The sequence below is a fragment of the Carassius carassius genome, chromosome 4, assembly GCF_963082965.1.
Source record: "Carassius carassius chromosome 4, fCarCar2.1, whole genome shotgun sequence".
Classification (NCBI taxonomy): domain Eukaryota; kingdom Metazoa; phylum Chordata; class Actinopteri; order Cypriniformes; family Cyprinidae; genus Carassius; species Carassius carassius.
The window spans coordinates 40,090,400-40,192,945 of record NC_081758.1 but is presented as its reverse complement, the minus strand read 5'-3'; the positions used below and the strand labels follow the sequence as shown (position 1 = coordinate 40,192,945).

Below are 102,546 nucleotides of genomic sequence, written 5' to 3'. Positions count from 1 at the left end.
TACTGTGACAATAGACAGTTTAATGTAGATTCCAGTCAAATTTCAGCACTGCAGGTCTGAGACACAGGCATCACTAACATAATAACAAAAGAAATAACTCAATGTTCTTTTAGTTTTCTCAGAAATATTTTGCTGACATCTAGTGTTGAAATACGAAGAGCTTTCTATGTGCATCAGATAGACAAATAAAATGTGATTTCTTGTTTTGATTCTGTTATTGAAAGTGAAACACCTCATATGCAAATCAAGCAAATAATACTAAAAAAAACTATAAAATCAGGTAAAAAAAAAAGTAACACTTCTTTTCTATGGGATTTAAATCCTGCCATGATTCAAAACTGAAAATGCAGTGGTGAAAGATTGAAACTAAGTGTTCGAAAACTCAAAATCTTACAAAAAAAAGTTTTGCAAGATCGAAAAATAAGATTTGCAAGCTTGCAAAATGTAAAATAAAAATATCTCTGCAAACATTATGTTGTTTTTGAGATTTCCTTCTTCAGAACTGCAACATTTTTTTACGATGTTGCGCAAAGAATTTTTCAGACTTTCAGTTGCGATCTTGCGACTAACGTGATTTGTGGCAGCGTTGTCACACAGCTCTGCTCTGAAACTCTGAAACTCAGACTGAGCAAAAATGAAGCTTCGCAACCTCGCAACTAAAAAAAAGCCTGGGGGGAGGGCCTTCTGCTCTTGGCCAATGCTTTGCTGTCTGCTGACATACAGTCCAATCACAAGTCGTATTTACTGGAAAGGTGGGATTGACCGACTGCTCCGCCAATGACAAAAGCGCACAGGATACGCAAAATAAACGGTCCTAAAATTTAAAAAAGGTTACCGACTTGTCGCTGGAATTCACCATACAATTGCCAGTAGCCACTGAGTTTACCACTGATAGTCCGGCAGTGCATCAGTATACATATATACACAGTATATTTCTTTTACTGTCTATGGCTCGGCTCGGTGTTCATCTTCAGTTCTCTCTTCACAGCAGTTCAGTCAGTGTACTGTTTGAGTAAATGAATTACTCCGGGATATTGGTTTGTTTGAACTCAGAGGGAGTGTCAGCCACATTAAAAAAGTTAACAGCTTAAGTCATGTGTGGATTAATGCGTATTAGAGATGCGAACCGTTTAAAACGATTCAGTTCGATTTGGTGAACTGAATGATTCGTTCGCGAACCAGATATCACAAACTGCTTTGTTTTGAACTCTCTCACACAACAGACACCGAAGAGAAGACAATGCTGAATAAAGTCGTCGTTTTTGCTAATTTTGGACCAAAATGTATTTTCGATTTTAAATTCTAACTGACCCTCTGATGTCACATGGACTACTTTGATGATGTTTTTCTTACCTTTCTGGACATGGACAGTATACCGTTCACAGTTTCAATGGAGGGACTCAGAGCTCTCGGACTAAATCTAAAATATCTTAAACTGTGTTCTGAAGATAAACGGAGGTCTTACGGGTTTGAAACAACATGAAGGTAAGTTATTTATTACATAATTTTGCTATCTGGGTGAACTAACTCTTTAAGTGTCTGACAGTCTTTTTATTTTATGAATAAAATCAGTAAGTCACATTTTTGTTGGCAAAATTATAGGCTTTTAAAAAATCAAGGCAGAAAAACAAACATCCATTAACTTACATGAACAAAAACAGAGCTAGAATAGCTCTGTCTTTGGGATTCATAAAAGTTTGTAGCTAGAAGGAAAAAAGAGCTAGAATGGTTAAAGAGAACCCTCTCATACAAAAGAAAGATCAAAACTGGTACTCCGTCTCAGGAATCAGACCATTGAGCACCATAGACTTTGACTTTACTGGCTCTGTACGTATGTACGTCCACTCAGTGTCCATCTCTGGCCTGCATCACACACACACATCAACAAACATCCAGCTTTCCTTGATCAGAGAACATTTGTGTTCTGTCAGCTTGTAACACTAAAAAAGTATTAGATGTTTAGATTTTGATGATGATGCTATAGGGTCCAGCCTAAGTTGATAATTAAAACTTTAGGTTTCACCCTCAGAACAAATTTTTTTGCTAGGCAGGTGACAATGTAATTAGAAAAGTCTAGTTTAGAAAAGTAATAACAGTAAAAGTAATCCTAGTAAAGTAAAATCCTTAACTTGATTGAAATAAAATAAAATATTGAATGAAAATCTTACACTTAACAACAAAATTTTATTTAAGTTAGTTGCTAAGGCAACATTGCTCTTTTTTTTTTAGGTTTTTTTTCTTTAAAGTACTAAAATAACTAAAACTGATTCTTTTATTTTTTAAAGATCCCAATAATAAAACGACAAAATCCTAACAAAATTTACATTTATGCATTTAGCATTCACTTTTATCCAAAGTGACTTACAGTGCATTCAGGCTATACATTTCATTTATTTTTTTACCAGTATGTATGTTCCCTGGGAATTGAACCTACAACCTTTTGCACCACAAAATGACTAAAACAAACCAAAAATTAAAATTAAAACTTAGAAAATCTAAGAATAAAAGCTATGAATTACTATAATGGTATAGAAATAATAATAAAACAACACGGTTCTATCCTGGTTGAAAAAAGTTAAGTCAATAAATATGATGAAATATTTTGTTTGGCAGGTGACAATGTGATTAGAAAAGTCTGTTTAGAAAAGTAATACTATGATTTGAGGTGATGAGACTGAGAGGGCAGATTTAAATCCTTGAAATGAAATCAAGCTAAAATAAAATAAAATATTAAACTTAAGCTGTGGGGGAACTTTCAAGTTTAATAGTAAAATTTTTGTTTTTAAAGAACGACTAAGCTACAGCGTCAGACAGTGAGTTGAGCATTATGTTTGAGCTAATTAGCCTTCTCAAACCAACAAGAATTGCCTAAAATAAACAGACAAAAAACACTTCATGCATTTCACAGTATTCATTTAAACATTTTCCTAGATAAATGAGCACTGTTAGGCACATATCCAATCATTGTGCAAAGTGGATGCTAAAGCGCACTTTGCAGGACATTACTTAATCACTTGCATTTATTTTTTTTAATAACAGTGGAAACTTAAAAATACGCCTTTATTTTTGCTAATAGAAGTAAGAATATACATCATTTGGAACTGCAAAGGGTCTATTTGCTGCTTCACTGACATGAAAAAAAAATCTATAGTATGCTTTAAATTACTATTTTAAAACGAAAACAAAAACTTTCATTACGTAATTCATGAGATGTATTTCTCTCTAAAGCACTAGAATTAAAGGGGACTTGACTTGACAAGCAGGCTTAACATCACGTTTGCCTTATAGTGGAATGGTCTAGAATAGATCTAGACTCAGTTTTGGAGAAAACCGAACAATACAAATATTTCTGATAAAAAAAAATAATAATAATAATCTGAGCAGCAAAATCTAATATCCCACGTAGATATGGGTCATTGTATTTTTATTATTATTTATTTATTATTATTATTATTTATTTATTATTATTATTAATTTATTTTTTGTCTTTAGGTTTTTAACATCATTTCAATACTGTTTCAAGCTCTTCATCTCTTTACATTTAGGTAAGTAAATGTTATAGTTCAGATAAAACAAGATTGATGATACGTTATATACATTAATTCAAAAACTTTTAAATATTAATATTTCAAATATATTTCAAATATTTAAAAACTATTCTAAATATTTTACACAAACTCTTCAAATGTATTTGTCAAACCAGTTAGAGATCCAGATAATAACTCTTATAATAAAGCCCTGCACTGTAGACTTTGACCTGAAGAGAGAGGAAATCTGGAAATCCATTCAGCAAAAGATTTTAATTTTATTGTTAGTATATTTGTTGTTAAACAACTATGAATAAGAGCTAATTAGAATTTCATCGTGGGTATACAGCTACTGCATTTTATCTCTTTAGCACGAAAGACAAGACGAAAGGTGACTTCAATACAAATAATAAAATAACTTATATGAGAGATGGACAAGTTCTTCAAAGAGACACTGCATATTTATGTTTAGAGATTTTTTATCATGTTTAAATGACATCCATATGTCCATGCATCGTTTTATGACGACACTTGTTTTAATCGCTCGAACGGTTTGCACGCACTTCACATAACATCACAGCTGGACTCAGACTGGACCTGAATCAAATTAAATGAAGAAAAAAACCCAACTACAAATCTGATTAGAAAAGTAGATGTATACTACATTTTGAATCCTATTTCTGCTTGTAAATCTCTGATGTAGTTTGTGAGCGTGGAACCCTGACAGCAGAAGAGAACGAAAGTCATTTGAGGAAGCAAATATATATGCAAGGTTTTTATTTGATAAATGTTTTCGGAAAGCACCTTTGACTCTGTGAGTAGCCTATTAGTGCTGATGGCCGGATATACAGAGATGAATTCAGGTGAGTGTAAAACTTTTTTTTTTTCAAGAACCAATAATAATCCTTACTGCAAACAGTTTTTATACATATTTTAATTTTAGCATGAGTGACTAGTTCTGAGTATTTTAAATTGTAGGCTATGCTGTATGACACACACACACACATAAATATAGGCCATTCCCTTATAACTATTGTTCCCCAGTCACGCATAAAGCAGTTAAATTCACGACTAGTCTATGGTATTGAGGCAAGAACTTTGGATATGGATCAGACCATGATCCTGGATTCTTGCTGAACCAAAATCAGATTGTAACAATTGCTGCGTCTCGCTGTTCCTCTCACAATGAAGGGAAAATGTTCTGTGTGCGGCTAAATGGTGCTGAATATTGGTCCTGACCTACACCTAGTGCACCTAGTCCTATCATGCAAACTAAAATTGCTATATGAAAAATCAAGATTGGTATTTTATAACGTCCTGTCCAGTAATCAACTTTAAGAGAAGTAATTTGAATGACACTGTTTACTCTGTAAGTGGAAAGCAGCTTTGTTAGCAGTAATTCAATCACTTGTTAACTAAATATATTGACAAAAGTCAGCTATTAGTAGTTTTGTAAAAGGTTGATACTGAAATGTTAAAAACGCAACAACACCGGCCTTTCTGCAGCACTTGTAGACCTAAGGTTGGTCTCTTTTAGAGAAGACAGCAGATTATTGCAGAAGTGAAATCTTTTTTTTATGAAAGTATAAAAAGTTATAGAAGTTTAAATTTACTAGAAAATGTACTGTCCTTTTAAATATTTTCTATAAAATAAATATCTTACAAAATAGTTTTTAATCCGAAATTGCTATAGAATTAAAGTCATATGACTATATAAGTTGTGTTCCAAATTTTATATAAAAAAAAATTGTGAGGTTGCTATGCAAACTCCATGGAATTCTTTGTTCTCTTTCTCAATATTACCAATATCACAAAAGAACCAAAAATGGAACCTTGAGACTCTCTCTGACAATATATATTTTGTTCGATTGTAATAGAATGTAATACATTTTGTAATATGATACCCCCAGTAAGAGGGAGGAGACCCCTAAAAGATTTTGAAACACCATCTCCATGGTGAATCAGTGTCTGATTTCAAAACAGTTTTCACAGGATGAATTCTGAGGTTTTAAGATTTCAAATGATATATAATTTATGATGATTACTTGGGCAAAAAGGCAACGAAAAATACTTTGGCATATGTGATAATGACAGAAATAGTAAGCTAATATGCTGTTCTGAATTAACAATATTTTGCATTTATCCTATTTTTGTTTAATCATACAGTTTAAGACTACTTCGATAAAATGCATAGAAATATCAGTCACTCTGTCTCCCAATAATGTCTTCATAAGATATTTAACTGTGATTAAGGCTCCTTAGTTTAAAAACATTTAATGTAATGCAATAAAATGATCAAATAAACATTCCTCAAAAGACTGATGACCATATTTGTCACATTTTAACATTTTTCTACAAATGAATGGATTATCCATGGTTATGATTAATCAGAAGTGGGTTAAATGCAAAATATTGTTAATTCAGAATAGCATACTAACTTGCAATTTCTGTCATATGTAAAAAGTAACCCCAATTTAATTTAGTCCAGTAAGTGATCTTGAAGCATGACTCAGATTTACAAATGTCAAAGCAAAAAGACACATGAACCAGGAGCTTTTTAAAATTATACTAAAAGGCCTTTTACTTAAAAAAATAAAATAAAAAATAATCAATGAGATGAATGCCGTCTAGATGCTTTAGGATTTACAGGGTTAAAAACTAAAACTATCTTGTGAGTACTCATTTGTATATATGTTGAAAGTGCATGTTGTGGTTGGTAGAGCATATGCACCAAAATATAATTAAATGCACAAAATAACTAAAAAGGATGATGCTTTCACTTAATGTGCCATATACGAATAACAGCGCATTGTGCATAATTAAGAGCAACTAATACTAAACCAAACCTAATACTTAAATTTATTTTTCAAAGTTGTAAATAAAAATTTATGAAATACGTTTTACAAGAAAATACTTTCTTGTAAAATGCTCACAGAAATTTCTATTTTGTAATTATTTTTTAAATTTACTAGCATCTTCTGTGTAAAACTAAATTTTTCAGTGTAAACCTAATATTTCAGTAACAAAGACGCATCAAAATAAAGTGTGACTGCGAAAAGAATTTATTTCCTATTTAATTCTATAATAGAAAAAACTACTTGGAGCACCTTTACGTATTGTCCGACACACTGGACGCATTTCCCAGAATAATTTCTTGTCCTCTCTTCACTATACCGGTCAATAAAAGATGGCAAAATATGCAATAAATAAAAAAGATAAGTGAACAAGAGTCACAAACGGACAGGATGAGTCTTGCAAGTAAGAGAAGTAGAAAATTTATTGCAGTATTTGTTCCATCAGAGGCATGTGGGTCCCTTTACGCTGAGCAGGGCGACCTGTAATCGCAAATCTTCTTCGACACAGCCCGTCTCACAGACACTGCATGCTATACACAATAAATTACAGCCACACGGTGCTATCGTACAAAATGGACAAACAGCTCGACAGAGAGAATCATCATCATCAGCCAGTAAAGGAGGAGCTAAGCTATAGAAAGCCGTTTGACGCTAAGAAATCCAAAAAGAAAATGGGAAGAAATAAAGTAAAAACATCAACAAACTAATTATTTCAACATTCAGTATATATTTAAATTTATTTTATAGATATAAACAATATTTTTATGTTAAACTATGATACACTGGGAGTAGAAATCAAACAACCAGAAATCTGCTGCACAACAGCGAAGGAGCACCCATACAATGTTTCTCCGAACATTTTATTCCTGCGATACGACGATGCACTCTGGCGCAGAGGACCAAACGTCACCGCCGGACCCAGAGTGCATCAGAGAGAGAGAGAGAGAGAGAGAGTCTGTAGTGTAGAACAGCCACTCGTGTTTGTGTGTGTTCGGCTGACCCAGGAGATGTTTGGCTGATGGCATATGGAGAGACGTTGAGTGTTGCATTAGGCTGAGAGGATCTGAGATGGGAGGTGTGTGGGTGCAAGCGTTTACGAATTATTAGCTGGAGTTCCTGTCCTTGGCAGCGTAGAGTGACCGCAGAGTCTGCGCCACTTTGTGGTTGAGCTTGTTGCCACTGGTGAGTGTGATTTTTTTAAAGATGATGTCAGTCTCTCTGATGGTGTCCACCCAAGGCACCAGCTTGCGTCCGTCGCGCCGCTTCGCCTCGGTCCAGGAGCTGGAGTACGAACCGGCCATCCAGTGGATGCTGTAACCGTCGCTGTTCCTCTGAATCACGCGTGCGATCTGCGGCCGGTCTCGGTATTTGGGGCAGTGGATGGCGATGATGTCGAGTGCACTGACGGACTCGTTCATGTTCGTCAACAGCAGGTCCGCCGAGTCGGCCGCACGCCTCCCGCGTCGAGACGCCTGTGAAGAGAGACGCGGAAACAAATCGTGAGCAAAGACTGCTCAGACGGTCTCGAAGTAGCCTACTGGCACTAACTATTTATATGAATGTGCCCTTATTACATGCATTTATCATACAGGGTTTCTGCCGGTTTTATGAAGGGAAATGTAAGACTTTTTAAGATCATGTTAAGAAAGCATTTGTTCTTCTTTTGAGCTTAAACTCAAAGTCAGGTCAGTTTCTCAGAACACAACACTTGTTTAATTTGCATCCTAAGTAAATGTATCTTGCTTTAAGCATGTTAAGGTATTTGTATTGGAAAACAAAGCAATACGGAGTAAGATATTTTTTTTTTTTGCAGTGTCAGCAATATTTAATGCCAAATTTTTATGAATTTAAGATTGCATTCTCTAATTTTCAGAGATTTGGGGCAAATAAAAATAGTTTTAAGGTCTGTTTAAGACCCGCATAAATCCTGCTATAATAATAACAGCAAATTGTGATTACAGAGCAATTAACATTATACCAAAATGTACACTGTAAAAAAAGTTCAAAGATTATTAAAGTACGTTTTACAAGAAAATATTGTTTTTTTACATAGAATAAGCTAGCAATAGGATCGTAATGGGTGGTAAAGGCTATGTGATATTGACAAAATCTGGTATCTTGGCTAGAGCTTTGTTTGGAAATATGGATATTGGTAAAACAAAGACAATACTGTGCCTAAAATATACCTCACAATAGTCAATTGAGCTGTTTGAAAAAATCTATATCACATTTGCAATCATGCAGATATTTATAAAAAATAGTATGTTTGCTTGTGTGACAAACTCATAACGTGGTATTTCTACCATATCTAGTGTTTGAGTCTGCATGCAACCAGGCTACATCAGGCATTGAAAGGCGTTCTCTCACCCCTGGTGTCCTCTCCTCTCCGTCACTGTACTCATCCTCCGAGTCAACGGTGTGATGGTTTCGGGGGCTTGTGCCTGCTCCCCCCAGCAGTGCGGTGATGGCTTTATTCCTCACGTTTGCACTCGTATCTCTATCCTCCTCATCCTCTTCATCAGGGTCTAGGTGCTCCATCAGCAACTTAAACTGAGAATCAAACATCAAAGTATAAATCTGCAATTCTCAAAAGTTTGACTTAAATATATATATAGAAAATTAACAATGCTTTTGTGATTTCAAAAAGGATATTTTTATACGTTTCATATTTTGTCTATTATTATTATTAGCATAATCACTAATATTATTATTAATTATAAAAACGATTAATGGGAAACTCCTTATAATTATCATTCAAAACAAACATAATGCTAAATAATATTACTAACAATATAAATACAATATATAAAGAAAAACCCTCTTTGTGAGCCTGTCATCTTGATTTAGCTTTTTAGCATTTAAATTAAGTTCGATTACTTTAAATTAATTATTTTTATTATATTAATAATGGAATAATTGCAGCCACTTTATATTAAGTGGCCTTAACTACTATATACTCACATACAAAAATAAATACAATGTACTTATTGTTCATATTGTATTTCTTTAAATATAAGTACAATGTAAAAAGATGTACACAATAAGTGCATTGTAACAAAATATTAATTTAAATGTAAGTACACTGTAGTTAAGGCAACTTCATATAAAGTCAGACCAAATAATTTAAGTAATTTTAAAATAATATAATTCCCTTGAAGTATACGGAGACAATTATTCTTACTGACAAAGATGAATACAGTTACTATTAAAATAACATTACTAACAACATCAATTATAACATTTCATAACACTTTTTTATGTTTTAAAGAAAATTTGTAAAAGCTAGCTCACATCGAGGTACTGTTTGACGATCTTCCTCTTCAGCTCATAGCTCATATCATCATGAACCTCGTCATTGTGGAGGAAGTCGATGGTCTGCCGTGGACTGAAGTTAACCGTTGACTTCCTGTTGACGGCTTTATCGTACACCTTCGCAGACTCTGTGGGAGAGTACTTCTGAATTTTGCTGCAATGGAAGGGAGCAGAATAAAGAGGGTAAATATAAAACCTAAAGAGAAAAAAAAATAATTTCAGGGTTGCTGGGATGCATGATGGGTGTTTGTTACCTGTCCGAGAAGCCGTAGAGGTTCTTGAGGTGTTGTTTAAGCACTAGCAGTAACAATATGCCCTGTGATGCCCTAGCAAAGTCCAGGAGAGATGTTGTGTCATCTGGGAGACGCTCCATAACAGCATCAGCATCCTCAAGGTCAGTATCAGAATCTGATTCTGACTGTCTGGCTCCCTCTGTGGGCTTGGGCTTCCTCACCCGCTGTCCCTCCTCATCCTCCTCATAATCATCCTCGTCATACTCTTCATCTCCACTGTTCCTTTCTCTTTCCTCGTTCTGCTCTCCCTTCTCCTCCTCCGAACCGTTCTGCTGCTGTTGCAGTTGGTGGCGTCTTCGCCGTCGTCGCCTCCTTTTCCTGCTCTTCCTGCCCGGAACCTTAACGAGAGACTGGGTACAACGACAGGACTCATTAACATGACCATCCATGATTACATCTAATAAACAACCGTGTGTTAAATCATAACAGAGGTTATTTACATACATAAAATTAATTACATATTAATTACCGTATTTTTTGGACTATAAGTCGCACCTGAGTATAAGTCGCATCAGTCCAAAAATACGTCACGATGAGGAAAAAACGTATATAAGTCGCACTGGACTATAAGTCGCATTTATTTAGAACCAAGAAAAAACATTATCGTTTACAGCCACGAGAGGGCGCTATATGCTGCTCAGTGGTAGACTACAGGAGCACTGAGCAGCATAGAGCACCCTCTGGCGGCTGTAGACGGTAGTGTTTTCTCTTGGTTCATTTCTCCTGGTTCATGTCAAATTAATTTTGATAAATAAGTTGCACCTGACTATAAGTCGCAGGACCAGCCAAACTATGAAAAAAAGTGCGACTTATAGTCCAGAAAATACGGTACAATAATTGTATTTTACAGAACAGAGAAATTGATTTAAAGCTCACACCACCCTGTTTTGGGAAAAATAGGAAAAGTTATGTAATAATTAAATATTCTCTGTAAAGAAATTCTAAGTAAACGTACGCTAAGTTTTTCTCCAGTGTTTTACCACCTCAAAAATACACCTCATTATCATTTTCTAACCTTCTTATATTGATCTTTCAATTAAAATCTACAATGTTACGCCCTTGTTGTGGCAATTTTTCCTTGTGGTCTCGAAAATGGTATTGCATATCAATATTTTTCAAGGTATTGTATCGAAGTTTCAGAATTACAGTATAACAACAAAACTAATATTCATTCATTACTTTTAAATGCTGGGTTTTCAAAATGCACATTATCAGCGACCTAAACTCAGAGCACATGCAGAGATGAGTTTATGTTCTGCTCTGAGACACTAAAAACACAGGATCATGGGCTGCTTGTGTGTAAATGAACAAAGTGAACCTTTTATTATCATCAAGACCATTTTTATCTTTTTGAGTTATAAAATTAATGTTTGCTACTGTGCCTATAAAACGATGTAAAAGTCCTCTTCCCATTGCTAATGGTCAACAGCGCTTTCTGTTCACACAGAGACAGAGTTTGCATTGCTCCATCCTTCAAACACAACTGCTTCGTAAAGCTGGATTACACTGAGACAGGCTCACGAAACAATCAGTGCTGAAATTTGCTACACAAACAGTTAAGGTCAGACTCAAGTACCTCTTTAAATGTCTGCAGCAGGTTGCTTCCCGACACAGAGAGTGTGATGTCTATATGATGCATGATGAACAGCGGCTCCTCCTGAGACTGATAGGGGAAGTAGGCCAGATTATCAGCGATGAACAACAGCATGTTCACCTCAATCTTCTGCTCGGACACAGAGAGACAGACAGATGGAAAAGGTCAGTCTCAACATCACAACAAAGAGCCAACGTCAGGCAGAGACAGACACAGGAGAGTGCTAACCGAGCTGTCGTCGAAGAGACTGAGCAGTGAGATGAGGAAGGCTCGCCGGTGTTGTCTGTTTGTGCGGATCATGCTGTAGAGGTGGGAACACTGGGCAGAATGGGACTCGTCCTGACGGAAACCACGGATCACAGATCCCGCTGATCCCAAGACGGCCTGCTGCACTTGGAATGACATCTTCATTCCTGCTACAGCCTTCATCTGTAATTCAAAATATATCCTTTAATAGCAATTAAAGTAAATATTGCAATAAGCAATTAAATAATAATCCAGGAATAACACAATACAATTTTCATACACACACCCGTAAAAAAAAAAAAAAAAAAATTATATATATTTTTTGCAGTTTCATTTCCATATTTTGACTTGTATTTTTAGATACCCTTCAAAATAACAACAACAACGAAATGTGCAAAAATTCTAATTATTTAAGCAGAACAGTATTTAAAACAGAACTGGATTAAAACAAACTTTTTAATGAACTGGATTTAAACTAAAACTATTATAATAACTATTAACATTTTTTTTTTACAAAAGTTAATGCATGTATGTATATGTATATAAACACACACACAAATATTCTTAAATGAACCATCATTCATGTCTGTAATGTGTTTTATCAGTAGGAATGCTGAAACAGAATGATCCAATTAATAATACAATTATGATCCAGCATGAGACACATATGATAAGGTGTGTGGATTGGTGCTCACATGGATGAATCCAGTGTATTTCTTATCAATCTCCACCAGCTGCTGGTCTGCTTTGTTCCTCATGGTGGGCTCTGGGTCCGTGCCCATAGCGATCAGATATGGTACACACTGTGAATGGGAGGAGGAAGGAAAAGTGTCAAGTCCGTGTTAGTGTGCAAGTTCTGCAGCCAAGGTTGTGACAGTGATGAGTAGGACCACTACCTTTTTTTAAAATAAACATTTTCTATGTGGGCTGAAGGAAAAAAAAATGTGGGATGCAATTAAATCTGTTAAATTGTGTTAACTGGAATAAAGCACTCTTAACTGTAGCTGAAAGCATTACTAAATTAGTACTTATGCAAGAACATTTATGTAAAGTTTGGGGTCAGTATGATTTTTTTTTTAAGAAACTTAACAGTTGCATTTCAAATAAATGCTGTTTTGTTTGTTTGTTTTTTACTTTCTATTTGGTTTCCAGCTAAAAATTAAGCAGCGCAACTGTTTTCAACATTGATAATTATCAGAAATGTTTCTTGAGCAGAAAATCAGCTTATTAGAATGATTTCTGAAGGATCATGTGACTCTGAAGTCTAGAGTAATGATGATGACAGGAATAAATTACAATTTAAAATATAGTAAAATAGAAAAGTTTCATTTGTAATAATATTTCACAATACTACTATTTTTTATTAAACAAAAGCAGCCTTTTTCAGAGACTTTAACATTAAAACATCTTTTGTTAAAAAATGTTATTTACTTTGCAATTGCTTGCACCAATGTATTTTATTCATAAGCGTGTTTCCTGGGAATCAAACCCGTGAATATTGCATTGTAATTATAACAATGTTAAACCACACAACTTGAAAAGAGTTGAGATGTGCAGAGGTTTATAATTCTGTTCAGGACTAGAGATGACATTGATGCTGGGTTTATAATGTCAGTGTTGTTGTATAGGGGTGTGTGTACCTGTACGGGGTGTATGAGTCCCTGGCTGAGGGTCAGAGCGATGACATTGAGGGCGAAGTGTCGTACACTGGACTGCGTGTGGAAGAAAGACTCCAGGACCTGCTTCAAATAGAGCTGCATGATAGAGCTGCTCATACCAGAGGAGATGTCACCCATCTCTTTCAGATCCTCTTGCTTTGACAATTTCTGCCCTGAAAAGATAAAAACACAACAAGCTTTCTTTAAGGGTGTTACAGAGTTTATAGAGCCTTATGGAGTTTGGCAATCCCAGTTTCTAGCCCAGCCCAAGTTTTCTGCTGTTAGTGTGGTGAATGTCACCATATGAAGTTCTGCAGTTAATCTCATAACTAAATCTTTACACATATGGCATGGTCACTCACACTCTCTGTCGGCCTCCTGCATGCGAGAGTCCTCCTCCTGGAGATACATCTGGAGGTTTTTCAACACCTGGATCTTTAGTGTGATGGAGCAACGCTTATCAGACAGGAGCCCGTTATACAGAGACTTCACCTCTGGAACGAACATCTGACTCGGGTGCATGATGAACAGGAACCCTGCATGGCATAAAATATTGCTATGATGCAAAATATGAAATCAATCAGAGAACTGGTTCTGTAACAAAACGTGGAGAAAATACACAATTACGCATCTGACAAATTAAGCACTACCCAGTTCTACTTTTGAAGCGCTGCAATAGTTAACTAAAAAATCTAAAACTACAGAACACTGTTTTGACTAAATTAAAGCTGAAATAAAATATGAACATCAAAAAAATTTTGCCTTGTCAATTAACTGAAATAATTTTTAACTGAAGCACTAAAATAACAGAAATTAAAATATAAATTAATTTGAATTAAACTAAAAATAGAGTTTAAATCTATATAGAAATAATAAAAACACAAATAAAAAAGACTGACAAAAGCATGTAACAAATGCACTAAAACTGAAAAAAGCTTATTCAAAATATGAATAAATACTATAATACTATATAATGTAATAAATATGAAAATAACAATGACTGCATCATCTTACCCAACCCAATGATGGCTTTGCATTTAACTTCTTCATCCTCGTGATTGGTGAAGTACAATAATGATTCCAAAACCTTCTCCTTTATCACAACCTGTCAATAACAGTGCAAGATTTCAGGTTTAAATAACATATAATTAAGCATAAATTAAAATAAACCAAGTAATCCAAGTAATAAAATTGAGAATTAAACAAACTGACAATATTAGAAATATTTGATTAAATTAATTCCCATAAATATCTATAGATAAATAAGAGTAAAAAAAAAATTGTAACAAGCTATCTTGAGTTTTAAAATGCTAGATATATCAATACAATACAAATATTAAGCAACTCAAGTCTCGTTTCAGTGAAATTAGTGTTTCTTAATGCTTAAAAACTTAAGTCAATGAGCAACAAAGACATGGCAATTATAGCTGCATGTAAATTGCGTGCAGGTTTATGTATAATGGCATATCGGGAAAGGTTGTATACCTTAGTGGTGCCCTTGAACTGCTCAAGGTCGAAGTCAAAGTGTCTGCAGAGAGCTCCCACGGTGAAGAGAGATCTGAGCAGGGCTGCTTTGTTGGCAGCCAGTGCCATGCTGTTCGTACCCTCCTGATGCTGTAGCTTTAGCTTAGTCAGAGCCCCATAATAACGGTTAAAACAGGCCCATACAAACTTATAATTATGAGTCACTTTATTCACTATCGCACCCAAACAGCTCACACAGTACTGGACAACCTGTGCGGAAGGATGAAAAGAGAAAGAACTTAGTGGGATGTGTAGAAATAGGTTTCAAAAGTCTATCTGTAACCACAGGTAGCGTCAAATGAACAACCAGCCAGTCGTTGAGCTAATTTAAGATTAATGAATCTTACAAATGAACATTTTTACCATTATTCTAAGAGGGGAGGTCTGATGCCATTTCATGCGTTCTGACTTATTTACACAATTAAAGAGTTGGATTCTCATGCTAAACATGGCCAAAGTAAAAACAAAAAAAAAAAACGTGGTGGACAGAGTATTTCTGTCCAAAATGCGCACCTTCAGAGTTTAAGTTTCAAAAAGGTTTTTTTGTTTTTTTTTTAATATGGCTCTTCATGACATCAAAAAGAGCAGAATTCCTTGTATAGGCACTTCTCCAGGAAAAGCGTGTGCACAAGTCATCCTGAGCGAGAGCAAAAGCAGCACATCAATGTGCTTCTTCAGGTTACAGAAGTCATCTACAGATGAAGCACAGGACCTGCTCGAGAAGGATTTGTCGTTTTGTCTTTAGACAACAATGTCACCAAAGAAGTGTGTTTCTGGTTGTGAGAGAAAGATAACCTTGTGCAGCTTCCCAAAGAACCCAGTGTAAAGGGAACAGTGGATGCAGTTTGTTTCTCCGGGGCAGCAACAGAGTTGTGCAAGTGTGTTTGTTCCCGGCATTTTGGTGACAAATGTTTTATAAACAAATTAAATCAAATCTGAGTCAGAATTTTTGTTCCTATTTTATTCATGTAGATGTCACAGCTTGCAGAGCATAAGCTGCATGTGCTCTTGACTCTTTAGCTCCACCCACGGCACGCCTCTAGGAGCTCGACTGTTATCAGAGAAAAGCTATTGCATATGATATGCAATACTACTCTATAGGTACACAAGATTAACATGAGATTGGCAGAAACCGTGTGCTATGTCCCCTTTATAAAGTTACACAATAAATCACTTTAGAATTGTTACAGTCTTTTAGGTAAATCAAATCTTAATTGAGATATGTGAATTAGGTGTGTAAGTAGTGTGTGAGTACAGGTCACTTACGGTCATCCCATATTTTAAGATGAGCTTCATCAGGTCTTCCTCAATGGTGGTCAGGAAGCTCTCGCTGGGGTGATCCATCAGAGGAACAACAAGCTCCAGGATCTTAGCAACGTTACAGATCACCATGAAGTCACTTTGAGACTGGGAAAATGACAAATGCATTACACATAAAGACTGAAAACAATCTTATTACACATATACCTTGACAAAATATTATCTTAAAAAACTAGCAGTATACAGCCACTAGATGGCAGAATGACCTCAAATATTTGAGGTTTTAATATTTCTGGATTTAATTTCTAATGTTAAACAACATTTCAAACATAATCAAAAAGCAAGTCTAATTAATTAAAATCATGACACCACAATTTAACAACTATTCATTAAAGTTTTAACAAAAGTTGAATTTTTAGGGCCCTATTGGGTAATTTTTTCCCAAATTCCATTTATTTCCATTAATTTTACTGGATTCTGTTTTTGCTTTTTCTGCAATTTTCTGGATTATGTTTTAATGGTGGAATTAAATTGCAATAATTAAAAAAACTAATTAAAATCATTCAACCTTTACAATTTAGCAACAATTTAGTAAAGGTTCGGCAAAAATGTTTAAATTCTTCATTCTTCAAATTCAGCCAGTTTTCTGAATTCGATTTCAACGGTTTAAATAAATTGTAATAATTAAAAAAGCATGTTCAATAAACTGAGTTTATGACACTTGAATAAGTCAATTACATTTACAATAACAGAGTAATAAATTCCATAAATATAAAATAAATATAAGTTTTTTTTTTGACAGAAAATTTAAGATTTCATTCCAGTTTATTATTAGAAATACTAAAGTCCTGCAAAATGTCAGGTTCTCTCTTAAAATTCAAGTCTGAACTTACACTGCACTTGGTGGTGAGGTAGGGCTGCATAGTCATGGCATGCTTGACCATCAGCTGCGCTCTGATCTTACTGAACAGATACAGTGTGGTGATGCACGCCACCAACCGCGTTGAGTTCACACTCTTGTGCTCTGCACACAGACAGCATCACAACAGCAAATTAATACATTTCGGGGAAAAAATATTCCTAAACTAGTAAGTTAATTAACTTATTTATACATACAATAATATTATTTATTTACAAAATTTAAATCAAATGCAACTTAAACACTATATATATATATATATATATATATACACACACATACATACACACATACTGTATATATACACACACACCTAAACTACAAAAAAGCAACACAAAGACTTCTAAGAAACTCTGAGTGATGGTTAAAATAGAAAGTGATTCTGCTTTTGATTCAATTAATTGAAATTAAGTACCTATAAAGCCTATTGTATCATATTTGATACACACACTTCTAAGACCTCTAAATTATCAACATGATCATAACTTAGCTGAAAAAAACTCTTCAATTCATTTCATTTCAATTTGCAAAAATAAATATAAAAACACATTGTTATTCATATTTTAAGATGAACATTTACTGGACTGAAGCAATTTAGCTTTACTTGATTATCCATATATTTTTATTTAAGAGAAATCATGTAAATCAATGCATCATATATGATATTTCAGGCTATATTCATCTCTCAACCATCACCATCATCAGAATTTTATCATACTTCTTGGCTACATAATTATCAGCAATACCAGTAAACTGCATATTTTGCTCAGTTTGGTCCACCAGATAAAATTAAGGTGTTACTGAGTATGATGTCTGTATTCTCCTATACCATACTACATGAAACATAAAAGTCTAAGGCATCAAATAAATGTTACTCAAAAAAAAGCACATATGCAAACTTTTTACATTTTGCTTAAGTGTTCAATAAGCTGTTCCATTTAAATAAATTAATATATTTTATTGTGACTATTATTTCATATATCATGCTTTACAGAATGAATCAACTGATATGCTAAAACAAACCAGATTTCCCAAGTCTAGTAGAATGTGCGTACCTGCAAGTGCCTCCTCATATTTGAGGATGTACTCCACAAGATTGTCCACCAACTGAACACAGGCCTTCCTGGCTGGCTTATAGGACGAGTCCTCTTCTGACTTTAACAGCTATTAAAAACAAAACACTGAATTGCAGTTCTACAGTCCTCCAAACTAGAGTCCAAAAGAGGGAAATGGATTTGACATAACACTTACGTTCTGCAGGAGCTGCTCAAACCAGTCATAGCCAGTGTCCTTACAGGCAGCGACCTGCAGTACAGAAAAGAACAAGTTCAGCTTGGGGATGATGCACTATTTTAAAGAAAAGCCATATTCACACTAGATCTTTAGGTATTGACAGGAGTCATTCTGATCTGATTGATTTGTGTGAAAGCTGCTTTATTAAAGGTACAGTATGTAATATTGATGGCTAGTGGTTAAAATGGGTACTGCAGTCCAGATTCATAATATTGGAGAGAGTCGTTTCTTCCGTCCCTCCTCTTCAGACTCTATGCTCAAGCGAGTCGCCAAAGATTGAGGAATGAGTGCACTTGACAATCGGAGGAGTTGATTTATTCATAGTTTAATATGCCTCTGGTCATAGAGCTGCTTAGTTGGATGCCGTGGCTTTTTAGGTCAGGTAGAATCTGTGTGACCTCTGACCCAATTCATATTCAGAAATTGCCTTCAGGGAGCAGCTTACATTTGCATAGGGCCGCAACTAACGATTATTTTGATAATCGATTAATCTGTCGATTATTTTTACGATTAATCGATTAATTGGTTTATGTACTTATATTTTAGTTTTGCCCATTTTCCCCCAAGTAAATTATAAATAAAGGGTATTTATCATTCAGCATAGATTTTTAAGAGATTTTAACCATTTTGCATTGTCATATCCTCATCAAAAATATACCTGGAGTTGTTTTATTATGTGTTAGTAATCCTTTGTCGAACTCTTCTGCAATCACAACACTGACCCATACTCTAGCAAATTTCACAAGGAGATTTCAAATAATGTTTTCACCATGGCAGTCCTTATAGCTCCTAAAGTAGTTTAACATCCCGAACAAAGCTTATTAAGGAATCTTTCAGAACATATTTTCACGAAGAATAAGGATAAAATTGCAGTACATTGCATTTTATAATTTACTGGGAAACAGCTTTATAGCTTTTGCTGTGAAATTGTAAACAATACTTTCGAATAAAGTGCCAATGGCATGAAACCTGAATGGAACTCACAATTTAAAGTAAAATCCATCAGAAGGTTGTCCAGAAAAAAAAATTGGACACACACAAAAAACCTGCTGTGTGAAAAAGAGCAGTGAATACTTAGAAAAAAAGTGAATTTCAAATATCTTTAAACATTTACCTCTCTCATTCAGTCATAATTAAGCTGCAAGACTGAGTTATGAACTGGTAAGCGACAAACTGATCACAGAACATGTTTGTAAAGCTTTAAATGTTAACTGTTAAAAAGCAATGTTATCAGCTTTTACGACTAAACATTTGCAAACAACATTGTACTGGAGAATCTGCACAAATGAAAGTCTTAGGGGCCGTTCACATATCGCGCCTAAAAACGCGTGGAAAACGCTAGGCGCACCGCTTTCTCCTCCTTTCCAAAGCGCTCGGGCAGAAGCGCCCCTGAGGCGTCTGCCTTTGCTAAGCAACCATGACGTGCTCTCTCCTTGAAGACACGGAAATTTCAGCAAAGGATAAATGGATTTGCAGCTCTAAAATCGCTTGTAGTAGCTCTGCTACTAAATTTATTTCAAAATGGCAATCCATATACAACTATGATCAGCTGTTCCTTCATCTTGGCTGAGTTTTCAGCGTTGTTACGGGAAAGGATGAAGCCGATTGGTTAGTTCTTGTCACATGACCCGCGGAGCGCTTGCCGCATTCTGAAAAGGTGAGATGTTTTTAACTCTATGCGGTGCGGACGCACCTGGAAAAACGGGCAACTCGCGTCGCATACCGCGTGCCTACATTGCAAATAACGAACTTCAGCGCGCAAAAGTCGCGATATGTGAACGCCCCCTTAAACAGTTCAGTAGTGCAGAGTTTACAGGTTACTCTTCTTTTTTGAAGGCTCAAAGTAAAGTACTCCCACATCCCGCTGAATGCGGCTGAACGCTGCAGAGACGCTGTTCGGGAAGCACGTGACATAAAACGAGGCCAGCTATTGGCTATTCGCTACTTCTCCTGCTGTACTGGCTGAGTAAAACCTCCGGTGGCTCATTACTGCCACACTTTGGTCACCGCAGATTTGAAATATGCACGAAATGAGCCGCTTACGGCAAATAAAAATTATTTAGCAACTAATCGATGACTAAATTAGTTGACAACTATTTTAATAATCGATTTTAATCGATTAAATCGATTAGTTGTTTCAGCTCTACATTTGCATATCTTGCAATACATCTGTTGCAGAGAGATGCAAGCGCCACTGGAAGGTCTTATGTTCTGGTAGTAAAACCAAAAGGTAAAGTCACCTTTATTTATATAGCGCTTTAAACAAAATACATTGCGTCAAATTTAGAGCCAAATAAAACAAATGCTGAATCGAAATCAAACTGACAAAATGTTATATCCATATAAACATATCCATATAAAAATTGATAGCCTGAATGCACTAAGTCGCTTTGGATAAAAGCGTCTGCTAAATGCATAAATTTAATTTAAATTTCATATTTATTTAGTATGTATTTATTATATACCCAACACATTCATACACACACACACACACACACACATTTACATTTATTCATTTAGCAGACGCTTTTATCCAAAGTAAATAATATAATAAATAAAAAGAAAACAGATAGAATAAAAAATAAAAATATAAGAATATAAACATCTGGACTGACCACATCAGTGATGTTGAGAATCTTCCTGTTCATTGTCTCCTTGTCGTGGTTGGCTGTGGGCGTAAACCACAGCTTCTGGAATGTTTCATTCACCAGTTTCTGCAGGGAGGGAAAGACTGTTAGCTCACTTTTGCCACTAACTGGAAAAACCCATCACAACAGAAGTTCAGCATTGCATTTATCATGCAAAACAAAGGAAAGAACGTGGTTGCACCTTGATGCCCTCCTCGTCATTGACCCTGCGGATCATCTTCACACACATCTCTGTGATTTTACTAAAGTTGGGCTGCTCTAAACAGATGTCTCTCAGAATCTTGATCACCCTCTTCCTCACACTGATACCGGTGTCCTGGAGTGAAAGCACATCAAAACAATTGTAACTTTTCTCAGATTACATGCACAGTATTCAAACTAGCAGGAAAAAAAAACATCAAGACTTCAAGCCAAAATTCACATCAATGACTAATGTCCTAGGACTTTAAAGGGTCACCGTTAAATTCCACAATTTTTATTCATATTTTTGTATTTTCTAGTTCATTACCTATATTCACAAATTATCAAATCAATCAATCTTTTTATTACAGGCTCAAGGTCCAAATAAAAAAACAAACAAACAAAAACCAAGACAATAAGACAACATTTACAACCCACAGCATCTACCACACACAATAAAAAGTTACAAAATGCAACAATACCAATGTCTCCACACCTTTGACTGATACCATGTAGTACTAACACTACAACCCACAATAATCTCATTTTTTTAATCATATAGCGGACAGATAAATCTATACATAGGATTTCATAACAGTGCTTTAATAGTGATTACTCTAGCTTCCACAAACATTTCACTTGAATATAACCCACAGGTTAGAGCTTGCAGACTGCCTGCGAGAGATGCGCATCTCAGGCCGCGTCGGAAAACGCGTGCATGCTAGAAATAGAACCGACGCCTATTTTTCACACGACACCCAAGCGTGTTGGAAGTGTTTCCAGGCAAAATAGAATAGGAAAATATGTTTATATGTCACTCTGTACACAAATACATATTAATTCATGCACTTTGATGTTTGAAAATCTATAGGTTGACAAATTCGGATATAAATGTAATTAAAAAAATAAATTAATAATTATCGATTTACAGATATTGCACCTGTCAAACATAGTTTATTTTGCCGTCAATACTGTTGACAATGTCCTTTATCAGTAGGCTTTATATTTATGCTCAAAATTAAGTATAGATATTGTTGTCATGAAGACAAGAGCCTGGTCTGTCGGCGGTCTCCCTCTTTGTCACCTATAGTAGCAGCAGCTTACAAGCTGGGATTGGTAATGCTGCACTGTAATCAGTTATTTATTTATATTTTTCATTATATTTTATTATATGATATTGGTTTGAGACTGAGAGTATTTTATTTAGTGGAGTATTTTATTTCTTAATCTTTTTTTTATTTTATATATATTTTATAAAAAGTATTTTTAAAAAAGTGTATAGTAATAACCTGCAGTTTAATGTTTGCATTTCTTTCACTTACTGTACCGAAAATTAACCGAACCGTGACTTTAAAACCGAGGTATGTACCGAACCGTGATTTTTTCGTACCGTTACACCCCTGATATAAATATATACAATGATTAAAGCTTTCCATTTTGCTACTTAAACTTTCAGACAATGCTCTTTAGTGCTGTCATACCAGTATCCTCTCAATGAGCATGTCATAGTACTGCTCCGTCAGCTGAGGTCGACTCAACACAAACCGTCCCAGCAGCTCGACCGCCGCTTCCCTCACACTGGTGGAGTTATCCATCAACCGGCCGTGAACACCACGCTGCATATCAGACTACACAACACAGACAAAGTTACCAATTAAAAGACATTAACTTCAGCAGAATTACCTATAGTGTTGTGCTGCCCGTTTTAATTCTGTTGCACTTCTTACCCTGGCCAGTATACTGGGGTCAACAGCCACCACCTCAGACAGACACTTCATGGCTTTGGTCCTGACAGCTATGGCACTCTCCCCTAAAACTCTCAGAATCTAAAGGAAAATACAAAAAAGATGCATTGGTTATGCACATTAATACAAGGTGGAAACTGATCTCGTCTACACTTCGGATCAATCTTCTCACCTGTGTCAGGTAGATGTCAAAGCTCTGAGAGAAGGGCCTGGTGGAAGCCAAATAGCGTACAATAAGGCAGGCATCCTCATAGTCCACAGTGTCTGAGTTCATCCTTTCAAAAGATTTATTTGGCATTAATTCCACAATATAACCCATATAATACAGTCTTGACTGAGGCCGAGGATGTTACATCATTAAAGCAGTGATGCGTGTATGGTAATACCTGAGAGTAGTAAACTGACTGGGTGTTGATTTAATGACGATGTGGAGGAATTTCTTGCGAGTTTCTGCACGCTGCATGATGTCTCCTGTGGCCTGGAGCTCTTTGGCATGCTGTGTCCCCTCAGAGTCATCCTCCTTTTGATTCTGATTCCTCATGGCCTTCTCAGCCTCCGTAGTGCAGTCTCTGAACCACTGAGCGATGTAAAATTTGCGTGCAAACTACAATACAAAATCAAATTGACAAATTTGTCATAATGGATTAATGGCAAAAAATCAAATAAAATCAGGATTAAAAATCTGGCAAATTAATGAAATCTGCTATCAGTAAAATGATAATTTTGAACAAGACTCTTTTATATAATAATTATAATAATTATTATTATCACTAACATTATTAAGCATCATTAAAAATTATAATAATAATAAATTACAACAATTATTGATACCTGCTATCATTAAAACTATGATTTTGTGCATGTCTTTATTAACGTTATAAATAATATTAATATTTATAGAATCATTTCATTATTAATATTAATCATATTTAGATTGCATACTGTATCAGTCAGCATTCTCTACATTTAATGGGATATTATTTCACAAGTTAAATGTCATTATAAAATAACACAAATGGAAATATGAAATAAAATCTACATTCTCTTCAATTTAGAGTGTGTGTGTTTATATATATATATATATAGATTACGGATTCTCTCTATCAATTTTCCTTATAATTTTATGCATTTAAGAAGACACCTTCAATATAAAAGGTTTTTAAGATCATGAAAAACAAATTGGGTCATGCATGTCTCAACATTTGACTGGTACTGTTGCACACTAGACGTGATGACACTTGTCCATGGAAAAACTCAAAGGTTGACAGGACTCTACATAAAGGCCACAGGACATGAAGAGCATCTGAGCTGGACTCACTGCGAGGGCAGGGTCTGTTTCTGCATTCTCATCCATATATCCCAATAAGGCTTTCTGCAACCGCTGTGTCTCATCTCCCTCTGAGCTCTAAAGACACATAGAAAAAGCATTAAGTAAAAAAAGGCACACTGAAAATTGAGTGTTTATGAGATGCACACATGCACCAGCATGTGTAATATAGATACATGTTCGCATACCTCTCTGATGATGCAGTCGATGGCTTTCTGGTCCATCCTGCTGGTGACAGAATCTTTCCTCAATCTGGCTGCTACGGTACCCAGATAATCCAGAGATGCCACTCGCAGTGCCATCTCTGTCTGCTTGTTACTGAATTGATGCACCTAGGGACACAGCATGAAGGTCAAGGGTCACTGAAGAAGAAAGATCATCTGTATGGGTTTCACTGCAATCGCTGTAACTGTATTTTCTTTCATCATCCAAACTGATTTATTATTGATTTATTTAAATTCAAATTAAATGAAAAAATTTTTGCATTTAGCAAACGCTTTTATCTAAAGCGACTTACAGTGCATTCAGGCTAACATTTTTTACCTAACATGTTCCCTGGGAATCGAACCCACAACCTTTTGCGCTGCTGACGCAATGCTCAACCACTGAGCCACAGGAACGCTATTTACAATGCTATAAACCTGGTTTAGAGTTGCTCACAATTATAAATAAAATACTCTTATAACTGTAGTAAGTACAAGTATTATGCAACAAGGACACTGTATTTTTAAGTAAAACATGGGTAGCTTTTAGTTTTATAATTATCCATACACGCATACATAATTTTATAAAAATGTATAATAAAAACAGTAATAACCTATATGAATTGTGAAATAAAAATATATGCATTATATTTATAATTATATAATTAAATTTGAAAACTTTATTTAGCACAAATCGCCTGAAGCTCCATCATAAACACCTAATCCTAAATCACATAACATAAAAGTGAGTGAGTGAGTGAAGTGACATTCAGCCAAGTATGGTGATCCATACTCAGAATTTGTGCTCTGCATTTAACCCATCCGAAATGCACACACACAGAGCAGTGAACACACACACACACACTGTGAGCACACACCCGGAGCAGTGGGCAGCCATTTATGCTGCGGCGCCCGGGGAGCAGTTGGGGGTTCAGTGCCTTGCTCAAGGGCACCTAAGTCGTGGTATTGAAGGTGGAGAGAGAACTGTACATGCACTTCCCCCACCCACAATTCCTGCCGGCCCGGGACTCGAACTCACAACCTTTCGATTGGGAGTCCGACTCTCTAACCATTAGGCCACGACTTCCCACGACTATGATTTAACATCATAAATATGCAAGTGTTTTCATGTTTAACATGGTCAGGAAAGTGTTGGCTCTGTTGCAGATAACGTGATTGGCTCTGGCTTGTTCTACCAGTAATCTTCCCAGCAGGCTCAGCAGTAATTCTGAAGCGGGCCACTCGGGTTTGTTGACCGTAGACAGCAGATCCTGCACAAAATTCTCAAACAGCGGCCTGTAGTCTTCCTCACCCTGTTTACTACCACACCTGAGAAGTAGTAACAATACAAAAACATACAGTTAATACTGCACACACACACATACTTCATGAAGAAGAAAAAATTGAGAAAAGGAGGGTTGTTCTGACTTCTTGAGAAAGACAGAGAGGAAGTTCTGAGCCGTCCGTCTAGCCGTTTCATACGAGTTGGTAATGAACACATCGTCGTCAACCTAAAAACAGATCAAATTATATTGTATCCTGTAATCTACACCAGACTTTAGAGCAATAATACAAACGTGAGAGCGGTGGATGAGCAACTAATACCTTCTTATGATCATCTTCAGAGTCTTTCTCAGAGGGCAGATGGACCACGCACTGAATTAGCTGCAGCACCAGAGCACTAACCATCTGAATGAATATGGGCTCACCCTCAGCATCACTACTGTTCAACCTAAACACAGATATGACATGCAGGAAATGCTTGTGTTTATCACAGTTACGTTTAGGCAGACCTGTCAGCTGAATACAAGCAGTTATAACAATACCTGAAGTTCCTGAGGCTGCGTTTGCTGGTGGGCAGTCTGGCCAAAGAGGTAAAAATCTCCTCTAGAATTAACTGTCTATGCTTCTCGTACCGAGAGAAGACCTGAGACAAAGGAAGAAAGCAAAAAACCTCCATCTGTGACATGTTTTTATATATAGTTTAAATCATAACATAAAAATAATCTTCTTATTTTCACAACAACAACTTTGGTCGCAAAACAAGAAAACAAAAAAGCAGCAATCCTGATTGTAAGTCAAAATGTGTATTAAAGGACCAAAATGTTTATTTAATTTGCAAAAAAATTTAAATAAAAAAAAGGAAAAAAGAAAGACTTTCCAGACATTAAGCCAAAATTTGTCTTAAAGGATTTTTTTTTTTATTTGTTATGTAATTGTAAAATATAATTTCATTACATTTATAATAGAGCTCATCTATGTGTGTACTCATTTATCAGATCAGATCAGAATCAGCTTTATTCGCCAAGTGTGCATAAACACACAAGGAATTTGTTGTGTTTTTTTTTTTTAAGAAGCTCTGAATTTTTTGAATTTATGAAAACGTACCGCTGTCACCAGCTTTATGGCACACAGCTGCAGCTCACTGACATTCTCCACAAAGAACGGAGTGATGCCCATCGAAGAAACCTACAGAAGAACAACGACACAGAGCAATACAACATGCAATAAATGCAAATAAACTATAGAGAGTATATACATAAACACTGCACCTATCAGTTCCTACCTGCAATATTGTGGTATCAGTCAACAGCTGAATTTCCAGCAGCTCTGAGATGTTGCTGACGACGTCACACACTTTGTTATAGAGCATGATAATGACTCTCTGCTTGGCAGTGGAGCACTTGGCTCGCTTTGCTTTGGAGCTCAGCAAGGAACCTGAAACCACACATGGTTCAAACCACATGAAAATGATAGCAGTTCATTTACATTAACAAACTGTTGACATTTAATGTTATTTAATGTACTGCTGATTTACAACAATGGCATTATACTGGCAGTAAATACCAATGTAAAATTTGTTTAATAATTCTTATTATTATTCAATTTAGTTAATTTATCAAATATGTAATTTTAATAATCGATATAAATGTAAAAAAGAAAGATTTAAAGCTTAATCCATTTCTAAGAACTCTGTCAAACTGAAGCAAAGTACTGTACTTGATTTTTATTTGTGATTATATTTATACTCCTATTAATAAGATCAAACAATTCATGCAGCATACTTATGTTTTTTTTACTTGAAGGGAACATTTTTTCTTCATACATTTGTCAAAAAATCATTCAGACATTAAATAAAAAAAATAAGAAAAAACTTTTGTACCATGTATACACATCAGACTTGATGCGAACAGGCCTTCAGCAGAAGTTAAGTGATTTTCAATAAAGGCCGTAAACTGGCAGTAAATAGTATTAGCAAATTTATCAAATAAATTAAATATAATATTACCATCATCATCAATAAAAAATAACTAAAATATATATAAAATATGTATTACATTTTATTTGTCATTTTCATTAAGATGTAAAAGAATAGTACTAATATTTATTTCTTTATTTTTACTTGGAGCTTTTTTAATTTGCCAAACAATTATTTCTTAATTTAGGTATTAAATACAGTTAACAGCTTTAGAACAAACGGTTTGTGAATATTCTATGATTTGGCATCAATTAAAAACAGCCCTTCAGCAGAAGCGAAGTCTCTCACCTCCTTTAGGGTCGATTCTGTAGACCGGATCATACTGCGGGTAAAGAGTGTTTTGCAGGTGGAACTTAGTGTACTGCAGAACTCTTTCTATCACGTCCTCAATGTACACAGCTTTGGGCATGTGTGATGATGTCATGACGTTCAGTGCTGTCAGACACGCATCCGCTGATTTGGTCACACGCTCCATGATGAGATCCCGCCAGAGACGCTCCTCGTCCTCTCCCTCGTTATCCTGATGAAGGGCAGAGAAAGACGACTGAGGAAAAGCACTGAACTACAAAGGCATCATTTGAAGAGTGAAAATATCACACGAAAAATCAACATAATTAAGGAACAAAGTGATGTTTACATGGTTCACGAGTGTAGAAAGATTGGCTCCATCCAGAATGTTCTTCTCCAGAATATTCAACAGTTTCACCAGTTTATCAGTAGGAATCTGGGCATTAGAGGAAACAACAACCGAATATGAGGTATATATCTAGAGTGGACATGTTACAGGGTTTTTCCTCACTCTCTGAGATCTCTGTGCACTGCATAAATGTAATCTATACAAGATCGTTATAATATTACAAAATATTTCTACTTTAAATAAATACTCTACTTTTGAATAGTTTATCAAAGCTTCAACCAAAATATTAAGCAGCAAATGTTTTTAACATTGATACTAATCAGAAATGTTTCTTGAGCAGAAAATCAGCATAGTCAGGGTATCTGCATGATTATTAAAAGAGACATGCACAAATACAATTAATACCATTTAAGTGGGGCTGGGCAATATCTATGGTAACATATTAAATTATAAAATGACTGTAAAAAGCATGATTTACAGTTCAGTTATAGGTTTCCACAAAAACAAAAAGTTTAATAAAATAAAATGATAAACTTCACATTTCAAACTTAAAACCATTTTTAAGAAAAGGGATTAAACAAAAGTATCAATTATTACATTAATTTAAACAATTATTAATCAATTATTACATTAATACAATAACAAATATATCTTAGTGTCTTAATTGTTGAGAATTTTATAATGCCTTAATATTAGCTTCTTGTCAATCCACCGGTTCACTTTTACAATTGCATGTTTGCTGCATAAAAACATGACTCCATGTTCACAAAGCAGCACAGCACCTGACTTTGAAACTTGTTGTTCTCATTTTTATTTAATTTACAATTTAATAAATATGAGCCTTTGAATTGAATAAATTAAAGCCTTTTGAAGTTTAATCATTAAACCAAGCCATATCACAATTCTTTTCTTTCTGTCCCCAAATTTAAGACCTTTGGAAATCATAATTAAGACTTTTTTGTATCAATTAAGATTATTTTCCTGAAACTTGATAACTAAATTTAAGACATTTTAAGGACCCGGAAACCCTGATTTTATGATTTCTGAAGGACCATGTGACTGCAGGCTGGAAAAATTCAGCTTTGCATTACAGGAATAAATTACACTTTAAAATACACTAAAACAGAAAACAGTTATTTTAATTTGCAAATGTCCACAATATTTCTGTTCTATCTGTATTTTTAATCAAATGAATGCAGACTTGGTGATCATAAGAGATTTTCAAAAGAATAAATAAATAAAAACTAATAACACAGACCCCAAACATTTATATTAATATAATGCAAGTAAAGTGCACTTAAACTTTTTAAAATGATCATACAGATGGCATTTGGACTTTAATATTTGGATATGGACTAGCCTAAGCCCACCATAACTACAGTAGGATGTCTCTGGTTTTTTAAACAACCAGAAAAAAAGGGGCAGTATACAGTGATGTATCTCTTACCCTGCAGGTGATGCCCATGGCTTTTATCTTAGCAGATTCACTGCCCAATTCACTTAGCTGCTGTTTCCCCAACAACAGCTCCTGAGGGATTTCATCGTCATCTGAGAACACACAAACACGTCATGATGACCTGAGTCAACAACTGAAACAGCTCAGTTTGAAACACAGATCTGCATCTCAAAAGAATTCAGCTGATTTGCAAAAAAGGCCTCCTATTACCTAATTTGGTGAGGCTGAGTTTAAAAATATCCATGCAAACTTTCCATTACATCGTTTTTTTTGTTTGTTTTATTCACCACAAAATAAGAATACGTATTTTACCAATTATAAATGTGTATCAGCTTTACTGCACTTCTCAAAATAAAAAAAGTCAATCAAATGTCAATTTTAATGTCATTTTAATGACAAAAAGTAGTATTCAAACTGTATAATTTAATTACCTGCAAGGGATTCGAAAAAGTGGAAATCAGGATTAGGCATATAATAATGTCTTCAGAATCATGATTTGTGGCAAATTTAATACAAGACTTATTCCCCTTACAAATGGTTGTTGAAACAAAAAATGCTCATCATATTTTGTGAGAAAGCCTGACACGTTAGAGCAAAACAGACACTATTTTTGGAATCAGCACCCCAAAATTGATAACAAACAAGTTTTGGGTTTCATTGATCAAACATGATATAGGGTAGTGATATCTATTAAAAGAGAGAGAGAGAGAGAGATTGTCCTACCCTGAGCATTAAAGTCCACATCCTCAAGATTCTCCAAGATGTTGTCAATACTCAATGAGAACCTCTTAAAAGTGGAAGAATCCATCATTTCTTGGGGGGGGGAGAAATACAGGGATTTAATAAGCATCACTCTGACGGGGGGGAATTGAGAGCAATGAGGAAGGTGAAAGTGTTTACCTTCAGGTGTTAACTTGGGTTCATACGCTTTCCTCTTCTTCTGTTTCTCCTTCGTCTTTAGACGTCTTGCAACTGAAATAATCAAAATCTCTAGCTCAACCACTAATAAACTGTTTAAGCACATTTCAGAAAAATCTCAAATAATATGACGAAACTATAGCAACTATAGTTTTGGAGCAGAACTTTGATTTCATAATTAAATGCTCAGAGACAATTATGTCATCATTACATCATTTACAGACCTTTTTGAATCTTTTACATTTTACATTGGGTAAATTATGACAGAATTTTAATTTTAAGTGAATAATCCATTTCATGGATTATTATTAAAACTAGTTTGCAGCTTACCGTCACTAAGGCTGGGAGGAGGTGAATCTTGGTCAGAGTCGTCGTATCGGCTGCCTGAGCCTCTACGTGCATCGTAGCTTCCTCTTCGATGCTCTCCTGAACTCCTCTGGTCGCGCTCCTCAAACTCCCACGTTCTATCACGATCCTTCTTCTGACGTTTACGAGATGCTGGGGCAGAAAACAGAGCCCAAAAGTGTAAATACAGTTGTAAATAACTGAGGATTGATGAAGTATGCTTAATAAGAAAGGCTGAAACAGTATTTTATATTTCAAAATTTCACATTTAATTCATTGTTACTTTTATATTCAATGTTCTTTGTAATTAGCATTTTATATGAGTGAAACTTGTTTCAAAGTAAATCCTACACCATTTTTTTCAGTGCATGGGGGCTGCAGCTTGGTTTTTTTTTTTTTTATGGATGTGTTGTAGTAGATAGTAAAGGGAAATCAGTCAACAAGTGTCCAGCATGCACATCATCTCAGTACGGTTTAAAAAGCATCCCAGGATGCACCTTGTGAACTAAGACAATGTCCAGTTAGGTTAGGATTCATAATGAAAAACTTGATTCATATTGCATCTGAATGACTAATTTGGTGTTCCTCCTGGTGTGAAGGCAGACAGAAGTCTTTATAGTGGTGCTACTCACAGAAGTCCTCGTCCTCTGAGCTGTCCTCTGCATATTTAGGCCTCTCATTGACAGTGCTGCGTTTGCGTTTGTTCATCTTCACCCGCTCACACAGAGGCATGGTGGACTCAATCTCTGCCAGCAGCTCAGGAGGAAGATCCTTCAGCACTGACGGATCTATTCCACCTGTGCACAAAGACTTACATTCAACTTTCACTGCTTACAGCACACACAGGGTATGGATTACTTTCCTTTATATTATCAAAAGTAATTGAGATAACCCAAACAACTACTAAAAAGCTGAATAAATTTAACATTTATACATTTTATAGCGCCATTAGTTTGTTGTAGATGACAAAACGTGGGAGTGATTTTGTTTTAAATTTAGCTTTTTTTTTTCTTTTTTTTTTGTTAGGTAATAAAATCATATTTTCACATTTAAAACGAAACCCAAATTTATATTTAACTACTCTTGCATTCTTTTAACTATTCAATATTTACTTAACTGATACTGCCGGCAGATATCTGAAAACAAACACTGTTTTTTAGGAATAAACAATAAAAAAATCTTAATAGAGAAATGTTGAATAAATAAGTTCAAAAGCATGATAGGTTTTATTGTGGAATAAAATGGTTTGGCATTATAGTGTGATAGTGACCATTGTTGTTAATGTTACACTAATAACATTAATTGAAAAATCTGAAATAAAATTAAATTACTGGATGAAAAACCAAAACTTCAACAAAAATGTGAAATTATGCCTTGCCCTCTAACTGAAATAAAACAAGTTTAAGGACTTAAATAGCTAACTGAATCAAAAAAAAAAAAAATAAAGCTATAAAGAAATATTTACAAACAAAAAAAGCTAATTAAAAAAAATAAAAAGACAAAAGCACATAAACTTGCTAAAACAAACAAAAATATAAAATGAAAAGCAGAATTATAATTATACTAATTTAATATAACTTTTAAAAAAAATAACTCATTTAACAATACTATTATTACTCTGCTTCCTTTTGTATTCTATAATTCTAACCCATCAAACAATAAATCTGGCATTATAAATGAGACCATTTCAAAACTTGAGCGCCATCCATTTCAAAGCATAAAAAAAGGCCAAAGTGGTAACAGTTCAGCTCTTACCAGCTGGAAAACCCAAGAAACATTTAGAATAACTACCCTTTTACAAGCAGCCAAGTAATACATCCTCTCACCTGGCTGTTCATTCAATTCGAAAGCAAAAACCATCATGAAGTTCTCAGAGCAGGAAACCGTCATTCTAACTGAAAAGAACAATGATAAAAGGAGTTCCCCTACCTTTCCCAGATCTCCCAGAGGAGAGCCTGTTCTTGCCAGACTTGGAGCCGCGCGAATCTCTCTCCCTAATGAGCCTTTGCACTTCATCGAAGGAGAGCTTCTGCAGAACGACCACAGGCTTGACAGTCTTCTTCATATCCATCTCAGGTTCCAGTCTCTCCAGCCGCACACACGGTTGCTTCCAGCCTTCTGGAATATCTCCTCCTCTGAGATCTTTCCTGATTTTGGGAATGGTGAAGTTATTAAGCACTCCCGAACTGGTGTTTCCACCCAGCATGTACGGAGGAAGCTCTACTGGTTTACTCCCTGACTGAGCTGCATGCTGTGTGCTGGCATCACCATGCCGAACCTCGGATCTATGCTTCTGCCGCGGGGTATCAGGCTGATGCCGGTGTTCTGGAGCGTGGTCATGCTTGTGTTTGAGGACTTTCGGGGTGACGCCCTCCTGCGGCTCCTGAGGCCAGCGCTGAGCCTCGCTGGCGGGGATGGGCATGCCCATGTAGGTGTCCTCCACTCTGCCCGCTTGCTCCAAGCTCACTTGCAGGCCTGGGCGGCTGGCGCTGGTCCCTGCTGCGCTGGCCTCTTGAGGGGCGAGCCTGTGCCCTGCGTTAGCCCCTCCTCCTCCACCTGGAGCCCCAGAGCCTGAACCAGCTGTGCCAGCTGCGCCAGGCTCCTGAGGGTGAGAGTCCTGTTTGCGCTTCTTCAAAGGCTTATCTAGAGAGAGAGAGAGATCAGATTCATAATTTTTATTATGAAAATTGAGGAAGGGTTCTTATTTATGAAAATAATGTCAAAACATGATTCATAAAGGCATAACAGGCTTAATCTTTTTTTTTTTTTTTAAAGCACAATTTCTTCTTTCTTTCTTTTGATTACACTAAAATACACTGATTCAGATATTTTTGCAGTTACTCTACCTATTAGACCGCGCAACTGGTTCCAACATGGCTAATAATAAGAAATGTTTCTTAAGCAACAAATAAGCTTATTAGACCGATTTCTGAAGGATCATGTGAAACTGAAAACTGGATTAATGATGCTTAAAATTAATCTTGCTATCACAGGAATAAATCATTAAAAAAAAGTTTTTACCTTTATCCTGCACCTCTTTAGCACCACGCTCTGTTTCCATGGCCGCTTCACTTTCCATCCTTTCTATTGCAGCAAGAGCCTCTACAAGTTCTCCTTCTGGATCCGAACCGGGGTACATCCCCCCAAGATCCACCTCTGCTGGCCTGGCTCGTGACTGTCTCAGGATCAGCTTAGTGGGGTCTTTTGCCGGCGAGCCTACAATATCATACACTGCAGCCTTATCAGCTGAGTCCCGCTCGCCCTCGTTGGGCTTCAGACCATGCTGCTTGTCCGGGGAGCCCAGATGCAGTTCTTGAGCCCCATCACAAGGAGGAGTGTAAGGTGGAGATGACTGCAGTATGTGAGACGTGAAACCCGCCCTCATCTGATCCTAATTGTTTTCAGAGAAATACATAGTTAGAACAGCTTTTTAAAAAGTTGCTTTTATATAAAGAAAAGTAGTCAACCAATTTAGATTTTTTTTTTTATAGCCAGTATATGTAAAAATGTAGTAAAAAATAAATAAATACATAAATAAGGTTCAAATAAATTTCAAATATAGTAGAAAAGTATAGTAAGAATATGTGCATAGCAAATGCAGATAATGATTATTACATAATTACATAAATATTTATTAAATTTGAAATAATAAATGTTTTTTTTTTTTTTTTTTTTACATTAAACCGATTCATTTAGATGGCAACTTTGTGATTGTGTAATCTTATTATAGAATTACTGAATTTTTACCAACAGTACACTCAGTAAAATCTGGTAAGTCTGAGTGCACAGGAAATCAAATTTTTTGGTAAATTGGCAATATAAAGCGAATATATTTTATAGTAAAAATACCTACATAACTGCTTAAATTATATTTATTTTACATAATTTTTACTAAATTAAAAGTAATTTTAAAATTATTAGAATTTAGATGGCAACTTCTTGATTCTAACTAACAGTATTTTTAAATTTTTAAAAATGTGAATAAACAGGAAGTAAACATTTTAACAGTGCACTTAGTACAATCTTGTAAGTCTATGCACGCTAGGAATCATATTTTTGTCAAATAAAGACAAGGAAGTACCAACTTTACATACAGCACTCAGTAAACATGACATTAAATTATATAAATGCATACTTGTTGAATGCTGATGGTAGATGAGAAAGTATTGTAGCATTTGCTTATTACTAATAACAAAATTAAATGCTTTCTATTTGCGCTGTCAAAATAAAAGTCCCATGTTGTCCCTAAAGTCTATGTTGCTTGACTATTAATGCAGAACAGACTTTTACATACCTTATTCTCGTGAACATTTCTCATGCCTCCTGGAATCATCGGGCTTGCTACTGAACCTGGGAAAAACAGAATGAAAGTCCAAATGAGCCAGAGAACTGAGAAAGCTGTCTATCAATGGAAGAGCTTCGGTACAGATCTGCCTATGTGTGCGTCTTCATGCAGACCTTGCTGTAGGTGCTGGTGTTGACTGTATGCTGGAGGGTGTGGGTACTGTCTGTAGCTGGCAGCAGGGCTCTGAGGGGCATAAGGGCTGGGCACTGGGCTGCTCTGCTGAGGCAAAAACCGTCCACCAGAGCCAGACTGTCCTGGCACAAAACGCCTAGCATAAGAAAAAGGAAGGGACATGGTCAGCAAAGAATTTTTACTAAGTCTACATGCCATCACTGATTCATAAAAAAAATGAACATCAAGCTATTTATTTGAAATGTTTTTATTAGGAAGAAAACTACATTTTAAAGTATATTAAAAAAAGAAAAGAGTTATTTTAAATTGCACTGTGTTTTTGATTAAATAAAAGCAGCCTTGGTGATAATAAAAGACTTCTTTAAAAAATTTAATTGTATGTATAGTTAAACAGTTTGTTCAGACCTCAAATAAAATGCCACACAAAGTGGATATCATGTGTTTCAGTTATCAAATTATTTATTAAAAGAAAATATTCTTCATCACAAGAAAGAAAATGAAAGTGTAGCAAATAAAATATATAATTATAAGACTGTTTTATGTTAACATAGAGCTGCACGGTTTGGGGGAAGAAATGGCTTTAATTGTAAATATCAGCAGTTGTTGGTTAGCTTTGTTCAATGAAAAACATGACAAATAATAATCAGAAGTTAGTCCACATAAAAACTTAATTAGAAGGCAGGCTCACCCAGAGGGGCTGTGGGACATAGGGGACTGGTAATTGGCAGAGGCTGGACTTCCCTGCATTGAGCCATGTGTGATTTTATACGGCGGTGCCATTGACTGCTGACTTATACCTGGGAAATACAAGAATGTGAACAACAGTCTGGATGAGAAACAACACAGGCAGAAAAGCAACTATAAGAACATTTTAAAAAGCTAAAAAGACTGTCAAGGGTCCAATGAGCCAGATAAAACCATTACCGTATTTTCCGCACTATAAGGTGCTCTTAAAAGCCTTTAATTAAAAAAAAAAAAAATGTTGACATTCCCTTTAGCACAGCTTCATCTAGTGGATGCATAACGCAAACCGAGTCAAACGTTTGACTGCAGTAAGTTCTATTCCAGTGGTTCTCAACCTTTTTTTCCCACCGGGCCGCATCATGGTCCAAGTGCAAGTCTCACGGGCCGCACGCATATAATTTACATATTACGTCACCAATACAAACCAACCTGATTTATAATATTATAGCCTAAATATTATGATATCTAATCGATTAGATTCATTGAAATAAATAAATAATTCTACTCCCCATAAATAAAACACCTGATGCTGTCGGGAACTGAAAAATTTTGTGAAATTCGGCTCGATGTAGTAACAGCACAATGAAGTTGCGATTGTAAAGCCTGTGTTATAATTTCCGCATGAGCAATCCAGACGCAGACACGGCCAGCGTGGACGCGGACTTCTTCCATTTATACTTACACATCGCTGTCTTTATATTCTTTATTGACGGATTGCACAGGTTCGATTGGCAATGGGCTTCTTCACACTGCCTGAACATGTGCAATTGTGCCTTCGAAGCCTACTGACCACGCGCACCTGTCCGCACGGTCGTCTGTTCAGAGCCGGCTCTCCAATGGCGATTTTTATGTCACGCCTACCTAGTGGTCCATAGCGGACTCGCGGACGCGTAAAGTCTAACAGAGGCTTTAAGATGCAGTCTGTAAGACGGGCACGGGAGCATGACCCTGACGCACAACATTGCAGAAAATGTGACAAATTTGTCATTTCTGATGCTCAATTTTACCGAACTAATAGCTGTTGATGAATATTTGAATTGAATTCTGCCAAAGTGCACGCTTGTATGTGTTCGTAATGTTATCTGAGTAAGTCTGTTCATGTCTGAAAATAATTTATGAAAAACAAAATAATTTCGCATAAAAACATTAGGTTATAGTGTTGGGCGATATGGTCATTTTTCAAATCGTCATATCGTCAGCCCGTGAGATCGACGATACACGATCTTATCGTGCATGGGTGGAGCAAGAGAGAGACTCTTTGTTCTTGTGTTTTAAACCGTGCAGGTGCGTGAGAGAGCCTATGGAATCACCAATTATTGAAAAAATATAAACATACTTTAAAACATACTGATAAACTATACTTAAATATAAAAATACTGTATTTAAAACAGCTACGTTCATATATATAGTCGGACACAACTGTCATATCGTGAGTCCTGTGACAATTTGCTGCATCTGTGTGCGGAAGTTATCAGTCTAAATGTTCTGCATAATCAGTCAACGGTGAAAATCAATATTAGATTTCAGTTAAAGTCCAACAGTTTAACACTAATATTGGGCATAAACGAACAAGTTAAATATAAAGTATTTAAACAGGTAAGTTCATATATTTGGAGTAAAGTTGAATTGAACTGATGTATCAGTCATACAGCGCGCCTCATGACGAGCTCGACGCACCGCAACAGAAACAAGAATGAGATGCATTCTAACATAACTGTGGCATTAAACTCAGTGAGGGCTCGTTTAAAATAGTGCACATATATAGGCCGTTCAGATTACTTGCAATGAAACACCTTATATCTGCAGAAGATGTACGTCTGTTTGTGGATGGTGACTTAGTAACGGCCAAAACTCTGTATTTTGCATGCATCACATTATAGTGCAGTGTGCATGAAAATAATAACAAGGCTGCAGAGCAAACTTGTCATCCATAGTGGTTCTCACGTAGTCCTTCTACGTCATCACCACATAGTGAGTGTTTTAAGTGATAAGTCTAATAGAAGGTCTACGTGAGAACCGCTATGGATGATAAGTTCGCTCTGCCACCTTGTTAATATTTTGTCTTTACTTTATTTGTAACGCCAAGAAAGAGTTAATCTGTCATTTATGACAAGAGCGTGTTGTCGTGTAGCAGCCATTAAATGTGTGGGACACCAACTCCTCGTTTTCTATCTCTTTCATTTCATGGATTTAACGAGTTATCAGAGTCAAGGCGGACAGTTTCAGTGACTACAGGCTCTAATCCTCCTGCGCTCGCACGCGCTCTGTGTGTGTGTGTGAGAGAAATGCAATGCTGAAATGAAATAGCTGGGCAGTTTTATTTTAATAAGCAGCCTAATAAAAATAATAGTTATTATTATTATAATCTAATACATTAATAGGAAAATGAGCCTAATATCATCTTGATTATCGACAGAGAAATCTGCTTATGTCGATATCTCTGACTATCGTGGATACACGATACTATCGTCTATCGGCACAACCCTATTAGGTTATAGCTTATATTTTTTTAGTAGCCTATTTTAAAAAAAAAATTAATGTACAAAATAGAATTAATTGTAAAACTAAAAGTTTACAAAATCCGGTGCGCCCTATATATGAAAACAGTTCTAAAATAGGCCATTCATTGAAGGTGCGCCTTATAATGCGGAAAATACGGTACTTCATCTTTGCTGCTATTTAGGAAAATAGCAAAGAATGAAATAATTCAGTCAAAAGGTCCTTACAATGAAGTCACAAAACTTTAAATAATAAATATTTATTAAATAGACATTAAATATTCATATAATAAATTATATTATATAAAGAATTGTTATATTTAATTCATATTTCCTTTTTTATTATTCTTTCATGCATTTTAATGTGCCAATTCCATCACCACATGTTAAAATAATGTATGTTGTCCAAAAGTTTCCTATTTATTTTTAGGCACTAATGGGGCTATTTTTTTATTTGATGTGCTATGCAATTATACTCTAAATTCACACTACACATGTTCTGTCACAACATCAGTTTGTATTGTTTTGTGATGCTGTTAATGTAATGCAGACTTTGCAAAGAGGCTTTTGCTGAAGAATGGTGCAGTGGCATCTGAATTAGATGTGGAAAATATCTCCATTTAACATGCTTTTCATATTAGCATAAAACTTCTTTTTTGTCATACATAACTTGAAACAAAATCTAATTTTTTATTTCTCCATACCACAGATTATGGAGAAATAATTCATTTCGTTTTGTTTCTTTCTTCCAACGTTTCATAAATGTTATTTTCTTTGAATAACTGAAGGTAAAAAAAAAACAAAAAAAAAACACACATTCCTCTTTCTGTAGTTCTAGTGGAAATATTAACATGTTCTGGGAAAGAAAAGGGAGGCAATGTCTATCTTATCAGAAGGACACAAGCTGCAGAGATAACTACCGTATTTTCTGGACTATAAGTCACACTTTTTTTCACAGTTGGCTGGTACTGCGACTTATAGTCAGGTGCGACTTATTTATCAAAATTAATTTGACATGAACCAAGAGAAATGAACCAAGAGAAAACATTACCGTCTACAGCCGCGAGAGGGCGCTCTATGCTGCTCAGTGCTCCTGTGGCCTACCACTGCAAATTCAGTGATTCAGGGATTCAAGGAAGTGGAGCTTGGTGAACTTGCTTAACGTTACCGGTAACTGTTGGACTCACTGGATTGTTATGTTAATTTTAGTGAACGAGTCAGTCTTTTGTTCGTGATCTGGCACGGCTCAGTGTTCATCTTCAGTTCTCTCTTCACAGCAGTTCAGTCAGTGTACTGTTTGAGTGCATGCATTACTCCGGGATATTGGTTTGTTTGAACTCAGAGGGAGTGTCAGCCACATTAAAAAAGTTAACAGCTTAAGTCATTTGTGGATAGGGCTGTGACGGTTGCCGTGACAACCGCGTCACCACGGTGGTCGGTTGCTACCGCGGTTATCACGTGACGTCACAAACTCTATAGCAAGCATAATACAAAGTTTTGTATATAAGTGTAATAACTGTAATAGTTGCAAATTCTAAGTCTATGGTAATTAACAAATTACCTCAAACACAGCGTTTCCTTTAGATTGGCAGATTTGAGCGCAGGAAAATACAGTTTATGCATTCAGCAAATTAATTTAGTGTTGGGCGATGGATCTTGTTGGGAAAGCAAATACCACATCACCGATCTGGAGTCATCTGCATTCATGTCACCCATCAGCGTTTGCGATCACGAGAACTTGTGCAAACGCTGATGGGTGACATGAATGCAGATTCAGAGGCTGGTCAGGTTTGGTGAGGCTTTCTCCAAACTGGCCAAATACAAACGAGACAGCGATGAATAAAAGATGGTAACAATAAATATGGCAACGATTCCTATTTCAAAGAGAGCGCGTGCAGGTGAGGAGTTAGCTACTGAGCTTGCTTGGTGGCGGAAAAGTAAACCGGATACAACACAACTGCGTTACGACAGGTTAAGTATGTCTAGTGTATTTACAGGACATTTGAACTCTGTGTCAGTAGCCTACCTCACAGACCGGACGGGGATTGATCATGTCGTTGTGCTGCATCCAGTGTAGCATCACTGATTATAATGAGTATTTTGTTGCGCTGCGTCGCTCGCGTCCGTTAGACAGGGTGTATTTAACTTTCTTATTTAGGCTACTTTCTTGTTTAACTGCATTATTTTTTATATATTTATTTTAGTGTTTTGCAGGCAGCGTTCACTGACAGAAATGCTCAAATAAACACAAACTGACGAGTTAAATAGGATGTGTTAGATGAGTGAGACATTGCTGGGCTGATTTCTAAACGTGCATACATATATTTGATTGAACTTTATTGTCCAGTCTGTTTTCACAGAGAGGAAATTTTTCTTTGACACTGTAACATACATTCATTCGCAGTTTGAGCACCGCCTTTGAGCACATGGTCGTCCGCGCTCGCTTAACTTGCACATGATAATAAAGTGAAGTGGAGCGCGTGTCTGAAACGTTTCCTGTTCAGTCATTCTGCGACTGAATAAATTCACTTCTTGTCATGAGAAAAAGTGACAGAAGCAGCAGTTGTGAGTGGGTGGCCATCCCCGTCCCTACGTAAAATAATTTGAATACGTTAAACTGGAAAGAAATTATCGCCTTCGTTAACGAGCAAATTTTGACACTAATATATTTATACGTTTTTCAAACTTTCAAACTTTTTCAAAAAAAAAATTTCAAACACCGCGCCACCGGCGGTTGTTGGTCCATGATTACCGCGGTGTTAAAAATCAGCCACCGTCACAGCCCTATTTGTGGATTAATGCTTATTGGAGATGCGAACTGTTTCTAACGATTCAGTTCGATTTGGTGAACTGGTTCAAAAAGATCCGGTTACATCGAATGATTCGTTCACAAACCGGATATCACAAACTGCTTTGTTTTGAACTCTCTCACACAACAGACATGGAAGAGAAGACAATGTTGAATAAAGTCGTAGTTTTTGCTATTAATGTATTTTCGATGCTTCAAAATATTCTAACTGACCCTCTGATGTCACATGGACTACTTTGATTGAAGTTTTTCTTACCTTTCTGGACATGGACCATATACCGTACACACAGCTTAAATGGAGGGACTGAGAGCTCTCGGACTAAATCTAAAATATCTTAAACTGTGTTCCGAAGATGAACGGAGGTTTCACAGGTTTGGAACGACATAAGGGGATAGTTATTAATGACATAATTTTCATTATTGGGTGAACTAACCCTTTAACATACCGGGCACCTATTCTGTTGTTCTATGTACTATTGTGTACCGTTAGCTGAATAATTTGCCTTTCCATTACCAATATCTGTTCTTGGTCTTGGATTTTATTAAATAAATTAAGTGAATATTTAAGTTAACAGTTTTCAGTTGTTTTCAGTGGTAGGCTACAGGAGCACTGAGCAGCATAAAGCGCCCTCTCGCTGCTGTAGACGGTAATGTTTTCTCTTGGTTCTAAATAAATGCGAATTACAGTCCAGTGCGTCTTACATGTTTTTTTCCTCGTCATGATGTATATTTGGACTGATGCGACTTATACTTAGGTGCGACTTATAGTCCGAAAAATACGGTAAACATTCTGTTGACAGATTCACATATCTCGTTATATTTAATTGCTTGGGTGAAAGTAACCTGACAGCAAACCAGCAACCCAAAAGTTAGTATTGTTGCAAGTGAAACATACAGTAGAAACATTATGTGTGGTTTTAAATAATGACCCAGATCTTGAAATACATTTATTAGCCTTAGAGTAAGGGAAGCTTGGGAAATGAGAGCATCCAAGGAGCGTGTGAATGCTATGGATTTATTTTAAATCTTTTAAATGTTCTTTAAATGTTATCGGTTTTAGGCTTTTTCAGGGCACCTATTCAGCCTGTTGTTCTATGTACTATTGTGTACCGTTAGCTTAATAATTTGCCTTTCCATTACCAATATCTGTTCTTGGTCTTGGATTTTATTAAATAAATTAAGTGAATATTTAAGTTAACAGTTTTCAGTTGTTTTCAGTGGTAGGCTACAGGAGCACTGAGCAGCATAAAGCGCCCTCTCGCGGCTGTAGACGGTAATGTTTTCTCTTGGTTCTAAATAAATGCGAATTACAGTCCAGTGCGTCTTACATGTTTTTTTCCTCGTCATGATGTATATTTGGACTGATGCGACTTATACTTAGGTGCGACTTATAGTCCGAAAAATACGGTAAACATTCGGTTGACAGATTCACATATCTCGTTATATTTAATTGCTTGGGTGAAAGTAACCTGACAGCAAACCAGCAACCCAAAAGTTAGTATTGTTGCAAGTGCAATCTGTTAAGCTTGTAGTATTAACGTTCCTGTGGCTCAGTGGTAGAGCATTGCGTTAGAAGCAAAAGGTTGTGGGTTTGATTCCCAGGGAACATGTTAGGTAAAAAATGTTTTGCATAAATCATTAAATGTACAAATGTAATGTATTAGTTTCCCTACATGCTCAGATTGACTCTTACCCGCCTGGTCCGCATACTGGGGAATGCTGGGTGCGGTCTTATTCCTGAAGATGCTGGGGTTCCTAGACACCAAAAGCTGCAGCAGAACTGGTACATCTCCCTCCAACTCATCACTGCCAAGGCTGTCCTTCAGCTCTCTGTGAAAAACATATCCGAGTTTACACACTCAAAGACCACTGAAAGAGTACAGAGGGACCCTATGATTTCCAAAATGCAGAAAATACTCTCAGAATCCAGTTATAAAAATAAAATTTACTTTATAACACAAGAATTTCAGATAATTTGGCTGTGCACTTAAACTGTGCTATGAACTAGAGGATATTAAACTGCAAAAGTCTATGTCTGCATGTGTGAATGAGTGGCAGTTTTGTCTACTACACATTCTTGATGCTTGTGGTGTTTTTTAGCATCTGTTTGAAGACATCAGCATTTCACCATTTAATTTGGAAAAACAGAATCTCAAAGGATTCCACTACAACCCATTAAAATAAACGTCTGGTTTAACTTGAAGAAATTATGACAAGTATATAACTACTGTACATGCAGAATGTACTTTTTAAAGGAATATAAAATTAAAATATAAAATTGTCCATGTTTTCCTTTAAAATGTAAATCTATTTTGAGCAGCACTTTTAATTGACCTAACGTTAAGCCCCACCCCTCAAACACATGAGCTAATGACAGTTGAGTATAAGTTGCATGGGGAGCAGAACTCGGAAACCTGTAGGTTTCAGAGCCATAGAGAAACATTGGAAAATCCGAAGCTTTCATTGGTTTGATGGTGTTTATGCTACAAAAATGGAAAAACAATGTGCTTGTGGTACTTGTAACACTTTTTCCAGGTTTCCTGAGAGGATGGGCAATAGAATTTATTTTATTTCATTTCCTAAACCCACAGCAAAATGTACCAAAGCATTCACCCCGAATCCCAATGAAGACAAAAACATTTATTTCCTGGTTATCATACTTTCATTAAGTAACAATTTTCATCTGCTCAAGCAGAACATTAATATAATCTTGCATCAGTTATATTACAAACCTAAATAGCAAACTGTTCTCACATCATGTACAGTGCAAGTCAAAAACACAAATGAAGGTCTACATTTCAGTGCCTCTCCATATTAAACTGGTTAAAATGTACATTCATTTAATCGTACCCTGTGATACATGAACACTGTTAATCCTGCATGTTGTCATCCGCAATCAAACGTGCATTAATAGTTTTATGCATTCATTTGATTTGCACCATTTTGGATATTTTTTTTTATCATAAAACACAAATTCTGAAAAAATTTAACATTTCATTGGGTCAAGTTCTTTTATTAAGTAATTATAAAGTAATTAATGGTGCAATAGGTGATTGTCTTCAGAAAATGTTTTTTGTTATACTGGTTGAAAGTCTCTTCACATCCCGACGGCAATCATTAAGTAAAGTGGTTTAAATTTTCTTATCTGTATTTATCAATTCTGTGGAAGGCGTAGGACCAAGAAATGTATGTCCAATCAAAATGCTCAGTCCGAGCATTAACGCATTCACACACGCTGTGCAGACAGAGCTAGAATGGCAGACAAACATTAACAACAACCTCCTTCCTAGTATTGTAGTACTTTTAAAGTTTTCTCGCTGGTTAATGACACATGATGTAGCCCAGCAGTTCCCAATTCCAGTGCTCGCACACATATTTTGCTTGTCTCGCTTAGTTCACACAACCGATTCAGATGACCAACTGGAGCTACATGAATGAACTGTGTTCCAATTGATATGATCCCTACACCATGTTCATTAGGGTTGGGTACCCAAACCCGTTACCAATATGGCACCAGTACCTGTGGAACATTCACATCAGTGTGATTGACAGAGATACAGTAGAAACATTATGTGTGGTTTTAAATAATGACCCAGATCTTGAAATACATTTATTAGCCTTAGAGTAAGGGAAGCTTGGGAAATGAGAGCATCCAAGGAGCGTGTGAATGCTATGGATTTATTTTAAATCTTTTTAATGTTCTTTAAATGTTATCGGTTTTAGGCTTTTTATTTATTTATTTTTATAGAAGTATCGATTCAGGCACCAGTACCATTTTAAAAGTATCGAATCGATACCCAACCCTAGTGTTCATTGCCTACTCCAGGGTTCCAAACAAAAAAATAGAGTAAGGAGCCATTGGCTCCTATAAGAAAAAAACTTAGGTGCCAAATGATTTTTTTAGGTGCCACAGAATAAAAATGTTTTATGCGTTTTATTTAAATTATTTATTTTACATTTTAACTTTTTAATCATACTGAAGTGTTTATGTCTCATCTTTTCTTGACTTTATCAGCATTTTAATCCATCTTGTAGATGACCTGGGAATGAAGGTTCACTTAAAGTGGGAGCTAAATGTCTTTTCCAACTTGAAACATACAGTCATGCGTTGTTTATTACACAAAATCTGTACCAATATCATGGACCATAAGCATCACTTGGCCCCTGAGTATAGTTCGGGGTCCTCCTCAATGCATCCTGTAAATGTTCTCATACTCTCTTAAAAATAAAGGTGCTTCATGATACCATAGAAGAACCTTTTTTCCTGTCCTAAATGGTTTCATAAAGAACCTTTAACATTTGAAGACAATAACAGATTATGAAAAGGTCAGAAAGAGATTGTTCTTCAAAGAGCCTTTGACTGAATGGTTCTTTGTGGAACCAAAATTGTTTGTGAAGAACCTTTTAAGCTCCTTTATTTTTAAGAGTGCATGTCTTTCACACTTTCAGTCTGTTTTTCTTAATTAATAAAATTAAATTTTATAGGAGGAGTTGAATCATGTAGACAACAGGTTAAGTAAAAATATTAAAATTCAATAGCTCATAAATATAGCAAAATGCTCCTCTTTATAGTTATTTTTCTAGCTGACTGATGAGCTTATGGACACCGAAAGGTTACTGAAGTTAATATTACGTTGCAATGTTTACAAGCTTTACACGTTTTCCGCAGTTTGAAAGTGTTGTACTGTAGAATCTCTTATAAAATAGCCTACCTTTTGATGTTAATTCATGTTCATTATGTACTCTAGTAGTAAAGAGCAAGGTATGATAGGTTCACGTGCTGCTTGAACTGAGGCACTACTCGCGATTTGCGATTACTGGACGGCAAGTGCACTTAAAATAATGAAGTTCATGCATTAACAGAACACAGCATGGACTAAGATCTTGTTAAGAAGAAGACTTCTGATTATAAACGAGAACTGTTAACGATATTGCCAATATCCACACTGATGACAGCTTTACCTGTTGTAGTTTGTTCAAGATATGAACAAAATAGACACTAGTTTTTCTGCACTTTCTCTTCAAGTCTCCATCATTTCTCTCTCTCGCGCATTTATCAGGTGTGTGTCAGCGCTGCTGCGCGGCAGATGAGGACTGTTTAAAACTCTTTTTCCCACTAAAACTTTGATGCGCATTCTCTCAATGCGCGAACATAACAAAAGATGTGAATGCAAAACAATCAGGAAAAAAGGCATTACATGCAATTTTTTAAGAGATAACATGTAAATACATAGGCCTAGTCGCCAGTGGCGACCTCAGCAAAAACTTCAGTCGCATTTTAATATTTATGGTCGCAAATGCGACCGTTTTAGTCACAGTTTGGAGCCCTGTTCTCCCAGAGGGGTTTACTTCACTTCGGAACATGGACTGGAATTGGGAGCAACTGATGTGGCCTATTGTAGTAATGTTGTTTCTGGCATTCTGGTCTGTGATGAGCATGCGTTTAAAGGAGCGTGGCTTTGGACAGCGATTGCAGGGAGGGTAGGACATTCGCTTTCAGTGCTAAGGCTAATGTTAGCATTAAGATCTCCTATTGCACCTTTAATTAGACATTTTTTGATTATTACAATTTAATTATACCATTAAAACAGAATCCAGAAAAAATTAAAACAATAAATGTTTGAATGTTGTTTGAAACAAATAAAATATAACTGGTTTTATGGGGCAGATAGACCTGCCCGTGCAGAGAGTTAGATTTGGACAGAGCAGGCAAACAGAGGAGTGGTGCACATGCATATGCCTGCTCTGTCCAAATCTAACTCTCTGCACAGGGCAAACGTAAGCAGAAACTCACATGTGCTCCGTGGAGACATGGCTGAGGCCATTGGCGAGCTGAGAGACCAGAGTTTCATCCCTGCAGTCCATCAGATGGGCCACTTCCTCAGCTACATGCCCGCTGTACAGCAGGCTCTTCGTGGTGGTGCCCGGTAAAGGGGAGGGCAGGGGCAGCTGGTTCAACACTGTACATACAAAACAGAGTGTGGCAAAGCGTTCTTAAAAACAAGAAGACCCAGGGTGGAAATCTAACAGCCTAAATTGTAGCTAGTGATGTTCCGACTAATATCCCTAAAATCCCCTCTTCAGACATAATTTAGAGTCCAAGAAAGGAAATTCCTTTAAGCTAAACCTGAAGATACTCCAGATGCTACAGCAAAAGAACTTTATTTAAATAACTATAATATATATATTTGTAAATGCTGTTTTTTGAACTTAATGGTTTTCACAAAAAATATTATGCAGCACTTTTATTTTAAACAATTCATATAGGATAAATTACCCATTTTAAATCGTAGATACAAGCAAACCTGTGGCAACATGTCAGTTCAATACTACAGTATATGATAAATGGTTTTATCATACCGAAGTAAAAAAAGCATAAATCTTTATTATAACATTTTTTCAGAGGAAACCATTCTTAAGACCTACAATGACCATTATGCACAAAGCTCTGCTTCCGACAATATTGTAGGGATGCTGCGAAATGAAAATTCTGGGGCCGAAATGCACTTGGCCCAAAAACAAAACTGCTTTTAATAATTAGACTTATTCATAATTGTATTAAATAATATAATAGAATTTTGTAAGACTTTAATTTAACTCAATCATTTTAATTGAACACTGAATTAAAAATAAATGAATAAAAAATACAATAAAATAGGACAGAAAATATTTTACAATTAATATCAATATTATTTTTATTCAGTTCTATGCAACAGAATCAGATACAACTTTTTTGGACTAATTATCCAAATAATATATAGTCCTACAAAGCTATTATTATCAGAGCATGTGAGCAGAGCATATGGCCAACTTTTCAGACCCCTTTAGTGGCTTTTTTTTCCAAAAAAAACACCTAGCAACAAATCTATCAACTTCTTTGACAAACCTCATTTAGTTTCTGAGACTGTCCGGTACTTCCGCACAAGAGCGAGGTCTTGTTTTGCCAGCATACAGACACCTTTCTCTGCGTCTGCTCTGTTCAGCAAGCTCCTGACAGCAGCAGCGCTTTCATTTAAAAAAGATATTCTGTCGCTTCTAACTCTATTGCAGAGGTGGAAAGTAACGAATTACATTTACTCGCGTTACTGTAATTGAGTAGCTTTTTTGTGTACTAATACTTTTTAAAGTAATTTTTTTAATCTGTAATTTTACTTATACTTAAGTATATTTTGTTTGAAGTATTGTACTTCGCTACATTTTAAAACACATTAATTACTGAGTAAAAAAAAATAAAATAAAAAAAATAAATCGCTCCCTGGAAACTACGTCAGTAAATAATGGGCAGGAGGGCAAACTGGCGCTAAAATCACAAGAAAGATGCAGACGGACAAAACAGGCGTTAGTGGTGCAGACACCGCTGAAAACGAAACCCCGTCATGTTCTGAAGTTGAACTCAAGGAAATGAAGTGAACCCCTGGCCATGTGTATGCTCTATTATGCAGTGTAAGCTGTACTTGCCTAGGAAGACCAAACTAGCATCTTATAAAATCTCGACAAGACATCAACCCTTCGCAAGAATGTAGAGGTAAGCTAAATAATTGCATCGTTGCATTGGTGGTTAAAATGAAGCTTTGACATTTTAGCAAGAGGTTTTGCACAAATTAGCCAAAAAGACAGTGGTGAGGAGTGTGCTATATATATATCGTATATATAAGTTATATATATATTTTTTTGTTTGTTTTAATGATGTGCGCGCGCATTTATAGTGCGTTCTTTCACTGTGTGATTCAGTCTCCTAAAATGCATTTAGAATGATCACAAAATTGAAGATATAGGGGCAGAAAATTCACATATTTATATAATTTCATATATTAAATCAAAATCACACAAAGAATGCCATCTTTTCCTCCAAAAATCATCATGAATATATACATACATATATATAACAGTTCAGTAAACAAGTTAATTAAGAGACTTGCGTTTAAACGCCATATTGCCTTTTTAGCTCTATTTCTACAACAGAAAATAATTCCAAACACAGCCACCAAAGCACAGTTTTGCGTCTCTGAGCAACGTGACAGTGATTCGTTCCTGAATGAATCAACCGTTTAAATGATTCGGTTCAATCGCAATGACTCACTTATTAACAGTGACTTGCTGACACATACTGGCCATTTTAATTTCAAATTTAAAGTATCTTTTGATTTTTTTTAAATAATTAATTTCTTATCATTTCAAATGAGTATTCAACATTTTATGTCTTGTATATCAAAACATTATTCATGCATTTGTAACTGCAGGTTAAATGCATTCATGTCCTGCACTAAACAGTGTAATACATCTAAATGCCACTTCCAATGACTCTTCTGTATTTCCTCTGCATTAAAAGATGAGTTTGTTGATACTGATTTGCCTGGTAACAGCCCAAATGTTTTATTATTCTAAATAACTGATTCCTTTAATTAAAAACAACTAGTTTGAGATTAATAGACCTATCCCAGGGGTGTCAAACTCAGTTCCTGGAGGGCCGTAGCCCTGCAGAGTTTAGTTCTAACCCTGCTCCAGCACACATATCATGTAGTTTTCAAATAAACCTAAATGATTAGATTAGCTGGATCAGGTGTGTTTAATTAGGGTTATATCTAAACTGTGCAGGGCTACGGCCCTCCAGGAACTGAGTTTGACACCCTTGGCCTGTCCCATTTTTGACTCCCTCCCACTGTTAAAATGTAACTAAGTAATTTTTACTCTGAGTAAATTTTAAATGAGCTACTTTTTACTTTTACTTGAGTAGATTTTTAGACTGGTACTTTTACTTGTACTTAAGTAAAATAATTTTTGGCGGCCAAAACTTTGGTGCACCTCTATGATATTGTATAAAAAAAAAAAATTATAAAATACAACAAACTCCACATAAGTTGATTTTTAACAATTTATAAACCGTTTAGAACAGACCTATCATAAGCTTTCAAGTATTAGAGAATCCACAAGTGTGATTTAAACTTAATGTTGCGAGGAGGTGAAGAACTATGCTACCCATATTCCTAGTACAGCCCGACCGATATATCATTTCGCTGATTTTAGTGGCTGATGGCTATGTCGCAGATATGTATTTTTTTTTTTTAACACAACATAAAACGCAGATAAAATGCTTGTAAATTGTGTAGTTACATAGTTTGTCCATCAGAGCACGCTCCATTGTTTGCTCCTGGCGACTGTATGGAAGCAGTTTAAGTTTATTAGCTTCAGTTTAAATCTTAATACCACTGAAACTCTGAACAGCCATATTGCCGTAAAGGCACAGCAGATCTGCACCGGGAAAAAATAAAATAAAATAAAATCACACTTCCCCCTTTTCTAGAAAGTTTCGTCTGTGTTTGAAGACAGAGAGAGTGGGAGAGTGTCCAAAATTTTGACTGGCACTGTACTATAATATACACAAAGAATATCGACCTATATACCGATATCCTTTTTTACTCCTTAATATCGGTATCTGACCCCCCAAAAACTATATTTTCGGGCTCTAATTCCGATCCATATAACAGTGCTACCAATGCAAAGACATCACTGTTATTAGACAGGTCCCTCTACAAGCTAAAATATCTTTCTACAAAATACATATGAATTTTTCATTTTTCTGTTGTGAGATATGAGGTTGTTAATCTATGGTATATGCTTTAGCTGAAACCCATAAAGTATCACAAATTATGTAATCGAGTCAGTCTACCTTAATACTTAAATATTTGCATATATATGAATAATTTGCAATAAACCAAAAATATGTTGTATGATATGTGTGTAAATATGTTTCTATAATCATTCTTTAAATGAATAGTTTTCTATTTCTCCATTGATTTTAATTTGATTATCATTTGCAATTTTTTATGCGATTGTAGCTCCTACCCTCACCAAAGCCCTTATGTCACAGTCTTGAACCTTTGTTGCTTTGCCCAATTTTCAAATATGTCTTGCTCCAAATCAAGGTTTATAAAGTTGTGATTATGTTAAGTTAGCTAATGGCTTATAACGTTTTAAAAAAAAAACTTTTTAAAATCCCAATGGGAAGGATGAATAGAAAAAAATACTTCCAGAAATAATGCAGCTGAAAATGTGAATGACGAGTAGTGTGATGAGTGTACTTACAGTCAGTGAGACCAGCGATCCCAGCAAGGGATGTAATGGGCACATGTGGCATGTCCCCATTCATACTGACGGCTGGGCACAGAAGTCTTACGCACACAGAGTTCCAAAGAGATATTTATACACTAACCATCCCTCACATCCCACTCAATCCTAGGGAAGGAAAAAAAAAAAAAGTGTTTGAATGAGGTTGTGACATAGGATGTTGTTTAACATGCTTCATTTGTTTGTTATGGAGTCTTAACAAAAATATTGTGAATAGATCAACATAAATCATGCCCTTGCACCAAAACAGACACTACACTTCTAGGAAAAATCCACTCAGACGTACTGTCTGTAACAGGTGTATTGATTTCTGTGTACACTAACTGCCACATAGAGGAGCATTAAGTGAGACCGATAACATCTACAACAGTGCAGATAGCCTGATGGACACACCCACTCCGGATGGACAGAGGATGGACCATGGACACACACCCTTCATAAGATATGCAAACCCAGCCCTGTCTCTCTCAGGGGACCAATGACAGCTGGAAGATGGTAAGCAGTGCATAGTAAGCACAAAAGAGCAGATGCAAAGAAGCAGACCTCACAAAATCAAAATCAAGCACATTTTACACATATTCAAAACAACATACTGCATCATTGCTCAGAAGACAACACATAAGCAGCGTGTATTTGTGTTTAAATGCATTTCCAATTATTACAAAATCTTCTGACATCAAAAGAAAATTCAGCATATATTTCCGCATCCGGGCAATTTAATGCATATTAATATTCATGTACAATTTGCATGTGAAACTGCATTCGGAAGGTAAACACTCCAGCGATGAGCTATAACGGTCAAATAACTGATGGCAGCCGGTGTATTTCTGTTGCACTGGCCCTTTAAATACCAATACTTCACTTATTTATATTAATGAAACCATTCCCATCACTTGCGTGTAGGTTTTATGACAACTCAGCAGCCACATTCACATAATGCTTTTTTTCATAAAACCTAGTTAGAATTTAAAATCTAACAATAAGGAACGATATCAATATCTACAGCAATAACACGTTTAAATGTATTACTTAATGAAAACAGGGTGAAAGCGACTTTCAATTGGTCAAGTTCTGAATGCAATTATCTGCCCAGTTTATAGTATTATTGTCTAAATCGTTAATGCAAATTGCTATTAAAGGATGTGGCAAGTCATACAATAAAGTAAAGCAACACATCTGTGCAAACAGGGTAACAAAATGATCAAAAACACAAGTGTTGACAAGTCGATCACCAGAGAGAGGAACCATTCATCCTCAAAGCGTTTCACTAACGTTTATTCAGACTCAAAACATGGCTTACACAGCAAAGTTATGAACACCAGAGATTGTAAATATTTACCATAATTAGCTTTCAAGCCACTTGTGGGTAATCGAGAGACGCTTAGGTATTATTTCGACTATTAGCAAAGCGTTAGCTCGGAACTTAATAGATTTCTTGCAGTGACTCGCTAATTAGCATTGCTCTAATCTGATATGTGAATTCTTACAGGAACCCGAGCCGCTTGCATTCCTATTTATTTAACTAACAAATTTAATTATCTCACATACAATTTTCTGTAAACAGTTCAGTCATTTAGTCTGACTAAACGATAGCCGCCGCTATGCTAAATGCTCGCGAAAGCTAGTTCGGCTACGCACATCTTTCTATCGTTCGCGAACAATAAAAAAAAACACTTTTCGCTTTCCACCGTCCTCTCTTCTCCCTGTGCGTCAGGCGACGAACCGTTTTCGGTCTGTGTACAACATATCTGTGTATAATCCGTTTGAGTTCCCACACAAAAACATTCGTCCGTGTTTGTGTCGCGAGGCCTCAGCGAGCTCCCCAGAAGCCTCGGACTCTACGCGCGAGCTCGACGCCGGGTCACGCGCTTCCCGCCACGGGGGCGCGCCGCAGGAGAGCGACGACTAAGCAGAGCCGTTACGACGTTATACTCCTCAGAGCCCCTCCGTGGAGGAAAAAACGAAATGTGGTAGGGGAACGCGAAGACGGAAATTGTGACCGGGGTTCATATTTACCTTAGCTTGGGGTAACTTCAAAGAAGAAAAAATAAGGGGACTGTTGGGATGAGAGGTTGGTTGTCGGTCTGCTGTGAGTCTCTGGCTCCCCCTTTCTGCTATAAACAGATCAGCGCGAGCTAGTGGGGTTTGATTAGCCGAGCCAGCTAACAACAAGCCAACTCTATCTTTATCTGGGGTGGGGGAGGTCAGGCTTTCTCTCATCACACTTTAAATATACTTATTAATTAAGCCGAGTTTTATTCAGCTCCTCTTTAACTTGACACATCGCGTCAATGTTCGCAAAACATATTTGCTCACGTCTTTGTTTGCCAACAAAAAGCCCCACAACTGACGCTTTGTCGCTAGTCAGAGGGAATTGTAGGATGACCGGAAATAAAAATACTAATAACGTGATTATTTAACGTGATTAGTCTTTTTTTTTTTTACATCAGGTTACGAACGACAAAATTCTTGAGCGATTAAAGTCTTATTTTTTAAGATATTTATTATTATATATTTTTTTTTATTAGTTGGTATCGTTATCATTACATATCATGTAATAGTGTTATTCACAATATTATTTATATTATTTTACAATACACATAATTCAAACATACGTATGCATGCATTTATAATATATATTAATGTATAAATCAGTTTTTTTTATATATACATTACATTATTATGCATCATACTTCAAGTTCATTTTATTTGTATAGCACATTTACGACAGCCACAAGGCTGACCAAAGTGCTTTACAGAAGAGAAAATTATAAAAACGCACAGAAAGCAAACCAGATAAAGCTGTACATCATGTATATAACACACACACACACACATATATATATATATATATATATATATATATACACACAAACACACACACACACACATATATATATATATATATATATATATATATATATATATATATATATATATATATATACATACAACGTATGATGAATATTAATTCTAAATAACATTGTGAATAACGCTATTACATGATATGTATTGATGACGTGGATATTAAAAAATCTAGAGTAAAAATGTGTTGTATGACATATACAGTACTGTGCGAAAGTCTTAGGCCAATAGTATTTTCACCAACAACAAAAAATGGTTTAAGCTAGTTATTTCTATCTTTTGCTTTAGTGTGTCAGTAGGAAATATCAGTTTACATTTCCAAACATTCCTTTTGCCATTAACTGTAATAATAAAGTGAGTTTTGTATACAGAGGGAGTCTGATGACAGCCAGTGTTCTGATTTCGACATCATCAGTCCGTCTGGGATTACTTGAAGAAACAAAAAAACTGAGACAGACTAAATCCAGAAGAACTGTGGCAATGTCTTCAAGACACTTCAGGAAACCTTCCTGCAAAGCTACCTGAAAAACTATGTGCAAGTGCTCCTAGGACAAAAGATGCTTTAACAAAAAGGGTGGTCGCACTAAATTCTGATTTGATTTATTTAATAGAAGTCTATTTATAAAATCTATTTATGACATTTTTTTTAAAGTATCCTCATTTTACACCCTGTTTACACAAGTGACAAAATTTTAAAAGTATTGTTGCTTTGCAGGAACGTTTCTTCAAGCATTTTGGAGAAATTGGCCTTTTTCTGGATTTAGTCTGCCTCAGTTTTTTATTTCTTCATGTTAAATCCAGACAGACTGGATCATGGTGAGATCAGATCACTGGCTGCCGTCAGACTGCTTGTCCATACATAAAGTTCACTGGATTCTTACTATTAATGGCAAAATTAATGTTTGGAAATGTAAACTGATATTTCCTACTGACTGACTGTAGCAAAAGAAAGAAATAACTGGCTTAGACCATTAGTATTTTCACCAACAAAAAATGTTTTTAAGACTTTTGCACAGTACTGTGTGTCTATGTATGCGTGTGTGTGTATATATATATATATATATATATATATATATATATATATATATATATATATATATACAGCAGTCAACAACATTTGAAGTGGATCAATCAAAACCATTCATCAAAGTTGTCCTAAAACCAAAATGTGTTCTTGTCTTAGGACAACTTTGATAAACTTTTTTTTCCACTTTTTGATCCACTTCAAATGTTGATTACTGTATATATATATATATATGTGGGGGCTTTAGCAGTCTTAATATTCTTGTAGGTACTTCTGGATAATAACTTGACCTAGAGCCCTGTCCTTTGAGCCTTTCTGTAGTTTCACTTCTCACCACTGGATGGCGACTTAGTATAACGATTAAGGCCAGCAGGCACACCTGTGGTTTATTAACGACTTTCTTTGGATTTCTTTGTCTTCAAAAGAGACGTAATTCTGTGTGGCTATATTTAATAAAAGAGCTTTAATACTGTGACTTCCAATAACTAATTAAATGTCATATATATCCTAGTGGTATTCAAGTCCAAACTAAAAACCATTAGTTTTTGTGTAAGTAACTTTGCATAAAATCATCTTAAAACGCATAAAGTAAATGTTAGGCTATATTTTAAAATCTCTTTTTATTTTCCATGCCTATGTAAATAATCTTGTTATATACAGTACAGTATGCATTGACATTCATCGATTGTTTTTAGTTTGGAATACATGTCAAAAAAATGTAGGCTACTGTTTGCTCATTAACTGTTAAGAGCATATCTATGTGTAAAATTTATAAGAGATTTTATTATGTTCTGAAAAATGTCAAATTATGCTCATACTCGCCTCAAGACTACTGGAACAGTTCAAGAAGGACATGATAGAATTGTGTCAATGAGGTCTTGACATGAACAGAGATTAGATTAGACACACATTCTATCCAAGACGGTAACACCATGTACTTTATAAGTTTTGTAGAGTAGTGAGGGATTGAGAAATTTCAAGGATGAGCCATTCATAATGACAAATTCTGCAGGACTGGGTTGTGCTACATTAAGAATATACCATTTAACTCCTATAATGCCATTTCAAATTGATTATGTGTTAAAAAAAAATGAAGAAAGATTGAATTCCTTCAATTTGAAGGAATCGTTTAAAATTTTCGGATAATGTATTCTTTCTATTTCTTCCTTCATGGGAGCAGATTTGATGTTCCAAGATCCAAGATGATGTTTTTAACTTCAAACTGTTGCTTTAGGAAATATATGAGTTCTCTATTTATATTATTGCTTTGTCCAGTGAAAAATTGATCTTGTATGAATAAGGAGAGAAATATGTACAGACATTAATTGATAGACTGGAGTCATGTGGATTATTTTGATGTTTTTATCAGCTGTTTCAACTACCCATTCACTGCAGAGGGTAAAAAAATATGTATGTTAAGAATCACTAACCTGTTAAGTGTGCATCCTAAGAACAAAACTGTAATGTGAGCAGGCCAGACCAAAAAAAAGTTATTTCTAGATTTCTTTATTTTGTTCAAACTGACAGTCATCTATAAAAGTCTTGAAATAAGATGATTACATCAGTTCAATAACTTGTTTTCAAAAACAAATCATGCATGGTCTCAGTGACTTCACGGATTCCATCTTATTTTACAGATAAAGGCTGCTGTAACTGTGTAAAATGGAAACATTTACTGCACTATACTGTTGTTTCTGGACTCACAGCCTAAATTTCCAACCTAGGCTGCCAAGACATCCCATGTGGTTTATCACCAGTTGAAAAAAGCTTCTTTTTACCTATTACTTCTTTTTTTAAATCCTTTGGAATCATTTTGTTTATTCAAAATCAGTTTATTGTCCCAGCACAATTAGAAACATTGTGGACAAATGATTTCCATAATGACTTCCAGTTTCTCTTGAATTAATAAAAACAAACCTGCATCTAGAAAATTAATCAAATTTTGTCTAATGAAATCAAATCTATTCCATTTACTCTACAATAAAACAATTCAAAGAGGACAACAGTGGACCACACATGTCCATCTCTGCTTGAACATCAACACATTTGGATGTCTTTGACAGGCATATAAAAAGACTTGAGATGAATATCAGACTAGTGTCTGACTAAGTCACTAGTATTTGTACCAAAACTCCAGTTTTTCACCAGGAAACAGGCAGTTACATTTTGGTCTCACTGTCAGGGATCTTGGCATTATCACAATCGCTCTCCTGAGAAATGAGCTGATATGATTTCTTAGTTTCGGTCTCCTCCACTACAGAGTTTCCGATCTCGGGGTCAGTAGCATGCAGCTCGTGACGTGACAGGTGCTCCACGATGCCAGCCCCAATGGAGTCGCCCAAAACATTAGTGGTGGTGCGCAGCCGATCTCTGAAATAGCAGATGAAAACAAACAGATTAATTTATTGGTGGAAGTATGCTGTGCTTGGTCCAAGTATACCACAACTTCTTATCAAAGTCATCTCCTCGTCAATGTGGATTCAATCTCTGGTTTACACATCTGGATGTCACATGAGCCTTTTGTTGTGTTCTGAGGGCCTCATGTAGTTTCCGCTTAAGAAAAACAGTTCCTCCATCTCGTGTGTTTTTGCTGATCCATCTTTCCTAGTATAAAGGTTCCTCAGAGTCTGAGGCCTCCTCTAAGCCTCACAAAGCCTCTTCTGTTCTGTATGCTGCTTTAACCAGCACATAATCCGAACTTGAATTGAGCAACTGCTGTTTTGCTCTGAATGCGGTGAGAGTAAAGGTTGCAAGGACATTTTATCCAATATGGGTGCTTTGCTCAATGGATCCTAAACTCATTGAAAGCAGATATTTCATGACCATGTACCGTTAGATTATGGATAATGCAATATGAAAGATAGAATATGTTATGCTTATACCTGCAAATTCGTTGTGGGGGGGGGGGGGGGGGGGGTCTAGCAATTTTTCTTCTTTTAAGTCAGTTCCTCTGCAAATTAATGGGTCAATTCCTACAATTCTTGCTACTGTATACTGTACTCCTAAAGTCATTTCTGTTTTTCTACATGAACTTTTTGCCTTTTTAACTTATCTTTGTTCATTGTCTCCTAGTATGATTTTGCTTGGGGATGTTAATATTCTTATTGATATGCAGGCATCATATCTACAAGGGATTTTTGCCTGGACAGCTTTGGTTTAAAACAATTTATAAATTCTCCTACCCATTTAAAAAGGTCATACGCTGATGCTTGTGTGTTGTTCATGTGTAATTCTTTATAATTGCACTATTTCCGATGTATCTGTATCAGATCATATGTTGGTGGCCTTTAAAGCTCAGTTGTATTCAAGCTCCATCTGTCATTTCATTACATTCGGAACAAAGAATATTGATGTGTCCGGTTTTTTTTTTTGCAGGTCTTGCCACGCTTTTATGATAGCCATTTCAACTCCAGATTAACTGATTGCTGTCGTCTGGAGCATACAGTCTGGAACTGTACTCTGATAACTATAAGGTAGCTCTTTCAACAGATTATGTCAGTTAAATTAGTTTTGGTGAAGGGCACTCAAGAACCCTTTTTTCTGTGGTAAAAAAAAAAGAAAGAAAGTTAAAGCCACCGGATTCTTTTCCTTCTCATTTGTACTTTCTTGATATTTGTGAAGCTTTTATGTATTTATTTTTTTAATAGAAAATTTTTGAATATGAATCAACAAATTTCTGCATCAAATTTAGTTTGTTGTGCTTTTTATATTTGTTCTGCCCAACCTCTGATTTCTACTCTTTCCACTTCCTAGCACAAAGTAGTCTGTTTTGTTCAAAAATCTAAATCTACTACCTGTCGCTTGGATCCTTTTTCCAATGTATTTGATTAAAGCCCATCTACCTGATCTCTCTTCTTTAATTACTAACATTATACACTCTTCACTTGTTTCTGGTTTTGTTCCATCTTCACTCAAAACTGCTGCGCCAAGAAACCAGGGGCTGATTCAAGTTACTTTGATAATTTTCGTTCCATTTCAAATCTGCTGTTTCTTTCTAAAATACTGGAAAAGATTGTTGTAGCCTAGGTCCAGGATCATCTTTCTGGTAAGTTTGTATGAGCAATTTCAGTCTGGCTTTCCTTCACCTCATAGTGTTGAGACTGCATTAGTTAAGATTTTCAGTGATTTATTGGCTGCTGTTGATTCAGGACTTCTATCTATACTTATTTTACTTGATTTGAGCACGGCATTTGATACCATCTCACACAGTATTTTGTTGAACAGATTGGAGTCTACTGAAATCGTGGGCAATGCCCTATTTAGTCACTTCACATATTGATTATTGTAACACTTTTTTTATGGTCTGCCATCAAAGCTTCTCCATAAACTTCAGCTTAGTACAGAATTCAGCTTTACTAATTATTTGCACACATTACTCAAATATTAAATTCAAATTCCAAAAACTGATGACTAGTTCTTCAAATACCTTCTCCTCTACCAGATTAATGTGCAAAATTTAAGTACACTTAAAAAAAAAAAAAAAAATACTCACAGGAACCAATCAACAGCGATAATAAGAGTGATGTCATCAGTGGGCAGTCCTACAGAGGTCAGCACTATCACCATTGTAACCAGGCCAGCCTGAGGGATCCCAGCTGCACCAATGCTGGCTGCTGTTGCTGTGATGCTTTAAAATTATACAAAGCATGCATTCAAAAATAATTTTTGGTTTCAGTAAGATAGATAATTTAATAGTGTGAGAAATCAATTACATTTAAGGCAAAACACTACAGACAAAGTCATTGTTTGAAAAAGACAATGCTTGAGCCAGGCTTTATTCACTGTTCATATTTTTGTTCTGCAAATGTATGCAAAATAGTGCATTTTAAATTAGACAACACCTAATTTGCATATTTAAACATAACATTTCAGAACACTTGTAATACAAAATTTATAGTCTTTATGTACTGTGATTAATCATCTAGGGAACTATGGTGATATTAGTTAGAATGTTTTATGGTGTCTTAACTTAACTCAATAAATGTCCTTTTTTGTCCTAACTGTACCTGATGGTTAGGATCTCTCCAAAGTTCAAATCCATGTCATTGACTTGTGCAATGAAGATGGCAGCCAGAGCCTCGTACAGAGCAGTGCCATCCATGTTAATTGTCGCTCCAACAGGCAGCACAAAACGGGTTACACGTTTATCCACATGGTTATTTTCCTCTAGACACCTAAAGGTGATGGGCAGGGTGGCAGAGCTAGGGAGAGATAAATTGTCATCGTGTTTAAAACTTGAAAATGTACATGAAAGGAAAATGTTTCACAATGTTGACAATCTTTTTTAGTGGTGAGTCACAACGGCCTGTCAGGGTCCAAAATGCACCAAAAATAAACAAATGTTCCAAATGAGAACATATACGAACAGCATGTAATTGTTGAGTAAATATTAAAGGGTTAGTTCACCCAAAAATGAAAATTAGCCCATAAATTACTAACCCTCAAGTCATCCTAGGTGTATATGACTTTCTTCTTTCAGATGAATCCAGTCAGAGTTATATACAAAATTGTCTGTGATCTTTCAAGCTGTTTAATGTCACTGAGCAGGTGTTTCATGCATCAGTCCAAAAGAAGTTACCATACTTTCCGGACTATAAGTCGCTCTTTTTTTCATAGTTTGGCAGGTCCTGCGACTTAGTCAGGTGCAACTTATTTATCAAAATTAATTTGACATGAACCAAGAAAAAACATTACTGTCTACAGCCGCAAGAGGGCGCTCTATGCTGCTCAATGCTCCTGTAGTCTACCACTGAAAACATAGAGCGCCCTCTCGCGGCTGTAGACGGTAATGTTTTCTCTTGGTTCTTGGTTCTAAATAAATGCAACTTATAGTCCAGTGCGACTTATATATGTTTTTCCCTCGTCATGACGTATTTTTGGACTGATGCGACTTATACTTAGGTGCGACTTATAGTCCGAAAAATATGGTAAATAAAAAGTGCCCCTCCATAAAAAGAGTCTCACACGGCTACTTATTTCGATATAAGTCTCCTCTTTAGACTGCCGACCCCATACATCATCCGCCTAGAGCTGCTTCCATGTACAACATTAAAGTGATTATAACGTTTTAAATATGGATATTTTTCTTACAAAAATGCATTTATTCACTACAGAAAGCCTTTGTTCACCCCCCGGAGCTCCATGAGACACTTTTTTTAATGGATGGGCACTTTTTATTAAACTTCTTTTGGACTGATGCACGCAACACCCACTACGTGCCATGAAACAGCTTGAAAGATCAAAGACAATTTTTAATATAACTGGATTCATCTGAAAGTCATATACACCTAGAATGACTTGAGGGTGAGTAATTTATGGGTGAGTCATTCATGTATTTCATTTTTGGGTGAACTAACCCTTTTAAGCATGTTGTAAAACTCACATGCTCTGCTTTGCAGTAGCGCTACTGCAAAAGAAATTACATTTACTTGTGTTATTAATGTGAGTTCACAGTTAGTGCTTAATGTGATGAAATAAAAACAGTGAACAGCACCTGATGTCAAGAAATGTCTTTCTGTTGAGTTGGCCTTGCGTACGGAGCACCAAAACAACATACTACGCAACCAGCTTTAATTTGATTCATATAGTAGATAACAGTCAATTCATATAGTGATTCAAAAACATACAGGGTAACAAACTTAATTTCCAAATCATTTACACTTATGAGCCGGTCCAATGAACACTGGCACAAGTTAAAGGGAAAGTTCATCCAAAAATCAAAATTACCCCATGAGTTATCGTCAAGCAATCCTAGGTGTGTATGATTTTCTTCTTTCCGACGAATGCAATCGGAAAATATAAAAAAATGTCCTGGCTCTTCCAAGCTTTTTTTCAATAATCCAATAGACTGCATCTATCCATCATAAAAAAGTGCTCTACAATATTTCTGGGGGTGAATAAAGGCCTCATGAAGCTAATCAATGGGTTTTTGTAAGAAAAATATCCATATTGAAACTGCATTATCAGTCATCTCTAGCTCCTGCTAACTGTCGTATGTGCAATCACTAGAGAGTGGCTTTATAGCGGATGACATTCACTCTTAAAAACAAAGGTGCTTCAAAAGGTTCTTCAAGCGATGCCATAGAAGAACCATTTTTGGTTCCACCAAAAAAAAAAAATTCAGTCAAAGTTTCTTTAAAGAACCATCTCTTTCTTACCTTTTTATAATCTGAAGAACCCTCTTTCACCACAGAGAGCCTTTTGTGAAACAGAATTCTTCAGATGTTAAAAGTTCTTTATAGAACCATTTAAACAAAAAGGTTCTTTTATGGCATTGTGAAGCACCTTTATTTTTAAGAGTTTTTTTAATTAAATGTCTGTTGAGAATATGCCAGTCTCAAGAGAGTTTTGTTTACACAAGCAAAGGAAGTAAGATTTCCTCTTAGCTTATATTGAAATATTTTTGTTTACAAATCCTTGTTTTGAACTTGTAAGTTATGGAGCTAGATTTGTGTCTTTATTACATGCGAGAAAATTAATGATCTGAGAGAAAAAAAAAGTTTGAGAGAAAAAGTTATCACACTGATAGCAAAAAAGCATTTCATGAGAGAAAATTTTTTTTGAGAGAAAGTATTTTCTCAAAGAAGATAATAAATATAAATTTGAAATCTGTAAAATTATTTCTGAGAAAAAAATTCTCTCAAAATACTTTGAAAAAAAACTCTCAAATATATATTTTTTGCTATCAGTGTGAAAACATTTTCTCTAAAAAAAAATAAAATAAAAAAAGTGTTTCTCTCAGTTCACCTGCCGCATCTGCCTTATGGCTAGTTTAGTTGAGCACGGACACTCCAATGTTTGGGTATGATGATGACAAACAGCTGGCTGAGCAAGTTCAGTATCACTGAAGATTAAACATTAAAAAATAGCACTCATATTCATGAATGAATGTGTATTACATTATTTGCTTGCTAATCGCTAGTAAAGCTAACCAGCCATCATTCTATGTAAACTTGCAAACTCACCTGGTTTATGCTATTTTTAAATCAAATGCCAAATGAATGTTTTGATTTAGATAGTTTCACGCCTTATTTAGGGAGCTAGTTTCTACCTTTGCACTTGCTAGCCTCAAAGCACCTGAAGAGTAACTGCTTGTTCATACAACCTCCTGTACAACTTTAAACTAACATTAGTATGCATGGAAGGTGGCAACCCTATAGCTAGCTAATGTTAGACAGTGATTGATATACCGTTTGAAAGTGTCCCACCTAGTTTTGTTTAAAATAGTCTTTGTATGGTTGTTACACTACACGTTTAGCTACACTGCATGTGTATCTTTCAAACTCAGCTACACAAGGCTTATTCTAAATATTTTTTACCATCTAGCCGAAGTCTAGAGCTGACAAGGTAAATTGCAGGTCTAGGACTAACTCTTACATTAGCAACCCAATGTTCTAATGTTCATGAATATGAGTGCTATTTTTTAATGTTTAATCTTCAGTGATATAATATTTGAGATTAAAAAAAGTTTTGAGAGAAAGTATTTTCTCAAAGAACATAAAAAAATATAAATTTGAAATTGTTAAAATTATTTCTGAGAAATAAAATCTCTCAAAATACTTGAAAATACTTAAAAAAACTGTCAAATATAAAATTTTTGCTATTGTTATGAAAACTTTTTCTCTGAAATATTTTTTTCTCTCATGAAATGCTTTTTTGCTATCAGTGTGATAACTTTTTCTCTCAAACTTTTTTCAAAAGTTTTTTCAAAATCATTAATTTTCTCGCATGTAATAAAGACACAATTCTTGCTCCATAGTAATGCATGACCGGTGTTTTGTTTTGCTTTCTCCTCTGTGCTGGATGGATGCACTTTTTTGAGCTTCAAAATCTTAACCCTCATTCACTGCCATTAGAGCTTGGGAGAGCCAGGACATTTGTAATACAACTCTTTTGATTGCATTTTTCTGAAAGAAGAAAGTCATATACATCAAGCATGGTTTGAGGGCGAGTAAATCGTGAGGTAATTGTCATTTTTGGGTGAACTATCACCATAATACATAGCTCAATAAGTTTCTGGTTTGAATCCGTTTGATGATTTATTTACTGAATATAATTGTTTAGAGCGGGCGGCTACTGAATCTACTCATTATTTTCAGTGATATCCATATTGAAATGAAGCAAGTTCTGTGTTAAATGAAATATATACATTTTAAATGTATTTAAAATTAAAAGCTTACCTGGATGAGGTACCTAGTGCAGTGACCAGGGCTTGCAGAAGTCCAGCGATGAACACAAATGGATTTTTACGCGTCACAAGGAAGTAAAGCGAAGGCAGTACGATGATTGCATGTATCATTAGGCCAATGATGACTGTAATGGTGTACATGCCCAACTGGCCTCCCATTTCTGATATATCATCCATCTCAACAATTTTTCCAGCAATCAGGAACAGTATGCCGAGAGGAGCGTACCTGAGGTGGGAAAGCACATTAGATATTTTTTACTGTTACAGAAAAAACCTAGGTTAATAAAGTGTTTTTCTATGGTCATGTTTTGTCTCGTGGCACTTTAGACTGCGACTAAAATGTGTAATAACTTCAGCTTCATCAATCGTGCAACAAAAACTAAAAAAAAGAGACTTGAGCTGATTCTTTTTAATAGAGTCAGTAAAAAAAAGATTCACAAAACAGATTCAAACTCAACCGTGAGTTAGCAGGTTTTGAATCAGATTCATTCAATCACTGAATCATTCAGAACCGTTTATTGTGATCACAACTGACTTCCTTACTGCATGACATGTAGGTTTTTTTGGCCCTGTCAGATTCTAGATGAACCAGGAACCTTGATTTGATGTTTTATATATTAGTAAATCTTCTTTGTGTGTACTTAAACTGGCAGGAATAGCATAAATATTCTTGTGATATTTATGACACAAATACAGTCATGATTACCAGAGACCGAAAGCATCAAATTAGGAACAAATTTATAATAAAATGAACTACAAAAGCAACCAGGTTTAAAGTTATAACTTAAGTTGTTGTGGTCTTTACTAAATTATTGAGTTATTAAGCGTTTTTTCTTCATGTAGAGACACAAATTGAAATTCTGACTGATAAATTGCCATATACAGTATATTAAATATACTGAACCTATATTAGGTTGCCATTTAAACTGTCAGTCAATGATAACAATTAATTAAGATTTTAGACCATTTATAACTGCAAAATTAATGAAAAGATGGATTTCTCTGTTGGTTTCTTAGCAGAGTAATTCATTATTCCATTATTTATTATATATGTAAATTTTTTTTACTCTTTCCTCCAATTTCATAATGTTTCAATTGCTATTGATTCAGTTAGTCTGAAATTATAACCATAAAAAAAATCTGGCGGGCCCATGACCTTGTTTATCATATGGTTTTCATGAACTTTAAAAAAAAAAACTCTGTTTGTGAAAACCAAATTGGTAATGTGCTCAAAGCTGAAAACCTTTCCACTCTAAATCACTTACCACATGATAATGGCAACAAGCCTCATGATGGCTTCATTAAGACAGTCAAAGAAATCCCGTAGTGGCTGACCCTGTTCCTTCATGTTCCCAATGATGAAGCCAAAGCACATGGAGAAGACCACGAGTCCAAGCGCATTGATTCCATTAACCGTTCCCAGCACTGGTATCAACTCCTCACGTTTGAGTTCCTGCGACCCGTTATTCAAACTGAACAATGTCTCGTTTACCAGAACTTTAACTGTGACCACTCGCTTGGCATATTGAGTTTTAAACTGAGGAGGGTAGAGAGAATAGAAACAGTAACTTGGTTGTGTTTATCATCTAGATTTTTTGTAGTACTTGTGCATTAAAAACTTGTTTTAAAACATTACCTGTTGCGTACAAGCTTGCACTAAATTAGGAGGAAACATGTTTCTGTTAAAAAAATATGAATATAAAGTTATAAAAAAAAAATAATAATAATACAAATTTTAATTAAAAATGAACTTCATACCTGATGAGATCAAGGAAGGCATCTGCTGGACTGACTTGTTCTATTTTCTCCTGTTTGGTGAATTCGTCTCTAGAGCCTTTTCCCGGGTGGATGATTAGCACCATGACAATCCCGATGAATACAGCGATGATAGTGGTGGTGGTATAGTAAACTACAGCTCTCATACCCATCTTCCCTGAAGCTCGACTGTCCAGAGCAGCCATACCTGCACACAGGTGACGTCAGACTCCAATATTATAGTAATGCCTATAATAATGCATATAGTGTCTATAGTAATGAAGAAATCCCCTGACAGCAACAGCATATATTAGAAATACAGTGACAGACACATGCTCATTCTACACTAGAGTTCAAAAATTTAGGATTCATAAGATTTTGTGTCACACTTTAGTTTAAGGTCCAATTCCCTCTATTAACTAACTATTAACTATGACTTTTGCCTCAATAAACTCCTCATTTGCTGCTTATTAATAGTTTGCATAGTAGTTGTTAAGTTTAGGTATGGGCTACGATTAAGTAGGGCTGGGCGAGATGGGCAAAAAATAATTTCTCTGTATTTTTTGGGCGATTTGCGATATCTGATATATATATTGGTATTTTCATTTTTGTAGTAAAAAAAAACCAAGAAATCTGTATTTAATATCTATTTATTTCACTTACCCAATGTTGTCCAACAAAACAATACATATTAAAAGCTATGAAAACAAATAAAGTTAATGTAACCATGTAAGCCTTTATATTGTGCAAAAAAGGGTTAAAATCACATTACATTACAATCTAAAAACAAAAATAAGGCTTTTAAAGCAGAAGTTAAATTAACTAAACTAAAAATGAAAATAAAAGAGAACAAAAGCACAGAGTTGTGTTAGGTTATTTGGATTATTCCATTGCAGTCTCTTTACAGTCAGTGCTAAAAATAGATTTACTTGTTTGATTATAATTATAGCTTTCCTGTTTAATTGAGCTTTGTCTGTTTGGCACACATTCACGAGGTAGTGCTTGTTCACTGAAGTTTAGTGGAGAATCCCAGATCAGAAGGCTCATGCATTTCTGAATTCTTAATATTTTATATTTCCATGGCTTATCTAACATTTAAAAATGGAGGATATACCTGTGATATGTAAGTTATGCATTCAGGAAGACAGCACATCTCAACGCATTAAACAGCACGAGTAGCACACACAGCCTTTTAATTCTGAGCGTATGATGGGCCGAGTCGTTTAAACTACTGCGAAACTAAACTATGTCTTACCAGTTTTTAAAGGCCTTAATATTGAAGCTTGTCACATGTTAAGAACAATTGGATTAAGCACTTTCTCCGCAGAAGCTCAGTCTGTGTCCTCCGCTATATTTTTCAGATGCTGCCTGTCGTATTAAACTACTGTATATCGATATAAACGGTATTGCCTCATATCGAATCGCTTATAAAAAAATATCAATATATCGTTCAAACTCGATATACCGCCCAGCCCTACGATTACGGGATCTATAATGTGGTCATGCAGAATAAGGTATTTGTAATAAAGACCACCCCTGGAAAGAGAACTCTTCCGAACCCTCCCGCCTGTGTTCGTGATTTGGAATGTTCCAAAACGTTCTGCAGTGCAGAAAACAACAGTATTTAGGCTGGATGTGTATATGTGTTAATATAGACTTGAAAAGCATCTCAGGGAACATGTTTGTTCTTGTTCACCTGACGATTTAGCCGTGTGAGCTAGACACAGAGTGCAGTAGTGCGATCATTTTATAGAACTAAGATTCGTATTTATACATTATATAATGTATTTATATATTATATTTATATTGTTTAATTCATGCTAAGTTCTCTAATATATAATTTACAAGGCTGTTACTTAAGAGTATTCAAGTAGTGCTTTAAAGATCTGTTAATGTGTATTCATTCATTTATTTATATTTGTATAATGTTTTATATTTACAGAACCACACACATCTTTTCACAATAAATCACCCTGAAGTACATCCCTGGTGTGAGACCTAATGTTCTGACCCGACATCCTGTAGCCTTTCAATGAATCGGAATTAGAGTTAGACAAAAGTAGTCAGCAGTTTTCATGGTCCTTCAAACAGGATGTGTGGATTACTACAGACATGTCTCACCCAGAAAGAGAAGCCCATGCTGTGTGACCAAGGAGTCGAGTTAACCCTCCATCCTGCTTAGAAGATTTTGAGCCCAGTGGAACTGGGTCTGATCAACAACAATCAAGGTCTGACAAGGAGTACTGGAGGATGAACCAGCAAGTACTACAGGTCATTCCAGATCCATGTCACCAGTGAGCAAAGCATCAGAACATTCCGAATGGATACTGAATGACCAATGAAAGTGAAAAAGTGAAAGTTGTGACATTTGCCAAGTATGCTTACCCATACTCAGAATTGGTGCTCTGCATTTAACCCATCCAAGTGCACACACACAGCAGTGTGAACACACACCCGGAGCAGTGGGCAGCTATAGATCCAGCGCTGAACTGGGGGTTCAGTGCCTTGCTCAAGGGCACTTCAGCCATGGGTATTGAGGGTGGAAGAGAGTGCTGTTCATTCACTCCCTCCCACATACAACTCCTGATCTCCACCTGACTCGAACCGGCGACCTTCTGATAACTAGTCCAGCTCTCTGACCATTAGGCCACAGCTGCCCCTTAATGGGACAGTTCTTCTGAGAGAGGAGAATGCTGTATTGCAAGGGCAAGTGAAACAGCTGCAAGAGCTTACAGACATGTTGAAGGAGATGTAGAGGGAGAACCCAGCCTTGCATCAACAATCCAGCCAGCTCCCAGAAATCATTTCAGCATTCCAAGAGATGCATCAACTGAATGCTGCACTTTGGCATGAGCTTCAAAGCTTGAAATCGAAGTGGAGATCTCCACCTGAGTCAGTCACTACACCAATGCCATCACCACACTCACACTCTACAGCAGTCAACCTTCTGACACAGTCATACCGCACAATACCAGCTCCACGCTCCATGTTGCCACCATCGCCACTAAGAGACCACCACACCCAGCTGTTCTAGAGGGACCCTTAGAGCTGATTGAAAATCTGAGAAACTTGAATATTTATATCCTCTGCCTGATGTCTGCTGACCCTAGAGAGTTTTCAAGACGGATAATTGCTTTAGAGAACATCCTGCCTGATGATGCCACAGAACATTTCAAATTTCAAATCCTCACAGATCATCTAAAACTGGAGGAGGCTATCCTGGTGGCAGACTCTTACAGCAAATCCATATTTCCCTTCACTAACACCATGAAAGCTCTTGATAAGAGGTATGGTCAACCCCATCAAATAGCCCTGCAACGAATCGCTGGGCTGATGCATGGAGCTAGTATACGTAGTGGAGATGTAAGGGCCTTCAGGATGTTTGGACTGCAGGTGACAAGTCACATTCCACATCAATGTCCACATCAACTACTTAAATGCTCCTATACAACCATCAGCTAAAATCTCTCCCTCCATTGCAACTGCAGAATACTATATAGAAGCCGAGCTCACAGCCCTCCGACAGACCCAGGCAGATTCATTCCCAGATGAGATATTGTACTTGAAATTGGGTAAATCTCAACCAAGAAATAGTCGACTGCTTTGCCTAGACCCCGAACTAGATATCAGCACAAATCTCATTTGGGTTGGTGGTCGCCTCCTACATATCAGTCAACTAAACGAGGATACCATATATCCCATTGTCCTTAACCCACATCACCCGCTCACCAAACTAATTATTAAGGACTACAATGACCATTTGCATCACTCTGGACCAGAGACGGTGTTTGAGGATCTCAGAAGGAAATACTGGGTATGAAGAGGATGAGCAGCAGTCAAACATCACCAACGCCAATGTGCTGAATGGCAAAAATGGCGGGCTAAACCGCATCCTCCCAGGATGGAAGACCTCCCACCTGTCAGGTTGAGAATTCACCAGCCAGTTTTCTATTCAACAGGTCCCCATCTCTAAAGGTAGGACGGAGAAATGAGAAGTGTTGGGCGATCATCTTCAAGTGTATGACCACCCGTGCAATGCATATTGATCTCCACGCAAGTATAGACAGTGATTCATTCCCTTCGTTGGTTTATTGCTCGATGAGGGAAACCCCATGAAATCCTCTCAGACTAGGGGTGTAACGTTACGCAAACATCTCGGTACGTACCTCGGTTTTAAAGTCACGGTTCGGTTCATTTTCGGTACAGTAAGGGAAAGAAATGCAAACATTAAACTGCAGGTTGTTTATTACCATAAACTTTTTTTTAACAATTTGTTTACACTTTTTTTTAAATACTTTTTAATAAAATATATATAAAATAAAAAAAGAATAAGAAATAAAATACTGCTGCAAAGTTCTCCACTAAATAAAATATTCTCAGTCTCAAACCAATATCATATAATAAAATATTATGAAAAATATAAATAAATAACTATGATTACAGTGCAGCATTACCAATCCCAGCTTGTAGGCCTGCTCATATTTAAAAAATATATATATAACTTTTCCCAAGTGTAAAATGCAGCATCAACCGTTTCAGTTTTTAGACCTGCTCAGATTTCATTATTGCGTTGGACCGATCGGAATTAAGAGCAAAGGTCTGTTTAAATGCCGACGGGAGCTGCGTTTGAATTACAATCATTTTTTTCCTAGTTGTAGTGATGTTCACACTCGAGTGATGCCTTTTGAAAACCTTAGGCCGGTGACACACTGGCATATTGCACCGGTCAAACATAGTCTATTTTGCCGTCAATACTGTTGATGGTGTCCTTTATCAGTAGGTTTTATATTTATGCTCAACATGAAGTATAGATATTGTTGTCGTGAAGACAAGATTCTGGTCTTTCGGCGGTCTCCCTCTATGTCACCTACAGCAGCAGCAGCGTGCCAGCACCGCGTCAGGAACGATTCTGGTATGTAAAGACACAGAAAACGCGAAGCAGCCGCCACGCAACTGACACTCAGCAGAAACGCCACGCTCACGCTCGGTCCAGTACGAATACACGTACCGTTACACCCCTATCTCAGACCAGGGAATTAATTTCAAAGGTGGGGAAAGGGAGCTTCGGGATGCCTATGCTGCTCTTTAGGAATATATAGTATAGTATGTAGTATTGGAATAATGTAGTGACCTCTCTTATATTTGAGTTTTTTGGCAGATTTTCCTTCACACATCAGTCGATAGTTGTTCAATACAAGTTTTAAAGGAAGTACAATTTATGATTGTCTACAAAAGTAATTTAAGTCGAAGCTTTTAGACCAAGCATAAAATCAGTCAAATTTAGTGTGTCTAATCTTTTGATTGGTACTGCAAAGAAAGAAAGAAAGTCTCTACATTGATGCTCAACAACAATAGCTTGTATAGCAGTCAGATAGTATATTTCCTGAAGGTCACGGACCACGACTGCCATTCAGCATTTCTCTCTATAGGACTGAAACAGCCATTGTATTGAACCATGTATGTCTTCCATTATTGTGTATGGTGTATGTGTGTGTGCATGTGGGATCCTAAGTAGTGATCTCATGGCCCCCAACCCCATAAACCCCCTCAGCTTTACACCCCACAGTGGCCTGGGAACCTTCAGCACAGGTCATGTTCTTGTCCTGCTGCTCTCATTAGTTCTCCTCTCCATGGTAACAATGACTTCCCTTGCATGAGTCTTATAAAGTCTTATTCTCCTATACTACAGAGTAATTACCTCACATACACACACACACACACACACACATACACACAGTCTTCAAAGAGAAATTGTGTGTGACCCTCACAAAGAAACTTTCTAATGAGAGCTTACTCTCCATGGCCATCAGTGAACAGCCAGAATTTACTGATAAACTAAATCATGGTCCATCAAGAAATATTTCGAGCTCTAAACTTAAATATGAAACTGCAGCGGGTGATTTGAGTAATTTCTAAAATTTTGAGGAAAGGCTTGGTACTACTTTCTAAGAAACTTGGCTTATGGTTTTTATATAGTGGACAAAACCAGATTCAAACCATCTCTAAAGGTCAGCATATCATAGATTTAAAGGTGGATTATATTAAGCAAACTAGAATCTCATTGACTAAGATAATGGTTGTGGGCATAATGATGAAAGTAGCTGAATTCAGTCACTATAAAATAATTTGTCAGATCTTCAAATTAGTGTCACTGATCGCCTCTAAAGTTTGTCCTTGTTTTGTCTTTAACAGATTTGGTTGACCCCATGATATGCTTTAATACACCACGTGTGTGTGTGTGTGTGTGTGTGTGTGTGTGTGTGTGTGTGTGTGTGTTTATGTTTAGAGTGTTTGATCTGAATAGACCTCTCCGGTGTCACTGTGTGCAAGAGAGAACAAGACGGGAACAAACAGCGTACATCTAAGAAGATCTTTAAAGACAGCTGCTATCATGTCTGTTGCAATAAGTCAATATTAAACTAAAACAGACTCTATTTACTTAATACACATTTCTGTTCCAATTGTAAATTACATTCCAAAGAAGTCAACATTATTCCGAAGAAAAAACTATTTGTTTTAATTATCTTCTATCAAAATGTAATAATGTGCTCCTCCTCTTTTCTTTTCTGAGGGAATCATGAATATCTTTTACTTTTTAACCCCTTCGCTCCAGCCATCGGACTCCATTCTGGTATATAACAACCACTTTTCACAATCCGATCTATTTTTTCTATATAAAATCAAGTCATAGTTTTTCTCGTTGAATATCATGTTTCACTCGTGTTAGTGAAATGACTCGTGAATGCTTTTTCATGTGGACTCTATAGCATAAAAGCAGCTGTTTAACTATCAAAGCATTGTCTTTTTTATTCTATATAAGCTGTTTGTTCAATAGGCAATCCATAAATCTGTACAGCTGCCATCAATCTGCCTGGAAACTATCTGCAGCTTTATTTGGAAAGCAGCAAATGCTATTTATACAGAAAGTGTGTGTGTGTGAGAGAGAGCTGACTGAAAGGAGCCGTTGTTCATTTCTCTGTATGGTCACTTTGACCTCTGACCTCTTGTCTGTTTGGAAAGCGAGCATCAAAGCAGTGACCCCACACACTCTCACCTGCCTCTGTTTCTTTAAACGGGTTGAGCCCCTTAGAGAACCTATGTTAACCATCCTTAAGATTTATTTTGAAGCAAAACAGGCCTAGAAGCTGGAAGAGCCATGCTGAAGATCTTTTTAAAACTATTATATTCTTAAGCGTATATGGTCTTGGTATCTATAAAAGCAATTTGCAAATACATTCACAGCTGAAAAATCATTACAGCATCATGTGTTTATCTCAGACTCATGCAGTTCTGGCTTTAGCTGGCAGAGTTGCCCATGTCTGGTCAGTGCCTGGTGGCACCGTACCTGTAATTAAACTGGACACCAGCAGGGGGAGCACCAGCATCTGCAGCATTCTCATCAGCAGCTCTCCAGGGAAGGAGAAGTACTTCACCTCTCGATAGGACATCTTATACGGCCGCAGTCCGAATCCCAGAATGATACCTGCGAGAGAAACACACATGCACCTTTTTATTGGTTTGTAAAAAAAGATTTTTTGCATTTAGCATTTTTTTTTTTGCTGGAGTGTTTATGGAACGTTTGTTATGCACTAAAACAGAAGAAGTCAAAAATGAATGTCATGATTGTGAAATATTCTAAGTGTGTTGTACTCTGTGTTGTCAGTGCTAAAGTCAGAGCACGATACTGTCTTTGTCAGAACCAACCTAAAGAAAAGCTAATGGAATTTCTTTCACAATTTGTATAACCCATATTCTTCGATTTTTGTACTTTTGTTCAATTGTATGCCATTTTTACTCTCTTATTTATTAGCATTTTTTTAAATGTATTTATTTTGATTAAATTTTAAATATTCTATTGTAAATCTAAAATTGTGTGTGTTTTTCCTTTTCAGAGTAGTAGGCACACACAATCATCTCAACATCATCTCACCAACGATGACGGCAAGGACTGTGAGGATGACGAAGGCATTGCGCATGAAGCAGCCTTTGACGTCATCAGTGCTGATGTTCTGTACGGTGTTGCGCGCCCGTTGTGAGCGATCTGTGATGCCGTCCCGCAGCTGCTGTACTCGGCTGCGCTGCAGACGCGTCTCGCCATTACTCTGAGTCATGCCTGGAGGAGGCGCCACACCGGACACACCACACACCGCTGGACGATCCACAGGAAACACTCCGCTTCAGGTAATAACTGCAGAGAACAACATGCAGGTCACCTCTCTAATACAATATCCAAGTTATACGAGTGGTAACTCGATTTTTACATTTTCTGAAGAAAATATGAGTGCACCAAAAAAAATTGGTGTAGGATTTACATTGCAACAAATGTTACATTTACTAGTAAATTTCAAAAAGAATTACAATGAAAGAGCAAGTAACATTGAATTAAATTTTAGAAAGTAGAAATACTCAAATAGTATTTTCTTGTAATAAAAATACTAATTTACAACATAAAATAATTTTTACAGCATAGTGTTTATGGTACAAAAGTTACCGTAACAGTACTAGGATGTTGTTAGGAGATGCTATTGTGTTTGGATCACTATACTGTAAAATTGATTTTCATACTTGTAAAAAAAAAAAAAAAAAAAAAGATTATTGAAGTAAGCTTTACAAGAAAATAAAATGTCATTATTCTTTACTTATTCTTATTTTTTTATTTAGTGTGTTACTTGCTTTTTCTTTGCAGTTAATTGTAAAATTTACAAACAAATTCTATGTGATAATTGTTTCTACACCAAATATATATATATATATATATATATATATATATATATATATATATATATATATATATATATTTTTTTTTTTTTTGGTAGGTGTTTGCTTATCAAATGAGATTAAATGATCGAATTGAACTAAGGGACGTTTTAGCCTGCATTATCATCCATCAATTGAAAACCATGAATCACATCTTGAAGAAATGTAATAGCAAGATCGCAAGATTTAATATCAACTGTGCATGTATATAAAAGTAATAGTAATAATGTTGTTTGAACAAACCACTAACCTGAAGTATGAACAACAATAATAAAGATACTAGCCTAAAACTAAAACACTTAAAACAAATCTAAACTGTCAAAAAATTATTTTTCTGTGTGCATTTTACAAGAAAATATTGTTTCACTTTTTCTACTTTTTCTACTTTTGTTTTACATTTAATTAAATTTGTTACCTAATTTTTTTTCTAATTATTTGTGATATTTACAAGCAATTTCTTAGTGAAAATTGTTTCTACACCAGAAGAAACTGTTTTTATTATTATAAACTCAATTCAAGAGCAGTGAACAGTTCTTAAAAATAACCTTTTTTTCTCAGTGTGAAAAACGTTTGATAATCTAAAGGGCATTTTTCCACTATGTGCAATAGAAAGGTGCTATGGATGTTAAAGGTGTCTCCTGGAACCAGTGACGCTAATAAAGAACCTTCATTTTGAAGAATGTAGGATTTAAATTTTTGGATTCGATTTTTTTAGATAACTGTTACACATCCAATGTATCCAAATGTATGTTAATTTGAGTCAAAGTCAATCTCGGTAAGGACTTCTCGTATGGTTTGCACAGATGCAGCCACAATGCAAACATGTGTCACATTGATTTTGTTACAAGTGACATGAGCACAGGTCTCTGAAGCTCAAACACTTCTGAGTACTGCTGCTATCTTTCCACGTGTGCTAGGATCACAGCCAGACCAAACACTGCTACTCTCACTCTCACACACTCCGACTCACATGGTCTGAGAAAACTCCAACATTTAGAACAAAAACATGTTACTCACATCAAATACAGGATTCGGTCCAACCCTTCCTATGCCGAAGATCCTCTACGATGCTGAGAGTCTGGAGAGAAGTGTGTACTTAGAAAGAAAGTTGCAAGAGTTTGGAAGGAACCGACTGTAAGCATGAAGGGAGTGAATGAGAAGGACAGGGGAGAACCAATAAGAGTGGAGGGAAGTAGAGAAGGGGCGGAGCATGCTGAAAGAATGAAGCTCTTTCACACACTGCAGAGGAGGAGGAGCTGCCAGCTCCACTGTGGGAGGTGCTTTAGAAAGAGCTCCTCCCACATTCGATCAAGAGATGGAGGGAAAAGCATGTGTTTTGTTTTCAAGTAGCATCCACATGGTCTGAGACCACTCTGTATGAAAAATGTAAAAAAAAATTATAAGGTGTGATAAAAAAAACTAATTTGATCACCTAATATGAACATCTTTGAGGTGCTCTTTGAATTGTTTTGAAAAGTCATCCGGAACATGATAATCAGGTCTTGTACCAACTTGTGGGCACTACTAGTCAGTTAAAATAATAGTCATAACCCGTTTCACTAACCATAGTCTGACATATTGAGGCAAGCAAAGTTTCCAACAGAAAAACAAATGTAGGAGTGACGTGATTTTAAGGATCAGGAACTGATTGGATTGTGAAAAATGGGCATTACATCAATAAAATAAATGGAGACAAGGTCATCTGAAAGTCAAAGTTGTGGGGCTTGCTTTTTATAAAAAGATGAATTTATAAAAAAAAAAAAAAAAAAGGAACAAAACGTTTTGTTTATATAGTTTATGCATGATTGTAGAAGTTTAGAAGTGGAAAAATCCATGTGCTGTGTGAGCAAACATTAAATATATTAAATATAAGTTAAATGTCAACAACATTAAAATGTTGTTTGTTTGTTAACTGTTTTAATAAAAACAGAGACCTGACTGAGCAAACATTAATTATATTTTACATTATTTAAATTAAGGTTGTTCATTAAAAAGTATTATAAAAATGTTATATGTAATACATTTTTAATGCAGTAAAAAAGTGGCTTATATGAGCAAACATATGTTTTATTTATTTAATTTTATATTTAAGATATGTTCATTAACATGTATTGCAAAACATTAAATATAATTTACATTTTTTAAGTTTAAAAAAACTTTATATTTTTATTTATGCAATTAATACATGTTTATAGCTGTAATGAAAAAAAAAGTGGATGAGTGGCTTGTATGAGCAAACATGAAATATATTTAAAATATATTTTTTGAAAGTGTAATACATATTACTTTTTTTTAATGCTTTGGTAACACTGCGCTATATCCTTCAGTCATGCCAATAAAGCCCATTTGAAATTAACTGAATTTAATCTAATATGATTTCATTTTTAATTCCAGCCCATGTTTTCTTGTGTTTCCGAAAACGGTGTGTCGTTGCCCATCCATTTGTCACTTAAAACTTGCAAACGAGCAAAATGGGATCATATAGGACATTGTGTGGTTTTGTTTTTGGCGCCCAGAGTGACTGGAGTGAAATCTGGCTCTCTTCCCCAGGAAGTCAGTGCTTCATCACATGCTCGGTGAAATGGGAACCTCACAGAGGAACTGTCTGTGCTATAAGAACAGAGCGAAAAAGATTAATGTGACAGTTAAAATTACAAACTGTATATGAATTGATATGAATCTTTTCAGACTGAATAGTGAGGAAACACTGGTGCTTTAAGAAATTTGCACACAATAAAGAGTGTTGGTTAGAGTGTGTGTATTCTCCTGTGTGTCTCCAAATCCTCAATGTTACTTTCAACACCTTTTCAGCAGCCTTTGCCTCACCTGGAGAGAAACTAGCTCAGGTGAGCAGAATAACCCTCCGCACGGTCTGCTAAAAGCCCTAAAGGGGCTCGTTACAAGAGATTGGGCAACCCTGAGTGCCATTATTAGTTATTTCACAATAATGTTCAGTAAGCTGATTCTACAATGCTTGTAAAGGAAATAAAGTTTTAGACGCTGAAGCGTGTTATCTTCTCATGTTAAAATACTTTATCCTATCTCAGATTGTTATTTAGAGACATTTAAGTGGGTTGTTGGTTAATTTACCTTTGTTTTATTTAAACACGTTAAATAAAAGAATCTAAAAACATTGAATATGAAATAAATGATTTTAAAACTTAAATCTGTGATTACATGAAATTCTATAAAGCTGTATTATCTAATCATAAAAGCCAAAGTTATTTACAGTGTATTCTCACAATGTTTATTCTGTTATGATGTTCATTACTTACAGATACTTTTGTATGTTATTTCAGTTACCCATAATAAATTAATCAGATAACCATAACTGTTCAGATTGTTATTTTAGTTAATTTGTTTAAGTAAAGTATCTGACATAAAATGGAAATCGTATAGCACTTAAAAAAAAGAAAGAGAGAAAAGAAATCTGTGTAAAAAATACTGATTTCTGAGCCTGAAGTAAAGGCAGCTGTTAGGTGGAGGGGTGAATGCAGGGTTAGGAAGTCATTTTGATAGAGATGCCATTGTTACGTGTCTGAGGGACCCATACAAGCACACAGCGGGTCTGGGGCAATTTGGGAAACGACAAAAGAGGGACGTCTGAATTAGGAGCTGAGTAACTTAGATTTGGAGTTTCCATGGAAACACGACAGGCAAGATTGGGAAACATCTGCTTTCTGTTCAGCTTTTGTTATTGAATATAGACTAATGTAAACTGACCAGTTAATAGTAGTTTCATAGCAGATTTTTTTTTACTCATTTTAACAGCATACTGTATGTAAGATTACATGTTTGTTTTTGTAGATATTTTCCTTGCAGATGAATCAATAAAGTGAGGTTAAACTAAGGTAAGAGGTGGGCTTGACTGCTGTAGGGCAGGGGACGCATGGGATGTGTGACATCATTGAAGAGTGAGTGTTTATCTGTGGACACAAGCTGATTTGATGCATGATGGGTAATAAAAGTCAGGAGTCATTTAAGACAAATTACAGTCTCCTCTCCACAATAAATAACAAAAAATAAAAATAATTAAAAATGTCTTGATTGTATATATATGTGTGTGTGTGTGTGTGTGTGTGTGTGTAAAAATACATACTAAATAATAAATATTAATATAAAACAAACATAAATAAATAATTCTGACACAGAATATAGAAAAATATATAGAACATATCATTATTATTAAATTATCTTATTTTTTTATTATTAAATATTAAAGCTTGGCACTCAGAAACTACCAAAAAAAAATTAATACTAATGTTTTTTTAAACACACACACACACACACTCACACACAAAGATTTCGGATGCAAAAATCTCTAAGTCTGTCTGTCCAAAACCATGCACCACAAGTACAAACTTTAGAGATTTGCTCCAACTCCTAGGGAACATTACATCACTTTGTTCACTGTGCGTCCCTTCCTTGAAGACCTTTAAAACCTGTCTGCCTCGCCGCTGCATTATGGCCATGTATCTCAGACCGGTGAGACAGGGTGGGGGTTCCCAGGGGAAGGGCTGTATTTGGGGCAGGTGATGCGATCTGTTCTCCGCGCTCCCCTCTAGAGAACAGAGACAGTGGGAACGCAGGGAGTTATGGGGCGGCTTTGTGTGGCCACGGCATTGTGCACCAGGGTTCCCAGGATCAGACTTCAAACATAACCTCCCCATGCTGCTGCACAACAAGAGCTAAGTACATTGGCTCTGAATGGAAGGAGAGAGATCAGCTCATTAAAACACTGCTTCTGGACCAGCGCTCACGCTGAAACACCATGTGAATTAAATAAGCATGACTGATCCCAAGTCAGAAGTCTGGCGTATATGCCATCAATATGAGCTCTTTATGAGTCTGTGATTTGTTTGCTGGGTTTAATGTCTGCCAGATATCTGCCACTTATATGCATCCACATGTAAAGTCTGTTAGATCTGGACATCTATTCATTATTATAACTTTTATCAACATTTTAGGATACTATAGTAAAGTCGTCTAAATTGTGAAACACGTGGAATAGTTATATTTTTTAAAAAATGAATACAAACAAACTTGCTAAAAATGTAACTAAAATTAAAATATAAAGATTTAGTTAACTTTTTTTCTTGAGTAGAACAGCAAAAAAGATTTTTGGTGATTCAGTTCAAGTCAGCAGCTGCATGTTTTTGGAAATAAAAAAGCATAACAGGAAACACAATATTAACAGCCTTCCTGTGACTCCTGACGATATATTGAGGTCTTATGAAGCGAAACGACTGGTCTGTGCAAGAAACTGAACATTATATTAAACATTACCTGTAGTCCATCCAGATCCTTAACGAGAAGTCCGATTCTTTTCCGCGAACTGATTCTTTCGGACAGTTCATTTGAATGAACCGGTTCAATTCACTAATTCGTTTACATAATCATGACGTAACGTATAGACAATTATATTATTAAGGCACCCAATAATGATGCGAAAGGTGGATGTTTTACATGTCCTAATGAATGGGTTGCTATAAGTCAGGATGAGAGCATGCCCAGTCGAATTGCAGAGGTCCTGAAAAAGAAGGGCCAACACTGCAAATACTGACTCTTTGCATAAATGTCATGTAATTGTCGATAAAAGCCTTTGAAACGTACAGTATGAAGTGCTTGTAATTATATTTCAGTACATCACAGAAACAGAAACAAAGATCTAAAAGCAGTTTAGCAGCAAACTTTTTGAAAACTAATATTTATGTAATTCTCAAAACCTTTGGCCACGACTGTAGAAATAAAAGCGAATTCAAAATATCATTAAAACTATATATATATATATATATATATATATATATACATATAACAGTATATATTTATAAACTTTACTAAATCATGTTTCACAATTCACATTCTTTTTTAATTGAGAACAAGCAGGCATATCTTTATAAGGTCTAAAATAGTACAATGGTACCCTTACGAAAAAGTAGTTAAAGCTTATTTTACTAAGTATACTTAAGTAAAGTTCACCTCTATGTTTGTAGTTTGTACTGCAATTATACTAAAACTGATCTTTTATGTACACTGATAGTTTACTAATTAAATACTTTGTACACTTAGAAGTACAGTCTCAGTAAACTACTGGTTTAGTAGTTTTATACTGCAAGCATACTCATAAGTTTTCTTTACATCATTCTTGAAGTATACTACTATGTCCCTATTTAGGTTTTAATGTGTATATATTTTGTTACATGAATATCTGAACATACAAACCATCCAAAGAAAGAACAAAGAAATCTGCTTGTAAATAAAAACATTTTATTCAAGCTTCATGCATATTTTTTCTAAGCACTTTAATGTGTTTCATAAAAAATAAAGAAATAACATTTTGAACAAAAAGCTGAAAAAAGACTATGAATTGGATTCAGAATGATAATCAAAACGTAGATGGAGTCGATCAACACCCCAAAGCTTGACTGTAATTATTACCTCTTCATCGCTCTACATTGTATTCCATAACATTACAGTTTTGATGCTGTTTCATGTCAGATGATCTTGTATCTGGCTTTTTTTTTTTTTCCTTCACTTCACTTTTTTCTTCTTCGTGTGTTTTTGAAAATTCTGCACAGAAGATGTGTACTAGCGCCCTCTACCGTATAATAATGAAAACACGGATTCTAGGAGTATAGCTCAAATATATTTAGACTTTTTTTAAGTCAAGTATACTTAAATGTCATTTTAAGTATTTTTATGAGTACATAAAGCCCATTTCCGAGAAGTACATAAAAAGTAAACTAAAAGCATACTTTCCTATTTTTTATTTAAAAGATGTATACTAATAGCACTTGAATTAACTTCTTCGTAAGGGTAGTAAAGCTGCCGTGTGGCCGGGTTAACGTGGTTATTGTGTGGTTAGTTCTTCACCAGTTTATAATGAATGTTCACAGTCTGGCTGCTGCCAAGCACAGAGTCAGGATCAGTTTGCTGCAGCTTTTGTGTGCTGCATGTTTTAGGTTTCCATCTCTAACAAGAGAGCAATAGCAGCTTCCTTCAGTTTTAAACGATGCGGTTTGACGTATTTCATGTAATAAGCCAAGATTAACAATAGCAGTTTATAATGGAGAGAATATAAAGGCGGCTGGTGTGACAATAGCACTTCATGGGTCTTCTCAGGCGTCTGATTTCTTTGTCATTCATCAGAGTACAGCATGAGAGAGCCTGAAATCCAGCCGTGGGAAAGACAAAACCAACTAAATGGATGAATTGCTGTCAGAGTCACTGCAGAGCTGGGACATGAAACAAATTAATTCTAAAATAGAAATAGATATTTTCAATTGGGACAAGATCAAAACGCTAAAAGCGCCATCTGGTGGACAAATCAGACACGCGCTTCCGAACTTTAGTGATGCAACGTGTCCATGATATTGAATCATTTCATTCTAAATATCGCCACCTAGTGGACGAATCAGACAAAAGAACACTATGTACCAGCAAGATAAATATAATAATAATAATAATTATTATTATTATTATTATTATTAATATATAATAGTAATAATAATAATAGTATCTCGATTGAATTTCATTAAATAATTATGCTATTAATTTATTATATAATGACGTATGCATAAATTCTTGTAGGCACATTTTTTAATCGTTTTTAAATTGATTATTTGGAATGGCTAATAAAGGAAAATCGGTCAATAAATATCCATCATACATTTTCACCCATCAGTAGGAAAAATCTGAAACATTAAAATGCATATCATATATATACATACATATATACATTGAATGTAATATTAAAAAAAATATGACAATTTGGTCACTACATTATTCCCATATTATATTTCTGACTTTACTGTTATATATAAATAAAATACTAAAATGTAAAATAATTATAATAATGAACAAAACAAAAAAAATTATAATTTTAATATTTAAAATAAATATATAAAAACTAAAATAAATAAAATTCTTTTACTAAAAATGGCAAAAGCACATAACTAACTGTATAAGTTGGAAATCCTTCAAAACTAAAATGGAACTAAAATAAAATAAACAATTATTTAAACGTAAATAGAAATACATAAAAAAAATCTAAATGACAAAAGCACATAAAAATACTAAAAGTTCAAATTAAAACCAAAGATATAAAAATAAAAGCTAATTCAAATATATCTAAAAAAAATATATATATGTTAAAAAACTAAATGTTTAAATTGATGGACTGAAACAACTAGCTGGAAATAAAAACTAAAAATTAAGTTAAAAAATAAGCTAAATAGTAATATTAAAAAAATGATGAAAAGCGAATAAAAATACAAAAATTAAACTAATAATTCTCATACTTCTATTATATAGAGGACTGTCATGGCCTAATGGGTAGAGAGTCAGACTTCAGTGTAATTCAGAGTATGGGACACCAAACTTGCCTGCATGTCACTTTTTTCACTTTATTCTAATATATCCATAATAATGCACCCTCAGTACATTTTTCATAAGTGAAAACAATCTGCCAAACAGGAAACAATGAAGTGATGATGACTTCACCATAACATCATTATCCATGAGCTCTGCCCTGTCTGCTGTTAAAGGGTTTAAGATGAGCGGAGCAGATGGCTCTAACAGCCGCACACCTGTTACTCTGCCACAAACACTGCGACTCCTTCCTTCCTGCTTCACACAGTGCATGCTACAGACGTAATAAAGATGAGCGCTCAGGACTGGCTCCAGTCTGCCTCCGTGCTGCTCTCTCTGCTGCTGGACTCTCTGGAGACCTCGGACCCCACGGAGGACTGGGATCTGTGTCTGAGGCTGCTGGAGCATCTGAGCTTGGATCTGATCGCTCAGGTGCAGTGTTTGCTGGAGGACCGGGCCGTGTGCCTTCGCTTTCTGGGCTCCTTGTGGGCAGATGATCTCTCAACCTGGGCTTTTCTGAACATCTAGACCTCCAAGTCAATTCTAGAAATCAGCGAAGGATGATTTTCCAGAATATTTCACTGCAGCGAAGCATTCTGACGGACTCTTCTCAACATTCACAAATATAGGAAGAAAGGTTAAATTGCTGTCACTTTTGATTATTCTTGATATATAAGATCAAGTCAAGAAGTTTACTACTTTGCACCTGTCACCTCTATTATAATTTCTTTGGTTAATGAGGACATGTTTAATTTTGGTAACACTATATTTGTTTGTATTCACTGTAAACAGTCATATGAAATACAAATGAACTGAGGGAACTATAATTATCATGTTTATGTGTTACTAAAATGTACTTCACAAAACTATAAAAAAAAAAAAAAATTAAACTGTAAAATGGAATATAAATACTAAACTATGAATAATTATTTATAATTTAATTACAAATTTTATTCCATATGAACAGTAATATTAAATAAATTGCGACATTTAAACAATAAATGTTTCTGTGTTACTAAGACTAAAATTGACTTAATTACATGTAAAAAAAATTATCATTTGAAATATAAAAACTAAATTATCAATAATTATTTATAATTTAGTGAATTAGATAATAATAAGTTGTGTTAAAAATTTCAATACAATTGTAGGCTATTCAATAAAATTGAAACACTAGGTTTCAGTTTCTAATACTGAAATTTAATTCATAAAAATATTAAAAAGTACATGTAAAAAAAAAAAAAACAATAATGTGAAATATGAATACTAAATTATCAATAATTATTTACAATTGAATGACTATTTTATTACAAATTTATTCAATAAATAATTCATATTAAAAATACACAGAGACCTTGTCATTTGGGTGTCCTGTCAACACTGCACTGGCTCCCTATCAAGCATCGCATAGATTTTAAAATATTGCTTATTACTTATAAAGCCCTGAATGGTTTAGCACCTCAGTATTTGAATGAGCTCCTTTTACATTATAATCCTCTACGTCCGCTACGTTCTCAAAACTCAGGCAATTTGATAATACCTAGAATATCAAATCAACTGCAGGCGGCAGATCCTTTTCCTATTTGGCGCCCAAACTCTGGAATAACCTACCTAACATTGTTCGGGAGGCAGACACACTCTTGCAGTTTAAATCTAGATTAAAGACCCATCTCTTTAACCTGGCATACACATAACATACTAATATGCTTTTATTATCCAAATCCGTTAAAGGATTTTTAGGCTGCATTAATTAGGTGAACCGGAAACACTTCCCATAACAACCTATGTACTTGCTACATCATTAGAAGAATGGCATCTACGCTAATATTTGTCTGTTTCTCTCTTGTTCCGAGGTCACCGTGGCCACCAGATCCAGTCTGTGTCCAGATCAGAGGGTCACTGCAGTCACCCGGATCCAGTACGTATCCAGACCAGATGCTGGATCAGCACCTAGAAAGGACCTCTACATCCCTGAAAGACAGCGGAGACCAGGACAACTAGAGCCCCAGATACAGATCCCCTGTAAAGACCTTGTCTCAGAGGAGCACCAGGACAAGACCACAGGAAACAGATGATTCTTCTGCACAATCTGACTTTGCTGCAGCCTGGAATTGAACTACTGGTTTCGTCTGGTCAGAGGAGAACTGGCCCCCCAACTGAGCCTGGTTTCTCCCAAGGTTTTTTTCTCCATTCTGTCACCGATGGAGTTTTGGTTCCTTGCCGCTGTCGCCTCTGGCTTGCTTAGTTGGGGACACTTCATCTACAGCGATATCGTTGACTTGATTGCAAATAAATGGACAGACACTATTTAACTGAACAGAGATGACATAACTGAATCCAATGATGAACTGCCTTTAACTATCATCTTTGCATTATTGACACTGTTTTCCTAATGAATGTTGTTCAGTTGCTTTGACGCAATGTATTTTGTTTAAAGCGCTATATAAATAAAGGTGACATTGACATTGACATTGGGAGGTAGATGAACCCAAATGCAGACAGAATGCTCTCACAAGGATTTATTGGAGACAAAAACAGAAAACAAAACCCACGAGGGGGCAAAACAAGGGCTAGACAGACGAAGGATGACTAAACTAGACTAACACTGCACTAACTAGACTATGACTAAAACAGGATCAAACAACTACTTAGACAAGACTTGACAATATATGACAACAAGTAGCAACAGTTGACAATCTTAAACAATGAACCGACAAAGGGACAGAGAAACACACGAGGTTATATAGGGAGGCTACTAATGAACACAACAGGTGGAACAGGTAAATCAATGAAGACAAAACTAGGGTAACAAGGGGGGCGGGGCAAGGAAACAAGACAACACAAGCACATGGCCCAAAGACAAGGCCATGTGCTTGTACACAAAACACGGGCCTGTCATGATCCTGCCACAAGACTAGAGAAAAACCAGGACATGAAGGCAGAACCATGACAGACCTTTAAACACTACATTTCTGTTACTAATACTAAAATTAATTTTTTTAATTAATTTTTTTAATTTATTTATTTACTTTTATTTTTATTTATTACATTTTTTCTGTATTTTTGATCAAATAAATGCAGGCTTGATGAACAGAAGAAACTTCTTTCAAAAACATTAAAAATAGTAATGTTTCCAAACTTTTGGTCTGTACTGTATATATATATATATATATATATATATATATATATATATATATATATATATATATATATATATATATATATATATATATATATATATATAACAACAATATAACAAAAAAAGGGAAAAATTAAATACTGGTAATAAGAATATTAAATAATGAACAAATTTAAAATACATATGTTAATCATAGATAGATAGATAGATAGATAGATAGATAGATAGATAGATAGATAGATAGATAGATAGATAGATATGCATTTTAATGTTTCAGATTTGTATTATTTTTCCTACTGATGGATGAAAATGTATGATGGATATTTATTGACCGATTTTCCTTTATTAGCAATTCCAAATAATCAATTTAAAAACGATAAAAAAACGTGCCTACAATAATTTTTTTATTCATTTATTTATGCTTTTTTTTTACTTAAACTAAAATTTACTTCATACATTTATATAGCTACGATATATATAAAATGGGTTCAGGGAAACATGTGGGGAAAAAACTACATTTCCCACAATACCTCGCGCGAGCAGGAAGTGCATCACTGCTCAGAGCTCGGTTACGTGTCACGTCAAAAGCTTCTGTGTTCTGTACACAAATGTCACGGGCTGCTTAATTTTTTTTACCACGACATGTGATCGTTCTCTCACATCGGACCGAAACACGTTCTTTAAACATCGTGCCTGTTGGAACTCGTAAGTTATCGTCCGGTTCTTTTCTATAATGTGTTCACTGACGGATGAATTATAGCGGAAAAGTGCTCGGGTCGCTGACAGAACCTCTTCGACTCTCTACTATTAATTACGTGTCACGAAATACATTTAGCAACCGGTGTTTTTCGATACTCAAACTTGACCACACGATTTCAATAACAGCGATAATCAGTTTATCTTGTGTTTCAGATACTTACTTGTTTCTGTACTTTCGTATTTTGACGTCTAGCGCATAATTTAGCATAAACATTAATTAAAACGATTCAACTAATTTACTTTAGATTATATTTCTCCTTGTTTATATAATTTATATTAATTTGTTTATACGATACTTGTAATATTATTAAATAGTATGCACTTTATATAATAAAATCATATTTTAATATTTTAATAATTGTATTTATTTTTTTATATTTAATTTTATCAGTCACATTTCACTCATATTTCATTTGCTGAAAAAAAAATAATTCCCCAATCCTAATTACAGTTTCATCTTAATGCAATATATATTTAGGGTAATTTATTTCTTTATGAAATTAATACTTTTTAATTTATTGATAGACACATTCCTGCCAGTCTGGCTCCAGTGAACTTGTTATTAATGTCAATATTAGATGTACATCACGAATCTTGATGAAGTTGCTTTATCCAAACAGGGCAGGTGTTGATGGAGTGTCTGGTGCCCGTCTGACGGGTTTATGTCAGGATGAGCGGCGTGGCGCTCGCGCTGGAGGTGGTGGTGGTGTTCTTCCTCGCGCTCTTCCTTCTGCACCGATATGGAGATTTTCGCAAGCAGTATCGGATGGTACTGTTCGCCACCCTCCTTGCCTGGTTCCTGTGCTTCCTCATCGTCTTCATCCTCCCTCTGGATGTCAGCACGGTGAGACCCCCTTAAGTTAAAAGTGTTGTGGTGTAGTAGTTAAAAATCTGGGCTGGAGACTGAAAGGTTGCAGGTCTGAACTGCGTAAGGTGTGATGCAGATAGAAGTGTGCTCTCAAGAGTTAAATGCATTCACATAATGTATTGATTTTTTGTTTTATATTTATTATTTTTTGGGGGGGGGGGGGGGTGCAATTGCTGTAAAGAAAAAATTGCTGTGCTGAAAAGTTTCTGCTGGCATTAAAAATCCTTGCATAATTTAAAGGGTCAGTTCACCCAAACATGAAAATTAGGCTTCGTTTTACTCACCCCCGAGGCATCCTAGAATCCTTTATTCTTTAAGATGAGTCCAGTGAGAGTTATATTAATAATTGTCTTTGATCTTTCAAGCAGGTGTTGCATGCATCAGTCCAAAAGATGTGAAATAAAAAGTACCCATCCTTAATCCTCCGGGGAGTAAAGTGTTAAAGTAAAACACAGCTTAATTTTCTTTTTTTTGGTAAACTAACCCTTTAAGCAGAAATTCTTAAATTCATAAAGTCATGGCATTAAAGTTTACATGAACTGCAATTAAAATGTATGTTTTGTTTCAATTACAAATATCTAAATAGACTTAAATCAAGAAACTGTACATTTACAATTATTAAAGGCATATAACATATGCTTTTATCTAGAGCCATTTACCAAACCTGCTTTAATGTATGCATGACTTAAATAATCAACAGATGGCAAGCATGCAATTCAAAACATTTCCTGCGGGGAAAGAAGCGCTATCTAAACACAAAATGTTAATGTTTTCCTTTTTCTTTAGTCACTGTTGTCTTATTTTGATTCCCTGTGATGTGTTGCTTCCACAGACCATATATAACCAGTGTAAGACTGATAATCAGGCTCACCAGGTGGAGATCGAAACTGTCAACCATGATAACTCCTCCAACTCTTCGGTATTTCCAACACAAAGGTAAACACGTTTGCTTTGGTTTAAAGAATAGCAAAAGGAAGAACTAAAGCCATGAAAATTGTTTAAACACTGTTGTACAAAATGTGCTAAGAGTTTTATATTGAGTTAACACTGTTAATATGGTTATACATTAACTTTTCAACAACATTCCACCTTCTCCTGATAATAGGGTCCTAAAGACTTGCCAAAAGCCTTGGAGTTACATCCCAGATGGAATTCTGCCGGTGTTTTGGAGGGTGGTGTACTGGACCTCACAGTTCCTGACATGGTGCGTGAGAAATTGTGTCCTGGTTCTTCACAATTAAAGGCAACAGCAGGGTTCTGTTGACAGAACTACCTTTAGCTCTGATATTGCTAAAGGATGTAGTAAGATCAGATGCCATTTTGAATTTAACATGGATGAAAACAAGGCTGTGAGGGGAAGACTAACGGTCTTTACAATGGAGTGCACTGTATAAAGATCCTAAATCATATCTTTTTTTTTTGTTTTCGGGAAGACATTTCATTAGCTGAACAATCGGTATGTTCTTTAACAACAGTACTGTTCGACTGAACGCATTTCTGTCCCTCACAGCCTTTTTTTTTTTTTTATTCCAGTCAAAAATAAAATGTGGCACTACTCCAACTAAGATCTGCAATGTTTTCACTTATTAAAAAGTAATTAGAAATGGACATTACACTTAAATAGCTCAGCAATGAATACTAAATCCGTTGAAGCATTGCAAATCATGCAATTAGGTATACAGCTTAATGTATACGATATTTTTCTATATTTATTTAATTTTTTATTCTTAAAAAAATAGCTTTTTTTAAGCTTACATTTATTAATTTCGTATTGCAATATTTTTAAGGCTTCATGGTATACAGTAGTTCATTGTCTTATAAAATAATTACATTGAATATTAAAAACTTTTTTTTATTTATTTGTATTTAACAGGGAAGGTCCCATTGAAATACAACTCCACTTATGATAGTCTAGCATTAGTGACATCATCAAACTTATCTGTTTTATGCCACTTTTTGTGAAATGACAAATTCAGTGTTTTTGATTCGACTGAATTCTAAATGGTTTGAGAATGTCTTGTTTCCGTGTGCGCAGGCTCTTGATTCCCTTCATGCAGTCATATGCACGTTCAGGAGCTTTCTCCATCTCAGGGAAGATCAAAACGGCTCTTATAGAAAACGCCATTTATTACGGCACATACCTGATAATCTTCTGCTCCCTGCTCATCTACGTCGCCGTCACTCTGAAGTTGCATCTCACCTGGTCCGTGTCCTGCCCTCATCTTTCGCCTTCAAACAATCACAACACTCCTTTCATTTGTAGACCAATGCACATCTAACTTTTTTTACTCGTATGTGTTTTAAGGTCTGGCTTGCGGACGATCGGCATTACTGCCGCCAACACCTGGGGGTTGTTCCTGCTGGTGTTGTTGTTGGGATATGGCCTGGTGGAAATCCCGCGCTCCTATTGGAGGGCATCGTGCCACGGGCAGCTGCTGGCTAAGACGTACTTTAAAGCAGCAAAACTGATGACGGAAAAAGTAGATGCCGAGGAAAACCTGGAAGACGTCATGGAGGTAACAGATCATCGATTTTTTAATCAAAGTCCATGCATTATCTTATCAAAAAAATAGGTGCATACTTAAGTGTCCACACTTTTACAGGATGTCAGAACAGTCAACGAGACGATCAAATACAATCATCCTCTACGCAAATGCATTGACACTATTCTGAAAAAGGTAAAGTAAATGTAATCTGCATCTTACTGACTGTGCATGTGTAAATATGGCACATTAACACCCCCACACCTTTATCAGTGTCCTGTAGAATACCAAGAAAAGCTGGGCAGGAACATGGACGATTATGAGGACTTCGATGACAAAGGAAACCCTTATCCTAGTAAAAAGAGTTTAGTCAAATTACATAAACAGGTAATAAAATCACTGCAGCTATACATAATGTGACTAATGCATTTATAATAAATATGATTAAAAATGTATCATCTGAAAATGTAAATGTTATTATAAAATATAGTAAAATACATTTGTATACATTGTAATTATAATATAGAATTTTTCTATTAATAATAATTGATTTGTGCTTTTTAAAAAATAAACAATTATTTGTATTTAAATCTATATCAAGATTGACTTGAGTTGTAATTGCATAGTAATCATATCCTCTTTTCAGGTGATCTATGCTGTTCAGAGGCATAACCGTACGCAAGTTCAGTGGCAGATTCTATTGGACGAGGCTTTTCACTTAGAGGATGTGGCCAAAAATGAGACAAGCTCCACCCACAAGTTCATTCACAGCTTCCCTTCTGCCGAACCGCCTGGGTGGATCAGCAAGTACCTGTACACACCCACTGTGGGTGAGAAAACCTGTTCATGCTCCTTTTGTAGGCAAAAATACATTTCTTTTATTAGTACAATAACACCTTTATACACATGAGGGCCTGTTAACAATGAGCGCGCATACAAAGACTTTACAACAATGCATTCCCGTTGACCAATTTACACCCATTTTTGTCTTTTTTTAATTCCTAGTGTTACGATCCCCTTTCCCAGTCTAGGGTTGGGAGTGGGAGTAACAGGTTAACTTAAACCTAAAGGAATAAATTAAAGAAAAACGTGGAGGAATCACCTCAGTCCTCTGCTCCAGAAAAATGCAACCACCACTTAGTTTGACCATTTAAGTAATTTATTTATAAAGGGAAGCAATAAATGTCTTCAGGAGAGGGCCTGGCCAAAACAACAAACAAAACAGCAGCTGACTAGCAGGAGGAGTACTAAATAATCTATCCAAGTAAAAGAAAAGAAATCAACAACAAAAGCTTTCCTCAACTCCCTCACTAACCAAAAACAGGGATAAACATGAGTACAAAATAAAATGGCACCCTCTCCCTACAGCTTCCAATACGACCCATAAATCAAATAAAGTGAGTTACGATACCTCTTAATACCTTAACAAAAATAAAAATAGAAAAAAAATGTGCTACACTCTGTGGCTTCAACACACCACTTGTGCACAGGAATACAATTCACTTTCAGTTCTGATCACTTAACAACTATTTTAACCTTACACCATCAACAAGGAACACAATGCAGGTCTGGAGCAGGGGAGAAGTGAGCCTCTGCCAAGCAGTGTTCCCTCTGCTCTTTTGTAGCAGCACCGTGCGGCACACACTCGGATGAGTACCACCTGTGGGCAATTTGTACTGCCTATCAATCAGAGAGAAGTACTAGAGAGTGAGAGAGAACACACAGGATACATAACCACACCCCAAAGGGTGGGGAAAACATACCTTAACAATTAATTAAAAGAACATACATCCTAGGGATGTAACACTAGAAAAAGTGTTTTAGTGTATGAATAGGTCTATAGGAGAGAATTGTTTCAATTTAAAATGTTTTTCTCCCTTGTTTTCACTGTGGGTGAGAAACACCTGTATTCTGGCAGTTGAGTGTCATAATTATGTTAGTCATGTATACCTGTGCACCAGGACTAACTGGAACCCATTTATAAAATAAATTCCTATGCAAGCATGTGAATGCAAACACTTTGATTTTATATGCTGTTCTGACATGTTTCTAAAAGAAATGTATAATGGGAAAACAAATGCACATTCTCATTCAGCACAAGGGCTGCTATTACAAACTTTTTTTACAGTCAGTGTTCTCTTTCAGATCAAATATTAACTTGATGAAGAAACATTTAGGCTTTTCCAGGCCTGTAATCACAATTTCTATCACAGTTTATTCACCTTCAAGGTGTTCCAAACCTGTTTGAGTTACTTTGTTCTGTTGAACATAAAAGAAGATATTGAAGAATATAAGTAGCCAAACAGTTGTCGCTATTGACTATTCATATTCAGCTATCGACTTCCATAGTAAGGAAAACAAAAGTAAGGCATTCATCACTATTTATCTTGCTCAATCTTTTCTTCTACGCATGTTTACTTAGGTGGCATCATTAAACAAACCAGACTGTTGCACAAAAACACACAAGTCTAGTGAGATTTTAACATTTGTGGAACAGTCTTTTGCCGAATGCTGACAGAAAAACCAATAGTTTTATCATCAAATGTCAAGCCAGTTTGAAAAGACTCTGGAATGGTTGTTTCATTTCAGCACACATGGCTGATGTCACCTACATGTGACCTTTACAACACAAACAGAAGAAGTTGGTGGTCTGGCCTAGGACATTTTTTTTAAAATAATGGATGTCAATGGAGTCATGGTTTCTCTATGCAAAATAAACTGCTCTTGTGGGCTCAAATTGGACATTACACTTTTTTTCAATGATAGAGCTGCAGACCTTGCAGATATTTGGTATTTGTAGTTTGTTCAAATCACTAACCTTGAGTAATAAATGTTGTAAATAAGCAGTTTGAATAGGTCATAACCTGGTGCATCTCTGTGTGTGTCCTGTAGAGTGGTACTGGGAGTGTGTTTTCCGCCGGTGGTGTTATCGCGTGCTGGCTGTGGTTTTGTGTGCGTTCTCTGCAGCCGTGGTCTGGTCTGAATGCACCTTCTTCAGCACACAGCCCGTTCTGTCTCTCTTCGCCGTCTTTATCCAGCTCGCAGAGAGAGACTACAACTATGTTTACATAGAGGTGAGGAAACACAAGCGCAGTTACACATGTATATTGGAGAAGACTGCATACTGCCGTTTACATGCCTAAAGGCTGAAGCAAGGGTCCAAAATGAAAATTTACTGGCTATAAAACCATATTTTGCATCCTTTTTTTATTAGAAGAAAAAAACTTTTTTGAGCCTATGTCTGTGGGATGGTTTATATATTTATTTATTTATTATTACAATATACTTAGATAAAATGTAAAGAACAATGCCATCCAATGCAGTTAACAGTGTTTTTAGCCAGAGCAACATTAGTCCCTAGAAAGGCTTTCATAAACTACAAAAATAAACCCTATGAATAATTGTAACAATATGAAACAATTGAAACTGTAAAAAAAAAAGTGCAATATAAATAAATGAAACTTAAGGCATTCTAGATAAAATATGAATACTAATTATCCAACACGGGAAAAGTTTGCACATATTAATTAAACCTCAAACTTTGTTTGTAACCCATTTTTCTTGCATAATAAATAATTTGATCCAATCGCAATTTTCAGCTTTTAAATTAAAGTTTAGTTTCAAAAATTTGATCTAAAATGGTTTAAAAAAACTGACACCTGTGCATAAATTTGTTTTATCTTTGTCCACTAGATGGCGTGTTTTGTCACCATATTTTTCTTGTGTTACTGCGTGTACTCCACTGTGTTCCGGATCCGAGTCTTTAACTACTATTATCTGGCTCCTCACCACCAGACGGACGCCTACAGTCTGCAGTTCAGCGGCATGTACGAAACACCATGTGACTCTTACAATAATCATCCACGGGTTGTTTTGATTAGTTGCTGTATCAGTAATCTGCATATAATTCTGATTGCTGTTCAGGTTGTTTTGCCGTTTGACCCCTCCACTGTGTCTGAACTTTCTGGGTGTGATTCACATGGATTCCACCATCTCCCATCAGGCGAGACAGCAGACAGCGTACACTTCAGTGAGTCACACACCATGCTCACAGAAAAAATATGATCACATATCTAGAAAATTTGCATTTTGAAGTAATGCACCAGTAAGAATTAAATTAAGCAACTTTTAGAACTGATCAAGGATTGAAAAAGCTCTGTTATTATTTAGTTCAAGTCAGTTTAGTGTTGATTCAGATCAGTTCAATAACTATGTAAAGTTCTTCAACTAATTGTGATATAAAAAAAAGTATATTCAGTGTTTCACCCAGTCGTACTGATTCTTATGGCCACATAATCTCTCTCTTTGTGTTAGATAATGGGATCCATGCAGGTCCTCTCATTCATCGCAAATGGATTTTATATTTATTATCCGATGCTCATAGTTTTGCTCTGCATCGCGACTTACTTCAGGTAAGATTTACCTCCAACACAGATACTCACAAAGCTGGCTTTTATATAATATAGAGACTGTTGTTGGCAGGCTGTTAGCTCGTTGTTTTTCCTCTTGTTGTTCTAGTCTGGGCACACGTTGTCTGAATTTGCTGGGCTTTCAGCAGTTTGTGGGTGAGAATGATCTGACCTCTGACCTGGTGGACGAAGGACGGGAACTCATCCGGAGAGGTAATCTCAGACTCCGGCCCTTCATTCATACTCTCATCAGTTCTATGTTAATGAATTTTTAATCATTGCTAAGATAATTTTAGCAGACAGATGCTTAAAATGACATTTAAATGTTTGGTCAATCATTTGATCTAATTGTAACATTCCTAAGAATGACTGTCAATGATTACTAGGACTGGATAATATCGCTAAATTACATATATCAGCATTTTTCAGTCTTTTATTCAAAGTATATCTTCGTTTATTCATTGGATCTGAAATGGCAGTACATTTGTTTTTATCAGAATATAGTTTAAAATTGCATTTTTTTTCTTTGCATTGCATAAAATTGCATTGCATTCTTAAGAATAAAATGTTTGTAGTATATATACCTATAGAATGCCTTAAATTATTATTTTGTGTGTGTGTTTTTATATTTATATATATATATATATATATATATATATATATATATATATATAATTTTTATATTATTTAACTGACATTATTGGCAAAAAAATGAATGCAGTTTTATATACACTTGAACTGCTACTATTGCACACTTTCCTGTCACATATTAATATGCATGACTATAAGGTTTTGACGTAAATGAAAGGTTACTAGCTTCATAAAAAACCTCTTCAGTCATGCCCTACCACATTTCAATGGCAAATAGGTGCTACGTCACATGTTCTTCATACAGTTGCTTTAAAAGTTGCTCTTGTTTTTAGAAAGAAGAAAAAGGCAGAGGACGGAGGACGGAGAGAGCAGACGCAGAGTGAGTTTGTTTCTGGCTCAACTGCCTCAAAATTGTTGAGGATTATGCACTTGTGTAATCACTGATGCCTGTCTGAAGCCTGTTCATCACGTCTCTGTCTGTCAGGAATGGAGGGAACGCTATAGTGAACAGAGGGAAAGATACGGCGGGAGAAACAGAAGTGTGTACTCGGAGCTGAAGGAGACGGACGGCTCCGGCACAGACACTGGCAGAGGTTAAGAGGATTCACATGGTCACAAAACACTGCTTTCAGCAATAGTTGAGCTCTTGGTCAGATGTGATGAAGAGCATTGAGTTAAAAGATAATTAATATTCAGTAATTTTATAAATTTTAACTGTACTGATGAATGACAGCAAAATTTGAACTGAATTGAACTGAATAGTTACACTAACAACATTGACACTGTTATTATAAACCGAATTGAATCAACAGGCTTGAGCTGAATAAAGGCACTAATGTCTTCCGTACAGCTAAATATAGATGAACCAAAATTGTTTCATGATTGACTTTTGACAGTTATTGAACTGAATTGAAACAAGTTTAAACTAAATTCATCTGTATAATCACTATCATCTTATATAGAGCTGAAATTCATTTCATAATGAATGAATTCTATATTATTAACACTGTTATTTTCCTGTTTATTAATGTGAATCTGCTTTGAATCGATCTGTATTGTATAAAGCGCTATATAAATGAATATGACTTGACTTGTGTGTGTGCAGCTCAGTCCCGTAGAGATCGAAGTGACAAAGCCGAGTTACTACAGGATGTTGAACCGTTAGACTTCACTGGGGAAGAACCGCTGGAAACAGATAGCAGGAGGTCTGTATTATTATATCTATAAATAATTGCATTTTTGTCAGTTATGGGAAGGGGACCATAGCTCAAAAATAAGGGTTTTCTCATGCCGTGACTCTGAATGGTTTGTTTAAATGACAAGTACAAATTTGAATATAATATTTTAATGCAATAATGCAAATATTATTTAATATTTATTTTTAAATATTACCCAAGTATAAGAGAAATAAATTATGGTGCCAACAGTTCAGATTTTTTTTTTATTCTTAAAATTGTAATTAGTTTGCCCCAATAATAATCATATATGTGTGTATATGTATGTGTGTATAGATAGATAGATAGATAGATAGATAGATAGATATAGTCACTTTTAATATTTACTGTATAAATTAGCACAGGTTAATACATTTTGTAATGAATTAGTTCTGTAAATACAGTAGACATTTCTTCAGACATTACTGATCCAGTGTTAACTGACAATATTGCATTTACATGTATTTAGTGAACACAATGAGTTGTTTTAGCAGAACTTGAAAGTTTGAAAATTCAACTTCCAACCAATCTCCATTAGTTTTTAATTAATAAAAAAACATCTTAACTAGAACATAGAAATAACTCGGTGCATGTCTAAAAATACTTGAATCAAGATAGATAAGTCGTCTTGTTTTCTGAGAAATAGATCAAAATGTGAAAAAGTGAATTTATGAAAGCAGAAAAAATCAGCTTAATTCAAAAGCTGAAACAAGTTTTGTTCTTGTTTCAAGCATAAACTCATTAAACTTATTTAATTTTGTTTAATTTCTCAAAAAAAAGACGTATCTTCATTCTGCATCTCAAGTAAATGCACTGCATCTTGATTTAAAGATGTTTAGGTATTGGAAAACAAAACTAAAATAAAAACAGATATATTCATTTTTTAATGAATGCAACATTTAATGACATTACTTTATAAATGTAAGTCTTTCTGCTCAAATTTAAGAGCAGCAGAAATCTTGGAATAAAAAGAAACTTTTAGGAAATTAGGCTTTTTCAAGGTTTACATTGGACTTGTGTCTCTGCAGGTCCGCTGGAGGACATTACCTCTCGACCTCTGCATCTCGTTCACGCATCTTTGATGATGTTTAAGAACAAGCAGAACAATGAAGGAAAACTGTTTGCACTTTTTAACTTTCACACTCTTCCTGAAGTGACCAGTGAGGGTCTGCAGCTTCAACGCATCTGTCTTTCTGTGAAGTGTTATGTTTTGTGTGCGTTGTCCTTACCTTCCATTGCCCTTTTACTTCCAGATGAAGCCAAAATGGCAAACACAACAGCGATGGTTGGTTTTCATGCAGAGGATCATTATCATGTGGCTGAAAAGGGAAAGAAAAGGGTCACATTAGTTTTCGTTAGAAGTCTAATTTGAAGTTTAAATATTTTTTTAAAGATTGTATTTGCTGAATTTCAGGAACAAGGGATTTTTTGGTCACCCAGATTAATGAGGTCTCACTTGGTCCTGACCTGTGTGCCCTGCTTTGACCTCTGACCTTTCACCCTACTGTTAGCCCAGTAAATTACCTAAAGGGAATATTATTTTTGTTTGACTATTTTGTTTAATCATTCATTATTTAACAGATCAGACTTTAAAGTTACAGGGAAGATGATTTATAACGTTTCATTTTGGTTATTCAGCTCTTGTATTGTACTGTAAACTTCAAATCTCTGTGATCAAACAGTGTCTGAATGCATATAACATCAATACTGTTTTGCTTTTTCATTTATGTTCTATTTATTATGACTGTCCCTGAATTAATATTAAATAACTGCTCAGTGCTACTGACATGTTAAAGGATGATTTGTGTTTTTTTGGGGGGGGTGAAACAAATCTGCAGCAGCTGTTTTAATGATTTTCTGTTGTGTCTTGTTTGTTTTCATTTCGTCAATACCTCAAATAAACATTTCTGAGATCTTAATTATATTTCTGTACAATTGTGTAAAACTAAGTGAGACAAAAATGGTTTTGACATTAAATGCTACTCAGTAACAGATTTTCAACAGCAGATTCCAATAGTTTTTTTATTTTTATTTTTAATGAAGGCAAATCACTAACTTTGACAAACACTGGCAAAAGAATCAGTAGAGAATATTGCTAAATATTTTTTAAGAAAACCTTTAAAAGTTGAAAGGGCAGAGATAATTTTTAGGGTAAGGATTTTTATCCAAACTTTGTACAAAGATTATTCTCAAGTTATGAAGGCTATAACAGAACGATTTAATATATTACTGTACTTTATGGTATATATGTGTAAAATGTCCATGGTATTCCCATTCTATACAATGTAGACAGTGCATCTAATTTGCATATGTGTTTTTGAGGCAAATCATAATGAGGAAAATTCATTCAAAGTGTAATAATAAGAGTAATGACTTAGCAACAGAATATTTCATATGAATGTTGATCTATAATAATTTTTTTTACTTTCCCTATTGACTTGTGTAACCGAGCGCCCAACCTCCCGCTCTCTCTCGTGAGGCCAATAAGGAAGTGACTTAAAACTGCAATTCATCGACTGGCCGCTTGAGGCTGGCTGCAAAAGGGAGTCAGTCCCAAAGACTCCCCATGTTAAAATGCCCAACTTTACAGCAGGAAAAAACATGTTTACAGCCTGGTGCAAAAAATTATTTTCTGCATAATTAAGGGCGTAGCCACTTGAGTGACAGGTGGATTGCCGCTTCTGTGCTGACACTGCCGTCGTGCTAGGTGGGTGTGGCTTCAGCAACCAGCTCCCGCCTTTTTGCCCATTTTTGATTGTCTGGGAGAGTCGCGCAGTGACGCGTTGCCAAGATGGCGACGGCCAGCTCTACACACTGTAGGCTTCAAAAACACACTTCAGGAGTCTACGGGTGACGTCACGGACACTACGTCCATGTTTTTATACAGTCTATGTGTGTAACACTAATGAGCTGATGGGATTTCAGCCATCTGTTCCATATGAATGAATCCTAATTCTTAACACATTCTGCACTCAAAGACCAGAACGTGAGTAAACATATACATATAGCCAAGTTTCGTATGTAAGTTTCCCTTACAGTCAATGCGAGCGTCGCAAGACCGGAAGTTAGTCTGCACACACTCGCGTCGCTGAAGCTCACCGGCGCCATCTTGTGCACCTAGCCCATTGAGACTGTCCAGGGATACCCACGCGAGCCTCAAAGGAGAAACGAAACACCCACATTCCAAAACACACACACACAAACTTTTCTTTACGCTCTTTATGTAAGCCCTTAATAATATGTATTTTTATTAGGTTTGTGCTTTGCATAAAATGGTTAATCCTTGTTATGTGAGGAGTATAAGTTGGTAACTTATAAATTGAAAATGTTTCTCCTAATTTTAATGTTCTCAAATAGAATCATGAGTTGTAACCCTACCCCCTTAGCAGCTCATAAAACTTTATGATCCGACTGGGCAACAGGACAGGAAAGCTAACTTTTAGAAAAAAGAACAGTACCCTTTTGTTTTCTCAATGTATTCTAAATGTATTAAGTATTGCCCTTTTTGTGCAGTAGATGTTTCCCCATATAAATTGGAGTATCTGAAGTTTTATCATGTGTTAATCAAACTTTAAATGTGTGTAATTCTGCATATGAATGTAACGTCGTGTTTCTATCAGTTATATATGTATTTTTTGGTATCTTTGGAATTGTCATGTTGTGACCCAACTATCCACCTATATGAAAGGTGTGTAAAATGTATTAATCTGGAATTACAAACTTGCTGAAATATCACTGCTGAAATCTTATAAGCCAGAACTTATTAGAGTGGGTGTTTCCCCAGAGACAAAGGAACTTTTTCCAGCTTCAGATCGCGGACGTTCATTGGTTGTTCACGCGAACAGAGGCGTGAACCAGTCGAGCCATAAGAGCTGACCCAGGAAGTTCCTCCTCCTCTTCTCTTCTTGTCCCTCTCGCAACCCGCTGGTCCTTCTTCGCGGCCTTGGTCCGCTCTCCTATCGCCGTCTCTCAGCACGGCGGCTGAGAAAACAGCCGTTCTCATGGCTCCTTCGGGAGCTTTCACCTCCGTAGCTTTCATCTTGGTTGTTTTGGTTTCTTTTCCTTACTAAGTTTATTCACCTATTCGCCTCTCCACACGAGGAAGATGAATTCTGAAACATTGCTTGGTTGAACCTTTCAAATATACCACGTGATTCCGCAGCAGCAGTACTGGAAGACATGAAAGAACACGCCTAGCTACAAAGGACCAGTTCACACGCACGCTTGTTCTGTGTATTCTGTGATCACGCCTAACTCTCTCTCATCCTCTCTCACTCATTCTCTCTCTCTCTCTCTCTCTCTCTCCCTCATTTGAATTCCGTTATGTCTTGTACAAAGTTTACTGTCTGTATTGTCGTACGCGTATTTACTCTGTGTGATTTGTAGTTTGATGTATTATTAGTTCAATTATTAAAGACCAATATATATTCATGATTGCCTCTGCGCTCACATTACGAGTCAATGAAATGTCTGATCTTTAGCTACAAGCTCTTTACTTTAAGTAACGAAATCTCATAATGATAGGATAATGTTTTCATGGCCAGAGAATATTTTTCCTTGAATTATAAGAAGTGATAACTTTATTGAAAGTTGATAAGTTAATCTTACGGCCGTTTGCTGGACAAACCACTGTTTGATTTGTGGCGATTTACAGTAAGAGAAATCACTATAATTGATATGAAGAATGGAATATTGACATATTAATGAGTAAATTACAGTGCCTTGTATTGATATATGCAATTGAGCTATTTTTCATCTTCAATAATTTTAATGTAACTGTCATATGAGATATATATATTAATCATATTCCTGATTAATTATTCGAATTCCCTATATATCATTTGAGTTAATTATTATGTACAACCCAGTGCAGCTACACTTGTGTTTCCACAAAAGGCCTGATTAACATTATGTGACCTCTACAGAAGATATGGATGAAAATGGTGCCCTGTATCATAACACAAATTCATATTCTGATTTGAAACCCCATAAAAGATGTTAGGATAAACAAAAAAATAAAGAACGTCTGTGTTGGCCCGGGTTTTGAACACGCGCTAAAAGATGGTATGCCATTAGAGATGACAGTCACTAACCACTGAGCTACCAAGCTACACTGAATCAGCACGAGATCTGTGACCATCTTAACTTGTGGCCTGTGTTTACCTATTATGAAAATAAACAACTTCTAAAACTGACTACATTTTATGGTTCATGATATTAAAGAACATTTCATAACGTCTCAGACAACTGTACATTTGTGGCTACTGTGGCTT

At 35.7% G+C, this 102,546-nt stretch overlaps 3 protein-coding genes across 4 annotated transcripts; 1 reads left to right on the top strand and 2 right to left on the bottom strand.

The window, feature by feature from the left end:
• Positions 1-6,786: 6,786 nt before the first annotated feature.
• LOC132140033 (nipped-B-like protein A) lies at positions 6,787-54,166 on the bottom strand. 2 transcript variants are annotated; one of them, XM_059548801.1, is made up of 45 exons: positions 53,869-54,166; positions 51,811-51,960; positions 47,522-47,687; positions 43,421-43,557; positions 36,365-36,473; positions 35,658-35,812; positions 35,494-35,549; positions 34,221-34,590; positions 33,129-33,842; positions 31,832-31,996; positions 31,185-31,352; positions 30,837-30,908; positions 30,660-30,749; positions 29,928-30,028; positions 28,481-28,567; positions 28,132-28,363; positions 27,151-27,302; positions 26,973-27,053; positions 26,411-26,511; positions 26,190-26,316; positions 26,013-26,095; positions 25,781-25,913; positions 24,570-24,713; positions 24,373-24,459; positions 23,441-23,658; positions 23,227-23,329; positions 23,037-23,135; positions 22,791-22,937; positions 21,311-21,445; positions 21,097-21,195; positions 18,440-18,493; positions 18,244-18,352; positions 17,163-17,293; positions 16,276-16,416; positions 14,971-15,219; positions 14,500-14,590; positions 13,848-14,021; positions 13,468-13,658; positions 12,523-12,630; positions 11,810-12,010; positions 11,564-11,710; positions 9,949-10,337; positions 9,674-9,848; positions 8,750-8,932; positions 6,787-7,854 (listed from the first exon to the last, which is right to left on the bottom strand). In XM_059548801.1, the coding sequence occupies exons 2-45, from the start codon at positions 51,872-51,874 to the stop codon at positions 7,486-7,488; spliced, it is 7,107 nt and encodes a 2,368-aa protein (XP_059404784.1). In that variant the 5' UTR covers positions 51,875-51,960; positions 53,869-54,166; the 3' UTR covers positions 6,787-7,485. The 2 variants fall into 2 exon arrangements, with proteins under 2 accessions (XP_059404784.1, XP_059404785.1); XM_059548802.1 differs by lacking the exon at positions 53,869-54,166 and adding an exon at positions 53,192-53,814.
• Positions 54,167-57,231: 3,065 nt separating this feature from the next.
• Positions 57,232-76,592, bottom strand: LOC132140032 (excitatory amino acid transporter 1-like). The gene is made up of 10 exons (XM_059548800.1): positions 76,458-76,592; positions 74,614-74,871; positions 74,029-74,166; positions 66,687-66,891; positions 66,565-66,607; positions 66,194-66,465; positions 64,921-65,154; positions 60,748-60,942; positions 60,234-60,368; positions 57,232-58,111 (listed from the first exon to the last, which is right to left on the bottom strand). The coding sequence occupies exons 2-10, from the start codon at positions 74,792-74,794 to the stop codon at positions 57,901-57,903; spliced, it is 1,614 nt and encodes a 537-aa protein (XP_059404783.1). The 5' UTR covers positions 74,795-74,871; positions 76,458-76,592; the 3' UTR covers positions 57,232-57,900.
• Positions 76,593-87,493: 10,901 nt separating this feature from the next.
• lmbrd2a (LMBR1 domain containing 2a) lies at positions 87,494-99,061 on the top strand. The gene is made up of 18 exons (XM_059548799.1): positions 87,494-87,654; positions 88,329-88,552; positions 89,409-89,512; positions 89,682-89,780; positions 90,612-90,779; positions 90,882-91,092; positions 91,180-91,254; positions 91,333-91,446; positions 91,706-91,889; positions 93,952-94,133; positions 94,753-94,886; positions 94,984-95,089; positions 95,374-95,471; positions 95,578-95,681; positions 96,392-96,438; positions 96,544-96,652; positions 97,165-97,264; positions 98,302-99,061. The coding sequence occupies exons 2-18, from the start codon at positions 88,379-88,381 to the stop codon at positions 98,363-98,365; spliced, it is 2,073 nt and encodes a 690-aa protein (XP_059404782.1). The 5' UTR covers positions 87,494-87,654; positions 88,329-88,378; the 3' UTR covers positions 98,366-99,061.
• Positions 99,062-102,546: the final 3,485 nt, after the last annotated feature.

What these genes read in the sequence shown, in the direction of transcription:
- LOC132140033 (XM_059548801.1), bottom strand. Translation starts at nt 51,874, where the DNA reads ATGAATGGGGACATGCCACATGTGCCCATTACATCCCTTGCTGGGATC. An exon ending in TCCTCCCAGCCTTAGTGACG is followed by an intron (nt 30,909 to 31,184) that starts GTAAGCTGCAAA and finishes TGATTATTTCAG; the next exon opens with TTGCAAGACGTCTAAAGACG. An exon ending in TTGAGCAGCTCCTGCAGAAC is followed by an intron (nt 18,353 to 18,439) that starts GTAAGTGTTATG and finishes TGTTTTTAATAG; the next exon opens with CTGTTAAAGTCAGAAGAGGA.
- LOC132140032 (XM_059548800.1), bottom strand. Translation starts at nt 74,794, where the DNA reads ATGACTCAGAGTAATGGCGAGACGCGTCTGCAGCGCAGCCGAGTACAG. An exon ending in AGTCCTTGCCGTCATCGTTG is followed by an intron (nt 74,167 to 74,613) that starts GTGAGATGATGT and finishes TTTCTCTCGCAG; the next exon opens with GTATCATTCTGGGATTCGGA. An exon ending in GGAGAGATCCTAACCATCAG is followed by an intron (nt 60,369 to 60,747) that starts GTACAGTTAGGA and finishes ATAATTTTAAAG; the next exon opens with CATCACAGCAACAGCAGCCA.
- lmbrd2a (XM_059548799.1), top strand. Translation starts at nt 88,379, where the DNA reads ATGAGCGGCGTGGCGCTCGCGCTGGAGGTGGTGGTGGTGTTCTTCCTC. An exon ending in TCGGTATTTCCAACACAAAG is followed by an intron (nt 89,513 to 89,681) that starts GTAAACACGTTT and finishes TCCTGATAATAG; the next exon opens with GGTCCTAAAGACTTGCCAAA. An exon ending in CGGCACAGACACTGGCAGAG is followed by an intron (nt 96,653 to 97,164) that starts GTTAAGAGGATT and finishes GTGTGTGTGCAG; the next exon opens with CTCAGTCCCGTAGAGATCGA.